This window comes from Oryza glaberrima, chromosome 2 (assembly GCF_000147395.1).
Source record: "Oryza glaberrima chromosome 2, OglaRS2, whole genome shotgun sequence".
Classification (NCBI taxonomy): Eukaryota; Viridiplantae; Streptophyta; class Magnoliopsida; order Poales; family Poaceae; genus Oryza; species Oryza glaberrima.
In genome coordinates, this window is record NC_068327.1 from 22,974,457 (window position 1) to 23,111,908 (window position 137,452).

Consider the following 137,452-nt stretch of genomic DNA (forward strand, 5'->3'; position numbering starts at 1 on the left):
CACATATATTGAGCTGCTTGCTTTAATTTGATAGTGTCATCCGTCCTGTTTCTCGCTAGTTGAATCCGTCTTTGCCTTTCATCAGGCAGCGTTGCGTAATGGTTTAGATATTTGATTCAAAAGATGTTGCTATGGAAGCAAATTAAAAAAGGCACGCGTTACAATAAATTTACATGAGTTTGCATTGCATATAAAAACGTCGTGCCTTTTTTCCCTACATCCGGGCCAGTTGTATAGATGGCCATATGGCTTGAGGCCCACGGCCCGGCCCAAGGCACGTCAAATTGGCTCGTGTCGGATCGTGCTTGGGCCGGCCCGGCATGGCATGATCGAAAAAAATAGTAGAGCGACGTAAAATAGACTTAATTAACCATATAAGGAAAGGCCCAAAGACAAGAAGAATACAGAATAGAATTATTTTTCAACCATATAGACACACCCACAGTTTAGGGACGAAAAATAGACTTATCTGTGGAGAAGAATGATGAACTGTCATGCCATCGGGCCAACCCGACATGGCCCGAGTCTTACTGGGCTGTGTTTGGGCCATGTGTACAGCCCGTGGGCTGGCACGGCACGGCCCGACGTGGCAGTGCGTGCCGGGCAGCCTATTTGGCTATCTGTAGCCACTTGTGAGAGTTTAAAATGGCAAATCAAACGATTTAATGCACCAAACTGAAGTTTGAACCATCGGCAGATTCGACTGAATGCAATCCAAACTTCATTTGCAGACGATGATAAATTTAGAGCTCCTAGTACGGGTAATTTGACTTTTCAACAAGAGAAAAGGCAATTTATCGTGGCGGATAGCTAGAAGTACCTAGAGTTTTTTTTTTCATGATTATTCCTGTTTAATTAACTAGGTCCCGTTTAGAATAGAAGAATTTTACATGACTTCTATAAAAGAATCGTTTAGTTCCTTAAAAAAATCCTTTAGAAATGCCTAGATATGCTTTTTTTTTTTTGACAAGTTTTATATATGTGCATGTTTTTAGTTGCCTAGTTGGGGATAACTGTGTTTGTAGAGATGCCTCCGCAGTCCGTAGAAGGCGTAGCTTGCCGTCGGCCGCCAAACACAACGGCTCAACGGTTTAGCGAGCCATTGATCCGAACGCTGGCTCGGCCGGCGTTCAGAACCGCCGTGTCAGGAACAGCGAGATGCACCCGGTGTTGAGTTGTGATCCAAATTCATTTGCACTTAATAAAGGCCAGCTTCTGCCGTAGCGGAGCGAAGGCTGAAGCTGGCCCATTGGGCTGTGCGCCTGGGGACGCCCGGGGGTGCGGGGGCGGAGCTTCCGCGGTACGGATCATCATCCCTTTTTAGGGTTCCACTATATATATACCTCTTGTAAGCCGCCGTGCGGCGATGTAACCTCACCTCAGATATAGTGAAGATATTTTGCTGGCTGGCGCCCGTGGTTTTTTCTCTCCTATTTTGGGAGGGTTTTCCACGTTAAATCTCGTGTCTTTTGTGATTGATCTATTGTTCTTTATCGTTTGTTCGCCTATCGTTTCCTAACAAGTGGTATCAGAGCTGGTTCCCAGATTAGGGTTTCGCGATGGCGTCGATGAAGTATGATCTACCGCTGCTAGACTACAAGACGAGATTCTCGCTGTGGCAAGTCAAGATGCGGGCTGTTCTGGCGCAAACTTCGGATCTTGATGAGGCGCTGGAAAGCTTCGGGAAGAAGAAAACGACTGAGTGGACCGCTGAGGAGAAGCGGAAAGATCGTAAGGCTCTGTCGCTAATCCAACTTCATCTATCTAATGATATTTTGCAAGAAGTGTTGCAGGAAAAGACTGCCGCAGAACTTTGGCTCAAACTGGAATCGATCTGCATGTCTAAAGATCTAACCAGTAAGATGCATATCAAGATGAAGTTGTTCTCGCACAAGTTGCAGGAGAGTGGTTCTGTGTTGAACCACATATCGGTCTTCAAGGAGATCGTTGCCGACCTAGTGTCGATGGAGGTACAGTTTGATGATGAAGATTTAGGTCTTTTACTGTTATGCTCACTGCCTAGTTCATATGCAAATTTTCGTGACACCATACTTTTAAGCCGTGATGAACTAACCCTAGCGGAAGTTTATGAGGCGCTCCAAAATAGGGAGAAGATGAAAGGTATGGTTCAGTTTGATGCGTCGTCCTCTAAGGGCGAAGCATTGCAGGTCAGAGGTAGATCTGAGCAGAGAACCTACAACGACAGCAATGATCGTGACAAGAGTCAGAGTAGAGGCCGTTCTAAATCCAGAGGTAAAAAGTTCTGTAAGTATTGCAAAAAGAAAAATCACTTCATTGAAGAATGTTGGAAGCTGCAGAATAAGGAGAAAAGGAAATCTGATGGTAAGGCCTCTGTTGTTACCAGTGCTGAAAACTCTGATTCAGGAGATTGTCTTGTTGTTTTTGCTGGTTGTGTTGCTAGTCATGATGAATGGATACTTGATACTGCATGTTCGTTTCATATATGCATTAACAGAGATTGGTTTAGTTCTTACAAGTCTGTGCAGAATGGAGATGTTGTGCGCATGGGAGATGATAACCCACGTGAGATCGTGGGCATTGGCTCCGTTCAGATCAAGACTCATGATGGCATGACACGCACGCTGAAAGATGTGAGACACATACCAGGGATGGCGAGAAATCTCATCTCTCTCAGCACACTTGATGCAGAAGGATACAAATACTCCGGTTCAGGTGGAGTTATAAAGGTACCGAAAGGTTCTCTTGTTTACATGATTGGTGATATGAATTCTGCAAACTTATATGTCCTTAGAGGAAGTACATTACATGGTTCTGTTACCGCTGCTGCTGTTACTAAAGATGAACCTAGTAAGACTAACCTGTGGCACATGCGTCTTGGACATATGAGTGAACTTGGTATGGCAGAATTGATGAAGAGGAACCTGCTGGATGGCTGCACTCAGGGTAACATGAAGTTCTGTGAGCACTGTGTTTTTGGTAAGCACAAGAGGGTAAAATTCAATACCTCAGTTCATCGCACCAAAGGTATACTTGATTATGTACATGCTGATTTGTGGGGGCCTTCTCGTAAGCCCTCTCTTGGTGGTGCTCGTTATATGCTTACCATTATTGATGATTACTCTAGAAAAGTGTGGCCCTATTTCCTGAAACATAAAGATGATACATTTGCTGCTTTTAAGGAGTGGAAAGTTATGATAGAAAGGCAAACTGAAAAGGAGGTAAAAGTACTTCGCACTGACAATGGTGGTGAATTTTGTTCGGATGCTTTTGATGATTACTGCAGGAAGGAAGGCATCGTTAGGCATCACACCATCCCGTACACTCCACAGCAGAATGGTGTAGCTGAGCGCATGAACCGAACCATCATCTCCAAGGCTCGTTGCATGTTGTCCAACGCTCGCATGAACAAGCGTTTTTGGGCAGAGGCTGCTAACACCGCCTGCTACTTGATCAACAGGTCGCCTTCTATCCCACTTAATAAGAAAACTCCCATTGAGGTATGGTCTGGTATGCCTGCTGATTATTCACAGTTGAGAGTTTTTGGATGCACTGCTTATGCTCATGTTGATAATGGAAAATTAGAGCCTAGAGCTATTAAGTGTCTATTTCTAGGTTATGGTTCAGGAGTAAAAGGATATAAGTTATGGAATCCTGAAACTAACAAGACCTTCATGAGCAGGAGTGTTGTTTTCAATGAATCTGTTATGTTTAATGACAGCTTGCCCACAGATGTCATACCAGGTGGTTCAGATGAGGAGCAGCAATATGTTAGCGTGCAGGTGGAGCACGTGGATGATCAGGAAACTGAAATTGTTGGTAATGATGTTAATGATACTGTTCAGCACTCACCTCCTGTTTTGCAGCCTCAAGATGAACCTATTGCCCATCGCAGAACAAAGAGGAGTTGTGGAGCTCCAGTCCGTCTTATTGAGGAATGTGATATGGTTTATTATGCTTTTAGTTGTGCTGAACAGGTGGAGAATACTTTTGAGCCAGCCACATACACTGAAGCTGTTGTTTCTGGAGACCGTGAGAAGTGGATCTCAGCTATGCAGGAGGAGATGCAGTCTTTTGAGAAGAATGGCACATGGGAGCTTGTGCACTTGCCAAAACAGAAGAAGCCTGTTCGTTGTAAATGGATCTTCAAGAGAAAGGAGGGTTTATCTCCTAGCGAGCCTCCGAGGTTTAAGGCAAGGTTAGTAGCAAAAGGTTTCAGTCAAATTGCTGGTGTTGATTATAATGATGTGTTCTCTCCGGTTGTAAAGCATAGTTCAATTCGCACATTCTTCAGTATTGTTGCTATGCATGATCTTGAGCTTGAGCAGTTAGATGTGAAGACAGCATTTTTACATGGAGAGCTTGAGGAGGAGATATACATGGACCAGCCAGAAGGGTTCATAGTACCTGGTAAGGAGGATTATGTTTGCAAGTTAAAAAGATCTTTGTATGGCTTGAAACAGTCTCCTCGTCAATGGTATAAAAGGTTTGATTCATTTATGTTGTCACATGGCTTTAAGAGGTCTGAATTTGATAGCTGTGTGTATATTAAATTTGTTAATGGATCACCTATATACTTGCTGTTATATGTTGATGATATGCTGATTGCTGCCAAGAGCAAGGAACAAATCACTACATTGAAGAAACAGTTGAGTAGTGAGTTTGATATGAAGGATCTTGGTGCTGCTAAGAAAATTCTAGGTATGGAAATCACTAGAGACAGAAATTCTGGTTTGTTATTTCTTAGTCAGCAAAGCTACATTAAGAAGGTTCTTCAGCGTTTTAACATGCATGATGCAAAGCCTGTTAGCACTCCTATTGCACCACATTTTAAATTATCAGCTTTACAATGTGCTAGTACTGATGAGGATGTAGAATACATGTCTAGAGTTCCATATTCTAGTGCTGTTGGTTCTTTGATGTATGCCATGGTTTGCTCCCGGCCAGATTTATCTCATGCTATGAGTTTGGTTAGTAGATTCATGGCTAATCCTGGTAAAGAACACTGGAAAGCTGTTCAGTGGATTTTCAGGTACCTCAAAGGCACAGCTGATGCTTGCTTGAAGTTTGGCAGGACTGATAAGGGGCTTGTTGGATATGTGGATTCTGATTTTGCTGCAGATTTGGATAAGAGAAGGTCACTCACAGGTTATGTGTTTACCATTGGTAGTTGTGCTGTGAGTTGGAAGGCAACGTTGCAGCCTGTTGTTGCCCAGTCTACCACTGAAGCAGAATACATGGCTATTGCTGAAGCATGTAAAGAATCAGTTTGGCTGAAAGGATTGTTTGCTGAGCTTTGTGGAGTTGATTCTTGCATTAACTTGTTTTGTGACAGTCAAAGTGCTATATGCCTCACCAAAGATCAGATGTTTCATGAGAGGACAAAGCACATTGATATCAAGTACCATTATGTTCGTGATGTAGTCGCGCAAGGTAAGCTAAAGGTATGCAAGATAAGTACTCATGATAATCCTGCTGATATGATGACAAAGCCTGTTCCTGTTGCTAAGTTTGAGCTTTGCTCAAGCTTAGTTGGTATAGTGGTTTAGCCCGAGAGGCTATTTGGCGCCGAAAGTGATTTTTTGTCTTTGTTGTGTTCAGGGTGAAGGATTGATTCATGTTACAAGAAGGAATTTGTCTCAAGGTGGAGTTTGTTGAGTTGTGATCCAAATTCATTTGCACTTAATAAAGGCCAGCTTCTGCCGTAGCGGAGCGAAGGCTGAAGCTGGCCCATTGGGCTGTGCGCCTGGGGACGCCCGGGGGTGCGGGGGCGGAGCCTCCGCGGTACGGATCATCATCCCTTTTTAGGGTTCCACTATATATATACCTCTTGTAAGCCGCCGTGCGGCGATGTAACCTCACCTCAGATATAGTGAAGATATTTTGCTGGCTGGCGCCCGTGGTTTTTTCTCTCCTATTTTGGGAGGGTTTTCCACGTTAAATCTCTTGTCTTTTGTGATTGATCTATTGTTCTTTATCGTTTGTTCGCCTATCATTTCCTAACACCCGGCGAGCCACATCAGGAAGGCCCCGAACTGACATGGCCAGGGCGCTCCCTCCGGCTCGCCGACGATCACCATCGTGCCAAGCAGCATCGCCAGGAGCGCAGCCGGTGGACGCGCCGGCGCCGCCGCACCGCGCGCGCGGTCTCGCCGTGCCGCACGTTGCGCTCGAACCACGACCCTGTTGACCGGGTTGCGTTCGCGCGCCGGAGGCGCGAAGTGCGCGGCCGGTGACGCCGTGTCAATCGGGCCACCGAGCTCTTCCGGTACCAATCGACGAGCGCCAGCTCCGTGAGACGACGATGAACCTCCCGAGTGATGAACAGAACCGACCGGCCCGGCGCCGGCGGCGTCTAACAAGGCGAATACCCGGCCTAGTCCGCCGTTGCCGGGAGCCGTGGTGAGGCCGGAGCCGCCCTGCGCGCGGAGATCCTGGCCCTGGGGGCCTGGCTCACGGTGGTTGCTCCCGGCTGGCGCGAAGTGATCTTGTCCGTGGGGATCGCCGTCAGCCCCGACCACAACGGTATCCTTGATGTCTGTCACCTTGGTGCTCGTCCATTTCACCCGAAGTGCAAAAGAGCCCGATGAAGTGCAAAAGAGATCTATCGATTGCAGATGTTTGCAGATCGCCGTTGGCTGGCTTGACCTGGCTTTATAGAAAGTACTAGGACACATCATATTGGCATTGGAAGCACGGGCCGCACACCGGGTGACCGGGGGAGGGACGCGATGCGACCACGCCGGCCCGCGACTGGTCGGGTCTCCGTGAGTGTCGCCGTATCACGGTAGCCGGTCGCGGGCTCGGTACGTAATTGCGTACGGAGGGGAGGAACTTGGGCGCGGCAAAAGGAACAGGTTGGTGGCTTGGCGTGACAGGGGTGGATTATGTGGCTGTGGGATGTCAGTACCGCGTTCCGCAATCGCTCGCTCGCTCGCCCGCCCATCCGCCCGCCCGAACCTGCTATGAAACTTCCTCGGGTTCAAAATCTTCAACTTTGCCAACGGAATCGCCTTTCTTGTTGTTTCACACCTCTCAGAAGTATTATTAGAACAAGTTTATATAGGTTGTGTTTAGATCCAAAGTTTAGATCAAACTTCAGTCATTTTCCATCACATCAACCTGTTATACACACACAACTTGTCAGTCACATCATCTCCAATTTCAACCAAAATCCAAACTTTGCGCTGAACTAAACACAACCATAATAGTAAAGCCAACTATTATGAACTTATTAGAGCATCAAGAGATTACGTATTATATTCTCACGAGACCAGGCCAATACTTAAAGGTGTCAGTCCAATTACCTAGGTTGGGGTTGGTTTGTCTAAGAGCAAGTTTAATAATATCACCCACTGTTAGCTGCAATTTCTTTCCATGTCATCTGTAGCCAACATACAGACTAATATATACAATAGGTCAACTCTGTATTTATCCTTCGTTACTGTAGCAAATGATATTTAATTCTTTATAACTGTGTGTCTGCGCCAAGCATCTCCTCTCCCGCGCAAAACGGACGCACTTTTTTCTTGGAGTACGCGTATCGGCGGGCGACTATTTAGTCGCCGGCCCGTACTCTCTCTCATATGCGTTCCTCGCCAAGTCATCAACAGAACTTATGTGGTTTGCTTATCGCCGGCGTTTCTACCCCTATTGAACCTGCTCTAAATGGGATCCTCTCTGTCTCGGTATTGATGAACGAGGTGGGGTCTATATTGCCGATGGGGCCTTAGAAGAAGTGATGCAGATTCTGCAAACTAGGGATGGCGATTTGGTGAGTAGGTGCTACAGTAAAGAAGACAAAGGGATTGGATTATCAACTGAAACTAGATTGTGAAGAGAAAAGAAGGGTTTTAGCCGATGGTGCATACCTCAGGGAATTCAGCTGTTGGAGCACTTGAGGGGTTGGCGGAGGTCGACATTGCCTTAAATCGAAGGTCGCCGCCGGGTTGAGGAGTCGCCTGTGGAGTCGCCGGAGTTGTCAAGGAAATCGCCGATGGATTTGGGGAAAGTGTTGCTAGAGCGGTGAAAACGGGAGTGACGGCGTGAAATTTTGAAGCGGTGGTTACTATTTAAAAGCGCGTAGATAACGGCCGAGACGGAAGGAAAACCCTAGATTCGTGCGGAGATAAATTTGAGCAAATCCACAACATTACAAATATAGCGGACTTGGGGGCATGTGTAACAACCAAATTTGATAAATCATAGATTGGATTTGGAGTCAAAACCGAAGCGGATTTGGAAAGAGTTCATTGTTCTCGGAAACAGAGTACGCATCGGCTGCTCTCTACATCGGCTGATATCAAGTTGGATAGGGAGAAGCCGATGTAGCCGATTTTGGTAAAGGGATTTTAGAATCATTGTCGGATTCGATTTAAATGTTGCAAAAGTATTCCCAGGCATGGAATGCATCCGAAGAAGGTAATTGTATCTATTAATTATGATATTTTAGTAGTTTCCTTATAGATATTTTCGGTAAGCGTCTGCCTAAGGGACTTGTTTGTCTTTTAGAGTTGTAATAGAAGTGGAGTCGTGTCCGATGTGGACATGTCATATATTTTGGGTATAAATATATGCCCAAGACCTTGTAAATAATTAACATCGGTTCAATACATTTTCGGCGCATAGCCATCTTTTCTACTTTTCATTGTTTCGACAAGTTCTTGCATTTGAGTTGGGCTGCATTGGTTGCGACCTCCGACAAGAGGTAAGGTTTGTTATGGCGGCTTGCGTTCTCGGGATTAGTTCTTACATCTTTATGTCACTCCAATCTTGTTTATGTAAATCGTCGAGTTATAATATATGCTATATAATCTATATTGATATTACTATCTAATCTTGTCGGCTATCTTCTATCGTTGAGATCAACCGATAGAATTAGATAATGTTGTCGGTTTAGATTATACAGTATATCCACCATCTCGAAAAGGCTTTCATTGGCTTGATTGATTATATCTTATGTTTCTCTCTATGCTTGATGCTATATCAGTTAAGTTTGATCTATTAAGTAATATCTAGAACCATAATTTCTAGCTGGCTTCATGATTGTTAATAGAGATAGTATCGGAATTTCAGCCGATCTTACCTGATTTAGCTATTTTGTCCTTCATTTATTTACTTGATACGCTAAATCTGTCTTTTATGTTAAGATCTTACTAGGGTGAAATATATTAAGCTTGATATCAATCTATTTAGGTCATCCTAATAATAGGTTGATATTTTTTTAATATATTTAATCTATAATGATATCTTAGTATAAATAAGTATCGGAGTAATAACCAATACATGCTAGGTTTACCTATCGGCTATCATATGAACTTATGTAATCTTTGCTTTGAGCTTATGTAATCTTTGCTTTGAGGTACTTTTAAACATAAGTGATTTATAATGTCTCGGCGGCTATCTGATATATCCCAATCACTTGTTTAAACATATTTTGAGTTATAGATTATATATTGTTAATATCTACAGTCGATAAAGTGAATTTAGCTCTTTATTACTACATACTTCATTGCCGATCTGAGTCATATTGCATCGGCTTGATCTCAGACGATACGTCATCGGCAATCCAGCCGATCAGCTATCGTTTATATATTTAACTTTGATTTCTTTGTTTCTGGCAGACTCTGAACCCAAAATTAAACCTAGGACCTGCACTCTATTCATTTTTTTCAAATTCTCTTTTGTGCACGTAAGCTTATAGTTGGCTTTTACAGGTACGTTGTGTCATTGGTTTGGTCAGAGGCTCGTAGCAGCAGGGCCAGACCACCAAAAGTTCTTGCTGAATTTCAGAACTGAATATTCAGATTGAGGCACGAAGACTTTTTCAGAATCAATGAGGCTTTTAGCGGGATTACTTAAAAATATGCCGTCACATTTTTCACTTCACATTTTTTTTCCTATACGATTGTCCTCTCTCCGATATTTAAGCTCTTCCATGTAGATAATAAATTGTTTAAATTCTATTTTTCTTATATATTGTGTATTAGGAAAATTTTGATGTAAATATTAAAATATATTGTGTAATTATAATATAAGTTTTATAATTTTCAACATAATTACAATGTAATGTAAGTATAGGTAATTTACATTTTTGAAATGTTCTTACTGTTTTTTAAAAAGAAAAATATGATTTATTGCAGCTACTCGTTCAGATAGAATTAAGCAGATGCAATCTGCAACGAGCACTGAAAAATGTTGGCTTTGCCTATTTGGAGGAATGAGTCTATTTTGCCTCCCTCAACTCTTGCTTCTTATTGAATCACCTCTCTTAACCATAAAACCAAATATAACGTCTCCACCATCTTGGAAAAGCGGTGTAAATTCACCCCTTTGGTGGTATGAAAAGCCCTTTTTTTTTCTGACGTGGCAAGTTGATCATGGTTGACTTGCTGATTCAGCGAGTGAACCCCACCTATCAAGGACTCTATCTTCTTTCAACGAAAGATAAATTATTGTGTGGGTAAATCAGGGAGGTAGGGCTAGCAGGGGTCCACCTGTCGGCCTCTGCATCTGTTCCTTTTCTTCTACTCTCTTATTTCTCTCCTCGCTCCTCTCGAACATGGCTAAGTGGCACGATGGTAATGAGGCAAAAAGGACGACGACGATGGGTAGTGGGCGATGCCGGTCTTGGAGAAGAGGCCTCCAGATTGGCAACGAGCAGTGGCCGGAGGAGTAGTGCTCGGGCGCAGACGAATCGACCCGACGTGGATGCAACGTTTGAGATCATGGAGGCAACAGTAGTGGAGGTGCAACGACAAGGGGGGGGTATGGCTATCGAAGAGCAAGGATTGCTAGTGGTGAGCGGGCTCGGCGAGAGGTGGCTAGGTTGAGGAGATCGAGTGGTGGATGGCATTGGTGTGGGGAAAAGGGCAGGTGGAGATGGAGGGTAGGAATGCTTCCTACCCATTCCTGTCACCCTTTTTGCCTCATTGTCGCAGTGCCACTCAGCCATGTTCGAGAGGAGCGAGGAAGAAGATGAGCGACGAGGAGAGAAAGAAGAGAGTAGAAGAAAATGAGCATATGCAAAGGCCGACAGGCGCATCCCACGCTAGCCCCCACCTTCTTGGTTTACCCACACAAGAAAAAGAAATAGTCCCTGGCAGGTGGGCTCCACTTGCTGACTAAACGTGTCAACCGTGGTCAACCTACTATATCAGCAGAAATCACTTCCTAAAATATCGAAGGAGTTGATTTGTGCTGGTTTTGAAAGACGGGGGAGGCGTTATTGTCGGTTTTGCGGTTGAGGGGGGCGAATCAATCAATAGGAAGAGGCGAGGGAGGAAAAATAGACTTATTCCCTACTTGCAGCACCTCATTGGAGGTCCAGTACGTAAGGCCCACTACCCACCACGTCCACACACTGCAGGCCTTAAGGCCCAGTAAAATATGGACCACTCACGTGAGAGTTCTGTTTGGGCCCAAGTACTTGGGGACGCCGTTCCGGCCCAACTTGGCGTGGGCCTCCCGTTTTGCTGACTGTCGTGGCGTGCAAGACGGCCCGCTCTTCTGCCACTTATCCGCGCGATCTCTCTCCAGTTCTCCAGCCGTCCGAGCTTCTGAAGCGCTCTGCTACTTGTTCCTTGAGACGCTTTCCACCATCCAGCATCTTGCGCGGAAACCCATCCACCACGGACCACGGCCGTGAACAGTGAACTCCTCCGTCTATTTGGCTTCATGCCTCCGACCCTCCGTCTCCGTCCGCCCGCCTTCTGCTCGGACGCCTCCTCTCCGCGACCATCGGTGCTTGATCTGACCATGCATTATCTTGTCGGCGTCAGATTAAGCAAACTGCACTTTCATCTTCTCTGCATTTTAAGCAAACTGAGTATTAATTAATTAATTTCGGAAACAAAATGGTACCAATTGGCACGGCTGTAGCCATCAGCTGCCGGAGATCGAAAAGAGGCGGGAGACCGAAGATACAGCTCCGATACAGGTCACGGGTATCGTCGGGCCTCTCGAGAAAGCGGACGGCCGCCGCCCGCCGGACGCGTGCCTCGCGAGATGATCGAGCTGGCCGTTGTCATCAGACTGACGAGGAGGTAGTAGTGTGCCACGTATGTATAGCTTCGCGGCACCCCATTCCAATCAAATGATCCATGCGACGTGAACCATCCAAAGAGGATCGGTGGAATTTCGACTTGCACGGCCAGCCCATTCCTGCAAAGGCTTTTATCAACTTCTCTCCGTTCGAAAAAGGGTTTATCACGAGTGCACTTCAACGTGTACACGTATACTACATGGTTCGACCCTCGAACAGTTCTTTTTTTTTTTTTTAAAGATGTTCGAACGTCAGTTCGGGCAAACAACGTTATCTGTTTTTTTGGAGTGCACATTTTACAATCCCGAGGTTGCGATATGTGGCCCAATAATGTGCACTCTGCTGCATTCCCCTTTGGAGAAGGTTGGATCTGATGTAGTATAGGGTGTGTTTATTTTACACTAAATTAAAAGTTTGGTTAAAATTGAAATGATGTGATAGAAAAGTTGGAAGTTTATGTGTGTAAGAAAATTTTGATGTGATAAAAAAGTTAAAAGTTTGAAGAAAAAGTTTGGAACTAAACAAGACCATAATGTATTAATCACTTGCGTTGACAACAATTGGCACACTCAAACTCCACAAGCCATCTCATACACTCCTATTATATTATTATTAGTAGTATTTTTTGCTGGGAACATTAGGTACAGTCTACTATTTTAAGGAGGCCAAAACGAAAAGCACATCCTCTTTTCTTTTTCTTTTTAACGCATTGACATGACAGTGTAGCACCAACAACTTCAACACCAGCACGATCAAGCATATTCTACCATAGAAACTTCAACAGTTCAACCAACATCAGCATCAACTCCTGTTCCGTTCAAAAGAACGTCCAAACTCTACCTAATTGACAAATGATTTCACCACGTCCCTTTCCATTTTCCCTTGTTTTTTTTCCTCCTCGAAGAGGTCGCTTTCTGTACCGTCTAGAAGACGTCATGTGTTCTTACTATAGAATGTCCACAGAAAATCCTGCATTCCACGGCGGCCGAAATCCAATCTTGCCGATGGTTTGGTTTCCTCTTCCTCACTTTTTCTTTCTTTCTTCCTCTCCAAGAAGACAAGTCACCCTTCCCCACGCCCCTCTCTCTCCTGACGAGTGGGGCCCAGGTCGTGCGGTCATAGACTTTTTACTACTACAACCAACGTTCGCGACCCACCGAAAGTTCCAGAAACCCACCGCTCTCCGGGCCCCACCTGTCGCCCTGGGCCCGCATGTCATACGCGTGCCCGCCACCGCGCTGCGGGCGCCGCCTCTCCCGGTGGGTTTAGAAACTGTGAGGCCGATCCGCATACCGCGGCGCCCGTGGTGGGCCCACCGTCTAGCGAAAACCACCCCCGCCGCCGCGCGTGCCACGTTTACTCCCGTGGGCCCCGCAACGAGGCACAAACCCTAGGCCGCTTATATAAACCCGACCCGCCCCGCTCCGGTGATCGGATCCCCACAGCTTTGCGTTTGCATTCCTCTCGATCTCCATTCGTTTTTGAGTTCCTCGTTTGCTCCGCCTCTCTTTCACTCATGGGTAAATCCGCCAATCTTTGATTTTATTTTATTTTGAGTTTGATTTTGGGTTTGATTTTGTATGTGTTTTTGGCTGATTGGTTTGTGATTTTTTTTTTGGTTTCTCTGGAATGAGCAGGCAAGATTAAGATCGGAATCAATGGTGAGTGTTCGAGCATACGATTGGATCTGGTTATTTTATGGTATGGGGTTTATTCGGTGCGGATTTGTGATGGATTTTTTTGGTTTGGATGATGCAGGGTTCGGCCGCATCGGCAGGCTGGTGGCCAGGGTTGCGCTGCAGAGCGAGGATGTCGAGCTCGTTGCCGTCAACGATCCCTTCATCACCACCGAGTACATGGTACCGTCTCTTTCCCTCGCCTCCCCCGCGAATTAGTTGATCTGGTGCTTTTGAGAATGTATGATATGATGATTGTGCTCGCTTCGGTTAAATTGAATTGCACGAATTCGGTGCTCATCAATTGGGATTGAGGCATCCTGGTAGATTTGTTAGGACTATTTGTTATAAACCTTGTTTGGATTTGTGATCTGCAGTACTGTAGATGTCACTGTCGTTCTGCTCTGATGGACCACAACGCACTCTGTTTATACCATGGATTCATAAATGCAATTCTTGTCTGCTTTGACTGAATATTTCTGTAGATCCATATAGTAGATGGTTTGTGTTCATCTCTTCGTTTATCTGATGGTGCTATGGATGGGATGATTGGTATGAGTCTATTACACTACAGTATTTATAAAGTCATGCAGACATGCATACTGATGTGGGTCTCTTTTGCATGCTTCAATGCATTTAGAAACTATGTGTAGTTGAGTACTTGAATGGCGTTCCTACCTACAAGACCTGATTTCCTTGACAGTACAGAATGCTAATTTTGGTTTGATCTGTTGTATATGCTAAATTGGACTGTCGTTGCGTGCAGACATACATGTTCAAGTATGACACCGTCCACGGCCAGTGGAAGCATCATGAGGTCAAGGTCAAGGACTCCAAGACCCTCATCTTTGGCACGAAAGAGGTTGCGGTGTTCGGCTGCAGGTTTGTTGCCATCCATTTCAGTATCATTTTTGTTCATCTGCTCACAAGAATTACAGCCTGTCTGATAAGCCAATATTCTGATGTAGGAATCCTGAGGAGATCCCATGGGCTGCGGCTGGTGCTGAATACGTTGTTGAGTCTACTGGTGTTTTCACCGACAAGGACAAGGCAGCAGCTCACTTGAAGGTACATTCCTGTGTCAATTTTTCTGTTCAGGGTCAAGCTGTAGATCTGTTCTCAAGCGTTTTTCATATGCAGGGTGGTGCCAAGAAGGTCGTCATTTCTGCTCCCAGCAAAGACGCCCCCATGTTCGTTGTTGGTGTCAACGAGAAGGAGTACAAGTCTGACGTTAACATTGTCTCCAACGCTAGTTGCACCACCAACTGCCTGGCTCCTCTCGCCAAGGTGTTTATTCTGATATAATTTGGCGCCTGCTCCTGTGCTCATGTAGCTACTACTGGAGTTTTAAGCTAACATTTTGTCTTGTTACAGGTCATCAATGACAGATTTGGCATCGTTGAGGGTTTGATGACCACTGTCCATGCCATCACTGGTAGGCATCACTTTGCTTAATATTAATATTGGACTGAGTAAAACGTTTGGTACCATCTATCTGATCTGATTTCAATTCAAGTCAAGTGATTAACATTTGAATTCCTACAGCTACCCAGAAGACTGTTGATGGGCCCTCGATGAAGGACTGGAGAGGTGGAAGGGCTGCTAGCTTCAACATCATTCCTAGCAGCACTGGAGCTGCCAAGGTATAAACTTGTACTTCTGTATGTATTACATTGTTGATAATGTTTCGTTATCAGACATTTGCACCTAATATTGATATGTTTAAAGATATCGTGGTATCGTTTTGTATTTACTTTATAATACAAGTATAACATTAAAAAATTGACTTTCCACTCCTTGCTAGTTTGCCCCCCTTTTCCTTTGCAAAATTAAGGTTTGTTTCGTTGCCTGCCAAATAACAGTAGCGGTGTTTAATCAGATGGAATGATGGATCTCACAAAATGTGGCAACCACCTTATTTTTGTTGTGTTTTGTTAAAACTACACTGAACCTTCTGTATCGGGCACCATTAAACCTGTTTATCGTGTACTCAATTAGTTTTACTCAATTTCTCATAGGCTGTCGGCAAGGTGCTTCCTGCCCTCAATGGAAAGCTGACTGGAATGGCTTTCCGTGTTCCCACAGTCGATGTTTCCGTTGTTGATCTGACTGTTAGGCTTGAGAAGCCCGCCAGCTATGACCAGATCAAGGCTGCAATCAAGTGAGTGATTCTTAACAACTATGGGCTCTGTAAATTTTTATGAACTTCTGATTTCTGGACCGAGAAGAATCTGCTTGTGTTTTCAGAAAAGAAAATTATTTGCTGCCTTGAATGTTTCACTAATTTTGCTACATCTTCTCAGGGAGGAGGCTGAGGGCAAGCTCAAGGGCATCCTTGGATACGTTGAGGAGGACCTTGTTTCCACTGACTTCCAGGGTGACAGCAGGTAAATTTACCCATTGCAGTTTCTTGTATAATTATGGGTCATATTGGTTACCTCTAGGCTCTTGCTATCCGACCTATTAATTTACCAAAAAAATGCACTTATCCATCACAGGTCCAGCATCTTTGATGCCAAGGCTGGCATTGCTTTGAGCGACACGTTCGTGAAGCTTGTGTCCTGGTACGACAACGAATGGGGATACAGGTTAGTGTGTGCTGCATTATGAAAGTGTAATTCTCTGTTACATGCTCACGACAGTCTGCTTAAACCACATTTTCCTCTGATTGCAGCACCCGTGTGATCGACCTGATCCGTCACATGCACAGCACCAACTAGACGAGCCCTCCTCATGGAGGCCTGCAGATACAGGGGAGTTGTGTTTTGCCCCAGAGAAGAGTAGATGAAGCCTCTTCCGAGAATAAATTTTAAATTCTGTATGGTTTTATGTCAGTCGAAACCTAAAACTATACTTGGTTGTATCATGGTGGTTGGTTGGGCCTGGTCGTGGCTCATATTTTGTGTCTAAATTTCTTGCGCTTAATCTAAATCGAAGTGTTGCTTCGCAGATGCATTTGCTCTGTTTTCTGGTTGCTTCTTAAATACGCGCGCCCTAAACCCTATGTGCGCGCGCCAGAGTTTCTTCCTGATTTACAACGTTTGCTGTTTAGTCATTGGCCAAACCCCTTAGAGCCCACCTTTGATTGATCGAAACCCATCTCCTTCATCGATAAAAATTGGACCTAACTTATCGTTAATGCAAGTGCATTGTCTCGCTGGGGATGAGAAAACCACCAGCAAGTCAGCAAGCCAGGAGCTACTTCTGTCCGCTTTGTCTCTAGAATTTGTAGAATGCTCGTTTTCAACGGAAATGTGGACTGCCATCAGGCCTCAATTGGGAAGTCTCCATTGCACACGAGGATTTTATCTCTAGAATTTGTAGAATGCCCGTTTTCAAAGGAAATGTGGACTGCCATTAGGCCTCAATTGGGAAGTCTCCATTGCACTCGAGGATTGAATCAAAAAAAAATTTATAAGGACGAAATAAGCAGGTGTTCCAGAATGATTGCAGGAACTGATAAACAAGAAAATTGAAGAATTGTGAACTTGGAGGTACAGAGTTTCTGTATCTCTGTTCTGAAAACTGAAGAATTGTAAACTTGAGGTGAGACTATTTCTCTGCCCCTGCTCTGTTTTCTTCTATCTTGGCATTTTAGCTCTGTAACTTGCTCTTGTTTTATCGCACAGCCTGACCTGTTAAAACGAAAAACTGCACGCACAATAATGGATGATCTCTATCACAAATGAGATCGAAAAGCATACGTTCATTTCTGACAAGAAGTCGTACGAAGGAGATATGAACAGCAAATTTATTCAGTCACAACGATCACATATAAAGCATGGAAATGCAGAGCAGACAGCCAGAGAAGCAGAGCGCCCAACGGTGTGTAATGCTGCTTTGCCAACGGCGGGTGGTGGCTCACTGCAAGGGCACACGAACCATGGGACACAACCAAAGTGGATTCTTCCTTCCCACGTTGATGCCCATCTCCTCCGTCATGTCTAGTTCGTTCGGCGCAACTCCTTCAAGAAGCTCCCATTTAAAGTGGTATAGGAGCATAGCAAGCATGAGCTCCACGGTGGCATGCCCGAATGTCACCCCGGGGCAACTCCTCCTACCAGCACCAAACGGAATATACTCAAAGTTTGCACCTTTGAAGTCGATCTTGCCATCATTGAACCGCTCTGGCTTGAACATCTCAGGGTCATCCCAATGCTTGGGGTCTCTGTTAATTGCCCATATGTTCACAAACACGGTGGTGCCTTTAGGCACGTCGTAGCCCATGACCTTGCACGCATGGAGACACTCTCTTGGAAGAAGCAATGGTACCACAGGATGCAACCTTAGGGTCTCCTTGATGATAAGCTTTAGATACTTGATGTTAACTAAGTCATCTTTCTTCACTGGATGTTTTCCTTGAAGGGTGTTTCTTAGCTCAACCTGAGCTTTCTGCATTACTTTTGGGTTTCTCATCAGCTCTGATATAGCCCATTGAATTATATTTGAAAATGTATCACTTCCCGCACCAAAGATGTCCTGTATACCGATGTAGAATTTAGTAAATTGATTTAACAATGTCAAGCAAAAAACCAATGTGCCACTGATGTACATTCATCACAGTACTACTTCCGGTAGAAAATATATGACGTTTTGAAGAAGGTCCAGCCAAAATTTTGAAACTTCTCTCATTAATTTTCATAATACAGTTTGAAAACATAAAAATGATATTTGTAGATTTGTCTTGAAAATCAATACTTTCATAGTCCTACAGAACTTACTATTAGATTTTTTTAACTTATTTGTAATACAAATCTGTGGTCTAAGTTGTTCTTCAAAGATCTTAAAAAAGTTAAACATTGTATATTTCTTTACTGGAGCATTAGCAAATGTGCTTAATTACCTGGATAACTGCTTTGATATTGTCCATGGTGAGAGGCATGTCGAGGGCACCTTCCTTCTGGATCCTGAGGAGAGTGTCCAGCAGGTCCTCTCCTCCATGGCGCCGCCGCCACCCTGCGCAGCCATGGTGTCCCTTACCTGCTCGTGCTGCCGGATGGCGCTCTCGATCAGCTCGTTCCCCTTCCGGTGGCTCGCCTCCGCGCGGCGCGTCATGCCGCCGACGGCGGCGGCGATCCTCGACGACGGGAACAGGTCGTCCAGGCTGAACCCCGTGAAGCTCCTCACCGCCTCCGTCATCGACTCCAGGAACTCCTCCCGCCTCTCCAACCTGTCCCCGATCACCACGCGCGTCGTCGCGTCCGCCACGGCCGCGGCGACCAGCGCGCTGACGTTCACGGCGTCGCTGCGGGCCGGTGGCGACGACGACGAGGCGGCGACGGCCGCGGCGAGGCTGGCGGCCTCCTCCTCACGCACGAGGCGGAACGAGCGCACGCGCCGGGCGCTGAGCATCTCCACGATGCACACCTTGCGGAGCTGCCGCCACATGGCGCCGTAGGGGGCGAACACCACGCCCTCGCGGTGGGGGCGCAGCCGGCGCACGGTGGGCGGCCACGGACGCGACGCGAAGGCGGCGTCGTGCGTGCACGTCACCTCGCGGGCGGCGTCGGGGGAGGACGCGACGACGACGGGGACGCCGCCGAGCTGGAGGCGCATGAGCGGCGCGTCGTCGAGGCCGCGCGCCAGGTCCGCCATGGCGCGGTGGACGAGCGGGCCGCGGAGCATCAGCTGGTGGAGGTTGCCGATGACCGGCAGCCGCCACGGGCCGGGCGGTGGCTGGCGCAGGCGCGCGCCGTCGCCGCCGCGGCCGCGCTTGCCCCCGATCCTGACGAGGAGCAGGAGAGCCAAGAAGGCGCAGATCGACCAGCACGCGACCTGATCCATGGCGGTGGAGGCCATGGCCATGCAATGCAAGCGACCGCGTTCTGGTATGGAGCGGTGAGTGCAACTGTGCAAGATCGCCGTGCAAAGCTCAAGCACTGCAAGCCTATATAGAGAGGACGGAAGTGGATCTTTTGACTTTGTACGGTTTACAGCTCAGTAATTAACATGTAAACCATATTTTACTGCAGTTCACATATCAGTTTACATGTCAGTGGCATAACTATAAACTATTCAAAATCTAAGAAGAGACGAGTTGCATTTACATTCCACGATGCGCTACGTGATGAATGCTGGTGATAGATAGATAGACGGACTGCACTAGCCATTGTGGTGTCGCCCACAAAAAGCCAAGCAGGACTCGAGGTCAAAGGAAGCCATATCTTTTGAGATATAGATATCATAATGACTATTGATGCGCTGCTATCTTGGAGATAGTATTCGGTGACAGCGTACACCATATCAGTTTCGTTTAGGTTTCGTTCGATTAATTCCTCTTCAAAGAAATTGAGAGAATCGATGCATTTTTTTATGATTAATCGAATAAGCTCTTATATGAAACTGTTTCTCATGGGAAAAAATACTCTATACTTGTTAACAGAAAAATGAATCTATTATGCTGAAATTTTTATAGAGTAATGAAAAACCATTTCAATTGGCAGTAGAGTTTCATAAATAATTACTAGTTCTAAATTCAAATCATCATTACAGTTTGTAAAGAGTACCGTGGTAATATAGAAATATTTCATATTTAGAGCTATTCATTTGAGTAGTGTTGAAGGTTCACACACTCACAAACTCACAATACCTTCACTTGGATGTGATCACAAATGTAACATGTGGCCTTGTAGGAATGCGGGTGGTGATAATTTAGGACTTTTTTGAAATTTGGAATTGAGAAAACAAAGAATAGGAAAAGCATAGGCCGATGATTTGATCCCATCTTTTGACATATAGTTCGAGCCTATTTGACTGGAATGGTTTAGGCTGAAATCTCCCTGGTTTGGTTCGTCCGGTTTGGTATTTGGAGGTGGGGAAGTAGGGTGGATTGGTTTGGTGAGACTTCATGAGAAAGTAAACTAGGGCGATTTTCAGTTGGATTTCATCAGCTTATTAATGGACATTAATCTCAAAATTCGTTCTGATGATGTGTTACACCACCCAAACATCAAGTCCGTATCTGTTGCACTTATACTGGGAAACAATTATAAACTCCTGAGGGGACGTCCCATCGTTATTTGCTACCTGCCTTCACTCGTCAAGTAGGCCCGCTAAAGAAATATTTGTATGTGCAATAATGCACAATCCATATCACGGTTCACAAATGAGATTAAAAATTCTACAATTGGAAACAAAGTCATAGAATGAAAATGAGAACCACTTTATTAAGTCGCCACAACCATTTATATATAAAAGCATGATAATGCAAGGTAGAGAACCCCCATGGTATGTAGCACAACTACGACATAGTAGCTTGTTCCAAGGGCACACGGACTAAAGGATGCAGATAAAGAGCATTCTTCCTACCCACCGTGATGCCCATCTCCTCTGTCATATCTAGTTCGTTTGGTGCAACTCCTTTAGGGAGCTCCCAGTCGAAGTGGTACAGAAGCATTGCAAGCATGAGCTCCACGGTAGCATGTCCGAATGTCATGCCAGGGCAAATCCTCCTACCCGCACCAAACGGTATATACTCGAAATTTGCACCTTTAAAGTCGATCTTTCCACTGTGAAACCGTTCCGGCTTGAACACCTCAGGCTCATCCCAGTGCCTAGGGTCTCTATTAATCGCCCATACGTTAACGAACACGGTGGTGCCTTGAGGCACATCGTACCCCATGACCTTGCATTTTTGACGACACTCCCTCGGGAGAAGCAATGGCACCACAGGATGAAGCCTTAGGGTCTCCTTGATGACAAGCTTTAGGTACGTCAGGCTTGCCAAGTCGTCTTCACTTACCATCTGCTTCCCTTGAAGGGTACTCCGAAGCTCGGTTTGTGCTTTGTGTATCGCTTCTGGGTTACTCATTAGCTCTGACAAGACCCACTAGACCATGTGTGAAGATGTATCACTCCCTGCACCAAAGATGTCCTGTGTATATATTACGGCATTATACAAAGCGAAAAAGACACTATTATCACCCACTACTATAGAACCTGGCATCTGTGATAGTCATCTGTGACGGGTTTGACGTTAAAGCAAATTTAATGTATACATACCAGGAGAATGGCTTTGATGTTGCCTGTGGTGAGAGGCACGTCGAGGTTGTCTTCCTTCTGGATCCTGAGGAGCGTGTCCAACAGGTCCTCCTCCATGGCGCAATCATCAAGATGCGGCTGCGCAGCCATGGCGTCCCTCAGCTGCTGGTGCTATCGGAAGGCGCTGTCCATTAGATGGTGGCCCTTCCGGATGCTGGCCTCCGCGCGGCGCGTCATGCCGCCGACGGCGGCGGCGAGCCTCGACGACGGGAACAGGTCGTCCAGGCTGAACCCCGTGAAGCTCCTCACCGCCTCCGTGATCGACTCCAGGAACTCCTCCCGCCTCTCGAACCTGTCCCCGATCACGGCGCGCATCGTCGCGTCCGCCACGGCCGCGGCGATCGGCGCGCTGACGTTCACGGAGGGGGCGGCGCCGCCGTCGTGGCCGGTCGGCGAGGAGGACGACGAAGAGGCGATGGACGCGACGAGGCGGGCGGCCTCCTCCTCGCGCACGCGGCGGAACGACCGCACGCGCCGCGCGCTGAGCATCTCCACGACGCACACCTTGCGGAGCTGCCGCCACATGGCGCCGTAGGGGGCGAACACCACGCCCTCGCGGTGGGGGCGCAGCCGGCGCACGGTGGGCGGCCACGGCCGCGACGCGAAGTCGAGGTCGTGCGTGCGCGTCACCTCGCGACGACGCGACGACGACGGGGACGCCGCCGAGCTGGAGGCGCATGAGCGGCGCGTCGTCGAGGCCGCGCGCTAGGTCCGCCATGGCGCGGTGGACGAGCGGTCCCCGGAGCATCAGCTGGTGGAGGTTGCCGACGACCGGCAGCCGCCACGGGCCCGGCGGGAGGCGCACGACGTCGCGGCGCGCGGCGCCCAGCCTGACGAGGAGCACGAGAGCCAAGAAGGCGCATGCGCAGATGAACCAGTACGCGACTTGCTCCATGGCGACCAAGCTGCGCGTTTAGATGGATCTGTGAGTGCAAGATAGAATTGCAAAAGCCTAGGCCTTTCAAGCGTATATGTAGAGGTGAGAGTGTGAGATGAGTTGCATTTCTACGTGCCGACGTAGTGGCTGACCTTGCTGAGAGATAATAGATTTAAATAAAACCCGGACTCTGTATCCCTGGGATATAATGCTCTATCTTGGAGATACTATTCGGTGAACATTGGTCATCTTGGAGATATCTTGATAATAAATGTTAAGAAATTTCTGTTTTAGTTACAATTAATGTTTTAAAGTTTATGGAGTATATCTCAGTCTTACTTAAAAATTAATGGGCCACATCACACCTGTTGTCCACAGGGAATAATAAGACAATACTACTAAGACAATAAGTTCACTTGCCATCTCTTATCTTTCCGTCGAGTTTAAATCATATCTCTAAATCATAATACTCCATCTGTTTCTAAATATTTGACGCCGTTGAATTTTTAAACATGTTTGACCATTCGTCTTATTAAAAAAAATTAAGTAATTATTATTTTTTTCCTATCATTTGATTTATTGTTAAATATACTTTTATGTATACATATAGTTTTACATATTTCACAAAAGTTTTTGAGTAAGACGAACGGTCAAACATGTGTAAAAAGGTTAACGTCGTCAAATATTTAGAAACGAGGGAGTACTAATTAAATTCGACGCAAAAATTATGGGACACTCTGTGGACTTATTCCAGTCAACAGGCCACATTCTCCCACATGCCTTGATTAGATGGGCCTAAACCCAGCTAATATACGTGGAGGCCCATCCATACTAGGCCATAAGTCCTTGTCTATTCCGGGCTAGGGTTTTCGGTTCAAAACAACAGTCCGTATAGTATATGGGCCATTATTTAGTCGGACTACCAGCCCATCTCCCCCTCCAAGCCCAGCACGGCGCAACGCCTCCACTTGGCCCGCCATCTCGCCGTCCCTTCTCACGAGTCACGACGAGCGCCGCCCCCGCCGCCGCCGCCGCTCCACTCGTTGCCTCCTCCATCCTCTTCTTCCCCCCCGCGACGAGCGTCGGCGACGGCGGCGGCTGGCTGGCTGGCTGCCTCACTCCTCTCATCGAAGATCGATTTCTCTCCGCCTCAACCCGCTACCTCGCCTCGCTCGGATCGAAGAAGGTACCCTTCTCTCATTCTCCTCTCGGCGGCTACCCTTCTCTCATTCTCCTCTCGGCGGCTACCGAACCGGGCAGCCCGCCCTGGGTGGGATTGGTTCCTTTATTTGGCGATGAACTACTACTACCCTTGCTGATCCAGATTTTTTTTTTCTGTCTCCAGTCCATCCAGTTTGCTCCGGATTTGATTGCTGCGTGCGTGGAGTACTGTACTGACAGCGGTTTCTTCCCAAGAATTTTTGGGGATTTTTGGGGATTCAGCTTGAGCCTTCATGCTCCAACTTAGGTGCTGCTCCTGATGCGTCTTATGAGTGTCGGATGCCGCCATGGCGCTGCGAGGGCGCTGCAACCAATTCCACTCTGCAGATTGTCTATCTCATCATGTACGCAATCTAGCCGAGATGTCAGCAATGTTAACCTCACGGTGGAGGAAGAAGAGGCGGCGAGGCTGATCAAGAATTCGCTCTCAAAGGCACGCAAGTGGAGTGTACAGGACTTGATTCAGTGCCTTGGAGCCGATTGTTCGGGAATCCGGCTTACCGGAAACATTGTGGACACCTTGCTGTTCAAGTTTGGGGATGACTGGAAATCGGCATTGGGCTTCTTTCAGTGGGCGCAGTCGAGGGATGATTACAGGCACACGGCTTATGCCTGCAATCGGATGGTTGACCTGCTTGGGAAGATGAGGCAGATTGACCAAATGTGGGAGCTGTTGTCTGACATGCACGGCAGAGGGTTGGTCACGGTTGAGACGGTTGCAAAGAGCATCAGGAGGCTGGCGGGTGCGAGAAGATGGAAGGATGTTGTTTTGCTGTTTGATAAACTGGAGGATATGGGGTTGGAGAGGAACACAGAGACGATGAATGTTCTTCTTGATGTGCTCTGCAAAGAGAGAAAGATTGAAGTGGCACGTGAGGTTTTTGCGGTGCTTAGTCCGCACATTCCGCCTGATGCATACACGTTTAACATTTTTGTCCATGGGTGGTGCAGTATCCGTAGGATCGATGAGGCAATGTGGACAATTGAAGAGATGAAAAGACGCGGATTTCCACCTTCAGTCATCACATACACCACTGTTCTTGAAGCTTATTGTAAGCAGCGCAACTTTAGGAGGGTCTATGAAGTTCTTGATTCAATGGGTTCTCAGGGCTGTCATCCAAATGTTATCACTTACACCATGATCATGACATCGTTAGCAAAGTGCGAAAGGTTTGAAGAAGCCTTGAGTGTGTCTCATAGAATGAAGTCATCTGGTTGTAAGCCTGATACACTATTCTACAACTCCTTGATCAACCTTCTTGGTAAATCAGGCCATTTGTTCGAGGCTTCCCAAGTATTTCGAGTGGAAATGCCAATGAATGGTGTGTCCCATAATCTGGCTACCTATAACACCATGATTTCAATCTTTTGCTACTACGGTCGAGATGATGATGCTCTCAATGTGCTGAAAGAAATGGAAGCACAATCTTGTAAGCCTGACATTCAGTCATATCGGCCGCTTCTTAGACTTTTTTTAAGCAGAAGAGGCCAAGCTGATACCGTCCGGCACTTGTTGAGTGAACTTACCAGCAAACATAATCTAGGTTTAGATCTTGATACATACACCCTTCTGATACATGGTCTTTGTAGAGTCGGTGATACCGAGTGGGCGTATCAACTGTTTGATGAGATGGTTAGTAGTGAAATAGCACCTAGGAGTAAAACATGTGTGATGCTTTTGGATGAAGCACAAAGGACAAACATGGAGACTTATGTTGAAAGAATCGGGAATTACATGAGTTCCTTTGGAATTTCTGTTTAAGTTTTTAATGGATTTATTCTCCCATGTGATTAATTTATTAGTATTCAGCATATTACATATATTTTTGCATGAAAAAATGATGCTTGCTATAGTGATTGGGTGAAGCATGGACAATCTGTATCTTACCATTAATGCATAAACTAAAAGTCAGGAAGCATCTTTTGACCATAACCATAATAGTAGGTTGTTAATCAGTAGAATTATAGGCAAATCAAATGCAAACGTCTTCTTTTACTTTAGTATTTGATGCATAATGCATTTGTAAACATGATACAACGTCGATTGAACTAACTATTTTCCTGGTATGTTGGCATGAGTGCATGACAGTTACTATTGCCTGAGATTCAAAATGCACGATCGAATATATACTTCTGTGTGAACAATCTATTTAGATTTTAAGCACTAAATGTGTAAACAACTAAACTTGTATGGATTAACTGCATATAAACATTGTTGTTGGGTGTGTCTAGCAAAAAACTTCCACAATATGTAGCTTTGTTACTCTTTTGCTAGTATAGTATGATGAAAACTATATGTCGATGTACTTATTGTATTGGAGACCATGGAGAAAAAACCATCCACATGGGGATGGAAAGTATGTGATTATATTTTGGACGAAGTCTCTCGCCTGACACCTTAGAATACTACCATCATTTTGGTAACAGAGTTGCAAGGCATGTTCCATTGGCTTAAGAATCACAGCAATAATAACCGGTAAACATGCCATCTCTCCTACATAAAATGATTGATTCGATTATCTGGAATAGTGGTCTTTATTTACTATTTATTGACATGGAGCAAATGATGCAAATGGATCAAGACTTGGATACGCCTTAGCAAGAGCCTGGAAGATTTCCAATCAGGCGTTCATTATTGATAAGTAAACAAGTTGCTTTACATCAACCTCTCCCTATTTCTATATGATATCAGAGAAGAGCCGCCAAATTAATTTTTAGCTAGTGTATGTGAGTACCACTAATGGCTGGAAATAAAATTGTATTTCTTTCGGGAGAAAGAAACTCACCAAACTGACGCCGTGTTTAGATCCCAATTTTTTCTTCAAACTTTCAACTTTTTCCATCACATTAAACTTTTCTACTCACATACACTTCAAACTTTTCTGTCACATCGTTTCAATTTCAACCAAACTTCCAATTTTGACGTGAACTGTTCTATGAAACTGGTGCTGGTAATGTCCTGGTGTTTGAATTCGTGATGCCTACTGAATCCACTGTTACTTTCTCCAGGCAACGAATTTCTGCACCATCTCTGAATCCATCTTTTGCATCTTTGTCTACTTGGGGGTACTGAGATACATCCATCCAAAAGAAGACATAACCGTGCACTCTTGTACTGGTGTAGTTGGAGATTATTGTCATATAGGAGTAGGAGTATTAGTTTTGTTTGTCCGAGCTTGTCCAATTCAGAGGTCATGTGCATCTGAATTATGGCGCCTTTCACTTGTCCTGACCTCTGGGATTCTGCCGGACCCTCTGTCTGGGTCCCTGTCGTCTTCACGTAAACTGAACCACTTCTACTGAGGACGGCATTACTCTGCCTGGTCGGCATGTCTGCCCATTGTCAAAAAAAAAAAAAAAAAAAAGTTACTACTAGCATGTAGTTTTGATTGAGTATTTGGTTTACTTTTTTAAAATGGTTTATATCTCCAATCCTTGTCATTAGGCAGGTCTTGATACTGAAATAAAAAGCACACGAGGTTACCACTTGCTAGGTATCTTCAATCTGTCGTTAGGCACACATCCGGAGTCCTGACTGATACTGAAATTAAAAAAAAGGTACATGAGGTTATAACATAAACTTTGGTATCCTTTCGAATGATAAGTTGATAACCGGTTGAATCAACGCTACTGCATGTTAGCCCTTCATGGGTTTTCAGTTTGGAAATTGCTATGCATTCTACCCAAATGTACAACCAGCATACCCCTAGTGTATGTTAAGGCACAGCTATTGCTTGTCTGGCTCGCATGGTAAGAAGCCTGAGCACGGTGAATGGTGGATGTGGCATTGTCAGATGTAAGCCGTATGATCCAGTCATATTATAGCACGATTCTTTCAGTTATTTGATGGTTTTCATCAAATATTATTCCAACTAGTAATAAGTCCTTTTTTTCAAACACAGTATAAATGCATGCGCTCAAAACGTGCGTACACTCATCCATATAAATACATACAAACACACCCAATTCCTATGAGTACATCTGGAAAACTAATTGGATCGATATATTTTAAGATTGACGAAGTAACCACGGACATCTCGTTATTGACGGTACGTCACCTATCACTAAATGAATAATTAGCCGTGATGCAGACTAGCCTTGACTGCACGCACGTATGGGTTCGAAGCATCCCGTGCAAAGGGAGGTGCCGTCGGTGCAGCCGTGCAGGGGGAGGGCAAAGGATCGTTGCGAATGTGCAACTGCCGACCAGTGGCATGTGTGTGGGGGCGGAGTCGCCGGCCGAAACGAGCGGGGAACTCACGTCACGCGGCCGCGACCGGAGACGAGTTGGCGAGGCAGATCGATCGCCACTTTTCGGTGGGGCGACCTGGCAAAATGGCAATTTCCTATGGGAAAAAACGGAGCCCCGCAGCGTGTACCACGGTGGGGCTTTATTAGGCACGAGTCTTCCCAACCCAAGCAGGCAAGCACCCAAACTTTTTTCTGGTTCAACGGCAGTTGATTCATTCATCCCTCCTCCAGTCCAGTGTGTTATTTTGGGCTAATAGCTGAATGGCAGAATGATCCGAGGTACGTAGGAATAAATTATTAACCATTATATAGCGAGGTGAGTATAGCTTAACTGATTACATTTATTTGGTGAAATCAGCCCATCTGATTTAATACGAATGCTCGTATTTATGGTTATTTATATATTTTTTTTGATAGGTGGGATATGCGTGTGCACCCACGTTGTGAGCGTCTTAGTTTGCACTTTATATTTTTTTAAAAAAATAAATTTCAAATAGTGTTTGAGAAAGTTTATGTGTAGAAAGTTTACAAAAGTTCACGCAGTTTGAAGCTCGGAAAAGCGCGTATATTTTTATTCCGTTCCGGAGAAAATGAACACTCCCGGTCATATGTGTAGGTTCTCCGCAAAATAAAAAGTAACATGTCTAGGTGATGCCGTGCACATGACTAAGGTAGACGATCAACATGCACACACAACACATGGATTCCGATCAAATGCAGTAGTAGTATGGACTGCAACTTAAACAGTTGTAGCTGCTACGTTGGATCTAAATCCAACGGTAAGGATTAGGTCGGTTACTGTAGCAAAAGTACCAAACCATAAAATATTGTTCAGGGTACTGTAGCACGAGTACTGTAGCAGTTGATCTGGACTGTTGATCACAAAAATGAATGGCTGAAAATGCATGCAGTCCTGAGGTGCAGTCGCAATTACGACTGCACCCGATCTCAATCCCAACAGATGCGGGGGTCCATCGTTGTCTGCACAAGATGCTAATCTGCGGTCAAGGGAAAGCTGATAAACACTGCTCCGTCTCTGACACCAAGGTTAGATTGATGATACTCCTACAGATTGTTCGCCATCATATAATTTCAGATCAAAGGCGTTCTCTGTCCACTTCGCAGCATCCAAATCAACCACAAAATTTCCAACCTGACAAAGAAGGAGGTTCATTACACCACTGATTCCTTGCCATTTCGGCTAATGACAAGTGAACAGTGTGGAATGTGGTTGCCAGCAATGCCATGAGATCGGTGCATGAATCTTCTTGGCTTTCTTCTGATCTTCATAAGATCGATCACCGGCGATCGATTGATCTGGAGCAAATTGTTTTAAAATCCGTCAGGAACACGCTTCAATTTGGGGGCGGTTTCGCTGCCACATCAACGTCAAAAGTAACTGATTAGGAGATGGGCAACGCACTTTGCTTTAATTCTGCAACACATGCCATAGAATCATTCATCCAGTAGCTTCGCAATAACTAGCCAGATCATATCACCGACTGTGCGCGCCGACTGGTTGGCACGTACTAATCCTATATCGTCCCAATATATAAGAACTTATCCAAATACGTTGTACTATTATGTTCTTGATTCTTATATTTTGAAACGGAGGTAATAAGTTTGTGTGAAATTGCAAAATACAAGTAGTTCGAATTATGTTTTATTCGACTGCAAATCTGTATTAAGATGACACATTGCATCAATGTACAAATCTGACGATGACAGATTATTGTCGGGCACAGAGCGTAGTACTAGTAATAAGAACCATAGTTTATCAATACTCAGGCAGAGCTCATATTGAATTCACTAAATTCAAAAACATTTGATGCTGCATTGTACGGAGTACTACACAGTGGCAGCCATTGAATTTGAAATCAAGTCCATTATTACCTCCTGTGGCTATTTTTAATTACACGCATATTACTCCTGTCGGCCAAAATAGCCATGATTAGCACTAACCCAGTACTGAAACTACAAAGAAGAAATCGCCATCACCATGATCATCATCATGCACATCAACTATGTGCAGGCCTACCATCGCTAAAAAGCAAGCCACCAAACTGCACAGGACAGTACAACCCTTTTTGCATCATTTTGCCAACCCAAACCCTAAAACCAATCCAAACCAAACCAACCACCTTCCTGCGTTGATGACCACTGCTGATCCTGGTGCAATGGCTATCACTCTCTCTCTCTCTCTGTCTGCCTGGCGTGCGTGTCCCCCTCATCAATGACACTGTTTCGTTTCACCTTTAATTAAAGATTCCTATCCTCTCCAATGATTCTTTGCTCTTTTTTTTCTCTCATTCTGATCATGCAAAAATTTCCATTGAATTCTCTGTCTCCCTGCTTTCAGTGAAAACTGAATACTGAAGAAGAGAGATAATGCATCCATCCATGTGTGTGTGTGCTGTGTTGTGTTAAGCTTTCCTTTACAAAGAGGAGGACCACGGTGCTTTGTCAGTGTCACTGCCTCACTGTTTGTGGTCTCACCTTTTCCCTATCACGTCCTCAACTTACACTAGTCTACATGCCACCTTTATCACTGTGCTTGAAATCCATGGCTATTTTAGTGGCCTAATGCAAGAGTACTCTTCTTGACCCTGGTGGTGAGTGGTGACTGGTGAGCTGAGCTGAGCTTGCAGTTTTGGTTCTTGGGGTCTTGAGGAGTTGAGCTGTGGTGCTTAACACAGGCATAGCTGCTTGCTTCTTTCTTTCACAAGGTATTCTTTGTCTTCAGATTTGCTTCATTGCTTGGTCATGTTGTATGTCTTATTATGTGTTCCTATGTTCTTGGCTTTTCCTGTCAATGTGTACTAGACTACTAGTGCTGTTCTGCTCTGCAATATCTAGTGTTCTTGCTATTTGTAGAACAGAATGTGAAAAGAACAGCACATTTGTTTAATTTTAGAGTTTCAGAGCAGTATGTTCTTCACCTATGAAAAAAAAAACTACAATCTCCTTTCTTGGCAGAAAAGCAGTGGCAACAAATTGGTTAATTCTATTCTTCTGATCTCCATTCTGCATATGGCCTCTCCCCTTACAGCTTGCAAATGCTTTCATCCTACTAGCAGTGCAATAGTGCAATCCAACCACGAGCAATAAATAATTGTGTTTTTTTCTTATTCTTTTCTATTAATGTAGTCAGCTCACATGGTGCCATCTTCTTCTTCCACTTTGGTGCAGTTGTTGGCATTGGCTCCATGTGATCGATGAGCTGAGAGATCAGCTCAGCTCAGCTCACTCTCGCCACTGCAGCATCGGCGAGCTAGAGCTGTAGATCTTGGGAAGATCCAGCAATGGAGAAGCCGGCGTCGTGCTGCTGCTACTTCCCGCTGCGGTGGGAGAGCACCGGCGACCAGTGGTGGTACGCGTCGCCGATCGACTGGGCGGCGGCGGACGGCCACTACGACATCGTCCGGCAGCTACTGCACCTCGACCCGAACCTCCTCATCAAGCTCACCTCGCTCCGCCGGATCCGCAGGCTCGAGGCGCTCTGGGACGACGACGCGCGCTTCGCCGGCGCGGCGGGGCACCGCGCGGGCGTCGCCCGGAGCCTCCTGCTGGAGTGCGAGTGCAGCAAGAACGGGGGCGCCGACGCCGCCGCCGAGAACACGCTGCTCCGGGCGGGGTACGGCGGGTGGCTGCTCTACTCGGCGGCGTCGGCGGGGGACATGGCGTTCGTGCAGGAGCTCATGGAGAGGGACCCCTTGCTGGTGTTCGGCGAGGGCGAGTACGGCGTCACGGACATGTTCTACTCCGCCGCGAGGGGCGGGAACGCCGAGGTGTTCAGGCTGCTGCTGGACCACGCCATGTCGCCGAGGTGCTCGACGAATTGCCCCAACGGCGGGGAAGGCGCGCGCGGCGGTGGCGGTGGCCGCTCCTCGGTGTTCCGGCTGGAGATGATGAGCAGGGCGGTCCACGCCGCCGCGAGGGGCGGCAGCGTGGAGATGCTGAGGGAGCTCATCGAGCGCCGCTCCGACGTGTCGGAGTATCTCGACTTCCGTGGATCCACCGTGCTGCATGCTGCTGCAGGGAGAGGGCAGCTAGAGGTGAGGCATCTACTTCTTGGCCATTGCTTACTTCACTACTTCTGCAAAATGCACCATGGTGAACTTCTGTTTGTGCCAATATGCATGGATGACAAGGTAGATGCCCATTTCATCAGGATGTTTGGGTGAAAATATTTCTAAACTCGATATCTTTCAACGTTATGAAACCAATTTTGCCTTTTGATGCGCTGCAGCTTCTTACCCGGTAATCGATTTCAACATAAATATTAAGGAACAAATTATTTTCATTCGTCCTATGTGATGATTAGTTTGAGCTTGGAAGGATATTGTTCAGCTAGAATGCTGCGTGTAACCCAAGGAGACATTGAGATATGTAGATAGTTGTCATTAAAGAACATTTTTTTTATCTTATATAATAAGCATACCACGCCCAGATGATAAAGGCTCATTTAGTTAATATCGTCATGCTCAACTCTCCAGTGTATTATGAACCAAAGAATAATTATAAAGACCATACTGATTTGGCCTCTTTGACATGGACTTCAAGTTGTGCAATTCATGACCAGATTTTCTTTAGGAATTTTAGTTAGAAGCAACAAAAGCTCCAATCATTGATCTCTCTCCAATAATTCGAGTTGAAAAGTGGATGTACTCCTTGTCGATCCAGTTTAGATGGGGGTAAAATCACACTTTTTAGATATATACGGTTCCTTTCTGTCTCTTGATGTTGATATTCAGCCAACTTTCTTTCTGTTTCTTGATGCTGATATTCAGCCAATATTTCTTGCCACAAATCATTGTAATGTTAGGTGTGCAAAGCTCCAGTTATATGCAAACTAGAATGGAAGTTTCCTTCTCCCAGTATTATGCCCTTATGTATGTAAAACATACCTCTTGCAGGTTGTCAAGTACCTTATGGCCACTTTCGACATTGTCGATTCGACTGATAATCAAGGGAACACGGCATTACATGTAGCGGCCTACCGAGGGCATCTGCCTGTTGTAGAGGCATTGGTTGCTGCATCTCCATCAACCATTTCAGCTGTCAACAGAGCTGGTGATACTTTCCTTCATTCAGCAATTGCAGGTTTCAGAACCCCAGGCTTCCGACGGCTTGACCGCCAAATGGAGCTAATGAGACACCTGATACGTGGAAGAACATCAGATATCCAAAAGATTATCAACCTGAAGAATGATGCAGGCCTCACAGTCCTTCACATGGCTGTGGTTGGTTGTGTTCATCCAGACCTCGTCGAACTCCTGATGACAACCCCATCGATCGACCTCAATGCTGAAGATGCCAATGGCATGACTCCACTGGCATTGCTGAAACAGCAGCTGCGCTCTTCAACATCTGACAAGCTCATCAGGCAGATAGTTTCCGCAGGAGGGGTGCTGAATTCGACTGTTCTGCGAACTCGGTCAGCGATCGTTTCGCAGATAAAGATGCAGGGAGGGATTGCAAGCAGCCCCGGTACAACTTTCAAGATATCAGATGCAGAGATCTTCCTCTACTCCGGGATCGGAACCGCGGAGTCCCGACGCCCTAGCTCATGCTCTAGCAATGGCAAGTGTGACCATGCCCATCATGGAGATGCAAAATGCGGAAATGCTGAAAACCATGGATCTTCAGAGAAGAGGCTGAGCTCTGCCAGCCGTGCCAAGGACCGTCTCAAGCTGATGCTGAAATGGCCTCGTCAGAAGATGTCCAGAGGACACAAGAAATCCGACGATGGCGACGCCATGGATTCCATCAAGAAGCTGAGCGAGCAGGCCGTCGAGACCCCGGCCCCGCTCAGGCAGACATTCACCAAGACGACGGCGCTGAACAACAAGAGGACCCTCGCGGTGAAGACCTCGACTCCCAGCTCGGCCACCAAGAAGAAGCTCAACAGCAAGCTCATCCACGGCATCATGGAGGCCATGCCGCACCTGGCGTCCTCGTCTCCGGCGTCCGCCTTCCCGAGGTCCTCCACCCCGCCGCCGCCGCAGTCCGGCAAGATGAAGGGCGTCTGCCTGGAACTGGACGACGAGAACTCGATGACGACGCCGGTGTTCGGCAAGCTGAAGGACATCGTGCTGAACAACGACGACGATGATGACGCCATGGGCGAGCCGTCGAGCTCGGGGTCGTCCGTGAACGACGACGCGTCGGCGGAGATGCCGGCGCGGCGGCACGGGTGCGGCAACGGGAGGCTGATCAACATCTGCTTCGGCGCGCAGGGCCTCACCGTGGAGGACTCGGCCAGCGGGCAGCAGACCAGCAAGATGTTCAAGCAGCAGTGCCTCAGGGTGTCCTGACTCCCGAGTGACTCACACGCGCACACGGTATAATTAGCCTGCTTTTCTTTGGTTTTCTGACTCGAATTGAGCTTGGAGTTCAACGGAACATATATGGTTTCTGCATGTTGAACTCGTCGGGCTTGTGTGGATTTTGTTGGCTGCTGCGTGTAACCGTATCCTTGCGTGGCGTGCTTGGTTTCTGGTTGGGCTTGTGTTAACGCCTTACTTCGATGCAATATATTTGGTGAATGTATCAGCTAGTTGTGGTGAGTTAGTCGATTGTTTTGTTTAATTTAAACAAACAAACAGCAGTTATTCACGTTTCCGGAAGAATCTCTGCACAAAACGGAATGAGGAAAGACAAGAAATATCTTGTGTATTGAGAATATTGAACATCCACAACAAACAGTCGACAAACATCTGACAGGAGACAACAAATTGCGCTAATAGACGCATGAATTTTCTTTTTTTTTTCCCTGTAAACAAGAAAAGCAGAAGCTTTTTCCTATTTGCCCATATGCCCAGCAAACAACTATCGCTTCCTCCACTACATCAAAATTCGAATTTACAGCAGGAAGCAATTAGACAAACCCAAAACTAGAGAAGAACAAACGAAAAATCTATAAGCCGCTGGGCAACACCTTTTGCCGCTGGGAGCTTTAGCACCTGGATCACTAATTCACTATGTGCAAAGAACCATTTGGTCCTCTCATTGCTTACCCACCTTGCGGCCTGGCCATGGCACTTCAAAGATGGCTACATACATACACCCGACAACATCTCGGAGTACCGCAAGTCGCGGCCATTATGGCTGTGCCATCCTCCAAGCACATATGGTGATTTGTAGGGCAGGTTACCGCGATACTCCAGGCGCATAATTTACGACATCCAGCAGCATCAAAATTGAGGGCCTTGTTCGAGCTAGTTTGGAAGCAGAAGGAAGGAGCGTCTACCATATGCACAGCTAATTCAGCAACTAGCCCACAAGCACTGGGACTAGTTGATCTCTCCTTCCTCTGCATCTTTAGTGCTGGGGACACTGCTAGGATCTTCTTCCTCTTCCTCCTCATCTGCTTTCATGAAGAGTCCGAGCTGTTCCAATGGATTGCCTGATCCAGGAAGAAAACTGGGCATGCCATCCTGGGAATGCTCAGGACTAGTCTCATCAACAGAACTCACAATATGTTCTGTGGTTGCCGTTCCAAGCATTTCCAAATCCTTTAGATGGAGGTTGTCATTGATCTCCACCGTTCTCTCCATCTGCATTAAGTTAAACCACTCAAATTTTAGCGGGAAAAAGAAAGCTCGACACCACCAGTAAATGCAGTTTTTTTTCACTTGCCTCCTGCAGGGCCTGGCGAGCTTTCTCCCTCTCAAGGTCCCGTTTACGCTTGGCTTCAGCTTCAGCTTCAGCTCTTCGAGCTTCCATAGCTGCATTTCCTTCAGCCAACAGCCTTGCTTTCTCTGAATACATAGATAAGGCACTTCTCAGGGAAAATGTAAGAACCATCATTTAAGAGTAAACTTCAGGTGGATATGCCTGTTACCTTCCTTCTGGAGCTTTTCCAGCTCCTCCTGTTTGTCTCCACCCTGAGCTCACCAAATGTTCGTTCCATGTCAGAAGCAGCAAAATAAAAGTGAACAAACAAAACCACTCGATGAAACTAATCACAAACCTGGCTGAGAATCCCCTGTGCCTTAACAATCACATCAGCATAACGACTCCTAAGGAGGGCTGCTCTTAAGAGCTTGTCTGGGGAGACTTGCCTGTCGGGTTTTGAATTCTCCCCTAAAGTTTCATAGGGAAAGGATCAGATGATCCAATCAGCTTAATGCACTGAGACCCCTTAATGGCCTCATATGTACTGCTTGCAAATTCATGCTTACCCTCTGGGGCAGGCTTTGACTCGTTATCCTGCTCACGGAGCTCCACATCATCAGCAGGACCTGTGATTTTGAAAGTTGTAAGAGCATTAAGCCAAAAGCTCATCCAACTGCCACATGAAACTACAAACTTGTGCTGCTGTGACGATTAAGGTGCATTTTGATTTCTAAAGGTAATTTTTTTTGTAGATTTTAACCCAAAACTTGGTCAAACTACAATTACATTTAGTGCATAAAACATACCAATAGATTTATATTTCAAAGAGTTCTCACACTGATATTATGCAGGTGCTTATTGTTGAATACTTTTTCAAATCAAAATAAGCCTTAAGAAGACGTGGGGAGGTAGTAGAACAGAAAGGGCACAGGAATCTTACGGATGGCATCGACTGGACTTATAACATCACTCTTTTCTTGCTCCACCAGTTGTTCAGATCTCTTACTTCCCTAAATTATATAGATGACAACTATTTCAGTGCAATAACACGGAAGAAAAGGAAAAGTTGTTTCGATGAGAAGAAAAAAGCAACCTTGACAAAATGATTAAGAGGGATAGATATCACATTCAAAATTGAGCCTAAATTTCTCAAAGTACCACAGTAATAGATTATTTAAACGAACATGTCTGTTTCTGACCAAATTAGACAATAAGGGTATATTAAATTAATATGAGAGTCAGCTTATACAGTATGCAGGGGCTGATGTCTGATTATAGATGCATAGCAATCAACCGGCCAGAACAAAATATTCACAATTTTTCATCAAGCACCCAATGACAAATAGCCAAAATACCTTCGGCTTTCCTGGGCTACCACCTTTTTCTTGTTCGCTTTCACTGTCACTGCCCGACTCAGAATCTGCATTATTGGAGTAAATGTGATTGAGGACACCTCAAGACAAACTCATGAAAAAGGAAGGCTTATGACAAGTGGGACTAGCAGAAGTCCAAACAGGAACAATTACGCAAACATTTAGCCACACAAACAAGATATGATGCATGTATTGCTATTCTGAAGATAAGATAAGATTGTTGCAAATTAGCACAAGGGTAAATTGCAGGATGGTATCCTGCTTGTTCGTCAGTTAACAATATGAATAACAGTAACCCCAGTTAAAGTTTCTATAATACTGATAATCTAGTCCCCCAGAAGATCAAAGAAAGAGGGAATATTGTTGAATGCATGAGCATGCATACTGACTAGTGGGCATCTGATGGTACAGATGCACCTACAGTGAAGTATAATTGTGCGTACTTCTTGTTCAGTGCCTCGTTAGCTAAACTCAACTAAACATCTACTCAAAAGTAATTAGCTTCAAGCTTAAACGTCACAGAAGTTAATATAATGACATACACAAGTGTTTGAAGTAACCAGGTCATTCTTGCAAAAACATATTTGTTTACAAGGACGTATATCATACTAAAGAGAGTATGTAAGCACAGAGGAGCACAGACCGCTGGAAGAAGATCCAGAGTCACTGCTGGAACTACTTGGGCTACCACACTTGTTAGGATTGTTGTGTGCATCTTTTTCTATCAATATAGGGGATGCATTCCCGCAAATATCTACATCCTCCTCAACTGGATCACCACCTGCAGAGAAAAAGAAGTTGTAAGAGTACTGTGATGTTGCATAAAACTAAGCATTAGCAAAGGACCAGGGAAAAAAACCTTTGCAGGGATTTGTAGAGGAGTGGCTAAGGCCAGATACATTAGCAGCCTCATTCTCAGAAGGCTCAGATTTTGCCTGTTGGCTCTGCTCTCTCTCTTGCAAATACTTGTCAACATGTTTCTTCAACTCGAATAGTAGGTCATCACTGACAGCATGGATATCAATCTCTATCTCTCCATCACCAAGCTGATCTGTGTTGTTGTCAATGCATTGCTGCAACAAATCAATGATGTGTGAAGGTACCTCCGGATCCTCAGACAAAGATGCCAAACAGTTCCCAAATGATTCTTTCTCCTCGAATGTCATTTTTGGCTTTACAGACTCTGTTGGTCTAACAGACTCTGTTGGCCTCACACACTCTGTTGACACCTCACTGCAGTCCACAGGGGGAGTCTTCCTCCTCTTTGAGTCAGCCCTGTCAACCTCAACGTGCGCCTCTGTGGCAATGGAAGCCAGCTTCTTTTCAATTGTCCTCCATCTTGATTCAAACATCTTGTTTAGTTGAATGGCATAATCATGCACTACATGCCCACGAGGATTGTAAGTCATCGCATTTGAAAAGGTCAGCCGTACATCGGCTGCAAATTCAGATGGACTCGTGTAGGAACCAGAGTCAAGCTTATTCCTGATAGTTCCAAGATCCATCGGTTTCTTGATGATTTGAAAATAATCTGGAATATTCAGCTTAACAGCATCAACCGGGGAGTCGAATATGTTACTACATTTCTGAGTCATCAGCTTTTTCAGAATAGCATCGCATTGCTTAAAAATCGCATCCTCAGTCAACACCGTGGAAGCCTCAGGTCGGGGCTTTGTAGGCAAGAAACGCCCCTTGGCACCACGGACCACATGGTTGCCACGCTGTCCCTTCTTACCTCGAGGGGCAGCCGACGACGAGAGCGCGGGAGCTCTATTGACAGGGACAGGGACAGCAAACTCCGGCTTCTTGAGGAGATTCCGGACCGAATCAAGCTCTGTGCGGAACCTCTTCCGGAGATGCCTCCTCTCGGAGGAGGACATCTTGGCTGGGACGAAAATCTCCCGCTTGACATCGAAGCCGTCGCTGTTTAGGCTGATGCACTTGCGCTTGGGGGCCGAAGAGTCCTCGGAGTCAACACGAACGGGGCTGCCTGCCGCGCCCTCCGACTCGCCAACGGTCTCCGCGTAACCCCGTGGCGCCGCTGACGCCATGCCCCGGAACGCCATTTCATCGTAGCCCCGCTTAATCTGCCTCTGCTGCCCAAACTCCATGAGGACCGTCGGTGTCATGTGCCCGGGCGCCAGATCTGTTCACCATTGACAACCATAAGAGACCCAAGATTCAGTCACGCGGAAGGGAAACTTGAACTTAGCGGAATCAAATGCCAAATTTGAACTTCCCGTACAGCTAGATGTAAGAGAACAACAGAAACACAAAGCGTATTCAAAAAGTTCCCTCCAAAAACCCTAATCCCACACCTAGACCTAATTCGAATTCGAACCCCACCCCCCGCCACGCACGAATCCGACACCGCGACCCCCGAATCCTCCAATTCGCGCCCAGAATCGAAGCCTAACGGCACGCGAAACCGAAGAAACCCCAAGAGAAAAACATCCCCGAAAATTCGAAACGGAGACGGGGGGTCGCGAGAACCTGAAGAAGCCGGATCTGAAGAGGGCGAAACCCTAGGCCGGGGATCCGCGGCGGACGGCGGCCTCCTCCTCCCGTGCGGCCGCCGGCGAGCCGGATCTGCGCCGGAGACGGGCGGATCTGAGGGTCGCGAGGTGGCCGCCGGCTCGAGACGCCTCCCCGCCTTATCCTCTTTTTTTTTTCTCTTCTTTCTTCTCTTTTCTTTTTCCTCCTCTCGAGTCGAGCCGTCTCCTGCTTATCCTTTTCCTTCGCGAAGCGACTCGACTCGAGCCAAGCCGAGCCGAGGTGGAGGGAGCCGAGCCGAGCCGGAGAGCCGAAGTGGAGATCCGCGCGGGGGAAGCGAGAGACCCGAAACTGGGAAGCGAAGCGATGCGAGACTGTGACGCGCGAGGGGCGGACGCCCTCGCGGGCGGTATTTATAGGCGGGGGTGAGGCCGCGGGTCGGATCCGGGCCGTCGGCTTCGCGGGGATCGGACGGACCAGGGGTTAGATCTGGGCGTGGGCCCCGCCCGGGCCGACGTGACGTGGAGCGGGGCGCGCTTTGACTTTCTTCGAGAAGGTCCGCGCGCGGACGCGGATTCCTACCCGAAGTGAGGATGACGTGTGGGGCCTACTATATCTCGGGACCACCTGTCAGTGACCTTGAGGGGTCGTGTGGGGTGGGTGGTGCGGAGATCGGCCGTCTTTTATCGAGCACGCGGGATCTGGGTACGGTTTGGGCGCGCCGGGGAGGGAGGTGACTTGGAGGAGAAGGCTTGGTGCCACGTGGAAGGAGGTGCGTGGCTGGGTTATTGGAGGGAAGGATGTAACGGGTACGGGTTAGGTACCGAAAGAGAAAAAACGGAAGGTTAGTCGTTCGCTCCATTTTCCATGCGATTTTCCTTTTTAATAAAAGGGCCATATTCGGCCCAAGATAATAAGGGCCTAAATTGTAGGCCTTTTGTATAGGAATAAGTCCACCTTGACTCCTTTAAAAGTGACCCGAATCTAATCCGTGATCCTGAACCGCAAAACAAGATATCATGGCCCCCTCAACTGTTAAAACCGGTGCAACTTACCTCCCTCAGCGGTTTTAGAGAATGGCTTTACTGATGTGGTGTCTTTGACCCGATCCAACTAGCTGACTCAGCTTGTGGGACCTACACGTCAGTGTCACAATTTTATCTCTCTCCTTTCTTTCTTTATTCCTCTATTTTTCCCACGCTGTCTAACAGCAACCGAGGCGGATGCAGATTGGCAACGATAGTGCCGTCACGGCCACACCTCACGGCGCCAGGTACGGTGGCCACCTCGCTGACACCGCCGCGGGTGGCGCTTCTTTCTCCCGCTCCGCATGGTCGGCCTCGACCTCCGCGACAGCCACCTCGTGGACACGGCCATTTGCTCGGCGACTGGACGTCTCGCGGCGGCGGTGGCATCGCCCTCGCCTCTATTCTTCCCCGAGCATGCGTGCGTGTACACTACGTCCACGGCGCACGTCTGCGTCAGGAACATCGCGCCAGCCGGGGTACCCACGTAACAGATGGGTTCGCTTCTCCGCCGCGTCGAGAGGGTTCAGCTGAAGAAAAAAACATCCTCCCCCTGCACGTTTTCAGTGACCCAGATAACTCCTCTGCTCATATTGAGTTTCTTCATCTGGGTTATGTCTGCCTGAACACAGTTGCTACCACTGGTTTTGCTGGCTTTGCCAACACTCATCTTAAGTTCATTAATCAATTGCTGAATTTTACGTGTCGTACAACACCACCGTCGCCGGGCTCCCCTGCTCCGCCTCTTCCCAGACCAGCTCGTCCAGCGCCACTGACCCGACCTCCTCCAGCCGCTCAAAGTATGGGCCACGGTGGCCGCCCGAGCTCCACTGGGCCGCCCTCGTCGCAGCCGTTGGAGAACACCGCGACGTGCACCAACGACAAACCAAGGCAGGGCTTGGTCGAGCCAACGGCGAACCGCGTCACGGCGACGGTGCACCGGACGCCGCCATGACCACGAAGACGAGCAGCGGCGGCGGCGGCGCTGGTGGGAGGGGAGGCCAACATAGCGTCGCCTCGAGGCCGCAAGCGCCGACGGCTCCCTCTCGCACGCCGCCGCCACTCCGCCTCCGTCGCCGAAGGGAGAGAGAGAGAGAGGGAGAAGGAAGAAGGGATAGACCCACATGCCGCACGCACCGACGGCTCCCTCGAGCTCTGGCTCCTCTCCCACGGCGCCGCCGGCGCCTACGCCCTCCCGCCCACCGCTGCCACTCCACCTCCGCCGCCACCGCTGGCCCTCGCTCGCCGAAGAGGAGAGGGGTAAGGGACAGAGGGAGAGGGAGGAGGAAGAAAGGACAGACCCTGTGGGCCCCACATTTTTTTCCCGAATGACGAAGAGGTCCCACATGTACGTTTTTAGTTCTAATGCCACATAAGCACCACGTCAACGGCACACTAGGTCAACACTGCCACATAGACGCCACGTCACTAAAACCACTCTCAGAAACCGCTGAGGGAGTCAATTTGCACTGGTTTTAATAGTTGAGGGAGTCAAGATATCTGATTTTGTGGTTCAGGGTTATAGATTAGATTCGGGTCACTATTAAGGGAGTTAAAGTGGACTTATTCCTTTTGTATAGGACGTAAGTATGGTTGCTAAGGCCCTAAAAAGCGACTCTTTTTTGGTCGTAGCAGCCCAGTATAGTTTAATTTGAGACCTATGTGTTCTACTTCTAAGAGCACCAATAAGAGATTTGCTAAATTCTATCCCAAAATTCTGAATTTGGGAATCCTAAACGGAATGATGTAGGAAGAAAGTTCTCTCCAAGAGATTAAGTAAAATTAATTCCCTAAAACCAAAAGTGGGCCCCATGCCAAACTACTAACACGAGACAGTTTATTTACCTTCCTCACGCGTGATTGTGAGTTCCGGATCACGGTTGTGCGCTCACGGTAATAAGATCATGTGTCTCGATGTATGTCGCCGTTGTTCGCTCGTTCCCAACCCTCGCTGCCCACCATCCGTTCCCTCCCTAACCCTAGCATGTCATTGTCTCCTCCCTCCCAATTCTAGTTGTTGCTCATTTCTCACGACTTTAGTGTACGTCGCCATGACACTACGAGCCACAATCGCCTGGTGTGGTCGCCAAGAACTGAGGGGATCATTTTTGTGTGGGCATGGGAACAAGACGACACTGGTGGGAGTTAGAGATTGGGAAGTGTGCGCGCGAAAAATGATGGAGCAAAATCGAGAGAGAAAAAAACACACCCTAAGTGTCAAGGTTACAAATAAGGCATACTTCATATCCTACGACTTATGTAATACACGGATATGGTATACTTTCACGTATACGAATCGTTCCTATATACGCTGTTGGAATCTGTTATAAATTATGGGAAATATCTCCACGAGACAGGTGATTTCCAAAGTCCTACTCGGAAGGGATCGAGTTTCTGTTATACCGTGCAAGATCCGATGTCTCCGAGTCTTACTTGGGATAAAAATGACCCACGATATAAAAGAGACCCCAGGGAAGGGTGCAAGGCATCATATCTCATCGCCAACACACCTACTGTAGTTTACGAAGCCAGAGTACGCGAAGCCAAGTCGCCGGGAGATCTTGTCGAATACATCAACTACGATCTTGCCGTTATCGTCAGTTTTGTCTACTTTCGTTGTAATACGTGGTTTTCCATCATCAATCTCATATAAAAACTGGACTAGGGCTATTAACCTGACAAGGAGCCTGAACCAGTATAATCCTTATCTTTTGTTTGCTTGATGTCGTATTGCGTAGATCCTCGTTCTAATGTACCCCAGTACCCAAATCATCCGGTCTACGAGTATCACTCGTCGATACTAAGGTGTCTTATGATGGGTGAGTATCTTTTACAAAATGGTACTATCATTACAATCACTGACATGTAGGTTCCACTTTTCTATTGTCATCCACGTCAATGGCTTTGTTTGGATCCTCCGGGCTATTAAATAGCCCTCTGAAATCTTGCTATTTATGAGTATTAAACGTAGATTACTGACAAAACCCATTCCATAACCCCTGGGCTATTTTGCGAGACGAATCTAACGAGGTATATTAATCCATGATCAAACTATTTTGTGAGACGAATCTAACGAGATATATTAATCCATGATTTATTTTGCGAGACGAATCTAACGAGGTAATATACCTCATTAGATTCATCTCGCAAATAGGACGCTATACCTCGTTATGACGCTATACCCTCCGTTACAAAATAAGACTTTCTAACAATCAAAATTTATTTATCTGAGAGTATACCTATTTCTTCACTTACTCATTTTAAACAATCGCAATGAATGCTCATTTCATTTCTCCAACTAATCACATTCATCTCTTGTTTGGTTTCACGTATACCAATCCCGTGAAAGGCTTTACGAGTACTTATACTTTGAGAGAGAGAGGATGCTAATTTCCAAGATAAAAATAATAACAAGATGATAATGTCAATGTGTCGGTTAGCTTATGCTTACCGAACGATGCCAGGTATACACACAGTAATGCCCAGATTTTTCTCACCAGCACACATCAGATCTAGTGACATACCAAACGAACAGTAAAAAAGACATCAATAAACTGCTGCATACAGCAGCGGTTTCCACTCAGCGTGTACTTGCGCACTAGCGCGCACATTGGGCCTCACAAGTACTACATGGAAACACGCTGCGTGCGTGCGTCCATGAGTCCATCCACGCGCGACGAGCTGTGTTTGTGCTTGTGCCCAAACATTCGAGCACAGAGTAGCCAATCCCTTCCCTTCGCATGCGTGCCCAAAAAAGTTGCACTTGTCACGTGGGGCGATGGGGTCTCGCGCGCCTCGCCGCCTTGGATTCTAGCCACGCAGCGGGGGAACAAAACCACATGCTGGGCTTAGCTTAGCTCCCATATGCGCACAGCAGCACAGCTCGTGCTAACCGACGACGGCACACAGTAGCCTCACATGAGTCGCTCGCGGCCCAAAAGCACCCCCAACACAACCACACGCACTACCTACCTGCACCCGTTCGTGCACGAGAAACAGGGGCAGGAAGGATGGCCGTTAGATCTCTACTTCCAGCGGCCAAGAATCTCCTGTGACGCCGCAAAGAAAACGAATGAAACAACCGAAAGTAACTTGTTCTTAACGATTTAAAAACTAATATTAAAAAAATAAACCACGCTAAAAAAATTATCGAAATAAACTTTAATATGAAGTTCAAATTTTGAATTTCAATTATGGCTGATAAGCTACTGGAGGCTGGAGCGATCTAGAATGCGAACTGGATGGGAGGGTGAAAATGATGAACGGGGATTGTGATTCTTTTACTTACTTTTTTTTAACTTAAAATCAATAATATGCGGAACCGCTATTCAGAAAGGTCATATGTTAGTGATCATGTTAAAAGAAAAAGTAAATAATACTTCCGCCGTTTCACAATGTAAGTCATTCTAGCATTTCCCACATTCATATTGATGTTAATGAATCTGGATAGATATATATGTCTAGATTCATTAACATCAATATAAATGTGGAAAATGCTAGAATGACTTACATTTTAAAGCGGAAGGAGTAGAATCCTGTTGCGATGAGCGGTGCATCGTCGTGGGGAGAACGTGTGGCTCGTTGATGATCGGCGGTGCCATGTTTTCAGGGACCGAGCGGCAACTTTTGTGCTGATAGCGTGCGTCCTGCCGGGCGGGCGTGCGTCGTTATGTGAGGGCAAGGCCGCTTATATGCTGCCGCAATTAATCGGAAGAAGCTGACCGGTGCCGGCCCTGAGGACGTCCACGGTGCAGACGTGCACACACAGTACAGTCTCCGCTTGTTACAGTGACCGCCAATCATGAGCTCAACACTCTCTATTCCCTTCCTGATTGCTGACAGCTGCAGCTGACTTCCTTCCAGCTATAGCAGCAGCAGTAGCTGCCGTCACTTCGCCACCACAGTGTTCTCATCTCCCTTTCATATCCCCTGCTTCCTCTCCGTCCATGGAGGAGGTGGCAGTAGCAGCTGGCATCCTCCTCCTCTGATCTCCTCCTCGGTCACTTCAGTGCTTACTTGCCGGTGATGAGGAGGTCTTCTCAGGGGAAGAGCTCCAGCGGCGGCGGCGTTGGCGGCGTACGGAGGTATGACGTGCACGGTGGTGGTAACTTGCTGGCCTGCTACGCGAAGGCGGCGAGGCCGAGGCCGTCCAAGTGGGACGACGCGCAGAAGTGGCTCTCCCGGGCGGGCGACGACGACTGCGGCGGCGAAGCTACCCGGCGGAGAAGCTCCTGCGCCAGCGCCGACGACGGGCTGCTGCTGCCGCCTCCGCCGGCGGCGCGGAAGGGGGCCGGCGGCTGGCGATCGTGGAGCAACGTGGAATGGGAGGGCGCGCCCGCGGCGGCGGCGCCGGCGCTGAAGGCCGCGCGCGGCGACGAGGGGGTGGACACCAAGGTGGTGGACGCCGTGCAGGCGTACGTGCCGCAGCGGTGCGTGGTGTCGCTGAGGGACGTCGGCACGGAGATGACGCCCGGCGGGAGCAAGGAGCCGTCGAGGGCGAACACTCCCCGCGTCGTCGCGCCGGCGGCGACCGCCCGTGTCGTCGCGGGGGGCACGGCTTCGCCTGGGCAATGCGACGGCGGGTCGCGTGACAGCGCCGGCGCCGGCGGCGTGGTGGATCTCCGGGCGACTCGCAAGCGCGCCGATAATGGGCACGACGAAGCCGCGGGCACGATCACGGCCGTGTCGCCCGCGACGGCGTGGGGCGACGCGGAGCGCGCCAAGTACATGGCCAGGTTACCGATCGCGTTCCCTGCTGCTCATCAATTTTCTTTCATCTTATCGATATTAATATCAATATAAATATGGAAAATACTAAAATAACTTATATTGTGAAACAGAGGAAGCAGTTCCTTTGCTTGTTATCCGTCTAAAACCAGCAAATTCGACTAAAAATTTAGTTGCTCATCTCCTCTCTAAATCCATGGTTAAAATCGGTTTGAACTACGAAATCCTGCTGCAAAAATGCGCTAAAGCTGTGCTCTGCATGTGCAGTCAACAGTGCGCAGCATTTTCTTTTGTCGGACAGCACCACATCAGTGCTGAACTGTCAGCTAGAAGCACTGAGACAATGACATCCTCTGAAAGCCTGAAACCAAAAGCAAGCAGCTACCACCACTATACTTGTCTACTCACGTTTGCATCGTGTGCCATTGCCATTTTCGCTTTGTCAGGTACAGGCGCGAGGAGATGAGAATCCAGGCGTGGGAGAACCGGGAGCGGCGGAAGGCGGAGCTGCAGATGCGGACGGCGGAGGAGAAGGCCGAGCGGATGAGGCTGCGCGCGCAGGCGAGGACGGCGGGGAAGCTGGCGACGGCGCAGGCGGAGGCCAAGGCGCGGCGCGCGCGCGCCGAGGCCGAGCTGGCGCTGGGCCGCCCGGGAGGCGGTGCCAAGGGTTGGCTGCTCACGCGGAGCGCGAGCTGGAGCAGCGGCAGCGGCCGCTCGCCCTCCTCGCTCTCGCTCCGGTTGCCGCTGCTGTGCCGCTGAGAAAAATCCACTGCCACAGTCAAAAGGCTCGTGATCGATCTGAGAGTTTCAGCTGCTTGTTGAAGGCGGTTTCTGATGTACTACTAGTACCAGGCACAGAAGAATTTTATCTTTGTACCATCGATGAAGGCCCTATTTAGTTTCCCAAAAGTTTTTCCCAAAAACATCACATCAAATCTTTGGACATATATATGAAGCATTTAATATATATTAAAAGAAAAACTAACTACACAGTTATGGAGGAAATGTGCTAATAACGGATTAATTAGGCTTAAAAGATTCATCTCGCGGTTTCCAGACGAGTTACGAAATTAGTTTTTTCATTCATGTCTGAAAATCCCTTCCAATATCCGATTAAATATCCGATGTGACATCCAAAAATTTTCATTTCACGACTAAACAGCCCGAAATATAATCTTGTTACACGAATAAATCAGATTGTTTTATTGTACTATTCGGCATCAATCACGGCATGTTATGGTCCGTGCCATTTTTCAATTCAAGCATGTGGTATGTAGTTGGACTCTTTGACCAACCTGTCAGGTCGGCCACTACCAGTCCATTTCCACTCTCGGCGTCGGGGCCCCACCTGTCATGGACCCGAATCCCCCCGCGCCGCGTACGCGAAGGTCGGTGGGAAACCGGCAGAGCAAACCGCACGATAAGAACGCGGCCGACGTGGTGCGCTGACGCTCTGCGTGCCCGACTTGGCTTTCTCCTCCTCTCTCCTTCCGCAACCCGCGCACGATTCGGTTCCCCCTCTCCTCGCGGCCGCCTCTTCCCCCCTCGAATCCCGATAAGCAGAGGCGGAATTCTCCACCGCGGCAGCAACCTGCAACCCCCAGTTCGATTCGGCTGCGAGGTGAGGTCGTCCGATTCCCAATTCGGTCGGAATCACGCCCAATTTTTTGTCTCTACTAGGGTTTGGTTTCGGTCTGAGGATTTCTAGTTTGGTGGAGAATCGAGGTCCGATCCCCCAATCGGGTCGGAATCACGCCCAATTTTTGTCTCTATAGGGTTCGATTTCGGTCCGAGGATTTCTAGTTTGGTGGAGAATTACCTCTGGGATTTTGCGGATTCGACGTCGGTTGCTAGGGTTTGTGAGGGGAGCGATTCATGGCTGCGGGGAGCCACGGGGGGTACAGGGGCTACGAGGTGGCGAGGGAGCGGGAGCACGACGTGGGGGTCTCTAGGAGGAGCAAGGAGCACTACCACCACCGCCACCCGAGCCGCCACCGCGACTCGGAACGCCGCCGTGACGGCGGGCGCAGCGGTGGCCGGGAGCTGTCGAATGGGTACAGCCACCGCCGGGATTCGCCGCGTCCACCACCGAGGAGGCGTCCATCGGAAGGGAGGACGGAGGACAGGGAGCCCGGCGAGGTCTCAGGTGGGAGTGGCTCAGAGAGGTCCGGTGAGCGCCCAATGAAGACCAGGGAGCCGAGGGAGAATGGTGTCACGCGAGTCAGCAAGGAGGAGGCGAAGATGTCCCCGAGTAAGAAGAGGAAGCAATCTCCAGTAATTTGGGACAGGAATGGTTCAAAGCGGCAGGCTCGAGACCCTGTGAGGGGCATTAGAGAGGTAGATGCTGTAGTTGCTGAGATTATTATGCATCAGTCGCATTCCTTGCCTGTCATGAGCTCACTGTCTAGCATAGGCGATGGACACTCGCCAATGATTTTGGATGTGTCAGTTGATAAGGTACAGGAGTATGAGAAGAACAGGATTGTGGATGAGGAGGAAGAGGGATACCCAACAATGAGAAACATTCTGACCTCAAGATGGGCAGATGCTGGCGACGAGGAGGAAAATGTGTTTGTGCCCAAGAAAAAGAAGAGCGTGTCACCTGTCGACTCGATTGAACGAGGGTCCACAAAAAAGGTTACAAGCCCTGAGCCTGGAGAGGTGCTGGTGTATAACTCAGTGAGAAGCTCCTCAAGGTCATCTGACTCGGGGGTATTACAGGGTAGTGCAAACCGGGACCTTGAAGTGGAGAAGGGTGACAACATAGATGTTGAGGAGGCGGCTGATGATGATTATCCTGCTGGTCATTTGCTGGATTCTGATTTTGAAGGTGAGGACTGTAGGTCTGAAACCCCTGAGTGTACACGGTCCCCACGTAGGTGCATTAACATGCTTCAAGGTTGTAGGAGCGTTGATGAGTTTGAAAGACTCAACACAATCAATGAGGGTACATATGGAGTTGTATTTAGGGTGAGGGATAAGAGAACTGGTGAGATTGTTGCGCTGAAGAAGGTCAAGATGGAGAAGGAAAGGGAAGGTTTCCCACTGACTTCTCTTAGGGAAATGAATATCTTGTTATCCTTCCACCACCCTTCGATTGTGGAAGTCAAGGAAGTAGTTGTTGGTAGTAATGACACAGATATTTTCATGGTGATGGAGTACATGGAACATGATCTTAAGGGTGTTATGGAGACAATGAAACAACCGTATAGTCAAAGTGAGGTCAAATGCTTGATGCTTCAGCTATTAGAAGGTGTGAAGTATCTTCATGACAATTGGGTACTTCATAGGTAATGATTGTTAATCACTAATTTTTCTTCTCCTTTACACATTTTCTGGAATTGGTTTTGATGTTAGATTCTAATAATTATGCTGTTCCATAGGGATCTCAAGACATCTAATCTTCTCTTGAACAACCGCGGTGAGTTGAAAATATGTGATTTTGGACTCTCTCGTCAATATGGCAGCCCGTTAAAGCCTTACACCCAGTTGGTTGTGACTTTGTGGTACAGGTAAGTCATTAGACAGTCTATAGTTTCATACAATCAGTCTAACTCAAAATTTAACTTATCCATGGTCTTATTACATGCTCCTTATGACTGCAGGGCTCCAGAATTACTTTTGGGTGCAAAGGATTATTCTACTGCTATTGATATGTGGTCATTGGGTTGCATTATGGGAGAACTCTTATCAAAAGGGCCACTGTTCAATGGGAAAAGCGAGATAGATCAACTTGATAAGGTATATGGTTTTGACTTTTGTCTATTCCATATCTTTATTTTGATTAAGGAAATCTTATGATGAAGTGATTTCCATTGCAGATATTTAGAACACTTGGCACGCCTGATGAGAATATATGGCCTGGTTATTCTAAGTTGCCTGGTGCCACCGTCAAATTTGGCAAACAAACGTAAGTGCCAACTCATTTCTTGTTTCTGCTGGTTTATTTATTTGGATCATGCAGTTTCTGTATCATATAAAGTCTTACCACTCATTCCTCCCTCAGGCACAATAGACTAAGGGACAAGTTCCGAGCTGTATCATTCACTGGTGGGCCGATGTTGTCAGAAGCTGGATTTGATCTGCTAAATAGATTACTGACATATGACCCTGAGAAGGTAATACACTTAATAGAGTGATCCATCTGATTCTTGTATCTTCATTTTGTAGCTGACTGAACATGGTTTTTTCATACAGCGTATATCAGCAGAAGATGCCTTGAATCATGAATGGTTTCGCGAACTACCTCTGCCTAGATCAAAGGATTTCATGCCAACATTTCCTGCTCTAAATGAGCAAGACAGGTACGAGTGATTTTGCTTTTGACTTCTAATTTATCATCCTAATTCTGAAATTGGCATTTTATGTGGTTTGTAATGTTGTATTTGCAAAACATGCAGGCGCTTCAAGAAACATATGAAGAGTCCTGATCCTCTGGAAGAACAACGGATGAAAGAACAAGGGAACAATGGAGATCGTGGCCTTTTTGGCTAATCTTGAACCATCACTATAGGTCTGCTGTGGATGCTAATTTTCAGCGTGGAATCAATGGAAGTACATGTCTTCCAAGGTGAGATATCCACTGGAATGAAGTATCTGTCTTCTTGGTGCCTGCGACAACTGATGGCGTTCTTTAGCAGGCATATGAAGGGGGATAACATGTCTCCTTATGGTCCATGCTAGCTATTATATCATTGCAGGGTTACTGGGCTAGCTCTTTCTCAGACTTCTGGTCACAATCTAATTCACCTGCATTATAAGGTGTGCAGATCTAACCCACCTGCATGATCTGGCCTATTAACTTCTATCTGGTGCACCAGTTTTGCTTCTGAAATTTCTGACTGTAAAGTACCTTAGTTTGGTACTTTGTAAACAATGATCAACAGGACCTTTTTTTTTCTGTGCAACGAGCACATTTTCTTTTGATCTTCGCATTTTGTTTGCAAGAGATGGATGGAGCAAAAGAGGGAGGGTGCATTATGCTTTTTGACGAGGAAACTGGTACATAGTAATGCGAAATGTAAGGTAATATGCTGAGGCTTATTGTGTCCACTGATGTGGTGTATAAAAATGAAATGTATCTTTAATCTTTTTTACTGTACTTTGCAAGATCACTTCAGTTGCTCCCTGAAGCTGCTTGAAAACTAGCTAATTTATGTAACTGGTCATTATAAAAATGATCCTCCACTTTCTGGAAGGAAACAATACCTGTCAGATTTTTCAATATCACTTGCGTGCTACAATGATGTATTACTGACTCTATCTACTTCTAATCTTGTGTAATAGAAGAACCAATCAATTTAATATCATTTGCTTGCTACAATGATGTATCAGACAATAACTGACTCTTGTCTACTTCTAATCTTGTACAGTACAATAGAAGAAATCAATAATCTAAGGACGTACGATTGTATTAATTTATCTTTGGACCATTTGTCTTGCATCATTTTTTTGTAACAAGTGACAGCCAGGAAGAGTTCTTTGTTTTTATTTATTTATTTATATTTTCTTCTAATGATCTACCTTTCTAATGATAGGCCGCTAGACTTTTATCAACCAAATCATTATTCATGATAATGGTGAAAGATGTGAAATGTTTTTAACTCTGAGGTGCTGGCTTTTCCCTCATGAAAAGGCAATACTCACTGATCTTTGATTCATTTTGCTATCCTGTTGCCGTATGTTCAGTTCAAATCATTTGCTTGTGCTTTACAGATGATTATAGTGAAATCAGTGATTCTTATGATGTCCATTCTTGCACTTATCATAATAAATCTACATGTCATATTGACTTATCACTAAAGTTCTTGCCAGACCAGTTAATGATGTTCCTTTATGCTAGTTTGAACTTGCTGGAGAGTTGATTGGGTTCACTGTAAACAACTAAGTGTTCTGTGACACATCTGCAGCTTAAGCTGTGGCTATACCGAGACAGGAAGCTTGATGGACGTACCTAATTGACTTATTTGTGGAAGGCTTCGAGTCTTCATCTGTGATCTGTTACTGTTGTGAATTCTAGTGGTCAGTCTGCTATCTTATTTCTCAATATATTGGTGATCAGTATGCTTCTTGCTAGTAGCTTCTTTTGTAGCTGTACACCTGTTTTTTTTTTCAATGACAGATATATTCTTGACATGTTATATTTTCAGTCCTGCCCATCCACATATGTGGGACATGATTTTAGTACGAGTTACCAGCCTAGATGTGTGGATGAATCAGGATTTTGGGCAATCCATAATTTCTTGTATCTCCTTGTGTCCATGCCTGCAAGTACAGCTGGGTGTTCTCCTGCAGAACCTTTCGTTCTTTTGTTATTCTTTTTCAAGTAAAATCATGTTGAAGAATTGCTTGCATTTGATAAAATAATATTGAGTCTGGATTCTGCAACTGGAAACTCATTGTAGACTGGTAGAAACAAGGAAAACTGTGCTTTTGTAATTCATTTCCACAAATCATTTACTCTTACTCCTACCTTTTTCCTTTATGTTTTAGTAAGATGCAGACTGACCAAGAACAACGTTGAGGCGCAGGACTTGTCATGGTTGTCCAGTATTTTCGAAGGTTGATTCTATCAATTCCGCCTGCCTTTTATATATATTTACAACTACCCACATTCCTTGCCAGTTGACACCATGATCCTACTTTTTATCTTCTGCTTTACAATCTTTCAGTGCTGCTTTGCTAATTTTCTACTGTGCTACTATCAAATTGCATGCTTTACTGGCACTATTTTCACTAATTATTTCTCTTGCGCACCTGTGAAAAGTTTGATGCCCCTGTGGCTAATAACTTTTTTAGTGTCATGGGTTACTTGTTTTAAACTTATAAGTAAATATTCTATTGAGTGAAAGGCTTGAAAATTTTTTGTCACCAAGATGCGAACGACCATTAAATACTCAGCACAGTTAAGGCTTGGAAAATAAGGTTACATGTTTAGCATGACAGTGCGTGAAGTAGAGAAAAAAGCGCTGTCAGCAATTATGCTTTCCTGAAGCAAATCGATGTTTCTGGTATTCGAACTTTTAGGGCGTACAAAACAGTCTTTATAGCAGGCTCTTGGGGGTACCACCTAAGCTCAGTTAATATCAACTCTCTGTAGACTCTTAGCGCCAGATAATAGGGAATTTCCTCGCATGAGGCTAGATAAAGGAAAGAAGAATAATGATAAAAATATTTTGGTGGATTCATGGTTAGAGTCTCTGTTGTCTCAATTGTTATAAGAGGATAGTCTCTAAGATGATGTGTATTACCAAGGAACCCATACTAGGCTCAACTGTTGTACTTGCCATACTACCTCCGTTGTAAATAAATGCATTTCTGGTTTCCTAAGTCAAACTATCCTAATTTTAACCAAATTCATAGAAAAAACAATACTCCAATAATTACTATTCAAATGAGCATCATTAGTTCCATTGTGAAATATATTCATAGTTTTACTTATTTGACATGGTAGACATTATTACTCTTATCTATAAACTTATGCATTTGATTTAGTAGAAAACTACAAACTCACTTATTTTAGGATGGAGGTAGCAGTAGTTTGTCTAAATGAGAAACGTATCCATGACAGTCACACTCACACACTTTACTCCATTTCCTTAATACAAAGAACAATCTTACCAACCATGCTTGGTTCTACCAGTATCAACACTCTATTCTTCTTGTCGTGTCATGGATCTGCACTGCATCTTTTCTAATGGCTTTGCATTTACTTGTTTTAACTGTCCCTTTGTTTGTGTCCCCTGCAAACCTCGTGCAAAGCGACAATGGGCCATACTCCGAGTTGCAGAGGCAACAAGTTCTCTACGTCTCCTATCGTATGTCTGACCATTTTGTAGGAGCGGAGTTCAGGGACCTTTGTCAAGGCAGGCGGCCGGATTTCTTGTTTCCGGTGCTGCAATATGCTCTGGCGCGTTCCTTTTTTTTTTTTTTTTTTTTTTTTGGAGAACTTAGCCACTAGGTAAAGGTTGTAAAATGCCGTAGCATCTGTTCTCTGTAAATACGACTGGGTGAATACAGTGAATTGGTATGTTTCACTTTCGTCGATTTGTTGGTTTGAACCGTGTCTGAAGTTCACAAATCTGTACACTATCATGCTGCATCAGTCGAATCTCTGGGAAACGGAATGGTCATCAGACGTCTTTTGAGAATTTGAGATCTCCGAGCACTATGTATAAGATGTATTAGAACGTGTCTTTTTTTCTGAACACGTACTTGAATTCCAATCACTATACTTTGTCATTTCACAAACAAATATACTAGATTGAAATTGACGAGAAACGCATCCCCAGTTTCCCTACGGAGAAGTACCATCCAAACAACCATGCGTATCGAGGTCTGAAGATGCAAAACCTGTGGCTTTCAGTTTCTACTTTCAGTTTCCACAGTCCTGTGCTCTCTGCTTAGGTGGCCACTGGAGGAGGAGGTATTGCAGCAGAGCAGGTAGCAACTGGTGGGCCCCACACCCTGAGTGTCCTCCTCCAGAACAGTCATCACTATTCACTCCTCTCCTTTCCCATTCTGTTTCTCTTCTGTTGGCTCATCGTTGGTTTCGCCCATATTCCTCTTCTTCAAGGGGATCGCTGATCAGCAAGGTACTCTCTCTTCGATCCCCTTCCCCTCCCTCTCTCTCTCTCTCTCTCTCTCTCTCTCCGCGCGCGGCCTGTCGCGGCTGTTGGGCTCTGCCTCGCGTGCCGCTCGCCGTGCTCCGTGATTACTTCTGTGCTCGTCATGCTTCCTTCGCCGTCGTCATCCTCGCGCTCGCGCGACAGAATATCTCATGATCGATCCGCGGTGACGTTCCGACACGCGGTCGGTGGGTCGTTCCCCCGTTTCCCCACCGTGGGGTGTGCGTTGGCACGGCTTTTGCGCTTGGGGACTTTTAGCGTTTGTGCCCGGCCACCGTAGCGATGCGGGGGAAGTTGTCGGAGATCTGCTGATGCGGCTCTGATCACTGCATATCTGATCAGTTGCGTGTCCGATCCGTTCCATCCCTGGTTGGCGGTGAAATTGGCGTGCGTATTCGCGTAACTACATATCTACATGTGCTGTTTGATCAATCTCACGTTTCGGTTATGTGCGGTGATGAACTGATGATGTAGCTTATCTGAATTCTCATAGCAATGGGCTTTGTTCGCTATCAAGCAAGCGTTAATTCTCAGTACAGTGCTTTGCTTTAGATGTTCAGTTAGTATAAAGCTATTGCAGGTTCTGAGGTGCTCCTGACCTGCTTCCACAATGCAAGCTAAAGAATCCAAAAAGTCAAGGTTAGATCCGTCTCGAGCTCTCAAATGTCAAATTTATTGTTTGATTTAAAATAACCATTTCTTCATTTAAGTTAGTATACTGTTGTGTGCAGGGACAGGGGCCGGGACCGTGTGAAATGGAATGAAGAAAATTTGAATGACATTGAGTCGACGAAGCCAGTAAGAGAAAAAATCACCGAGCCTAAGACGCCATATCACTCAATGATTGATGAAGATGATGGTATGTGCTTTGGAGCTTGCATATAGAATCATGTTTTAATACAGCTAAAGAAAAAATTCCGGACAACATGCATCTGATGCTTGCATCTGGTCCAAGGGACTGTTTCTCCAAAAAGAACTATTGAAGAATCAGTGGATAAGTCCACTCATGCTGATGCGATTAAGACTGCTTTGATGGAAGCTGTTTCAAGTGGAAAATTATCAGCAAGAGAACATTTGGAATCCTGTAGTAATGAAGAAGAAGAAGAACAAGAAGAACAAGAAGAAGAAGTGGCCATCAAACAAGGCACAGGTTAGTAATCTGCAGTCTTTTCTTATTGACAATGAAAAACGAAATATCCTTGTGAGTGGTATCTTGACTCTTAAAGTCTTAATTGGCATTTTGTATTTTGATGCTTGTGCAAGTCGTTATGATTTCGGTGCTGTACTGCCATATAGCATATCATGTCTGATACATCTCACATAAAGAAGATAAACACAGGAAGGAATAATTTCAGGTATCCTGGTCTCAGGCTATAGGGTTGATTAAGTAACCCGATCCTGTGATCTGTAAATCTGATTTGAAATGTCACATTTTAGACCGATTTGTCTTCCTAGCTCCAGAAAATATCTACTGATAGAAAGTTCAAGACTCCCTTTTGTCTGATTACTCCTTTATCCACTTCACTTGTTTTTTTTTTAATTCAACCCTGCTGTTCTATTGGCATCATGGTATGCCAGACCAAAACTTTTGCTTGATAGCAAGGTAAGAGCTAATGCAGTGTACACCAGTAGGTTAGCTCTAGTCCTGGTTTAGTAGCTAGTTGGACCACCAAAATTTGTATAATTGTAAATAGATATAAATCTCCCGTGTGTGTTTTCCCGAATCAGTTGGATATTTTTTGTGGGATGATGACCATTGGGGAAGACTGGTTGCAAGCTGTGTTGCTATTTTCCTATCTCTAGTTCAGATTCCGGAAGTCCTCAAGGCACTGGTGGATACGCTTCAATTTTTACTATCTATGTGTTTTGCAAGAGTAACCTCAAATTTCACCATCTTGTTTTGTGTTTTTTTTTTCAAAGTAAGAATGACTGCTTTTACATGCTTTCATATAGATTTCGAAGAGCAACGGAAGGCTCACTATGATGAATTCCGCAAGATGAAGGAACTGCGTCGGAGGGGAACGCCGTCACAAGAGGGTGATGAATGATGACTCTGGCACCGTCGCACAACTCGGAAGCATATGATCAGCGAATCCTCGGCATGTTAAATATTGGCAGTGGCAGGAATGTTTTACAGATATCCTACTAAACCTTAAAAAGCTCATGTGACTATCTGTTCTCTTGCTTAATTATTAGTACTGGTCCTAGGACAGTACCAGGTAAAATTTTGGCTCTTATTATGGAGGTAAGAAAATCTGTATCGATCTTGTACTCAAAACTTATGCTCTTGTTCATGCTGTTGATTACAAAGTTCGCAAATGTGACACTCTCTGTGGTAATCTGGTGTGTAATTTGTGCAAATTCTAAGCAAATGCAAATTGCTGGGAATATTATCTATTTATTTTCGGCGCACTTTGCTGGGCATCGTTCAGAAATGCCAACGTCCCACTCTGTGTGCGAGGTAGCAAAATTTGCATTCAGCACCCGCAGTTTCTGCATATTGTCATAACCCCCCTATCTGGACACGGTCACACGAAAATTGGAGTTATTAGAGGGGTTTATCTGCAAAAGGAACAGGATAAACCTGGCCACTCCCGTTACTCTCGTCGTCGACCTCCTCCCGCTGCTCCCGTTGCGGCGGTCGCCGTCGCCGCCGACGATGACGAGCTTGGAGGCGGCCGCACGCCCGAGCAGCCACCGCGTGGCACCGTGCGACCCGCGGGGACGCCCTCGGCTTCCGCCATGGCGGCTCATCCTTTCCCCCTCCCCTTCCTCCCGCAGGTAAAGCCTCTGCTTCCTTCTTCACGCGCTTTTAAGTGGAATTGGCCTTGCTAGATTGATAGCTGAGTGGAAATGGAAGCTGTGTGTGGAGTTTCCTCTTGGCTCTTGTGATTCCAGACTCGATTTGTTCACCTGCGCCATTCACATGGAGCTGCAGTTCAAACCCTTAGGTTTTAGCATCTGTGTAATTTGGAGAGTAGGTGCTCCAGTTCTACTTATAGACGAAAGATTCATAGTCCTGGTCTCAGATGGGGATGCCAATGACTGAGGTCCTGTTAGAATTGTGAATTTCAATGTCAGAACCAATTTTGCCTCCTTTCTTTGGGATCAAAACTGGCAGTCATTCTTTTCAAAAAGAAAAGAAAGAGAAAGAGAAATGGCAGTCATTTAATTTGTTTGTATAAATGCAAAAGGGTCTCAATTTTAGTTCATTTGCTACTTTTGTTTTGGTTGGACTAGAAAACCATCAAGCTAAAACATAAACTTTCAAAAGTAAAGTAACATTGAGTATTTAACATTGTCCAATAATTGTTCACTCTTATTCTTATCATGATATCATCATCCCATACATTCTTAACGCTGCTATCTGTTCTACAGGCTTTGCACTCTAATTTCTAGACAACTTCCCATTTGCAATGCACAATCATGTGAGGTTACTTATTTATCCCTTCTTAAGATCTTCTCCATGTATGTAAGCAACTAAGCATGCAAGTTATCGTTACAGTGCACATCAATTCTCTGTGATGCAGATACGGATGATCTGTGGTTAGCCAGTGGTAATGCTCAAAGCTCCGCTGCTGTTCGGTCAAGGTTGCTTGCTGCAGAAAGAGAGGAAGCAAAAGCTGTGCTATCACTATTTTTAAGACAGAAAGGTTTGAGAAGTATACTGGCTGCACGAATTGCCAATAAGGCAGATGGTTTCATTGAACACCTGGTTTCAAAGCTCCACATTACTTACAGATCACGATATGCTGAAGGTTTGCTTTCTTGATTGTGCTTTTTGCATATCTATTGGTTTGAACTTTTAACAACACGTTTATTTTTCAGGAAGGGAGCTCAGCACACCGGAGATTAGAGATGCTTTGATTCCATATCTGGAAGCCCTTTCTAAAGAACATGGAGATGGTTTGGTTGAGGTGGTGGAGAATTTCCCCGATCCATTTGCTATGGAACGGGAAGCCTTGTCTTCTTCAATGGTTCTTACGCCCACAAGCTCAAATAAACACAAGGCAATCGCTCGGGTAAGCGCACCAACCTCAGGGGGAGCCCTTCCTGAGCTAGTTCTCTATCTACTGGACCTTGGCATGGATCATGAAGAGATCAAGAATGTCGTGCGGAAATTCCCAGCATTTGCATATTACAATGTGGATCGCAAAATAAAACCTCTGGTGGCGCTGCTACTTGAGCTTGGTGTGCCAAGGTCAAACATACCAGGAATCATCAAGAAGAGACCTCAACTATGTGGAATCAGCCTGTCAGATAATCTGAAACCTATGATGACCTATTTGGAAAACATTGGTATCAACAAAGATCAGTGGAGCAAGGTGCTTTCCCGGTTCCCTGCACTTCTCACATATAGCAGGCAGAAGGTGGAGACAACCGTGAGCTTTCTCACTGAACTAGGAGTTCCTAAGGAAAACATTGGCAAGATTCTGACGCGATGTCCTCATATCATGAGCTACAGTGTCAATGACAATCTCAGGCCAACTGCTGAATACTTCCAGTCAATCGGTGCGGATGCTGCGTCTCTTATTCAGAAAAGCCCACAGGCTTTTGGTCTGAACATTGAGGCAAAGCTAAAACCGATCACAGAATTTTTCCTGGAGAGAGACTTCACCATGGAGGAAATTGGCACTATGGCGAATAGATTTGGGATTATTCACACTCTCAGCATGGAAGATAATCTGCTTCCTAAATATGAATATTTCCTGACAATGGGATACCCAAGGAACGAGCTAGTGAAATTTCCACAATACTTCGGGTACAGTTTAGAACAGCGGATAAAGCCTCGGTATGCTCGGATGATTGATTGCGGAGTGAGGTTGATTTTGAACCAGCTGTTGTCAGTTTCAGATAGCAGATTTGAAGATATTCTACGGAAGAGGATGGATGGAATATGAGATGGTCATAATTTCGGATAACCATGGTTTAGGACAATCTCATTTGTAACAAGACTTGATCGCTGCCCTGGTATATAGTTTATCAGAACAAGTAGTGTCCTGGAAATTTGTACTTAGCCATGCTTGGCAGCTGACCAATTGTTATTGACAGTTTGATGTATAACTTGGCGGTTTATGATGCTAGTTTAGCTATTTTTGCATGGAGTACTGGCAAATGCATTTTGTACAGCTGTTGTGGCATGCTAATGCCCCTTTGCCATCCTGAAGATAATGCACTTGTATTTGATATCAGGAAAAGTTGCAGCACCAGCACGTATAACATGGATTCTCTTGCACATCATAGAAGCCGGAAAACAGACGAAGTACATATTCTCCAGTATACAACTAAAATTTTAGAAGCTAATCAGCTATAAAGAGTAATTAGAGAGTACACTAAAAGCATGCAGTGCACTAGAACTCTGGTTTACATTACGAACATGTAAGTGCTTCGCCATCACTCACCACTCATCAAGGTTAGTGATAAAATGGATAAAACATAGGGAAGCCCTGCTTTTTCTTTAACAACAGATGTTTGCCAGGGCTGCGTTCATGAATGCGCTGCAAAACGGGCTCCTCCTTGTTTTCCTGCGCTTCAGCGTCAGCATCAAGAAATGCTGCAAAATGATGTGATGCAAGGACTGTATAACGTAATTTACCAAATGCAACTAAGACATTACACTGATGAGGAAATACACAAAGCAGGGAAGTCAATTTGACAGAATCAGTAAGGTAAAACATCAGAATTTTTGCTTCAAAATTAGCAAAAATACACAGTTGAAAATGCAACTTGGAAGAAATATTCCAATGCCATCAACACTAACTCCAACCTCCACAGCCCAACTCAAGGAGTCAAAAAGAAAGAACGTTGACACTAAATATCAGCTATTTTTAAGCTTTAAGTGTTTTAAGTTTTTGACTATTTATGCCATGAAGGGCAAGTTTTTCCTCAATGCGTGAAAGCTTCTCAATTGAATATGTGAAAAATCCGCAGTAGCATGTTAGCCAATTTAAATCCAAACATGCTTTTCATATCAAACAAAAAAATGACAGCAGACCTTTTATCACTCAATTGGTTGATATATATGAATAAGTTATTATGGTTCACGGCTAACATTTCAGCATATGAAAGATCTGCTTGCATGGAGTTTGATACCAAGTCCCGCCATGTTCAAAAAGATTTATTTTATCATATGCAGCATAAACAAATGAACGATATGCACAACAACCAACTAACCAGTTGCAGTAGAACAAGTTTGAGTGTTTCAATTGTTGAAGACTTGAAGCAGCGATTTCAACCTATATTCAATGTTTGCACACATGAGCACATATATAGTGCAACTATGAGATGAAAAATTATAAGAGGCCAACTATTGACAAAGTGCAGCTCTTAGCAGAATTAAGGCAATAATGAAAATGACAAAATAACGGACTACAAACAAAACCACTATGCTAAAGCCTCTTGGGTACATGACTAAATTACTTCCAGTAAAGAACACTACATCAGTTGAATAACTCATCGGAACCATGAAAAGTAAGAACACACCATCTCTCCTAGCGGCGCACATTGAGCATCTCCTTGGCCTCTTCCTGCTCAACCTGCAGGGCGTCGCTGGTGTACTTGCTCAGCAGCTCCTTCTTCTTCCGCTCCAACACCATCCGCTCAATCTCCTTCTCATCGGGTAGCGGCACATGCGCGATAAACTCCTTCCCAGCCTCCTCGCCCTTCTCTCTCTCCCTCTTCTCCTCCTCCAGCCTCCTCTCCTCCTCAACCTCCTCCTCCACCTCCTCGAACAGCACCTCCCTAGCAGCCTCCCCACCGCGCCCACCTGCCGAGGCCACCTCGCCGCTCACTACCCCCTTCATGGCCTCCCGCCGCACCCGCTCCACACGGTGCCACTCAGTGATGACCTCATTGCGCATGCGCTTCTCGGCAACAGCCTCGAGCCGCTCTAGCATGCCGTCTTCGTCGTCGTAGTAACCGTAGTACCCTGCGTTGATGCGCTTGTGGATCTCATAGCGGGTCCGCCGCTTACGGACCTCAGGTGGCTTGTCGAAGAGCTCACGGACGCCAGGGAGCTTCTTGGCGGCGCCGAAGTAGCGGTACCCGGGGCCGCGGCCGGAGGGGTTGGGTATGGCGACGATGTTGCCGTCGAGGTCGGTCATGAGGGGCGCGTTGGAGCTGCGGGAGTGGTCGCGGCCGCCGAGCTCGACGATGCGGCGCTCCCAGTGGCCGCGCTCGCGGAGGAGCTTGTTGATCTCGTCGTTGAGGTCGCGGAGGCGGTGCTCCCCGAGGCCCTCGTTCTGGATCTCGGCGACCTTGGCGCCGATCTCGCGGAGGATCTCGGAGCGCCACCGCTCGGCGTCGGCGAGGTCGCGGCACTCGGAGGCGAGGTACGGCCGCCGCTCCCGTGGCTTCCGCTTCTCCTCCTGCTTCATCGTGATGAAGCGGTTCAGCATGGACTGCGCCTTCTCCTCGTTTCGCGCCATGGCGGCCGGTCGGGAGGCGGCGGTGGCCGGTGGCCGAAGGCGGCGGCGGCGGCGGCGGCGGCGAGGTTCTTGGGGCTGGGAGAGCGAGGGTTTGGGAGGCGGCGGGTTCGATTTGGGGATTTGCGGGTTGGGTGGGGAAGAGGGAGGCTGCTCCCCCGATTCAATCGTGATGCCTTTTCGGGTCGGTTTGGCGTCTGATGATGATCCAACGGTGCGGATTGAATTTGGGATTCAAGTACTCATGTTTGCTATTGAAATTGAGTTGAACTTGCGAAGATTTACGCCCAGAATTTAAATTCGTTTTTAGTCAATTCAGGCATTTGTTCAATATTGTACGGACCATCGATGGTGGAGATTTGAGAAGGAAACTGATGTGTTTTGAGTGCATATGGAAAATGATCTCTTTGGCTTTTCAGGATCTTTGATATGGTTAGAATCTGTTTGTTGTAAAGCTTAATATTCGTGTTGGATAAACTTATGCTGAAAATTCTATCTAAATCCAGTGTGAGATGTTCATAAATCACAAGTACATATGCTCAAATCTATGCGATGCAATGAATTGAGGAGATCCTAGCTGGTTAGGTAACTTATTGAAATTAAGTTATAAACTTAACACATGTAATTGTGTATACGGCTTTCAAGGTGCTAAAGTAAGGCGTGCATGTGCATTTATATCTTGTTTCACAAAAAAAAAGTACGCAATGATGTGTTTCAAAAAAAAACATATGTATTTGCCGTGTTTACATTCTAACTTTTTTCTTTAAACTTCTAACTTTTCCATCACATCAAATGTTTGGATACATGTATGGAGCATCAAATGTGGACGAGAAAAAAAAACAATTGCACAGTCTGACTGTAAAATTGCGATACGAATCTTTTGAGACTAATTGCTAATGACGGATTAATTAGGCTCAAAAGATTCGTCTCGTTTACAGGCGAAATCTGTAATTTATTTTGTTATTAGTCTACGTTTAATACTTTGAATGTGTGTCCGTATGCTTAAAAAAATTTTTGGCACGAGAACTAAACACAAGTTTTGAATGCGTGTAAACTTTGAAACTTGATAGTGTCTCGAAAATCACTGGGAGGACTTGTCAAAATCCTATGGCCCTTTTGGATTCCACGGCCCAAACCAGCGGACGGCCTGCTTAAAACTAGCCACCGACTTCCGGCGGACGGCGGCGCCGGAAACCTCCAACACATTTCCTGGCGATTCTCTCCAAAGTCCAAACCCCCCATGGCTCGGAAGAGGAATCGGGGGCGGACGCGGCGCGCCACGCAGGCGGAGGCGGAAGTGGAGCAATCCGAGCGAGAAATGGTAGGGGATGAAGCCGTGGAGGAGGAGGACGACGACGTCACGAAGATGAATCCGCCGCCGGCGACGGCCGGTGAGCGCGAGGAGGAGGAGGAGGAAGGAATCGAGGGGCTTCTGGAGCCGTTCACCAGGAACGAGCTCCTCGACCTCCTGGTCGAGGCCTGCCTCCGGAACCCCGCCCTGCGCTCCCGCCTCGCCGCCACCGCGGAGTCCGACGCCGCCCACCGCCGCCTCTTCGTGCACGGCCTCGGCCCCGGCGTCACCGCCGCCGCGATGGCCGCCGCCTTCGCCCCCTTCGGCGCGCTCGACGAGTGCCACGCCGTCGCCGACCGCGCCACCGGCCGCTGCCGCGGCTACGGCTTCGTCACCTTCCGCCGCCGCTCCGCCGCGCGCCGCGCGCTCGCCGCCGACGCCTCCTCTAGGCTCGCCGTGGGCGGCCGCCCCGTCGCGTGCCAGCTCGCGTCGCTCGGCCCCACCTCCCCCGACCGCAAGCTCTTCGTGGACAACGTGCCCGCGCGCGCCGCCCACGACGAGCTGAGGAGGCTCTTCTCCAGGTTCGGGGAGATCGAGGCGGGGCCTCTCGGCGCCGACCGCGCCACCGGCCAGTTCCGCGGCTACGCCATCTTCTTCTACAAGTACCCCGAGGGGCTTACGAAGGCTCTCGAGGAGCGCAAGGTGGTGTTCGACGGGTGCGAGCTCCATTGCCGGCGCGCTCACAGAGTGAACAAGGAGAAGCATCTCATGACCATGCCTGCAGATGCAGGGGCACAGAGCAATGGCTTCGAGAACGCTGCCTCACCCATCATCCATGTCCAGCCGAAGGAGCTTGCATTGGCATCCACCACGCAGACGCCTCTTGGATCAAATCGGCCAGTTGAGATGATGGCGAAGGGGCCTAGATCAGGCACGGTTCCCTTTCGTCAGAACGCTGGAGCTGGTCTCTTGGGTGCATGCCCTGTGGCTACGGTCACGCCCTCTACGCCAGATCAGAGCACACCGGTTAGCCATTCTGGAGCTTCAATTTCCACACCCCGGACTGCTCAGAGATTGGCTAAATCAGGTTTGATACAGAGTTAGTACCTTTAGTTATAGTTATAAATACTATGAGCTATTGCTAGCCCACAAATGCAATGGAACATAATCACACAGTTAAGTGGGTACTAACAACATAGGCATTTTCTTTCTCAAAATAAGGAATAACATGTGTGTTTTACAACAATAAATCTCATGGTTAACAAACTACAGTAGAAATAAAGATCAAAGTGTGGTTTTGTGAGGTGTTTTAAGTTTCTAGAGACAACTTAGAATTGGTGACCGAATGCATGTCTATTGTCTAATATAGCATCCTGGACTCCTGGAGGACAATTTGGGAACTAGAGTTAAGTTATGGTGACTGCTTTTAATGCATCCTCTGGATAATGATGAGAAAGAATAACCTGTAATGGCCACGCATTTTTGTAGGACCTTCTTATCCTCATTTTACTTGGGGTATCCATTTTTTGTAGGAGCACAAGGATGAAGAGAAATATGCCTTTTCTCTCTAAAACAAGGATGAAAAAAGAAATATCGAAGATGACTCCTCCAAATTCTGAAGTTGTTTTCTTTCTATCAAATGAGAGGATTACCTGCAAGATAATCTCCTGCTGATCGAATTGTGCTTCAACTTTGATGTAATCTCTGTTTGTTTATAGGCAGAGCTCATATATTGCAGGTAACACCTGTCCCGCCTTTATAGTGGGGACTGCGAGTAGCTAACATGGAAGAAGATTTTGGTTTACATATTCAGTTCTTGATATTATTTCTATTTTGTCATTTCACCATGCATGTGGTAAAGTAGTTTCATAGAAAATTCGACGAAAAGTGGAAAGTGATGAATTCACATTTCCATATTCCTTCATTCCTTTTGAGTTTTGACTGACCAAGAAAAGAAGTGGTGGCTCTATGCATCGACAATGAGTGGTCCTTGTGACTTTCTTGTGGTCTCACATATGCAACCAAGCACAGGGGGAAGGCATAACTGAGATAGATTTGACATGTTGCAGGAACATGGCACATCAACATGAAAGGTTCAGTTACTTTTCTTTTTGGTTCAGACATGATTCCGTCCTGTTCAGGCATTATAATCAGAGTTGTTTTCAGCCAATGGATCAATTCGAGTTTTGTTTCCCTATGCTGCACATCCCATTGCCCCGACAGGTCTCTAAGCCCTCTTGTTGGCCATGCAGCGCAGCTTGTGAAGCAGGGCATTGTGATCGTGCCATGGACAGCACTTTCACATTGGTATAACACCAGGATGGTGGTTGTCGTGCTGGATGAGGTGGGACAAGGAGGATGTCAGTAGTGTAACCTTGTGATCTGATGTCCTGGTTCTCGGTAATGTGTGGCTTGCTGTGGAGTTTATCACATCATGTCAAAAGCAGATGCGCTTGAGTGCTTCCTTCAGCGAATGGCTCCAGTTTCTTGGGCATAATTCTGTTTTCATATAAGCACCTGATCCCCCGCTGTGCCTAGAGCTGTCAACTGAAGACAGATAGAATGAAAAGAAAACTTGAGTCAAGGAGACTATGGCATTATATTGTGTCACTTTGGCTCTCTGTATGAACTTGGAGGCATAATCTGACCAAGACTGCACTCACATGTTGGGACAGATATGGATTTATAACTCGAATGGCCTTCTGCTTCTGCAAAAATTAGCTTTGCTGCTGGTGGTGGAATCTGAAAGCATGCCTGGTGGATGGTGGGAGGATTCTGAATTCTGATTCATAGTGAGGTCATCAGCAGATCCTATTGAATTGGTTTTCATTACATGTGAGGTGATGGAAAAAGAACTCCTAGGCCTATAGCACCTACAAGCTGTGGATCTTACAGTTTTCACTGTAGTTTCCTTCTTGCACTTCTAATCCACAATTAGATGTTGCTTTGCATGAATCTGGTAGAGTCTTAACAATCCTGGTAGAGTCTTAACAATCACGAGGGATTCTTTTACTTGCATTATACTATTATACATTAACCTTAGGCTTCTGTATCAAGAAGCTGAGATGGACCAATTATGGAGAATTATCACATGTTAAGTGAAGGTCATTTCTTCTGGAACACTGTAGTCAGTGTTTGTACAGATCACAAAGTAATTGAGAATTAAGTTGCATTACAGTCCAGCATTTACTACCCATATATGGTGTGCTTGGCCTTATGCAACATTCAATCGACCCTCCTGTTTGTAGAGGAGGAATGTCATTATCCAACTTATCATCTAATGTATCGTCTGCCACCACAACCGTTCTCTCTTTGGCAGTTGAAGAACACGGCAGCCACCGGTGGTCCTAGGTTGTAAAGTGCCGAGAAATCCCTTGTGTTAAAATTTTGTCGCCATCCAGGTGCATAAATGGTCTGTTGGACAGATTGACGGAAAAGCACAAAGACAAAGCGATGTATTCCCGCTGTTGGCTTTGGACTTTCATAGCTGACTATCTCATTTCCTGAAATAGTTTGTCAGGACTTCTTAGAACAGATTGGTGTAAGTGAAAAACAAATCTTACTGCCATTGTTACATAAGCATTTGTGCTGGATTAGGAGTAGAATCTCTTTTGTTCTTTCTGGCTTAAGAGTCACTTCAAACCTGTTCAGATATTATTTTTTGACGCAACTGATATATTATATGTTGCAGAGCGACAGTCATATTATGCAATTTTTAAGCCACCATCATTCAAATATATTTGTAATGGATCAATGTGGAAGGTCATTGTGGCAGTGTGCCCATCCTGTTGTTTTGTGATGAGTAATAGTTTTACCTTGTGCACTTTTTCAACAGCAATAGTTTTCATCATATTGTTTGTAAAATCATTTTGTAGATCTTATTCTTGATAGAGTTCCTATATTATTTTTAATGCCAAAACAAGCTAGATGTGAATATCAGCATGGTTGCCAAAGATAGTTTCATCTTAAAGAACTCTCTAGTTCTTTTAAATGTGTACTCAGAAAAAGGAGATGTAAAAGAATGGGAAGACCATACCAAAGCTCGCATTTGTTGTTTCTGGAATGTCCGTCACCAACCTGTGTAACATTCGCACAACTTTAATTTTGCTTTTATTTTGAGCATAATAAGCAAGTGATTTCAATTCCATTCATTGCAAATGTCTCAGGTCTTACCAATGAAGGTATTCTCTTTTGGTTGGATTGCTTGGACTTGGTGAGTCAGGATCCACCATCACCTATTGGAAAGTTTGTTCTCACTCTTTGTTAGAAGCATAAACTGGAGTTCTTATTTTATAAATAAATTAATCATGCGAAACTTGTGCTTAAACATTAGTATTTTGCCACTTGTATTGCAAAATCTTAGTATGTAGTAATACCTTCACATAACCACTTATATACATAACATGTATTTAACAAAACCACAGTATATAATTCTAACTGGGGGAGGTTTTCACCCAATGACTTAGCAGCATAGTGATGAACACCATAATATCTACCTCTTTGGTCATGAACCAAAGGAACTCCTGTTTGGTTTCTAGGGGACAGATGGGAAAGCATATATACATGCTCATTTCCTCAGTGAAATAAATGCCCATTTCTGTGGTTTTATGAAACAAGTGACGAGAACATAGTGACATACTTATGTTAACCGTAATTTCCTCAGTTATTATTAAATCAGAGCAATAGTGGTGCTGAATTATTTATGCATGATTAGTTTTTCTTGTCTTCTATTAAGGCAAATATGCTATTCCTTGAAATTGTTGTCCTGTGCAATTTGATTATTAGGATCTGAGCTATTTGATTGTTATGAATAGCGCTTGTATTCATTACAGGGCTCTAGGCCTGACTATATAGATGTACAGGTGTAAGCCCAAATTCAAGGAAACCCCTCACATAACGTGGAAGGGGGGGTGGAGGGGGGGGGGGGGATACAACACATACTACATATCTTGAATAATTGTTCGATATTTTTTACACAAAATGTAGTGCTGCCAGGTCTACTCAAATGTTTGTTATGTAACATGAAACATCTTATTGAGTCTAGCAAAGAATATGGAATATTCACATTTTATGGCTCAGATTGCTGAAAGAAATTGTGATTTTTTTTACTCATATATAGGCAGATGTCCTAAATGTCTAGGCCAATGTGTATAAATTTTAAGTTTAATCTCTTCATGCAAAGGTGATGTTATATGTTCTGACACTAGCAAATGCAAGGTGGTCATCTTTACGTCATATATTCGAAATAAAATATGGAAGTGCACAAGGCCTTTCTGTATCAAGAAAAAACAGCTTCTAAATCTGTGCAAAGTCAAGATTCTTGGTTTTGAGTAATCTATGGATACTGAAAACAACTTTGAAATGGATGTACTCTAAATTGTTGTCCTGCTTGATGTTTTATAGAATGCCAGTGATCTGACTTGGGCCCTACTATTGTAGCTTAAGGCCATTTGCTTAGATCAAAGAAAGAAAACTTTCTTTTAAATTATATTGAATTTTGAAATGAGGTGGACAGGTTGTTATGAACTCACCAAAGTGTAAAGTGTCCTCATGTCACGACCAGCAATCTCAATCCTTGGCTCGTTCGCTACTTGTGAAGGCTTGAGCTCAGATCCATTAGTCAGTTCCCTATTGCTGTAAAGCACTCTGAGTGATGCTGATTTGATAAATGGGTCCAAGATATCCCCAACCACATTGCCTACAACAAGTGGATCCCTTGACATAGTTAGCTACAATTGGTATTTTTTCAGGAAATGAGTAGTATTGTTCTGGGGAGGCTGAGAGGCTAACTTGGCCTTAACTGTGAAGTTGGGTGAAGTGAAGGGTTCAGGTTTGTGCTCTATATGTACTTGCAATCCCAAATGCTGAACCATTTGTGGACAAGGAAACTAGTAGCTCTGGACGACATGGTATCTTACTTTAAACTGTAAACAATAATATGGGTTCCCATATGAAATATTTCGGGCTGTCCACCCTCTTGGCCTGCACCATTGGTAAGCAGTGCTCACTGCAATTCCACGTAGGTGAATAAAATCTGATGGATCATACTCACGTATCCCCTATACATAGGGTCTAATAAATAGTTTTCCGTAGTGAAAAGGGGATTGCCTTTTGACTTGCCACATGGACTGATGCATCATGTTCTTTGTTTTCAGCTATTAAATTCCCCTCCTTTTTCACAGTGAAGGGTTTGTAGCAAACACAAGCTTCATTCACCTAAGGCTCTTTATCTCTGTTTACAACTTGCTGTTTATGCATGATAAAAACTAATTATGTGTTGATGGTATTGCAGGGATGATCATTTTTTCTAAGTAAGATGAATTGCTAAAGGTATTTTAATTGGTATAAGCTTGGTGGGATGGGAATACTATTCTGCAATGATAAAAGGTGGCAATGGGTTTTCGTGACAATTGTATCAATTGTTGGTTGTCTTCTCTTAAGATAATAATTTTCATGTCCCTGGATCGCACTTGTATCAATTGGATGCTTGAGATGCTAGTTTGTGGTACAAGTGTATGGTCTATATCATTGTATGTCATCATCCAGAATTCAGAATAATGTCCAGTTCATCTATCAAAGATTATAGTCAGAACTGTTTGTTTTCACATAATGATGATGATTGGGGCATCGACATATATCAGTCTCCTCTCCAATTAACTATGCTGCAAATTTGCCACTGATACCGGCTTTTCCATATTTCTGTCATCTTAGGGAAAGCCAGAAAGAGAACTGTGCCTATGTTTGTGGTCAGGTATGGGTGGACACCAAAGCCATCCAAGTTTTAGTCCTCTTCGGTGTTGATTTGGATGCATTTCTCCTTAATAAAAAAGGTACCGACTTGTCCTATTCTCTCTCTCTCAGAGTCAGGAGGGGATTATATTAGAGTTTTTCTTATGCCCTAAACACTTGGAACATACTTTTAAGATCTATTCTGATCTACCAACGTAAGTTGTGGATAAAGTTTCGATTATAATTTAGCCTTATTCTGTAATTATGCTCTCTCTCTCTCTCTCTCTCTCAAAGAGGTGTCATTAAATATAAAGACATATACTCCGTCTTCATTTGCTTTTGCCTCCTTGAATTTTCTGACTAGCCTATGTTCTATCAGATATTATAATGTTATCCTAGATAAAACAAAGCATCTTTGTAGTGTTCCATTCCTTTAATAAAACAAAGCATCTTTAATTAGTTTCTTATTGATCAACAACCATATCTTGCTATGATCAGCTAACACAGTCGAAGTTAAAATCACCATATCATACTTAAAAGTTTCACAGTTTCACTTGGAGTACCGGTTCTGTTGTCTAATGTGCATGTGTTGCCAATGCACCCGCCCAATCACAATTTACTCAACTTTACCTTTTCTATTATAAATTGATTTGTTCAAATATGATGTTTGAGGCGGTAACTTCATGAGTTCTTGTGAACACTTGCAGAAATTTATTTGTTCTTTGACATATGTGCCATTCCAATTATGTGATCAAATATCATTTTCAAAAGATTCTTGCCAAGTTGCTGCCTTTTCTTTTAATACAAAAAACTGCCATGGCAATTTATATGTACTTGAGACAAGAGAGGAGGTAAAAGCATGTTAGATAAGGTTTACATTGATTTTGACTACTTGGGGACCATAGAATCTTATTTTTGTATTTATAGTTTTATGTATACTTTATTTTTTGGATACTGCATGCTACCTTAACTAGTGTATTCTGCATGTTTTCTGCTGTGCAAGTTTCGGCACAATAATCCTGAGACTACTTCCACAGTTTGCAGCAAGTTCTGTATTTGATTAGAGAAGTGCCCCACACGCTTCAAATCAAAGGTAACTAACATTATCGAACCTAAATGTTGAAACGGTCATGCCAGCAAGTAAAGTTGCAATGCATGATGATGGATTGATGATGAATACTAAAGCTGATAGAATCTATGGATGTCATTTGGTTAGGTTATGGCTTTACAATCTTTGATTTTTTTGACTGTGGAATAAAGCAGTTCCGTCCTTCACGTGGGCATATCCCATTAATCCAGCCACTCCAACAGTGAATGGAAACGTCCCAAATGATGGACACCATCACATGGGTTTCCAAAGACAACAAATGGACGTTTGACAGAGCTCCCAGAATGGAATTTACACGAAGGAGACACAAAGGCGGAAAGTTTCTTTAGGGGTGGAAAAAAGAAAAATTCCTACAAGGGTGCTGGGCTTATTATTGCACCGGCTACAGTAACCACGAAAAGGAAAGCTGGCAGAATTTTGACATATCACTATCTACCAGTATTAGTTACCACAGAAAGTGACACGGCAAAGCTGTCTACTCCCCTGTTGAAGTGAGAATTCTGGCATACCAGGAGCAAATACTGTTCAGGTAATGCTGGTACATGCTATATCTTTTGGTAGCACCTACCCATCTTTGTCACTGTCTGTAGTGCAATGCTAGCCACTAACTATCTACTATCTGCCTTGATGAATGGAGGACGTAGGCTGCCATGCCATGACCGTTGAACCGATCATATGATTGCATTCCAGGATCTGGAATCCTTCCGGAAACGACTAGCTGTGTGTGTGCACTTGAGGTAAGTCCTATATACCGTCTCTTCTTATGATTGGAAGCATTCTGTCTCTTGCTGCCAGAGTAGCTGCTAGTAGCAAGTAGATAGCGTACGTGCGGCATTGGTACATGTGTTGCAAGTTGCACTCTGCTCTGCTCTCTACCTACCTGCCCATCAATGGAGCCAGTGTTTTTACTCGAGCCGAGTGCCGCGCGCCATGGATGGATATGAACATGATCACTTGCCCGTGCTCACTTCATCCGATCCAGAATTCCAGATTCCACAGCGCTCGCGTTTGCATCACCATCTTATCAGTTTCCTGTAGACCCGGAGAAACGTCAATGACGTAAAGGTAAGGCTGAGAAGGAGAGATCAAATGACAGGCCGGCATTATGACACTTTGTGCTCTTCTACATCAACGCTCAAAAAGGCCATTGCAATATATATATGTCTGTGTTTTTGGTTCATTGTTACAGTTGTGACATGCCACAATTTTTTATTTTTGGAGCCCAATTATAATATACTTATGCTTATGCCTTTTTTTCAGACCTTCTATTAGGTAACGACTTCGTGTTGATCATGGCTTGACAAGGTGTCACAATGTTCAGAAATGAACCTGACTATTTCATAAATTGGTCTTATTGGCTACATGCCGAAAGTGCCTCCTATTTCCCAAAAGATGGGCTCATGATGATCGATAGCGTCAACTGCATGGTAAGCTAATGTCCAATCTGTGTTGCTTTTCTTTTGACTGGTACTATTTCTGGCGTCTTACTTTTTGTTTTTTCTTTTGGTTTGCGTGGTTCGACTTGGATAGTTGGGTTTAGTTTCTACTCTACCTTAACTTGCTTGAGACCTGTTTTTGCTGCTGTCCCCAAATTCCTAACCTAGCAGAGAAGCTCTATAAGACTAGAGAATCAGTCGATCGAAGTTTTAGAGATCATGGATACACATATGTAGGCTGCGGACTTATACTTGACTTGTTTGGCACAGGTTCAACGCTCAATTTTTTCGGAGCTGATATTTCTAGCTCCTAAAATTCTTAAGAGTTATAGTTAGGATGAACGAGCATTATTGAGCGAGATATTCTGTTTGGATGTTGGACTAGAATTAGCGTGTTTTGGACTAGAATTAGCGTGTCGAAAACCACTTTATTTTATTGTAGAAACTATATTTTCTGAACCTATAAGTTAGACCTGTCAAACACCCTACGTCAACAAATATAAGGGATTGCTCCATTTATCCACATATACAAGGGATGAGTTCTACTTTTCCTTCAACTGTCTCATTTAAGCAGTTACACCAAAAGATGTTATTTATCCTAATCAAGTACTCCCTCAGGACGGAGGGAGTAAAGTTTATGGGACATCATTGAGTGAATAGCTAATTTATTCCCTCAAGTTTCACTGAAGGCTCAATTTGGTCTTTTAGGTTTCATTTTATCCACATAGGTCCTCTAAGTATTTGTTTTGGCTTAAAATTATCCTTGGACCCACTTAATATGCCATATGGTTATTTCTAGTCAACAATTCTGTTAGAAAATGTCCCTTCTGCTCTTAATTTGTATACAACTATACACTAGAAAAAACCCAAAATGAATAAACAACATTGTATATGTACTTCCCATTATTTCAACATGTGCACATGAAACTTGAGCATAATGGCTATCGTATACACTTGCAAGTACTTAATTTATTTTGTTTTATATAAATTGCTATGCATTATCTATAAAAAGAATTCATTGCATGCAATTTTTTCTCTTATATATGTGAATGAGGGGTATAAGTGTTATTTATCAAGAGAGTTGTTGGTTATGTTGGTTTAAGGATAAGTTTAAATTAAAATAAAAACTTGAAGGACTAATATGGATAGATTGAAAGATTAAAGACTAAATTGATTCTTATATGAAACTTGAAGGACCGCTTTAGCCTTAAACTCTACTCCCTCCATTTCATAATATAAGGCATAGCATGCATGCATGTAGACAATTAACTATGACCCCTTCTCCATTAAATTATTACTTTTTTAAATCCTTCACTCTCATGTTCTTTAATTCTATTGGATGCATGCATTGTATTTATTAGAATGATCCAAACTATAAGATTATAATAATTATTTTCTTGATTTTTAGGTTAGGGGTAGTTATGCCTTATATTTTGGAATGGAGGGAGTATAAAACAGTCTATCATAAAATATATTAGTGACTTAGGATTGGATGGGACACATTCTTATAACTTATAGCTACTTCTTCCATCCCATGAAATTTGTCGTTCCAAGTTGTTTAGCATGTATTAAGGTTAGAAGAAAAAGACTATAATATTCCTTAATAAATAATGTATAATCGGATGTAGGATGGTGGTTAGGGGTAGAATGGGAAGAAATTTAAATTGAAAGTGGTTGATGTGACAAGTACTATAAAGTGACAATTATTTCAGGATAATTTTTTAGTGCTAGAAAGACAAGTATTGCGGGACGGAAGAAGTATATAGAACTAGATGCGATACATCGTTATAATGTGGTACCATGATATATCCTATTCAGATATATTTTGGGACTGAGGAAGTAGAATGGATGTGAGCCGCCGCTCCAACTCAATATTCCCTTGGACGGAGCAACGAAAGATCGCAGTCCGAACGCGTTGCCGCTTGCATCCAACCATTTTCCATAGCAATCACTTCGTAACGTCGGTTTCACAGCCAAATTCCGCAGTTCTGGCTCCCATGCATGGTTCGGTGTACTAACTGGAAACAACCGATGATCTCCGCCAATCAGCAGAAACTTGGCAAAGGAGAAAAGAAAGCATAAAGCCCCTCGTCGCGGACGCCATGTGCCAGTGACATCACCGCCACCAACTTGTGTGAGCACTTTGATGACACTCTCGCTGCGAGACCGCTGCAGAGCAAAGCAACAGCCCGTGGTATTTAATCCGAGCTTCTGCCCTATTAGCATCCAGATTCATTCCAGCAGCATCGTGTCCTGGACTCCTGGCCCTTGCATTCCTGATACGATCTAATCCTAGATCAACCATCACTTTTCTCTCTGCTACTCCCTCCATTTTATATAGGGGTGAAAACGGAGCGGATTTGGACGGATAGTAGTCATACCATATCCTAAACCATATTTTTTAAGCGGATTCGAAGCGGTTGCGGATAGTGTGCGGATACGGATACGGAGCGGATTGGTTCGGATGTCGGAAATGGAGTGGAGTCGGTGCGGAATCGGTTCGGAAATGGATTAAATTTATCGGATATTACGTGTATATGCAATCAATACAACATCGAGTTAGCAATGCAATGAACAATAATACAATAATCAATAAATGACCTATCGTAATAATTATATTCTTAAGTGCTAAACAAGTAAACAACATGAATACATGATGTCCATAATATAAAATACAGCTACGTAAGTATAATATGAGACGGTGAAAGTCTCAGATTAAGAAATCTAGGTTAATTGATGAATTAGACCATTGGATGGACCAACTTATATTATATGTAATAGATAGAGTGGTTACATGTGTTGATAATTTCGTATTATCCGGCAAACGTTCTATCGGATAATCCGATTGAAAAGTCAGATAATCTGCATCCGTCGGATTTCAGAAATACCATATCCGCATCCGCATCCATATTCGCCGGATTTCTAAAAACCCATACCATATCCTTGTTACGGACGGATTCGGAGCGGATCGGATCGGATATTATCCGATCCGTTTTCACCCCTAATTTTATATTATGGAGAAATTTAACAATATTCCATCTATTATGTTGCTTTGAATCGATCGCTAGTCAAATTTCTTTAGGTTTGATAAAAAAATAGTAATATCTATAATACCAACTTAGTTTTATTAAATATAATATAATATTGAATATATTTTGATAATATGTTTATTTTGTGTTGAAAATGTTACTATGCTTTTTTTTATAAATTTGGTTAAACTCAATAAGGTTTTGATATGAAAAGTTAAAGCGACGATTTATAATATAAAACGAAGGGAATATTACATAATTAACATGCTGCTGTATTCTTAATCTAGATCGAGCATGATTCTGGAAACGTCACTCTCAGTCTGAGATATGGTTCGGCCTGAAAGGAAATTAAGAGATGATTATGCACTGTTAGGCACCTGTAATTTGGCTCTCTCTAGCTCCAAGTTGCAGAAAGCTGGGCGTTCCTATTCGTAATGCAGCATTAGTTTTTTTTTAAGGAATGATGCAGCATTAGTGAGCAGTAGTACTAGATTCTATTCTAGTAAGCCTGCATGCAGTGATGCAGGTCAGGTCAGTTGAACTAAAGAATTCAAAGCAGCCGCCCTAAGCTAGCTTGAAGCCCGACACTCGAATAATGCACATATCATTGACGAGAGTGAGAGGAGTGTGGTGCTATATGCCTTTCTTTCTTTTTCTGTTCCTCGCTTTCAGATCGCCGGGCATGCATTGCATCGATCGGTTTGCAGGTCCTTTCCCAAGGTCGCATATCGCATCGATCTCTCAAAGGTGAGAGATCAAATATAATCCAAGCGTCATACTACTAGTCAAAGAACGCGTGCACATTCTTAAAAAGGAAGAGATCTTAAGTGGTGATGAACAAGTTGGGGGCAGCCAGTGACCATTGGCTTCCTCGAAACGGCTAAGGGCCATTTTGAATCGTAGGGTAGAAAAAAGGAGGAACGGGAAAAACACAGGATTCTGACAGGAATTAAAGTGTAAAACAGATGATTGCAAAACACAGGAAAAACACAGGAATGGTTGTTTGATTGGAGCACAGGAAAAACGCAGAAATCGGATGAGAGAGAGACTCAAAGGAAATTTTTCAAGAGGTTGGAGCTCTTGCTAAATTTCCTCCAAAATCCACATGCAATGTGCCATTCCATAGGAATTTCATAGGATTTGGAAAGTTTCAATCGATTGAATTCCTACATAAATCTTTTGATTCAAAGGGGCCTAAATGGGCATTGGCTATGATATGGCGCATGGAAGGAACATTGGCCAGGATCCGTGTGCGCGTGGACGGCCCAATCGCCAATCGGCCGATCACTCAGGTCGTTCGGCTGCATATATATAATGCCCCCGTTTGCCGTGACGGCGTAATAGTCACCACGTAGAAACATAAACCAGCTTCCGCGGCAGCGGTTTTGGAGTGAAGAGACTCGTGGAGGTGAAGTCGTCCTCTTTCAAGGGGTGAAATTATTGGATGAAATGCTTATGATTCCCTAGCTTCCAAAGTGTGCTAAAAAGGCTTTTTATGTAGAAGAATGTTTTAAATTCATTTTCAACTTTATGGTATTTATTTCATTTGTATCCCTTTCTTTTTAAACGAATAGCAATAGACAACAAAGTTCATATTGATATAGTAAGAGAAAAAAAAAACAAAACTACATCGCCAAGAGGATATAATCAGGAGAAAAAAAAAGAAAAATAGCCAAAAAGACTCGGTCAGTGAGGCCAAACACAACCAGCTAACCACAAGTTGAAGGAGCATAGCATTGTGTTAGTTATCGTTATGTGAGACCGATTGTCGCTAGGCGCACAACGGAACCACACCACCCAACACCAGCAACGCTAGACAATCGAACAGAGACATGTGTGTTTCCGTTTGTCATCCCAGCTTTGAATTATACAGGGAGAGTACAAGAGAGAAGAAAGATCCGCTTGTCCCTTGTATAACCCATTGCTAGTATGACAACGAGGTGCTGCTCACAAATGCCCTCATACAAAGTCAACCTTGGCCATTAGTTGATCATCGAAAAACGTGGACTCCCGGACGCCACCATAAGAGAGGGTTGCAGAGGAAAAGAGCGAGAGGGAAAAAAGATCCACTCATCCCTCCTACAAACCTGTTGCGATGATGATAATCTGAGGGTGCCAATGCTAATGAGAGAAAGTTGTTAGAGGGCGATGCGCAAAGACATAGCCTCCAATGAGGTCATGATACCGATAAATGCCATCACCGTCGCCCACCCAATTAATTTGGACAAGGTTTTTATCTAGAGAGTCCCATAGTGGAGGAGAATTAAGGCACCGTGACAACTAGAGGAGGATAATGAGTTAGCTCGTCTCGTTTGAGCTTGTTGTTTCAATGAGCCAGTTCGGCTTGACTCGTTAACGAGTTAGAAGGTTGACTCGGCTTGACTTACAAGCTGGCTCGTTAAGCTCGTTAATGAGCTATATCTCATTTACCATTTTATCATATATTAACATAATAATAACACTAAATAGTAAACAAAGAACTCATTAAATATGAATAGTTTTGATGTAATTAAAATACTAAGCACTAGTTAAAACACTAATTATATAAAGATACGATGATATCTTATACTAACGAGCTAAAAGACTAGCTCAATTCGACTCACTAAGACTGTAAGTTTGAGCCGATCCGAGACGAGCTCTTTACGAAACCAATCTGAGCCATAAGTTTCGAGTTTTTTATCCGCTCCTATCGACGACACCTCCAATGGAAATCACAACGCCCAAAGCGTCGCCGTTGCCGTTCCGGCGGACTTTCAGGCTCGGCTTTCGCTGGGAGAAGACGCGTGGGGGTGATGATTCGTGATTACACGAGGGGATACGCCCGTGCCGGGCTGCCTTACTGCTACGGCCCACGGCCCAAACGCTCGGGCCACTCCATCTGATTAGAGATTTGATCCTATACCTTCCTAAACATTTGAGGATTTATTCACTTTCCTTGTCTCACTGTTATGCTTGCGCTGCCTCACCTCCCGGGAGAAGTGTGAAAAAAATCTTTAATATAGTTTAAATGGTATATGTTGTGAGATCATATAATGTCACTTGTCAATTTTCAGGGCTAATTTAGATTGCTGTCAAAATAAACCTTTCTAAAATTTGACAATACTAAAATTTTGATAAGTTGGCAACATTGCCAAATTTCGATAGAATCGATTAAATATGTTATTGCCAAAATTCTTTAGGTATTATATATGTTTGGTAATAAACTAAATGTATCCATATGTTTATTAATTTTACTTTAAAAAATAATATGATTTAAAATAACATCAATCTGAACGGGCTTTCAATTTAAATGGAAAGTATAGGATCAAATTTCACCCAGATGGAGAGTAATCTCAATTGTTGTTGTTAAGCTTAACCATTAAGGCAAGGTATCAAATTGTTCTCTATAAGAAAAAAAAAAGCAAGCCACGGAATTGGTGATCTGGCCGTCTCACTGCCAAGTGGGCCATCCCACGGATGCCTTTTTTTATTACTAATTAACGCCTTCTTTTCCTACTAAACGCTCCCATCCCTCCTCCCGTTCCCTCGATCTCTGCCTCCTCCCCCCACCGCCGGAGAAGGTCGCCGCCGGCGAGCGAGCGCGCCCGCCGGAGTTGTAGCCGCCTCTCTCCCCCCCGCGGCAGCCTGACGCCTTCACGCAGCGTGATCTCCTTCCCCCCCTACCGCTGGCGGGGATCCGTGCTCTGTCGGTCGGTAAGCCCTAGCCCCCGCCCCTCCTCGCAGTCGCAGCTCGATCCGTTCCCCTCCACCTCCGGCTAGCTCCCTGAACGAGCGCCGCGCCCGGGATTTCGCGGCCGCCGCGGCGCTGCCGCTTGCCCCGTGCCTACGCGTGGTGGTGGTGGTCGTGTCGGCAAAAACCCTCGCGCAGCTCTGTCTCGGCCCTCGGGGTTCTCCCTCCGGGTGTGAGGTGTTTGAGCATGGGGAACCGTGGGATAACCGTGGCTAAAAGCACTTGAAATCATCTAGCTCAGCGTTCACTTCCCTGTTAATGTAGACTTTATAGGTGATGAGGTGAATCAAGTAAAATGTTTGTAGCATTTCACCCGTTAGAGTGTATTCCTGTTGAAGAGTAGGAGATCCTTGAGATTGTTGATGTCCAATCCTTTGTATTTTGTAACTTGTTCCTGCGATACCTATTGCCGAGCAATATGTTGGTGTTGGGGGTGTGTTGGGTAATTGGAGCAATGCAAGCTGGTCTGCCAGATGTGCAACTGTCTTGTTAGACTAGCATGGAAATTAGTTTGTACTTTTGCACATTAGCCAGTTAACACGAAACAGATTTAAGTTTGGCATGCTAGGAAAATCTGCGTCATAGATAGAGGCTTCTATAACCATGGCTAGATTTTCTGAAAATGTCCGCATGCAGTCGGAAGCTTAAAATGTTGTTGTGGGAATCCAACTTTTCCCTATTTGTTGGACATTATTCTACTAATGCTTTGAATGAACTGGCAAATGTTAGAGTTAATCTAGCATCCACTCATGTGATTTTATCAGGTTGTACTCACTGAACATGCTTCCTGCTGGCTCTTACTGGCCCCAATGCGATTACGCTTGCAAGCTGATAGGTTGCCGCCTGCTCCTATTGCCCTGCCCCCTGCCCCCTGCTTGCGTTCATGGATAACAGAGTGTAGACTGAGATGATACTCTGTTTTGTACCATTCCAACCAGAGCAATGGCAAACTGGCAATGATAGTCTTAGACTCTTAGTCCTAGTCCCCTAGACTTCTGAAACTTTTTTATAAGAAATGGAAGAATGCCCAAGTACAACTAACACTTACACTGGGAATGTTTGAAGAATGATCTAGACATATGACTAAGTTCTTTTTCTCTACATTGTCTGACATCCCTTTGGGATTTGCAGAGTGCAGACTGATCTTCTAATATTTTTCATAGTTCTGCTAAAGTTGAAATGTGACAGACTGACAGTGCCATGGTGCTAATTTTAATACTTGGACACATTTTCAAGAAAAATAATATGCTGGTATACCTTTTTTTAATATATGGGTATCTGAAACTATGCAGGTTCAGTTGGTGGACTGGTGAACTGAAACTTATTGCTTGGTGCTAGTGTGATGGCGTACGAGATTAGCGAGATCAAAAGTGAAGTTCTATTCTCGAATAAGACTTACATACAGCAAGCAATCGAAACACTTCATTGGTCTAATACTTAGGACAAATTTTTTTGCAACATGTATCTCTAAACTTTTAGATCACCCCTTAAACTTTGGGGTAAAGTCCATTTCTTAATCTTACAAAATGGACATTTTGCGCACTAATCCTGAGGATAGAATTAATAGGTCACTCAATATCCCATGCTGGTTTTAAAGTTGGTTTTTGCCACCATTCGACCATGGATACTGGCAACAATTTCTTTCCACCAGTTTTAGAGGTGGTGTTATGTGTGATTATAAAGGAAGATGGACATATGGTTTGCAGGGATTTGGAGTTTATTAATAGTATAGTAGGTACTTTGTCTACAGCAATTATTTTCACATTGTAATTGTTCTTATTGAAATTTTAAAGCTAATTGAAAAGCATGGCATACAAGAAAAGAGAGATAGAGAAAGAACTTGGAGAAGGGCTTTAAGAATAGAGTATTTCAGTATAGTATCTACAATAGTAATTCAATTCCAGTTTCAGAAAGTTGTCACATATTCACTCCTGCCGATCTCACCTATTTTACCTCTTTCACACCTTAGTTGAGTACTAATAATTTTTTAATTTGTCTATGTAGAAATTGGCATAGGCCTGGTGGGCTTTGGCATCCTATTCTCATTCTTTGGCGTTATCCTTTTCTTTGATAGGGGCTTGTTGGCGTTGGGTAATGTATGTTACAACGAACAACCCCTTCGTCTGTTGTGTCAGTTAATATCAAATAAAACTTTATTGTGGTGTTACACTTGCTATCTTTCTTCTTTTAGATTTTCTTCTTGACTGGAATCGGCTTGTTGCTTGGTTGGCAATCTATGTGGCAGCTTTTCACAAAGAAGGCAAACATTAAGGTACTTGAGTCAAAGACTTTGATAGATACACGCTACTATCCATTTCTTTCTTATCTATGAATGGATAAGATGTGACACCATGCTACAATTATTGTTTTCTACTTTTCTTACTAAAATTAGATAATAACTTTGTAGTTGGTCAAGTTTTCAAGTTGATGCTTGTCCTAATATGCATGGCAATGACATAATAGTTCTGCCTACATAATTTTGTAGACAACAAACTTGTTTAGGTGCATGTATTCTGCACGAGTACAGGCATGATCACTAGCCTTTAATCTGTTGCAAGATTGCTATGGAACAAAGTTGAACTATAGATATCTGGTACCGGTCTACTGGACATGCAAAGTATTGTAGATCGCATTCTCCAGGATAGCAATTTTTGTATTGCTGCAATACGGCATAATTGATTGGTCCAACTTATTTATTGTTTCTGTGCATCACATGGATTTCTCTCCACATACATGTCCAGAAGAGGTAATGAGTTTATTTGGGCAGGGATCTGTTCCTTTCTTCCTTGGTCTGTTTCTTCTCTTTGTCCGATGGCCTGTTGCTGGCATAATAATGGAGCTATATGGATCTTTTGTTCTCTTCAGGTCACTGTCTACCAGCCCCAACTTTTTGTACAATATTCATTTCTTAGTAGTCCTTTTTGGCACTTATTTCGCTTCCCTTCCATTTCTTGTGCAGTGGTTATGGACCTCCTATCCAGGCCTTCCTATACCAGATTCCAGTCATTGGATGGATTCTGCAATACCCATTCCAGGTAAAGTTTCTCTTCCTATGAGAGAAGGAGGGCGATCATGATCAAATTGATGTTTCATGGTTAAATTTTTTTTTTTATCTTTATTCTGCCATGAGTCCTACTCTATTGTCTTCAGATTATGGATATGCCATATGGATATAACTGATGTTGCAGTATTCATCTGGTTTCTGCAGCTGTTTGGTCAGTTCAGGCGTAAACGTGCATGACAACTCACGGCAGAAATTACCCTTCGTACGGGAGCATATTTTGTGATGTTAATACGGAAACCTGCTGTGTACCATCTGCCACGATGCAGTTTAATTCTTGTGTGCATATTCATACTTTCGCCTTTCTAATATGGAGTTTATCTGGCTTTTGCTCATTTTGCTAACTGGCAGTAGTTTAGTGTTCATATATAGACGATGTAGAGGCTTCAAATGATTGTTGCTAGAAATTTGGGATCTGGGTTTAGCAAAACATGTGGATCTTTTAGCCTATTTCTAACAAATTGTGAGCCAGTAACTATTGCTTGAAAGGTCTTACACCGATGATTCTTCCAAAGAAACTTACGTTGTACTCCCTTCATCGTAAAATAAATAAACTTAGTATGGGATGTGATAGTCCATATCCGTAGTACTTAAAAAATGTCACATCCAATACTAGGTTTATTTATTTTGAAATGGGTGGAGTATAATTGTACTAGGTGTCTTTATTGGGTTAATTCAATCCATGCCATTACAATCTCTTTGATTTTAAAAAATACAATTACTATTCATGCCATTACATTTTGATAAAAAAAATATATATGCCACTATGTACTCCTTCAATGCATTCATAAGTACTCCTTCAATGCATTCATAAGAAAAATTGGACCAAATTACCCACTCTTCTTCCTCCCTCTCTCTCCTCTCTTACCTGGGATCCAAATGAAGCCATGGTCACGGAGCTTCTCGCGCTAGCTGTGTTGTGGCGTAAGAGCAGTCCCAATCCTCCATCTAGTATGGTGTCTATGGCATTAACTACATTGCCATGTAAGACTTTTAGCTTATGTGGCAATATATTAATTAAGAGATAGAGAGAGTGAAGAGAGGAAGAAACTGGGTCTCATACAAGACACAGCTTCAACACGAGAACATATGCACTAGACACTATCAAGTTTTGCATTGGAAGATAATAGTGTCTTCATAATAGATGAAGAATAAATATGATTGGTAGAGAATAAATATGAATGTATTTATTAATGGCCCACTTTAAGAAATCATGGGTTATATGGTGTATTTCTATTGTAATGTCTTATTAACATGGCACCATAGACACTGCTTATGGACACTATGGGTTGGGACTGCCCTAATGGATGAGTTGCATGGTGTGCTGGCAGTTATGCTTCGGAACCTTGCCACCGGCACACCATTGGAGGTCGTTAGACCAACGGGCTCGATGGGGATTGGACCGGTAGAAGAGATGATTGATTAGAGAGAGGGAGAAAGAGGAGGAATGGTAATATGGTCTAATTTTTTCTATAAACGCATTGAATGGGTAAGTAGTTGCATATTTTCATTTTCTATTAAATTGTAATATAATGTCTTCAAATACACGAATAAGAATGATATTTTGTAAAAATCGAAGAAGTTGTAATGGCACGAATCCCTCGTTTATTTTGCGATGAAGACTTATAGTGCATGTCAGGCATATTTTTCAATTTACTCTTTTTTTGACAGCGACTCATTGAGGGTTAAATGCATGTGATTATGTCCATACTGCAATAGATAATGTGCATATAATTAGTCCCTAGACCTAACCAGCGATGATGCGCTATGAGCTCATCGTGGATCTCATTGATAATGCATTTGCGCCTCTCATCATTGCTGCCTTTGAATCTTGCTTCTTTTTGTTCTTTTGGCAGAATTTGCCGTCTTGGCCAGGGCCGTCCTTTGATCGTCTATATCTATGGAGATTTCGATTTGATCGCGGTCATCTCTATCCACCGAGTCACTGTGACCCCACTAGTTTTAGACGTTTTGTCATTAGAATTTGATGATGGCGATTGGTTGCTGTTAGTAGCGATAAACTAGTAATTTTTTTGTTTCTTTTGAGTTTAGCATTTGTTTCCAATGATCGTTGCGTTGAAACTAAACCCCAGGCCCTAGCAGAATTTCTACCGTTTTGTTTCTTCAGGTGCTTGCCTAACTATTGCCTATATACCAATCACCAAGTTTGCGTAGGTGTATGGCCATGATTTACCTAACCAAACTAGTTAGCCAGATGTGTTTTTCTAAGCTAAGGGAAATACCCTGTTTTTGCTCTCCTATGTCATAAAATATTTTTGATTGTTTTGTTTATTTATTTTTATGGCTTATCTGTCGTAGCTTAAATGATCAGAGCTACTCCCTCCGTCCAAAAAGAATCAACCTAGAATAGGTCATCCGTTAAAAAGATATATCTTAGGTTAGGTTGATTATTTTTGAAATGGAGGTATTACGCTTGAATTCTGTTGGAAATTTCTCTCAAATTTGTGCCTTCCTTCCAAAGTAGCCCTTGATTGCATCAGCGCAAAGTCGATGAAATAGAAAATTCCTCATCATTGCGAGAGTACAAGTATCATTTCGTTTGAACTATACGCCTCCGTTTCTTTTTCTCGATCCGTTCACGGGGAGAGCCAAAACACTTCCAACTTTTTCCTGCCAGAGCCTTGCATTCTCATACGGGACCAAACGGACAGCATTTTGGTAGAGTGACAAATAGTAAATTCTTCCGATGGCAAGTGACCACCACTGGCAACACCTGTTACTGCTCTGCTGTGCTCACTACGGACATAACTGATTGCTCTGAGAATAAAAACTAGATTGTTTTTAATAAACTAGATTGGTAGTCAATTTATAAAAATCTAGAAAAACTGAATCTTTTTTAAGAATTTGAAAAGTGGGTTTACTGGTTTCTTGACTTCTAGTTGGTTTTCTGCATTAGAACCTAGGAAAGCGGGTTTCTGGATTCTCACCTAATAGTTTGTTTTGTACATTATACAATTATATTAGAATCTGAATAAAAAGCTAGACTCTTATGAATTAGGAGATGCGTTGGAGAAACTCCCTAAACCGGCTCTAGATTTTATTTACTCGGCCTTTGCCCATTGCTCGGCTCCACTGGTCCTCTCTTGTGCCACAAGACGTCAAAGCCAACAATCATCGGCAGTGCTGAAGGGTCCCGCCCAATTACTCCGCTTTCCATATGATTTCTCCGAGTGGGATAGCCACTGCTAGGGCTAGATGCAAAACAGGAGGAAATTTCTTGAATAGTAAAAAGAATTACTCATGTGTATCATAAAATTCTCGCACAGCTATAGTTTCACTTATTCGCGGAATAAGCGAAACAACATATTTGCAAACGAAAAATAATTTGTAAATAAAACTATATACATGTTCTTAGCGATATAAAAGCAACTGAAAAATAAACTTCGATGAAAAAAAACCTCGAAATCAGTTCCAAATTTAAGGTTGAAAAATTCAAATTTTGGTTCATAAGTATAAGCATAAGCGAAAAAATAAGGCCCTATAATGGGAAGTGCCACTTTTGAGAACTTTTGAGAACGGGAGATGCAATTGCCATCACAATTTCCATGTTTTTCCCTAAAAAAACAATTTCCATGTTAAGGGATCAAATGACCATTAGTTGATACACTGAATTCAGACCATTGCTGCTATTTGATCGTATGGATAAGACTTGTAGTTGGATCCTTACTAACAAATGTCTTCTAAACGTTTACTTTCTGTAGTATATATTAATTCTCTTTCATATATGTCAGTTAAGTCATACTCCCTCCCTTCTATTTTAAATGCAGTTGTGGGTTTCTTTGTTCGACGTTTGATCGTCCGTCTTAAAATATTGCCTACTGGTGTTCGAATGAGTAGGATGGGATGTGCTTATCCCCACATGCAAAACGAAATGTCTCATTAGCATATGTTTAATTAAATATTATATATAATTGTTTTAAAGGAAAATAAACTAATATGAGTTTCTAAAACAGTTTATCTGTAAAGAAAATGAAGAAAAAACATTGTTTAATTGTTCACTAAGCGTGTACGTGAAAATCGAGTGAGTAGAAGTCGTCGAACAAAGCCTTGAAAAGTTGTTGTACCCAAATTTTCCAAATTGTTTATTTTAAGATAAAGTATAACAAACTGATACTCCCTGTGTCTTATAATATAGCAACGAATCTGGACAGGTATCTAGATAGGATATTTGATATAACAACGAATCTAGACATATGTCCAGATTCGTTCTACTATGAAATATTTCATCTGGTCTCAGGTTGTCACTTTTCTATCCAGATTTATTGTAGTTATTTACTACTACGTTGTCACTATAGAAGTTGGTAAACGCATGTAATTTACACTTTTTACTGCCACAAAAAATCCCACCTGTTCCAAATCCTACTCGTGTTGTCCCCATGGGAACAAGGCAACAAGCCTCCCTTGGCAGCGCCAGAAAGATTCCTAGTCCTCCTCTCCTCCCCTCCCCAGCTCCCCTCCCCTCCCGTCACATCTCCGCCCAATGTGGCATATAAAATCCCCCAGATCCAGCCCTCCCCACCTCCACTCCCTTCCTCATTGCACACACGAGAAACACAGATTCACACCCACGAGTGTTCGTTCGTGCCCGATCTTGCAGGTGGCTCTGTGTTCCGTTCTTGTTTTGTTCCGGTTTCTTGCGCTAATCCATCATGTTCGCAGGTGGGGGTGGGGGGTTGGTGGTGATGCCTGGGCGCAGTGGTTTATCGATCCCTTCCCTGCCTTGTGGCGCTGATCCAGGAGCGGCGAATTTCTTTGAGAGGGTGTTCTTTTTTTTTCTTCTTTTTGGTCCTTGTTGCAGCCAACGACAACGCGGGAATCGATCGATAAACCTCTGCATCCAGTTCTCGCCTTTTTGTGTTCAAGGGCTTGAGGCAGTAGTACTGGCTATTGCTTCTTGCTTCTTGGCTGCTCATGGGGTGTAAACATGTTTACTACTTGTTTAGGCTTGATATATATGTTTATGTAGGATATGTCTCTTTTTAATGACATGACTATGGTGATGGAACTGTAAAAATCTTTTATTCTGATGGTTGCATGATTTGATATGTGCTTCTGATAGGTTCTTTTATTCTGATGGTTGCATGATTTCCATGTTTACATGGTAGCTGTAGGTTTTGCACTACAAATTTCCCCTGGATATATTGTCTGAGACTTAGCATCAGCCATACTTTGACCATGCTATTGCTAATGTGTAAGGATAATGAGATGATGCATTGATGCTTGATGTAATTTGTGGGCTTTGGCCTATTTTATGCTTCCAAAGTATTTTGCAGGTTATTGTGTGGTTTTGTTTTGTCTTCTAATAGTGGGAATAAGTTCCTTGCTCTAGAGAGATTAGTTCTCAATTGCAATTTGTATCCATTAATGGAACTACGCGAGGTGGATTCTTGTTGGATCTTGCTTGCTGCCGTCATGAGTCATGACTGGAACAGGTTCCAGTTCATGTGGAGTGAATCAAATGCAGAATACGTTCTAATGCCAATGGGTCTTCCCTTGTATTCCCAATATTCTTTTGCCTATTGCTATGGTAAAAAAAAAGTTGTTTGCAATAATAATCTTTAAAAACCTTTTAATTTGTACTTCTATTGAATATTATTGTAGGTAGTGAATCCATCTCTTGTCTCTACAATATAACCCCCCCCCCCCCCCCTCGTCTTCTGTAATTATATGAAGATTAGCCAGCAAAGTTAGATGTAAAATAAGGTACTTTCTAGCTAATGACTGCTAGAATGGAGTAAATCGGTAAATGCTCATAATGCATTAGGATTTTTAACTTTGAATTTTCTTCATGAATACCTTTCAAATCTAGGAAAGCTCAGGTGATTGTTGACATTATTCGATGCTTCCTACAGGAATCAAAAAATGAAGGTAGCCGTCCTTGATTCTGTCAATTAGATCCCTTTATTCTAACAGCGTTGCCTCTAACCTAAAGAATGAACTGAGTGCACAATGTCTCTATTGCTGAGGACTCGTTCTGTTCACCAAATGAAACCTTTTTTTTGTGGTTTTGTAGATTTTCAGAGACTCAGACCGATGCTTGTTCATCGCCAGGTGCCCAGGTTTTCCGTTCTTCTTGGTGAAGTTAAGTGGATCTGCCGTTTGGTGGCTGGTAATGTTGATCTGAATCTGATACATATCAATTATATGCTCGGTGCTTGTTGATTGCCATCAATAATACCTTGTGTTCATCTGGAAAATATCATGTATAGTGTATTTAAGAACTCTGTATCAGAGCAGTTCGAAGATTGAAGATTTCGGCAGGCTACTGTGGCTTGCCCAACCTTGCTGTATCACTGTTTTACAACTTCCTAATAGGAGATGTGTTTATGTAACTCTGATTAGATACCGTTTTATTTGGAGGGATTATATAACTTACTACTCTCTCCATTTTAAAATGGACGACGTTATTGACTTAAGACATGTCTTTTGATCATGTGTTTTATTTAAAAATTTAGTGTAACTTTGCAAAAAAATGTAAGTCATGCTTAAAGCTTTAAATTACTTCTAATGATAAAACAAGTCAACAAAATAAATGACACGTGCATTTGTTTTGTTTTAATAAGACGAATCGTGTTATGTCATGTATAAAAGTTAGCAGCACCATACATTTTAAAAACTAAAACGAAGTTTTTTTTTTTGTTTGGAAAGTAACATTGTCCGTTTATATTTTAATTATCCGTTCTCAGAGGACGTTTTGTTCGTTCGTATGACAATCGTATTACATTGTCAGATGTTGGCACGTTGAAACATTGCTAGCTGAGGTGACTGCCAGTTCCATTTTTCTTACAAACAGAACAAAATTGCCTACTTCCTCGAAAAAAAAATTCTACTTACTGGACGCTATTTCTTTCTGTGCCCATGGTACATTAACGTGCGAGGGCCCAGAAGCGACGGTTTGGCCCAATCTGGCCCCAAGCCATGTCTTGTGTATCCACGTGCACTCGAGTTATTATATTCATGAAAATGAACAAGAAATATCAACAAATCGAGTTATCTGCATGGAAATGAACAATAATACTCCTATGTCAACAGGTCAGCCTGCTCCTCAGTAATCAGCACATGCTTATCCTCATTTTGGCACGATCGTCATGTTCGGTGATGTATTTAGGATTTTTATATGGCTGATTCAACTTATATAATTTTTTTAAATACCCTAAATATAACAAAGTTAGAAGTATAAATTGATCATATGCGTTTTAAAAAAGTTTCTTTACACATATGTATATATATGCATTGGATTAGAAATGTTTTGGGTGATTCCGGGACCAAATCCCCTAGATCCACCTATGACCATGTCCGTGTGACAATTCACCGTCGATAAAAGAAATATCATATTGAGTTGAATGCACGAGGTTACCAACGAGCGCAAGAATCACAAGTTAGAGCAAACTGTCACCTTAGATGTATATAGGTTGCGTAGGACCCAGAAGCACAAAATCTCGTGAGCAGATCGATCAGCAGCAGAGCAGAATGGCTCTCCTCTCCTTTTGGTCACGAGAACGGATGCGATCTTGGCCATCTCTTTTCCCAAAAGGAAAAATTGGCAAGATTTTGCTTTGCGCCTTTGCCTTTATTTTTCGCCGCTCACGTCTACATCGGCGACGAGCTTTCCGGGAGCATATTGATACTACTAGCACAGATAAGCAACCTGACAGCTCAAGCACTAGCTGCTGCTGCTGAAATTATGGTAATTAAAGAGAGCGTAAAGCAGCAGCAGAAGTTGTTAATCACTCTTGGCACTTGCAAAAAAGGGTAATCAAGGGAGAGTAAGAGAGCGAAGGGTGTCATCTGCATCCCGTGACAATAGATCAGAAATCAGTCAGGTGAAAAATTGATAGGAAAGCAGTGGCCATCAAATATTAATGTAGTTGTGGCTGGATTACAAGACGATCAGCTCGAACACAACCAACCAAACTGAACTGAATGATGCTCCGGTTACACCAACCAGTATGATAAGACAAGAGAAAATTCTCTCAATTCCTACGAAAATTGAACCAAACAAATCTTACTCTCAGTACATTTCTCCTGCATTTATTTACAGTACCATCAAGTTGTACTGTTTTTTGTATAAAACTTATATTTAATTTACAAAAGGGAGTGAAAGAAAAGGGTATCCATATGCTATGCTTGCATTTCGGTTTCGAAGAAAATATTCATACGTTAGAAGTCAAAAAAATACGGAGAAATCTTCATCTCTCCCTCTGTCACTGCCGGCCTCCGGCGCGGCCATCTCTACGGCCGCCGTCTCGCCGGCGGCGGCGGCGGTCGACGCGGCGAACGCCTCGTGCAGCACCTTCTCCACGTCGAGCGCCTCGGCGGCGGCGCCCGCGTCGTCGTCGTCGGGCGTCGGGATGAACGGCGGCCGCGCCACGTGGAGGACGCGGTCCCAGTCCACGCCGCGGAAGAAGGCGTGCCGCTTCACGCCGTGCGCGCCGAGCCGCCTGCCCGGGTCCTTCTCCAGGAGGAGGCCGATGAGGTCGCGCAGCGGCGTCGGCTCGCCGGGCATGTCCGGCCGCGCGGCGAGGACGCGGTGGAACGTCTCCCGCCGGCTCCGCCCCCGGAACGGCGTGCGCCCGTACAGCATCTCGTAGAGCACCACGCCGAGGCCCCACCAGTCGACGGCGTGGTCGTGCCCGCTCCCGGCCACGATCTCCGGCGCCACGTAGTCCTCCGTCCCCACGAAAGAGTTCGACTTCGCCGCCGCCGACGAGCAGCGCGTGGACGACGAGGAGGACGAGGCCGTCCTGGACGTGGACGGCGGGGACCGGGACGACGACGACGACGACGGCGACGGCCGTGACGCCGCGGCGCGGGGCGAGGAGAAGCACCCGAAGACGGCCGCGGCGGCCTTCGTGCTGTCGCGCCGCCCGCCGCGGGAGCGCGCGGTTTGTGGCGGCGGAGACGTGTCGGGCGGCGGAGGAGGTGGCGGCGGCGGGAGCGTGGTGGAGAGGTCGAAGTCGACGAGCATGATGTGGCCGGAGTCCTGGATGAGGACGTTCTCCGGCTTGAGGTCGCGGTACACGACGCCGAGGCCGTGGAGGTGCTCGAGCGCGAGCACCAGCTCCGCGGCGTAGAACCGTATCGCGGCGACGGAGAACACCCTCCCGGCCTGGCGGCGCCGCAGCGCGTTCAGGTCGCCGCCGGCGCACCGGTCGATGGCGAACCCGACGACGCTGTCCGTGGCCACGACGCCGCGGAGGGAGGGGAGCAGCGGGTGGCGGAGCGCGAGCAGCACGTCCCGCTCGAACCAGATCCTCCGGTGCCCGTCGCCGCCCGGACCGCCGGCGACCTCCGCGCACTTGTGCCTCGCCGCGGCGCGGGAGATGGCCTTGAGCGCCATGGGATCCTCGTCCGCCGTCGCCGACACCGCCGCGGCGGCGCCGCCGGCGGGCACGACGTGGAAGACGACGCCCCTGGCGCCGCGGCCGAGCACGGAGAGGGCCTTGAGGTCGGCGAGGCTCAGCTGCGGCGGCAGCGGCAGCGGCGGCAGCGAAGGCGGCATGCTCACCATGGGCGCGCGATCGCGAGAAGCGCGCGGGGAGAAGAAGCGACGCGAACTATATTAATTATATTTGGAGGGTTTGGGGTTTAGGAGGTGTGAGCTAATTCGTCTGGGTTGGCTTCGTTTATAGCCTCAAGCTAATCACCGTAATTAACTTCAAATGGAAGCTTATGAAGAGGCAAAGCTACAATAATCCGTGTATTAATGCCTGAGCAATAGAAGAAAAAAAATCAAGTTAGCAACAGCAACATGCAACATAACTGTAGCTTCCGTCTAGAAAATTCCTGAACTAATTCACGTGTGGTGTGAAAAGCAGGTTAATCAGATTTGATCATGTACAGTGAGCTGTCATCAACACCGAACAGGAAAGCCAACACAAAATAGACTGGAGTAGTAGTAAACCGACGAAATAACTTCAGAAAAGTTCACCTAATTCTCGTGAAAAAGGGGGGAAAAATACAGAGCTCTAGGCTCGCCATTGTAGTGGCATATCAATCTGAATCCCCTGAAACGCAACTCACGTGCAAAGTCCTAGTACTTTCTTTCTCTGTAGCTCATCACATTCACATCGCTAGATTGGATTGGAACCCTATATACTGTTCATGACAGATTGCGTGTACTACCAAAAAAAAAAGATCCAGTAAAAACATAGATATTTCAGTGGTAAGTTTGAGTGTCCATGGAGCACAATCACAAGTTGATACTCTGATGTAATGCTGCACCGTATCTAAGCGCATTTCACAGCCTTTGCATTGCATCGGTTGCATCCAGTGCAATTTGCTGAATTGAGGTCAATACACAGGAAATATTCTGCTGTTTACTTTAGTAAGTGAGGTGTGACTGGTAGCAAGAATCTGCAGGGCTACTGATACTTTAGCAAGTTGTGATAAAACCGGTGGATGAACAGAACAAGAACCTGATTCCAGCATGAAAGGGAGATTCCACACGGTACTTGCTACTCTTCTGATTTCTGAATGGTTAATTGGCGACCGATGCTGATTCTCAACCTTTTCCAGTTGAAGCCCCAGCAGTAGGCATGATAAGAATCAGCACACTGCAAATAGATTTAGTTCAGACAAAAAGAACACAGGAAAAAATTGCTTCATTGTCACCCCGGTTGCTCTGGAAGTGTGGATTACCTTGACAGCTGGGAGTGACAGGAAATAGCTGTTCCCCCTGCTGAATGATTTCACATGATAGAAATGGTGAATTTATCGTCTCTACCTGTCAAAAAATACTCAAAAGACTACACAGTTGATATCAGTCACCATAGTATTTAGCACACTGGCAACCACATATGCTCTGCTGAAAACTGAAATGAGCAGCACACTAAATACACAATAATAGCAGAAACCAGAGCAGAGTGTACAAGTAGACATTTCCGCAGATGAACGATCTGCAGTCAAATTGCCATAACACTGAACGTTGTTGAACAAGATTACAAGCATGAGAACTTATGAACTGGACAGAAAATCAGAATTTATAACTCGAACTTCACTCAAACAAGGTAAAATTAAAAGCGGATAACTGGATATATACATCTCAAGTTGTTCACAACTACATGCTCCCTTTTGTGGCTATTAGACCACCTAACTGTGTGCATCACTGCATCCTTGATGACAATACTCCAATTATCTGAGGCAGAAGCAGTCCAATCCTCAGAAACATGACAGTATTACAGCAACCAGATGTGTGCATTCTGTGAACGATGCAAACACATCAGAACCGGGTCTACACATCCCTAGAAAAACAACAGTAGAACACTTGGACATGGCTCATTAGCTATTAGATCAAGATCACACAGTTCCCGTGGCCAGTGATATTAAAAATGGAGGCCAACTGATTTTACTCGAGATTAGCTGCACACTTGAGTCACTGAAACTTATCTTATTTACAGCACAACATGATCTCCTAATTCTTCCTTTGATGTTAATATTCCATCCTTCCAGGCCGAAACACAAAGTTCCTTGCCTTGCGGGAGCACAGCAAAGTTGCCAATGATACATAGAAGCTAGTCATTGTGCTGATACAGAATGCACCTAGGGATACCCATCCGTTCTCTCCATGCCAGCCACCAAGCCAACCATGGCGATTGCTTCCTGCCATTTTCCCTTCTGGCATCCTAGAATGCGCACTGCATCCTTCCCCGCTGCATATCCCAGGGTTTCCAGCCAATGCTCCTGGAAACTTCTGCAACCCATCAGTTGTCGGCAAAGGCCCAGATAGGCTATTGTAGGAGAGATTAAGCACCTCAAGCTCTGTCATGGCAGCTATCTCAGGAGGTACCACCCCTGACAACTCATTATGTGAGAAGTCAAGGGTCCGTAGCTTCCCCATCCCCCCAATACCTGAAGGAATCTGCCCATCCAAATAATTACAAGAGAGATTCAAATACTCCAGTCCCTTCATTGCAACCAACCCGTCTGGTATCTCCCCACGGAGCTCATTCCTAGACAGATCTATCCCGGTAGCTGCTTGAAGATCATAGCCCAGCTCCAATTGCCGGCCTGCCATGTCCGTGGACACTGACACAAACAGCTGAGGTGGAAGCACAGCCTCTGATGGACTCCCCTGACCACTGCCTCCACCATTAAGGACGGCACTGACATTGAACCCACCATCCGGGATGAAACCCACAAACCTATTGCCGGACAAATCAATCCACTGAAGTGTTGGGAACGAGAACATCCAATCCGGTAGCTGACCAGAGAGCTGGTTACCAGCCAGTGATAAGAACCTCAAGCTCTGCCATTTGGCCACAGCTCCACTGAGCTCCCCTGTGATCTTGTTTCCTGACAAGTTCACCACCTCCAGGGATCGGCACCCGGCCAACGGCAGCGGAATTTCACCAGATATTCGGTTGTTCGACAAATCTAACACCTTCAAACTGTCAAGGGCATCAAGCTCCGGCCGCAGTGCTCCTGAAAGATGATTCCCCCCAAGCCGCAGGTACAGAAGCTGGAAGCAGCCGGCAAGGCCAGCAGGCACTACACCAGAGAGCCAATTACGCGACAAATCAAGCGCCTGCAAGTAGGTTAAATTCCCAATCCCAGTCGGAATCTCCCCGGAGAGCTGGTTATCCGCAAGAAACAATCCCTGAAGGCTCCGGATGGCGGTGATCCCGACGGGGATCTCGCCGGAGAAGCGATTGTGGGAGAGGTCGAGGAGGAGGAGGCCCGAAGCGTCGGGGTCGGCGACGACCCGCGGCGGGACGGCGCCCGTGAGCGCGTTCCGCGAGAGGTCGAGCGCGGCGAGGCTCGCCGGGAAGGAGAGGCGCGGGGAGAGCGGGAAGCGGAGCGCGTTGGCGGAGAGGTTGAGGGCGCGGAGAGCCGGGAGCGAGGCCGGGAAGCAGGTCGGGACGGCCCCGGAGAGCGCGTTGCGGGAGAGGTCGAGGTCGAGGAGCGAGCGCGGCAGGGAGCACGGCAGCTCGCCCGAGAGCGCGTTGGCCGAGAGGTCGAGCGCGCGGACGCGGCGGAGCAGCGCGAGCGGCGCCGCCGGGAGCTGCCCCGACAGGTTGAGCCCCCGCAGCGCGAGCCCGGAGACGGAGGGCGGCGGGGCCGGGGCGGGGGCGCCGGCGGCGGCCGGCGGGTGGAGCGAGACGCCGCGCCAGGACTCCGAGAGCGGGCCGCGCCACGACGCTAGCACCGCGCGGGAGGGCGGCGGGAGGGACGCGCGGAAGGCCAGCAGCGCCGCGCGGTCCGTGGCCGCGGGCGCGGCGGGGCGCGGCGCGAGGGCGAGGGCGAGGAGGAGGAGGGAGGCGAGGTGGTGGAGGGGAGAGGCGTTCGGCATGGGGGGGAGTTGGCTGGGCTGGGCTAGGGTTTGGGCGGCGCGGCGCCGGCGTAGAGCGGAAGCAGCGCAGGTGGTGCAGGAGAGGAGCAGCAGCGGGGGCGTGTGGGCGGTGGTGGCTTCCGTGGGGTTTATTTTTGGGGGAAAGGTGGCGACGGCGGAGGAATTTGGGGGTGGGGTTTTACGAGCCGGGGGAAGCGCGCACACGTGACAGCGGCACGGCTGGTCGGCACTCGGGCGTGGGATGCACTGTAGTCTGTACGTGTAGGGGGGCGCCTTCCGGCGAATGTCAGATGGCACGAAAATTTTTTTTAATGGTACGGACTACGGAGGGCATTTCACTGGTACAATCGTGAATCCGTCCGGGCATCTATAATATGAGCCACTCCTCGTAGAGAAACTCAGCTTACAATAGAGGATAACTGTAGATGGGCTACTCAAAATCTGAAGCAACTCAATAGAGACACTCTAAACCATAGTGGGTATCGCAGCCACAAAACCCCATATTTATTTTTACTACCCTACCCTAATCTCTCTCTCTCCAGACCCTTCTTTTCTTTTTTTTCACCGCCGCACGGGTCTCTCCCTCTCGCCGCCACCGCCGCTCGCCTCTCTCGTCACCGGCGGCCGCGAGGACGACGAGGAGAGCCGCCTCTCCCATCGCCGGCATCCACCGCCATCCCTCTCTCCCTCTTTCCCGTCGCCGGTTAGGGGCGCCAGATCCGGCGCCGTAGTGGGCGGATCTGGCCCCCCGCGGCTAGATCGGGGAGGATACGATGGCGGGCATGGCGCCGGCGGTGACGGGCAAGGCGCCGGCAGAGGAGGCCGAGCAAGGCGCGCGGTGGCCGGATCTCGTCGCTGTCGTCCCCGAGCGCGACGACCACAACCACAACGTCGTCCTCGTGCTGCTTGGCCGTGAGCACGGGCGCCTCAAGCCCGTCGACGGCGCTGAGCTCAACCTCCGCCTCCTCCCTCGCTCCTTAGCCCGTCGACGGCACCGAGCGCGACCTCCGCCGCCTACTCCCGTTCCTCGCCGCCGCTCCTACCGCAGCCTCCTCCCGCTCCTCGCCGCTACTCCTGCCGGGTGGTTGCTGTGGCGGCGAAGGGCCCGAGAGAGGGGAACGGGCGAGAGAGAGAAAAAGAGAGAGAGGAGAGGGGTGGAAGGGGAATCTGTCGCTGGAGACACGGTGGCCACAGGAGCCCGTCGCTGCAATGCGTCGCTCGCCTTTGTCCCTTGGCCGAAAAGCAGCGAGAGGCGCGTCCCCTAGCCAGGGCGCGCGTGGACTCACGAGGGAACGACGCGGACGGAAAGATTGACGGATGGTGCTAGGGGCACGACCTAGGGGCACCCGTTGTAGATGGCCTCATACTACTAGATACTTCCTCCGTTATAGGGGTGGGTAGAAAAAGACCGAGATCGATAAATGCGGTCATCAATTTGGTCCTAGGCAGTGTGAAATACCGAATTTTGTTCAGTCAATTGTTAGTCTCCTCGGTTAAATGAATAGACCGAATTAACAAAAGAAAAAGTCTAAATACAACCTACAATCCACTATGTTCAATAGGATTAAACTCTAATTTTCACGTTCCTACTTCTTCTAGGCATGCAATCTAACAAGAGTCTTTACTCATAAGCGCTTATGATTTTTTTATTTTTGTGTTGAAAATTTCCATTATTTCTTTGCATATATGAAAATGATATTGAATTTCGGTCAGGACCGAGACCAAGACAAAAAGACTGAGACCGAATTTGTTGGTCCTGATATTTTTGCGTTGAAATTTGGTCTTCACTTTTCAAAGACCGAAAGACCAAGACCGAAATTTTCGGTCAGACCGAATACCCACCCTTACTCCGTGGTGTTGGAATTGGATCATGCCATTGCAAATTATTAATTTGAACAAATATTACTACAATTCGCGATATCATCTAAATACCATTGAATTTTTTTGCAAAATTGAAACTGTATCATCGTTGTCAGGGTTATAGATACCACATACCTAATAGTAGTCGACTAAATCTCGGCAGGACCCACCACATACCATATCTTATACGGAAACAACCTTAGGATATAGGAGGAGTTCCGCATAAGGAAGGATGAATAGAGTTCTACATGAAAATGACAAGGACTACTCGGATTGTATCCATATTGGTCTCCCTAATTCTACTTGGACAAGGGGACATCTATGGGTATAAATACAACACCCCCTAGAAGGAGGGGGGACACGGAGCAATAGATCAAGGCACAAGATCAACATACAAGCCAATATACGCCAAGACACGCCACCGGATATCGACTTCAGAAATAAGCATGGCTAGTCCCCTACGGTGTCTATGGATACTGTCAGGAGAGACATAGCGTTGTCTTTGATCTCGCCGGATGCGGATTCGAGGAGGAAGGCTACCCTGTTATCGACTACGAGTCAGCACTTCAGACCGCCAAGTCGACAACAGTTAGATAGGCTACTCCAAATATTGTACTGGTGTGATTATGGTGAATAAGAGCAACGACCAGCTTCGGCCAACAGGAGTAGGGTTATTACCTGACAATTTAGGGGCCCGAACCTGTATAAAAATCCTCGTCTCCATCTTTTTTACTACAATCTCGTATATATCCTAGTATCAACGATCCCCATACTGTGCAAATACTGGAATCACGATATCAAACGTCGACAGTCGTCGTCAGATTTTTCATGTTCTTCCCATCAGGGGGTCATCCACGAGAAAGGCAACCAGCTAGCTCCGGTGAAAAACCCTCCCTCCCTCCCCCTTCGCATCGACAAAAAGGAGGCAGCTAGCGAGCATCCTCCCCTATCCGAGATCATTGCCGGAGCCAGAAAGGCCATATCCCTGGTGCTTCCTCCCTCCCCCATCACCATACCCTTGGCATGGAGCTCGGCTCGCTGGATCCACCGGCCTATGATTCATGTTATCCTGGACCTTGCCGGTCCCACCGCCTCCGAATAATGTAGGAACCCGTTCCCGGACTGCATTGCCTCGGCCCGCTTGAGGATCAGACGATGACCATGCTCGATGTGTGGTGCCGCAGTCCACCATGATCCGAACATCGACACCGCTAATGTGTCCCAGAGCTCGCTAATGAGGAGAATAAGGGGAAAAAAAGAAGGAATAAGATAGAAAATTTGATGACGATTGCACGGTTTTAATTTTGCAAAAATTTAAATGGCATCTAACCGATATCGTGAACAGTAGTGTCATTTTTTCAAATTGACAAATTTGGAATGGCATGATCCAATTAATAATTTTTTAATATACGACACCATTGATTTTTGTATATACATTTGATTATCCATCTTTTTTTATTTGATTTGTTATTAATATTTTTTTAATCATAACATATACTTTTTATGTTTGCGGAAAAATTTTGAATAAGACAAATGGTACAAACATTTATCAAAATGTCCACGACATCATATATTGAAAACTAGAGGTATTATATTATAATATTAGCGTATAAATTGTGAAATAAACGACATGTGTATTCAGTTTTAAACGCTTCAGTCCTCCAGTTGTGTCTCCCTTATTTCTATTGAAACTATAAATTATTCCCTTAAAAGAGAGGCCTTATATTTCGTAAATACTCTCTATAGTGCATTTTTTAGACTTTCAAGTACTTTGTTTGTGATTGGTAAAAGCAAACATACTTTGTCTATACCAACATGATAAAATAGTGTATGATAAATAACTAGTCAACAATGCTTCATTGATTAGGGGTCTGTTCTGTGTTCCATGTCCTTTAAGTGAGGGGAAAATGAACATTTGAAGAGCACAAGATGACAAGAACTGTTGCGTTCGAAAAGTATGTTTTTTCTCTACTGATCGGTTGGATTATCGATACGATGATTTACTTCTAGGACGAGGGAGCCTCGTCCAAAATAGGCTAGGAGGGCAGATAGATCATAAAAGGGCATTAGGGTTGAAATACACTTGATAAAGTGCAGTGACTAAGGACGTGTGATTTCAACCCTAAGGCCCTTTACTTAAATTCCTAGCATGCTCATAATTTATCGAAGATACCACCCGGTATATTGTGTTGGAATTAATGAATGGGCCTTAGCCCACTCGAAGATTAATTCTTTAGAAAATCACAAAAGCCCACCTCATGGGATGGCATGCATGTGCAGTTTAGTACCACCTTGCTTATTCTAGGAGAGGGGGACCTCCTTAAAAGGGAGGATGCCCTCCTATTCATTTGAAGCATGTGTAGTGGAGAGAAGAGGGGAAACACGCGCGCGCTCGCTCGCCTTATCCGGTTCGGTTACGCGCAGTAGAGATCGTGCGGGCGCCCTGATCAAGCGACCCTTTTCTATATAAATCGACCCGCCGTCTTCACGCAACACACTCGAAATCAATCTAGGGTTTGCCTCCTACTCTGTATTGCGCCGTCGTTCGTAGACTACTCCATCTCGCTCGCCGGCGTGCACCGGCGATCGGGAGAGCAGGTCTCCGGAACCTCTGCCTTCGACGTCCTGCACTGGGAGAAGGCGGCAATAAGGTTTTTGGGAAGCGCTTCGCGCGACTGCTCCCTGTTCGTTCGCGACGGCTCGTCTTCCTCTTCGCTCGCGTGTTTCGTGCCTTCGTAGACGCCTGCGAAACGTTTCGACCAAGCAGCCGGTCTTTCCGTCAACTCGGTACGTGTTCAATATGTTGCGCATATTTGATCTGTTCATGTTATACTGTGTAGTTTACATGTGTAGATCTAATGATGCGTTCATGCTAGTTTTCATCTGTAATGTCATGATTTATTTATGGAATAGATTAAATCATTATATGCCTATAATCTCAACAATCCAAAAACCTTATTATAGTCACTGTGATTTTACTATGGCTGGTTTTGCCGATGCACTGAGGCCGGATAAATTCACCGGTGTGCATTTTAAGAGATGGCAGATCAGGGTCACTCTGTGGCTGACAGCTATGAAATGCTTCTGGGTGAGTACTGGCAAACCTGAAGGAATTCTTACTGCTGAACAGCAGAAGCAATTCGAGGAAGCCACTACTCTCTTTGTGGGATGCATTCTTAGCGTTCTTGGCGATCGTCTGGTCGAGGTGTATATGCATATGACCGACGCTAAGGAGTTGTGGGATGCACTGAATACTAAATTCGGTGCTACTGATGCTAGCAATGATCTATATATCATGGAGCAGTTTCATGACTACAAGTTGGCTGACAACCGTTCTGTAGTCGAACAGGCTCATGAGATACAAACCATGGCTAAGGAACTCGAACTCCTTAAATGTGTCTTACCCGACAAATTTGTGGCCGGGTGCATTATTGCGAAATTACCTCCATCTTGGAGAAGTTTCGGTACTGCACTCAAACACAAGAGACAGGAATACTCCGTTGAGGGGTTGATAGCATCTCTTGATGTTGAGGAGAAAGCTCGGGAAAAGGATGCCGCGTCTAAGGGCGATGGTGGGCAGTCTAGTGCCAATGTTGTGCACAAGGCCCAGAACAAGAGCAAGGGGAAATACAAAGCTCAGCAGACCACCAACTTCAAGAAGCAGAAGAAGAACAACAACAATCCTAATCAGGATGAGAGGACTTGCTTTGTGTGTGGTCAAGTTGGTCATCTGGCTAGGAAGTGTCCACAGCGCAAGGGGATGAAGGCACCTGCAGGGCAGACTTCTAAGTCTGCTAATGTGACTATTGGCAACACTGGAGATGGAAGCGGGTATGGTAATTTACCTACTGTTTTTTCAGTTAATCAGTCTACTAATTGGTGGGTTGACACTGGGGCTAATGTACATGTTTGTGCTGACATCTCATTGTTTTCTTCTTATCAGGTCACACGGGGTTCCACCGTCCTAATGGGAAATGGGTCACATGCTTCTGTTCATGGTGTTGGCACGGTAGATCTGAAGTTTACTTCGGGAAAGATCGTGCAGCTGAAGAACGTGCAGCATGTCCCTTCTATCGACAAGAATCTTGTTAGTGGCTCCCGTCTGACTAGAGACGGATTTAAGTTGGTTTTTGAGTCTAATAAAGTAGTCGTGTCTAAACATGGATATTTTATTGGTAAAGGTTATGAGTGCGGAGGCCTGTTCCGCTTTTCCCTTTCTGATTTCTGCAATAAGTCTGTGAACCATATTTGTGGCAGTGTGGATGATGAGGCTAATGTTTGGCACTCACGTGTATGTCATATTAATTTTGGCTTGATGTCTTGGCTTTCCAGCATGTGTTTAATTCCTAAGTTTAATTGTCAAAGGTTCTAAGTGCCATAGTTGTGTGCAATCAAAGCAACCTCGCAAGTCTCACAAGGCTGCCGAGGAGAGAAACTTGGCACCACTAGAACTCCTACATTCAGATCTTTGTGAAATGAATGGGGTGTTGACGAAGGGTGGAAAACGATATTTCATGACGTTGATTGATGATGCTACTAGATTTTGCTATGTGTACTTGTTGAAAACGAAAGACGAGGCTCTAGACTATTTTAAAATTTATAAGGCAGAAGTTGAAAATCAACTTGACAGAAAGATAAAAAGGCTTAGGTCTGATCGTGGTGGAGAGTTTTTCTCGAACGAGTTTGACTTATTCTGTGAGGAACATGGCATCATACATGAGAGGACGCCTCCCTATTATCCCGAGTCTAATGGGATTGCTAAAAGGAAGAATCGCACACTGACTGACTTGGTGAATGCCATGTTGGACACCGCGGGACTACCTAAGGCATGGTGGGGGAGGCATTGTTGACCTCAAATCATGTGTTAAACAGAGTTCCTAACAGAAATAAGGACAAAACACCATATGAGATATGGATTGGGAGAAAACCATCACTTTCTTATTTGCGCACATGGGGGTGCTTGGCGAAAGTCAATGTACCAATAACGAAGAAGTGCAAACTTGGACCTAAGACTGTGGACTGTGTCTTTCTAGGATATGCTCATCATAGCATTGCCTATAGATTTTTAATAGTTAAATCCGAGGTACCGGACATGCATGTTGGTACAATTATGGAGTCTCGTGATGCTACCTTCTTTGAGAGCTTTTTCCCAATGAAGGATACACATAGTGGTTCGAATCAACCCTCTGAAATAATTCCCAGTTCAATCACACCACCAGAACAAACTGGACATACACATGAACATGTCTCTGAGGAGGATGTCAGTGAAGCTCCTCGAAGGAGTAAGAGACAAAGGACGGCTAAGTCTTTTGGTGATGATTTCACTGTGTACCTCGTGGATGACACTCCTAAGTCAATTTCAGAAGCATATGCATCTCCTGATGCAGACTACTGGAAGGAGGCTGTCTGTAGTGAAATGGATTCCATTATCGCTAACGGGACTTGGGAGGTGACAGAGCGACCCTATGGGTGTAAACCTGTGGGGTGCAAGTGGGTGTTCAAGAAGAAGCTTAGGCCTGACGGTACTATTGAAAAGTACAAGGCTCGGCTTGTTGCTAAGGGCTATACTCAGAAAGAAGGCGAAGATTTCTTTGACACTTACTCACCTGTTGCTAGATTGACCACAATTCGTGTGCTACTTTCCCTAGCAGCCTCACATGGTCTTCTCGTTCATCAAATGGACGTTAAGACAGCTTTTCTTAATGGAGAGCTGGATGAGGAGATCTATATGGATCAACCTGATGGGTTTGTAGTTGAAGGTCAAGAAGGCAAAGTGTGCAAATTGTTGAAGTCTTTGTATGGTCTGAAACAAGCTCCTAAACAATGGCACGAGGAATTTGACAAAACATTGACATCTGTAGGCTTTGCAGTCAATGAGGCAGATAAATATGTGTACTATCGCCATGGTGGGGGTGAGGGAGTTATTTTGTGTTTGTATGTTGACGACATACTGATATTTGGGACAAACCTTGATGTGATAAATGAGGTTAAATCATTCTTGTCTCAAAATTTTGATATGAAGGATTTGGGAGTAGCTGATGTTATCTTAAACATTAAGCTAACTAGAGGTGAGAATGGGATTACACTCTTGCAGTCCCATTATGTGGAGAAGATTTTGAATCGCTTTGGCTACATTGATAGTAAGCCTTCTCCAACACCTTATGATCCTAGCTTGTTGCTTCGCAAGAACAAGAGAATTGCTAGGAATCAACTGGAATACTCCCAAATTATTGGCTCGTTGATGTACCTGGCTAGTGCAACTAGGCCTGATATCTCCTTTGCTGTGAGCAAGTTGAGCCGATTTACCTCTAATCCGGGAGATGATCACTGGCTTGCGCTTGAGCGAGTAATGCGCTATCTGAAAGGTACTGTGGAATTGAGGCTTCACTATACTGGGTATCCTGCGGTACTGGAGGGTTATAGTGATTCTAACTGGATCTCTGATGTGGATGAGATCAAAGCCACTAGTGGATATATCTTCACACTGGGTGGTGGTGCTGTTTCATGGAGGTCTTGCAAATAGACCATTTTGACGAGGTCAGCCATGGAAGCAGAGCTGACGGCACTGGATACTGCTACTGTTGAGGCAGAATGGCTGCGTGATCTATTAATGGATCTGCCCATTGTTGAAAAACCGGTGCCGGCTATCCTTATGAACTGTGACAATCAAACGGTAATTGTCAAAGTGAATAGTTCTAAGGATAATATGAAATTGTCTAGACATGTGAAAAGACGATTGAAATCTGTCAGGAAATTAAGAAACTCCGGAGTTATAACGTTGGATTACATCCAAACAGCGAGAAACCTGGCAGATCCCTTCACGAAGGGACTATCACGAAATGTGATAGACAATGCATCGAAGGAGATGGGTTTGAGACCTATGTGAGTTATACTATGGTGGTAACCCAGTCTATGTGATCGGAGATCCCGTGAATTAGATCCTGGGAAGAACAAATCATTAGTAAACTAGAGGAGAGTACCAATATATACCCTCTCCAAGTGAAGATGCATGTACTCTCGTGAGCTGCAAGGCAGGTTGGCTATGCCTTAATGAGTTCTGTTGGCTTTAATTAGCGAAGATGTTGTCCTGCAGAACATTCTTGAAAGAACTCATCTTTGTAAGCTTGATTGTTGGTCGCAGTCTATGAAGATTTTGGGTGAATCTTCTAGGAAGCTTACTAAAGACCTAGGAGTATGACTTATACGCTCCACCCGAGGGGTAGTCTACAGACGGTCTAGTACCAGATAAGACTTTGAGTGAAACTTGCTTGCACAAGACTTGCAATTCAAGGCGTAGTCCATTGTTCAAGTTGTGAGTAAGTGTAGCTTGGAAGTCTAGGTGGATGTTCAACCTTAATCGGTCTCCATCGAACCGCTGGTATATAAACAGTACATTGGAAAAGGCAAATCTCAGTGGGATTTTGAGATTTGGTGGGGGATTGTTGGAATTAATGAATGGGCCTTAGCCCACTCAAAGATTAATTCTTTGGAAAATCACAAAAGCCCACCTCATGGATTGCATGCATGTGGAGTTTAGTACCACCTTGCTTATTCTAGGAGAGGGGGACCTCCTTAAAAGGGAGGATGCCCTCCTAGCCATTTGAAGCATGTGTGGTGGAGAGAAGAGGGGAAACACGCGCGCGCTGGCAGGCGGCGCGCGTGCACGACGTACGTGTCGAATGGTCCGAAAAATTGGCTCCTCACCCTTACGCAGATGCAGCCTCCTTTTGCAGTTTTGTTTTGCTGCAAATTCGGATTCGTTTTTGTTTTGGAAACGTTCCGAAAAATCCGATGCGTGCAAACGGCATGGAGTCCGGATAAGTTACGCACGACTTATCCGGTTCGGTTACGCGCAGTAGAGATCGTGCGGGCGCCCTGATCAAGCGACCCTTCTCTATATAAATCGACCCGCCGTCTTCACGCAACACACGCGAAATCAATCTAGGGTTTGCCTCTTACTCTGTACTGCGCCGTCGTTCGTAGACTACTCCATCTCGCTCGCCGGCGTGCACCGGCGATCGGGAGAGCAGGTCTCCGGAACCTCTGCCTTCGACGTCCTGCACTGGGAGAAGGCGGCAATAAGGTTTTTGGGAAGCGCTTCGCGCGACTGCTCCCTGTTCGTTCGCGACGGCTCGTCTTCCTCTTCGCTCGCGTGTTTCGTGCCTTCGTAGACGCCTGTGAAAAGTTTCGACCAAGCAGCCGGTCTTTCCGTCAACTCGGTACGTGTTCAATATGTTGCGCATATTTGATCTGTTCATGTTATACTGTGTAGTTTACATGTGTAGATCTAATGATGCGTTCATGCTAGTTTTCATCTGTAATGTCATGATTTATTTATGGAATAGATTAAATTATTATATGCCTATAATCTCAACATATTGTTCCAATGAAATAGCTGATGTCATGATTATGTTAGCATAATATCTAGATACACCAGATCCGATACCTATAAGTATAAGATCATGCTAACGTCGGTATAGTACCTGGTACCAAATCGCATATAGAGTATCGTGCTAACGACAGCTATTCCGTTGTAATGGTATGCTGTTATATAGTCTACCTCTTTTTATTTTGTCACTTGATTAGAATTTTAGACAGGGCCTCCAAATTTCAGAGGACGGCCCAGTACGAGGCAATACTGGACTCCTAGCCTCCTGGCTAGTGATGTGGGCTTAAAAGAGCTGATCCCAGATGGGCCCTTTTATTTTAAGCCCCCGACAGCCTTTGATCTCGTGTGTTCTTTTCCCCACGTTAGTGAATCAATCAACCTTGCCAAGTGCCAACTAACCTACTCCTATAGTTGATTCCGTGAAATCCCTGCCAGTGGTATAGTCGTACATGGTCCTGTTATAATTAATGCCACTTTTCACGATCCTCAGTTCCTTATTATAGTGCTTATCTATATGCATGTGCAGAATAGAATCATAGATTAGCCAATTTGCAGTACCTTTTTTTCCCTTTGAGAGTACCAACTTGTAGTTATACACCAATATACTTAACCACACAGCGAACAGTAACACCTCCAAATCTCAATTAACAAAACAGAGGAAAAGATCGAAGTGTAGTAATCTCCAGACATGAGTGAAGTAGTACAAGCAACGTACTACCAGTCTACCACCACCAGCGACAGCAAGCCTCGCAGCCAATCGATGACCGGTAAACCGCATCAGGTTCGCGTGGTAGTACAAGTGCAGAACCGTGTGTGGTGGTACTACGCGCCCCCCGCGCGCGCGACGGCGCGAGCGACGCGGATTTCTTTAAGTTTTTCCGCGCGGTGTTACACGGGTTTGCGTCTCCGCTAATCGAGCGCCTCGCGCGCACACGCGCGACGGTTGGTTGGTTGGTTCGGTTTGTTTAAGATTTTGGTTGATTTCATCGAGCGATCCCGCGAGCGTAGACGTGACTGCGCAGCCGCCGCGCGGGGTTTTTTTATGCAGTTGAGTGAATGCGCGCGTGGTCCTCTTTCTCTCTCTCGGCTCCGAGTCTCGTGACCCCCGCTGCTGGAGTCGTCGGCCGTCGTCGTCGACGCTGATTCGGTGATTCTCGTCCCACCAACCGGGTTTTTCTATAGGGTGGGTTTACACTTTACAGATTAGGTCGCTTTCCACGTCGGCCGTGGCCGGTCGCCGGCGTGACAGCCTTAGCTTACGGCGGCGACGGCAAGCGGCAGCGGTGTTGTGTAGCGCCTGCCTTCGTACAAGGATGTTAGGGTATCAACAATGCAGTCAAAGTTTTTTCTTGTAAACTAAACCGGTAAAAAAAATTGTTAATTATATTTTTGATAAGTAGGAGAAAAACGTATATGGTTATATGGTAGTTTTAGAAGTGACATGGTAATAACACATAGCCGTTATATGTAGACCGAGGTCACACATTTTCTCCATAGCGCTAGTGGCTTCAATTGTTATCTTTGTTTTTCTATGTCAGTTTATGATATTTTCTATTACAATCATGTTTTACTTAATTTACAAATAAGTTCAAAGTATTGCAGTAAACACCACCAAATCTAGAAATTACAAAAAAATATCGCCTTGCACTCTCTCTCCCTCAATGTCTCTCCCTCTACGCCAATAAGCTCGATCCCCACGGGTGTGGATAAAGAGCTCTCCAGCTGACACTGCCTCTCCTCCATTTTTCAGCATATATCAAAGGCATTTCTCTCTTTGACCGACGAGATCTTTAGCTAAGTCATCGTTTTCTTTCTCCAAAGCAAAACAAAGGCGGATCCACTTTGCCAAAGGATCCACTGGGTGATCTCAAGACTAGGGCCAATGAGGTCATTGACAGCTAGATTCATAGATCAGGCGATGGGTAGCAGGTTGGGAGTGGCCCATAAACAAGGAGAGATGGTAGAGCAAGCTGATGAGCTCTACAATGATGGGATTGTTGTGGCTGAGGGATGAGCATGGGACTAAATCTACATCGACAAAGCATCATACAAATAGGCCTCTCGATCTTCTTCTCCTCCACTGAGCTTGTTTTCACTTCCTAACCCCATCATCAGCCTCTCTTTTTTTTTGGTCGAGCTAGCGAACACTAGCCGAAATTTATTAAGAAAGTGCAAGGAATTTACATGCTACAACCAACGGCAAGTCGGTCTCCTTCTTTCATTGGCCATCACCCGTTGGAGCTCCGCGCTCGGAGAGGAGGTGGACTGCACCGCATTGCTAGAGCATGGCCTCGCCGACCATGGCTTGTGAACCATGCCTCCACGCTCGAGTACCCTTGCCCTGACGAGGCGTGTGTCTTTTGTAGGGCACGACTAAGGCTAAGGTTTAAGGCCCCCATCCTTTGGCCAAATACATATAATACGCCATTCGGCGTATTAGCAAAATAATAATAATTTACAGATAAGACTTTCATATATGTGTTTTTAGCGACTTAAATACCAATGCTGGAAAATAAACTTTGATGAAAAACTTTAAAATCAACTTTAAAATTTCAAATTTTGGTAGCGGCTAATGCTGATTGAAGGAAACGATGGGGACCTAAGGAATTAAGAATTTTCTTTGGTTTTATTAAAATTAAGCTGGCTACTATAGTTGGTGTTAAAACTTTTTATTGGACAGCGACGTACGTCGTGAGGGGATTAAAGAATCGGGCAAGTTGGCCGAAAGCCAACGTGGTTCGTGTGGGCGCTACCGCGGTAGCGAGCGAGAGGTGCATGCACCTGCCAGAAAACGGATGCACCACCCAGGGAACGGACATCTTGTTTTTTCTTTTTTCTTTCCGGAATCCGGCGGAGAGGAACGCCTGTGCAATCCATGAAAACCGCGGCTGGCTTTGGGGGGGCTTTAGCTACGGAACAAAATTTTCGAGATGTTGCGCCTACGCCTCCCGTACAGGCTACAGCCCTGCTGCAGTGCTGCGTCGTGACCTGACGTGTCTGTCTAGCTGTCTCGTGGTACTAGTACGAAATTTACTGACACAACGCACTAGTGCATTACCCAGCTGTTGAATTTCACCTACGATTGGAGTGACCCTGTTTAAATGGTACTAAAAGTCTTTTAAGTTCCTATTATATAAGATGTTTAAAAAATAATTATAAATATTAAACATAGACTATTAATAAAACCCATCCATAATCTTAGACTAATTCGCGAGACAAATCTATTGAGCCTAATTAATCTATAATTAGCCTATATGATGCTACAATAAACATTCTCTAATTATAGATTAATTAGGCTTAAAAAATTTGTCTCGTAAATTAGCTTTCATTTATGTAATTAGTTTTGTAAGTAGTCTATATTTAATATTCTAAATTAGTATCTAAATATAAAAACTAAAGTTAAGTCTCTGGATCCAAACACCACCTAATTCGTACTCCAATGTTCTCAAATGTACTGCTACTACTACTACAATACTGCATGGATCCAAATACTCTTATAAACAGTTAACAGATCGATATTGTAAACTACGAGTAAAAAGTATTTCCTCCGTACTCGTTTTGGACAGCGACACGGTCTCCAAAACATAATTTTGACTTCTTGTTTCTATAAAAATATTTATTAAAAGTGATATATGTATACTTTTATGAAAATATTTTTCAAGAAAAATCTATTCATATAATTTTTACATTTTCAAACTCAACAACTTGAGAGTTATTCATGATTTATATTCCCAATGTTTGACTTAAATATTGTCCTAAACGACTTCCATTATGAGTACGGAGGGAGTATGTATTACCCCCCAACTATTACGGTACGGTAGTACGATTTACCCTCTAAACTATAATAACATATATTGTATTCAATACCCCAAAACTCTTAAAACCAGACGAATACCGGGGCACTATTTTAGATGGTTTTAGGCTAGGTTAGCTGACTTGGCATTTCTAACGCGGCAAAAAATAACAGGCCCACTTGTCAGTGATCCATATATTCTCACCTCATCTCTTCTACCTCCTTCCACCTCGATCTCTCTCTCATCCTTGAACCGAGCAGTGAGGAGGAGAAGGCCGCGGTGGCAGCAAAGACTACTCCCCGGGTTGCTTGAGGTGGAGCGTGGTCGGCTAGAGAAGCCCAGGGCGGCGACGGTGCGCGACGATGGCCATGATGCTAAACCGCTCGTTCTCACGGGGGGAGCGCTGCGCCGCCTGGAGCACCTCCCGCGCGCCGCGGTACCGCCCTGTGGCCACCGACCGCGCTCGTACTCTAGCGCCAGCACTGAGCCGTTGCCACCGCTAGAGCTGCCGATCGGATCCTATTCCAGGGCAACGACCTCGACGTTGGGCCCTTGTCACCATCACATTTGTCATCGCAAGCCTCACCGTCAGTGCCACCATCTTTCTCGTGCCGCGCAGCACGGTGACAACGACGATGTGTCCCTGTTGCCGTCGCCGTCGCAGAGCGCCGACTTGCAGAGCTCCAACTTGACATAGTATCCACCCAGGTCACTGCACAGGCACACACGCTGTCCATGCCGCTATCCCTCCTTCTCCCGCCTGCATGCCAGCCCCAAGAACACGGTGACGAAAATGAGGCCAACGTGCGTGGCCGACTACTGCTAGGCTGAGGCCGACCTGCGGTCAGAGAGGCGAGGCCGAGAACGAGCGGCCAATGCTGTCGTCGCCGTTGAAGGCAAAGGGCGCGGCCGACGCGCTCGCACGTAGCCTCCACCTCCTGGGGTCCATACTTGTCGACGCCCGCCTCTTGCGTAACTCCATCTCTCCGGCAACACCGCCGTCGTGCCCGACGCGGACGCACCACCAACACCAACACCGCACCACTCCGCCGTTGGCCGCACGAGCGTGCGCACGAGGAAGAGAGAGTAGGGTGACCGGGGAGGCGTTAGATTGAGGGAGAAGTATGACAAGTGCGCCCACGGAGTTTTTTTAAAACTTTTTTGCTGACTGGACTGACACGTTGGCATCTCGTAGGCAAGCTTAAGTCAAAACCGCTAAGAACAATATTTAGGTGGTTATTAGTCTAGTATAAATAATTGAGGGTGCAAAATGTCTACGTGAGCCTTCGCGTATACACACAATGTATACAAACTAACAAATATCATTTTTTTTAGAAAAATGTACATGTACTTTAAATAGTATTTATATATACGTGTGAAGTCCCATCTTTAAATTTATCATATATATATAGAGAGAAAAAAAATCTAAGACTTATATTCATAAAGCTATTAGATTTTTTTTAAGTCTAAAATATAATGAATTTGAGGATAAAACTTTACGCATACGTATAATACTATTGAAAGTATATGTATAATATTTTTAAAACGTTTTGGCGATGTTTAGTATAGTTGGTATGTACAGTACGGAGTATGGACATGAAGTTTGGTCCTGTTCGAGAACCCAACAAAGGGCAGATTAAGTTCTAGATTTTCGTGGCACGTTTTTCAAACTGCTAAACGGTGCGTTTCGTGTGAAAATTTTCTATATGAAAGTTGTTATAAAATATCAGATTAATCTTTTTTTAAGTTTGTAATAATTAAAATCTAATTAATCAAAAGTTATTACTACCTCGTTTTACGTAAAACATTTGATCTTCATCTTTATCTTCAGAAGATTCAAACAGAACCTTTGTGTGCCCAAGATATGAACCTCTTAATTAACAAATAGATATAGTTGTATAGCTATAGCTGTTGGGCGCACAGCTTTTTCATCCATGAATGGATTACATTGTAGAAGTAAAACTTATTTCGAAAACTATACTGTATAAGTATTCGACACTGGCTTTAATTAGCTGAAAGGAAACTTTCATATGCCCTTTTATGGACCAACATGTCGCACGGACCACATTTGGTATAAATCCACTGAACACGTTTGATCTTTTCCCGCCTACTTAGCTGGAGCCTTATCCATTAATTTCAAACAGTTAGTAAGTCCTCAAATGGACTTTGAGAGTCACGTGACAACAACTAGGGTTTTTTTTTTTTGGGGGGGGGTGTCCACTCGATCTTTCATGCATATTCACACCTTTCGCCTTTTCTTTTGAAAGATCACGGTTAATTTAGTGCTATATTAAAGAAAAGATGAATAGTTTAAAAAGAGGGCAAATTAATTTAAAAAAGATACGAATATTAGTGAAGTACCTAATATCAAATAATTAGAAGGGATAAGGACCAAGGTCATCTAACCCAGCCGGAAGACCTCTGGGTGTTTCTCTAAAAAAGAGCAAATTAATATTCAGTTGATTTAGAACAACCGGGCTAAAACCGCCATACAACAATAAACACACTAACTAGCTTTTTTTTTAATAATGGAATAGATAACATCCCGGCCTTTGCTCAACAGAGCTACAACCAATTATTACAATCTAGCACTTAAACAAAGAGTGTAGTTCAAATAGAATTAAACACACCCAAACATAAAAAAAGTGACCAGACCAATATAAGGAGCACACAATTATTTAAGTCTATTTGTGAATCTCCATCCATAGTTGGCAAAAAGTTGCATAACCGTCGTCTCAAGCTTACGACATATAACTTTCAAAAGCTCTCCATCTTCATCACACTTTTACGGTTGTGCCCAAAACCGGAGCCAATATGTTGCTTTGAAGAATGCCTGCATATATGAAATAGATAGTGATTTGTCAAAAATCATATCATTCCTACTCAATCACAGAGCCTAACATATAGTAGAAGCTTCTAAAAGAATTAGTTTGCTCCTTTTCTTGTTCACCCCCAAAGCCAACCATCAAACATACAATGTATGAAAGTAGGAAGGTATAAACCAAAAGAGTACTGAAACGCTCCCCAAACAAATTTTGCAAAATGACAATCCATAAAAAGATATTGAATAGTCTCATTTTTCATACATAAACAATATCTTAAGCTGCCATTCCAATTCCGTTTTGCCAAATTGTCTTTGTTAACACAACCCCTTTAAGTAAGTACCACATAAAAATCTTAATTTTAAGCGGCATCTTAAGTTTCTAAATAATCTTATTTCTCTCAATGTAACCATTATTAATTAAGGCTTAAGGCTAGATACATTGACCTTACAGAAAATAAACCATTTTGATGATAATTCCATCTAAAATAGTCAGTAGATTGATTCAACTGAATATGTACAATAGAAGCACGCAATTCATGCCAATATACAAGATTCTGACCAACTAAAGCTCTTCTAAAAGAAACATTAAGCGGAACAGATCCCATGGCATTAGCAATAGATAAATTTTTCCTTCGAACTATATAATATAAAGATGGATATTTATCTTTAAAAGCCATGTTTTCTAGCCATGTATCCTCCCAAAACTTCATTTGTTCCCCATTATTCACAATAAAAAAACTCATATTTTAAAAAATATTTTTAACTTTCATAAGACCTAACAAAAAATAGGAATCACCCTAACTAGCTAGCAAAGCATAACCACGACAACAAAACTAACAGCCTTGAAACAAAACGCAGTTCACTGTACATTGGTAAAAACTCGCCGTCATTCGTCATCACACCACCGCACACGTGATCAGGCGACTCCAATTTTGATAAGAATTAAGAACCAAGGAACACAACTTCACCTGACCAAAACCGAAGTCCGTTTGACTAATGCTTTCGATGCCACATATCATGGCTCCGACTTCACAACCACCGTGCGACCGAATCATTTCATCATTATCATATCTTTCTCACACGAAGTTGATCGAACCAATAATCTATCGAATGAATTACTGCGGCACAAGCTAAGACTATCTCTATCCTATTTTTTGTTGTCTTCCTCTTATGATATTACTCCACTGCTTTTGGACCACACTAGTGGAGCTAGGTTTAGATGTACTAGGTTTTCAAGTTTGCTTTACTTAGAAGATAGCTGAAACATGATTTCAAATAGACAAAATAGACCAAAGTGGAATTGGATAGAGAAAAGATTATAATTGATGTATGAGTTAACTAAGCGTCACCACAAAAACATGGTTTCCAGTGTTATTGATGGTTCGGTTTTTCCTTGTCATATCTAGTGAGCAAAACATATGGTTTAGTGCATTGACCCATTCACACCCAATTGATTATTCATTTCATTCCTAAATTTTGACCTAATTCCATTTACACATACCATGAGTTTATTTTTTATTTTTTGCGGGGAACACCGTGAGTTTATAATACAACTCGTAAAGAGACAAATCATTGTGATAAAATTATACTACTGTTAGACATACACATGACTCCCTTGCAATAGAGTTTACAGATGTGCCGAGGTTAAAAAACCGCTCCCTAACGGCAAGGTCGCTAACAGCAATAACGGTTGAAAACAAGTGAAATTCAAACATTTTTTCCGCAAAATAAAATTTAGATTGGATTTGTTTGAACTTAAACCAGTTATATCGAACAATTTCATATGACCATGTCGATCTATCCAATGACTGTGATAATCAGTCTGTTAGCGTCATAGAAAAAGTCTAGATGAGAAAAGTATCGAGAGGATGGGCGAACATAGGTCAGCTCGACCACCAAATTGACCCAACCAACTTGCATGATCGATCTTTGCCGTTAACTAAGTACCTCCCCTCCTACGAGTGCACAACACCACAAACCAGCTTGTTTCCTCCATATCACAAGAGGTAAATATAAGACTGAGGAAGTATAAACATTTGCCGCCACCACCATTGATTATCGAGTTCATCCTCTAGTCCCCGCAGTCCGCAGCAGAGGAAAGAAAGCATCCAAAAATCTAAGCCACCCCAAAAAAATCCTTTTTTTTTCTTCTTCCTTCCCTTTCCTCGATCAGCATCATATATCCAACACAAAAATCTAGCACCAAAGATGCAGCGAAAAGCCGAGAGAGATGCCTGCCGGTTCCGGGGCGGGGCGCGCGACGCCACCTACGGCTTGCTACTGCTGCTGCTGCGCAATGCAGAAGCCCACTCCACTCCGCGCGAGACATCCACTTGCCCGGGCCCGGCCGGTCCGCTGGTCCCCACGGCGCCACACGCCCCGAGAACCAATCACGGGGCCTCGCTTCCCTTTAAAATCCCACCACCCTCTCCTCCCACTTGCGCCTAGCCCCACCACCTCCACCACCTCACCTCCCCCTTCCCTTCCCTTCCCCTCTTCTCTCCTCTACTAGCTATAGTATAGGCCGCCCCCGTCGTTTTGTTAATTTTCACGCCGAAATTTCCACCCACACCACGCGCCGCCTGCCTACCTGCGCCTGCGCGAGCTGCAGATCGATCGACGAGAGGCCGCGTCTCGGTCGCGGGGGGTGGAGTTGATCGATCGATCCAAGGAGGGGTATGATGAGGAGGTTTCTGCCGGTGGGGGGAGGAGGAGGAGGAGGGGTGGAGCCGTCGTCGTCGTCGACGACGCCGCAGCGAGGGGAGGCGGAGGCGGCGGGGCTGCGGTTCGGTGGGGGGGACATCTCGCTGGGCCCGCACGGCGGCGGCGGAGGGGGCGGAGGGCATGGGCATCAGCTGCAGGACGGGAGCGTGGACTTGCTGGCGCGGCACAGCAGCTCGCCGGCCGGATTCTTCTCCAACCTCATGGCCAGCAACGGTAAGATCGATCGATCGATTGCGCTAGCCAACCCATTGTTCGATTTTATTTTATTTTATTTGTTCATCCGTGTTCAATTTGGCGTCGCGTGCGTGCATAGCTAGCCCATCGTGTATAGGCGTATAGCTAATTGGTTAGGACTACTCAGAGTCACGGATCTTCAATTTCTAGCTTAATTCTGTCAGGAGAGAACGGCTAGCTGTGCAAATGTCAACCTCGTCTTTGCCTTCACATGCCCCATCTCTTTCTCGTCACACACGCACACGATCGAAGTATCGATCGATCACATGAATTGCTGTTCTAGGCTTCTAGCAACAACCACCAAAAAAAACGAATTCCATCGATATTATTGTTAATGGTGTTCTTTCTCTCTCAGTGTTTCCTCCACACTGTTTCAGATTCTTCCCATACTTATCCGAAACCAAACGGGTTTGATCAATCGATCGATCTCTGTCTACCTGGTTCTTAACTTCTATGCAACTCCCATCACTACTAACTGCCAAAGCCACTAGCTCGCTCGGCGACGACGAAATGCTGATGAGCTCGCGCTATCTAGCTAAGCTCGATCCCTTTTGCAAGTTGCTTCTGCGGCGCGCGCGTGAATCGATCATCGCGTGCGACTTTTCACCGGTCCTAACTGGATTTTTTTTTTGGGTTAAAAAGTGGTTTTCGCTAAGGCCGTCATGGGAGGAGCTAGTGTGTATATCAGACTACTATCAGTATGCGTGTGGATATCCATGGATGTGTTAGTCTGCGGCTTTTTGCTACGTGAGTTGCCATAAATAGTATCATGGAGATCCTCTGTGCCCATTTTTCTACTCAGAGCCATTAGCCATAGGCTCCCATATGTGGTTAGTAACTTTTGTGTGATAATAATGCATGTTTGCCACAGTTAGGGTCAAACATATATATATATATATATATATATATATATATATATATATATATATATATATATATATATATATATAAAAGCTGTTAATTAAGGATCCACCATGAGATTATGCGGCTTAATTGTTTTCGTGATAATGTAATATGAGTTCAAGTTTTTAAGGCATATGTTATTACGAGGAGTGCACAAATTTGGCTCGGCGTGTAAGAAGGACGATGGAAAACTATGGGCTACACAGGAGGCGGGTTTTCTCAAGTAGGGTATCATCGATAGTGAAATGTGGGGTCTAGGGTTTTGAATACACCGCTTTTATTCTTTTTACGTACGCTTTTTATAATCGAGTGTCTCTAGATTGTCTTATTTTCTATTGCAACTTGCTATAAATGGCTTAGTTTTTTTGCCACTTGCACCTGGTGTCCCTCTCTCTCATTTGATCCATTATTTTCAGTTGCAAAGTCATTGCGCATGACAATCCATTCTTCACTACAATAGTAGACATGGGGAAAAAAACAATTTGAAGCTATAGTGGAGAGAGCAAAGAGATAGATGTTTTTTTTTCTAATTTAATTTGTTCATAATAAGACTAGAAAACCATGCATTCATCTTCCAGGATTTGCACAAATATGTACATTTGATTAATTAGTATCACCATTCGCCAACCTAGCTAGCTAAAACAAGCTCTTTTTAAAAATGTTTTTGGCAAGTATTCTCATTTCATATAAAGGCTACCTATATGCACCTCATTTGATGAAAATCATTGCAAAATTATGCACCATCATTATTTATTCCATGAGTATTAAATTAATTCTGCGTCACAAATATTCAACGTTTTAGAGCATACAGAGATAATAACCCTTTAATGAAAACTTCAAAATATCATTTATTCAAAAATTAGGAATAAGTGTGTCAATATCTTTTTGAAATGCAGATCAATATGAACATAGAGTTATGTTATAATTAATTTTCACACTACATATATACCAACATCTAAAATGGCCTTTTGACCGAGCAACCTGTATACAACAATTGGTAAGGATAAAAATAGTACCAGTAGAAATGTCGAAATCCACATATAAGTACTACTCCAGTACTAAATTTAGTAATTATACTTTGATCGAGGTAGGAATAGCCTCGAGTAAAGTTTAAAAGAGTCAAATGTCTTTCAGTGGAGCCCATGTAGCAGCATTTCTTTCAATGCGGCAGCCAGTTGCACTCTAGATTCTGCTCTAGATAGACCAACTTGCGCATATATGATCAATTAATTAGTATCAAGACAGCAAGCACAATTAAATTACCAGTGGATCTTAGTGCCTCGAACCCTAGCCAAGGCAAAAAGAAAAAGATGAGGGCATTTGATTAATTTGTGGATTAATTAATTTTTGATCAATGGATTAATTAGGGCGCCACTTGCCTTAATGTAAGGCGGGGACCACGTGCGTGTCGCCGCAACTTGGCCTGCGGGGTGGGCCCCCCGGTTTGTCCAGGTTCAGCTCCTCTGCTGATGGCCTGACGGTGACGTCACGGTCTTGCCTCGCTAAAGATAGTAACCTACGGTGCGTTGAGATGGCATGCGTGATTGCTCGGCTTCTTGATTTGGCGTTTGCTTTCTCTCTTGGCTGCGTCTATGTCAGCGTGCGAGGCTTGCTCATATGCACGGGCCGGCACGCGGCATGCACGTGCTAGCGTGTCCGGTAGGCTTCAATATACCATCTGTTCGCATCGTAGTACAAAAAAACCGAAGAAACCATCCGATTCAATGAAGAAAATTATCCATATTCTTAGGTTGTTGTATTTTGAAATGGAGAGAGTACTTGTTCTTATTAATTTGAGGAGAATAAGATCGATCCCCTGGAAGTAGTCGTAGGTACGTTCAAAATAAATATAGTGTAATGTGTGCATGTCAGTTCACTGGTCAGAAAATAATTTTCGCGTCATTCGCAGCAATTTGACTAGAAATTTACATTGTGGAATAAAAAAATCGTGGGGCCAAAATTTCAATGTTTTTTTTGAAAATTTTAGGCCAGATCTTGGGATTTTCTTTTTTTAACACAGTACAGACACAAACATGCATATATACACATGCATACTCAACGCTCTGAACATACACGCACACCCTACCGCTATATAAGCACCTTTAAAGACTGGACCGTCATGAAGTCGTCACAGACACTGTCAACATATTTTAAAAGTTGATAACCAACCATTTTGCTAAGGGCCTGTTTAGTTTGCGAGAAGAAACATTTTGGGTGTCACATCGGATGTTTGACCGGATGTCGGAAGGGTTTTTCAGACACGAATGAAAAAAATAATTTCATAACTTGCATGGAAACCGCGAGACGAATCTTTTAAGCCTAATTAATCCATCATTAGCACATGTGGTTTACTGTAGCACTTATGGTTAATCATGGATTAATTAGGCTCAAAAGATTCGTCTCGCAATTTCCTCCCTAACTGTGCAATTAGATTTTTCATTTATCTATAGAGAGAATCCCTTATATACCACTGAAAATTGGTCTGATCCCTTATATGCCATTGAAAATTAGTTCTTCCCTTATATGCCATTGATCCAAATTTGCACACTCTCTCACGCCACTCCCGTCAGTTGACCATGTGTTGACCGTTAATTTTTAAGGAAAAAAGACGTATTTACCCTTCTGAGTATAGGGCATGCCTAACAACTCAGAGAGGGCAAATATGTCTTTTTTACTTGAGAGTTAACGGTCAACACACGGTAGTGGCATGAGAGGGTACGCAAATTTGGACCAATGGCATATAAGGGAAGAGCCAATTTTCAGTGGCATATAAGGGATCAGATCAATTTTTAGTGGCATATGAGGGATTATCTCTTATCTATATTTAATGCTTCATGCATGTATTCACAGATTCGATGTGATGTTTTTGGAAAAAAATTTTAGGGAACTAAACGGGGCCTAAGTTAAAAAATTCAAATACTTTTTGGGCTTCTATTGGGACCCAATAGTAATCCAAAATTTGAAACCTTTGATTTGAATAGCGATGTAACTATTGGGCATACAAGGTTTGAAAAAATGGTTACGGCCGGATTGCTAACTTTGATATTATTTTCATCCAAAACGACCAATACTGAATTGGAGGGAGTAGAAATTAAGTTGCAACACGTAAGTACATGTTTGACGATGTGCTTATAAGTAACTAGTAATAGTTAGTAAAGATGAACGCAAATGCAAACACTAATTTTAATTGTTTTTGTCTCTTTCATATATATATATATTATATATATTCGTCTCACTAACGATCTACTACTCTTTCTAATTAAGGTGGTCGTTTGAACTCATCTTTCTGTAAGTTTCATATTCTTAATACTTGTGACCACTCAAAATAGACCTTACATTTTAAAATGGATGGAGTACAACTTTCTGGAACATATGATTCTAGTCACGAGAATATTCCTCTCATATACTCCCTCCGTTTCTAAATATTCGACGCCGTTGACTTTTTTAAACATGTTTTACCGTTCGTCTTATTCAAAAATTTTAAGTAAGTATTAATTTTTTTCCTATCATTTGATTCATTGTTAAATATATTTTTATGTATACATATAGTTTTACATATTTCACAAAAGTTTTTGAATAAGATGAATGGTCAAACATGTGCTAAAAGGTTAACGGTGTAAAATATTTAGAAACGGAGGAAGTATATCCTGTATCTATCGTGCTATTTTGTGCTGGGGCTACTCGGCCGGGCCACTTTTAATTTCGTAGTGCTAGCTTGTAGTTTTTTTTAATTAGTTAGTAGTGCATAGTGTTGATGAATGGTAATTGTTGTGGTTTAAGTTATGTTTAACTATAATAACCGGTGATTAGTCAAGTTTAATTTGTACATGGATTTAAAATAGAAATTTGGTAGTGTTTAATTATGAAAATATTTATAGAACCACTATGCATATATAACATTACACCTGCAGTTAAACACACATTTGAACATGAGAATCAAACCTAACCTTAATTACGTGCACCTACTACAGAAAAATATTGTAGAATCAAATACACACTACTCCATTCAACCTTGGAGAAGCAAGTTTGAACATCCCATCACATCTAGGTTAAACTTATTGCTCAACACGTGTACCTATAGAGCTAGCTCTAACGGTATGCTAATACCGTAAACTATTGTTTACTTGTCACACTTGGCAGTTTTCAACTAGCGTTTGGGTAACAGTAGCTCTTTCTCTCACACACAGTTAATTTAACTAATTAGCGATCATTAGTTAATTTCCGTGCTTGCTACTTGGCAATAAACTAAGCAGGCTTTCCAGGCTCAAAAGGCGGGGGAGGCAGCGGAGCCGAAGCCCACCACCACCACCACCACCCTTCCATGGCCGGCAGCGGCAGCGGCAGCAGCAGCGGCGGGAGGAAGATGAAGTCCCAGCTGAGCTTCACGGCCGGGCCGCCGCACCTCTCGCACATCGCGGAGGACGGCGCCTTCCCCGACCGCGCCGGCGCCGAGGCCTCCGTGCCCCGCACCTTCTCCGCCGGCGGCAGCAGCGGCGGCGGCGGGTTCTCCATCGTCGGGCCGTGGGAGGAGTCCAGGGACATCATCTCCACCCTCGGCGGGTACGAGTCCCAGGTAAAGATTGCTCGGCAAATTTGATTGCTAGGGCTACCTTCATTGAATCATTGTACACTACAAGGCTTCTTGATCTCTTCATCCCTTGTTTATATTTACTAACATTCATAAGAATTTGGACACATGTATGAAACACATACATTTATACATGTATGAATCTATTCAAAACTCAAAACAACTTATAATTAATGTAAAACAGAGGAAGAAGTAGTAGCTAGCTTTGCTGTGTTTGTGATATATATATATATATACATATATCGCGATGTGTTCTTGATTTCTTGGGCGTGTGGGAAATGGTGGCAGTTCGGCGGCATGGCGAGCACGTCGGCGCTGGAGATGGCCGGCATGGACAGGTACCTGCAGCTGCAGCATGACCAGGTGCCGTTCAAAGTGCGGGCCAAGCGCGGCTGCGCGACGCACCCCAGGAGCATCGCGGAGAGGGTACGTACGCAATATCATGATCAAAACGCCTCTATATTTGCTTTTGCTTTCTCTTCAGATCTTGACACATGAGCATGTACGTCGGTGTGATCGATGCGCGTCCGTAGGAACGGAGGACGAGAATTAGCGAGAAGCTCAGGAAGCTGCAGGAGCTGGTGCCCAACATGGACAAGGTGGCCATTACGATTTGAACTTTGCATAATGTTCATACCTATATTTACATGATATTTGAGGAAGAAAGGAACATCCCTAGCTAAGTATTTTCTTTTAAAAAAAAACTTTCCACATTTCTTGTGCCATTAGCACACAGATTCATGTTTCTCTCCCTAATAATAGACATGGCAAATGCACACGCACTCACCCATGAGTGTGCACTGTGAAGTGTCCCTTAACACATGCTCAACAAATTCATGGACACCAAGCGCAAAATCATAACCTAATAGAATTTCTAGAAAAAGTGTATCCATGTTTGTGTAGTTAAATTCTATAGGCACTGAGATTAGAGCTTTGGTGCATGACAGCCACAACTCCAACACCATACCAAACATGCTTTCTCAACAAATTCATGATTATTGTATATAGATGAAAGGGGTCGTACGTACTCTGATCTAGTTCTAGCTAATGTTAATTAGCGGTAACATTTTTTGCGCATGAATAATGCAACCAATTGAGTAATTAATTATGTTCGTGTTGCAACAGCAAACAAGCACAGCGGACATGTTGGACCTTGCAGTTGAGCACATCAAGGGTCTGCAGAGCCAGCTGCAGGTACGCATATTTGAGGATTTCTTCACAAGGACTAATCCCGCAAGTAGGGGATAAGATTGAAAATTCACATTTACATTTTTTTTCGTGAATGCGCAAAAGGCGCGCCCATCAATATATTAAAAGGAAAAGAGGTTTTGTTACATAACGCAACCAGCTAGACGAGCCTATGCGAAGGAAAGGAAGAAACGAAAAAAAACGGACATTGTCGATCATTCCCTTTTGTTCTAATCAATTTGTCTTATTTAAATCTTTTCCCTCTCAAGTGATGTATGGGCTGGTAATTAATACACCTCTCAAGGCTGAGAGATAACATATTTTCTATTTAGATTTGTTAGCGAAATAGCCGTGCTTTGCTACAAATAACTACAAATTATATGCATGCTAGTATTGTTTGGAACAAATTAACTACGAGGTGTGTTAGAAGATATATTCATCCCTGGGGATCTCTTTACACTATAAACTTTGTATTTTAGAGATGAAATAAGATAGAAGAAATATATATATAAGAACTAGTTTGTAATGCTGAAGCATATTGATCGGATAAGTAGTTGATAAAAGTATATAGCTAGCATATTCACTGGTACTATCATTAATTGTCTTCGTCTACAAAAGTATAGATCACATTTGCCATTATAATGGTTATATACTTGGTTAGAACTCGTACGTGTTGCCTTTTTTGGTTGTACATATTTTCATTTTTTAGCCGAGGCTCCAAAACAGAAGCGATATAAACATTTGAATTTTGTGTCGTCTTTCTGCGTGCAGGCTCTGAAGCATGAGCAGGAGAAGTGCACTTGCTGCAGCAGGCCTTGATTGATGAAGCAGTGAGACGGCGAAACTGAAAGGTATCTATCCTTAGTTTGGAACCCTGATTAAGGATGATACTTTCATATTTCCTTGAGAGTAACGCATGCGTGGATGCATGAACCAATTAATGTCAGTGACACAATCCAAATCGACCGTGAGCATTTTGTCGAAATGTGTAAATTGTTAGATAGGACATGGCAAGGGACATGTATATGCATGCCTGCATGCATGAGTGAGTGCATGGAGCTAGCTACTCCGGAATAGCGGGGTGCAGCCATTGTGATCCCTTAATTAATTCTCGATCCACTGATGATTAATTAGCTTGTAATTCTGTCTTTAAACCTTTTTTTTAATGACGAGGGGAGAGAAAAAGAAAATGAAATTTTGGTCAGCATGCAGAAAGAACTACATTATTAATTCGTGCCATTTGGGGTGCTGTTTATAGCTAACCTTCTCGATCGATCACCTTTGTGTGTCTCAAGTTGCAACCATACTGGTTTAATTTGTGCTTTCAATGTAGGAGGACTAATGCAGTGTACGTGTTACGTTGATGCAATAAAAATCACCCTTTTTAAGTTATTGCAGCAATTGCGTATGCATCACTACTAAGAAACGACTTTTGGGGCGTTATTTTCGCAGGCCTTTAAGTACATAGAGTATTTGACCGCCTACAAAAATGTGTTTTGACGGTTTTTTTTAAGTAGTGCATGATCATCTCGTCGATTCACCTGTATCACTGTATGTATGGTTAATTTGGGTTTCGGAGTTGGACTATGTCTCAGCTTAAATCGTTTCCGATCGAATTCCACACCGCGCGCGCGCCATGCCACAACAACTGTTGCGTCGCACCCACTTGCACTTGCACCGAGCGCCATGGCGAGTAGGCCGGTTCATCCACTCCTCGTCGCGTTCTTGGCGCTGCTCCTCGTCGGCACTTGCCAGGCAAGGCCGGCTCCGGGGAAGGCCGCGTCGTCGTCGTCATCGGAGGCGAAGGGGGCGGTGGTGGACGGCATCACGGACATCTACAACTTCGGGGACTCCATCTCGGACACCGGCAACTTCCTCGCCTTGATGGAGCACACCGTGGCGCCTCCCTACGTACGGCGCGGCCATCGGCAGCGCCACGGGGCAGTGCTCCGACGACGGGTACCTCATGATCGACTACCTCGCCAACGACCTAGGGCTGCCGCTGCTCAATCCGTACATCGACAAGGGCGCCGACTTCTCCTACGGTGTCAACTTCGCCGTCACCGGCGCCACCGCCCTCGACGCGGCGGCCCTCGCGAGGATCGGTGTTACCGCGCCGCGCACCAACAACTCCCCCACTGGAGCTGGACGCTCAGAGAGAGCTGTTGGTGTGCGAACGGAATTACTGGCGCTGACGGTGGAAGGATGGGAGTGTCACGGAACGAAGAAAATATCGCGTCCAAATGGTATATTATGAAAGTAGTGCGAATTGAGTGGTCAATCCTGAAAACGGTGCATATTCGATGGCATATTCTGAAAATTCTTGAGCGAGAGAAGCTGGCGCGAGCTTGCTGGTGATGGTGGGAGAGATCGCCGCGAACAGGCCGCGAACAGGAGGTCGTAGCGCCGCGCGGACGTCGGGCGCATGATGACCGGCGTGGTGGAGTCGGTGGTGCTCGTACCGGAGGTGGTCGTACCCGGAGGCCACGATCGCGTACGCCGACTACTCCGGCGCGTACGTGCGGATGCTGGAGGGCGCGCGCGACACGGGGTTCGACGGCGTGGCGCTGACCAAGGCGTGCTGCGGCGGGAAGTACAACTTCGAGATGGAGCGGATGTGCGGCGCGGGCGGGACGGCGGTGTGCGCGAGGCCCGAGGAGCGGATCAGCTGGGATGGCGTGGCGTCCACCTGACTCAGCGCGCGTACAGCGTCATGGCCGAGCTTCTCTACCACAAGGGCTTCGCGTCTCTTGCACCCGTCAAGTTCCCGAACCAGTAGATCGTCTGGTATTTGCAAGTAGTGAAAATAATGTAAGCTGTGACATTTTTTGACGAAGATGTAACCCATGATTTAGTCATATCATGTGTTCCTTTTTTTTTTCAATTGGTACAAAAAATAGCAGTATCAATTCTTTTTCACTGATTTCAGGACGCTTCTAATTTGGATTTGCCGATGCTTCACGAGGGTGTTACAAAGTTGCAGCCACCCCTATTCCTACTTTATTTCTAAACTGATGTACAGAACGTGTATTTATGTACTCCGTGGATATAATACAATGTGCCTCAGCTACAACATTGTTTATGGAGGAGTACATATATGAACTACATGCTACGGCCTACTCCTCAACAGGAGGATCCACCCAACGGCCATGGTCCTTGATTAACTGAATCAAGGCGTCAGTGGCCCCCTCCATTGCAATGCCCCGTTGCACGACGGTCTGCACCCAAAACAAGTAGAACTTGTGTTAATGGAAGGAAAATGGCAGCTCTAAGTTTTTGTTTCAGCTCAAAGAGCATATATATGCCATGCAGTTAACATCCCTACTGTTGATTGTGTTTGCATGATCATGTACAAATATTGACTTGCAGCTATGTTCAACGATATACCGTGATTTCCATTATTCCATTTGATATGATTCAACTTCCACAAGTATAGGAAAAGGTTACCTTGCCAACATAAAGGTCGATCTTCCCAGGAGCACCTCCAACGTATCCGAAATCAGCATCGGCCATCTCCCCTGGCCCATTGACAATGCAACCCATGATAGCAATCTGCCAGGCAAATGTAGACATGATTAGCCATCAGGCTAGCTAATATGCGATTGAAAACAAGGGAGGCAGAAGGTCTGTAAGAGAGTTTACAGAGACGCCTGGCAGATGAGAGGTCTTCTCTCTAATCTGAGCACTGACTTCTTGGAGGTCAAAGAGTGTCCGCCCACAAGAAGGACAAGAGACATATTCCTGCAGCATTAATTAACGGTCAGAAATCGCCAAAAGAATGTTCTGCTTCACAAGAGAGAATTGCCTAAAGTTATTTATCCTCTTCGGTAGGCTATAAGGTTCATTTACTGTTAAAAGTGCAATTTTGCACTTCTTCATGATATCTCACAAGTTAAAGGTTGACGTTGTTCATGGGATCTACACTCTAACAGAGAAGAATTCATCAGCTTACCGTTTTTGTGTTGCGCATCCTGCAGCCCTGTAACAAGTTGAAGGATGTGTCCCTCAAAAACTCAAATTCCTGGTCAGCAGCTTCAAGAAGTACACCATCACCAAGACCATCAACTAGAAGAGCACCAACATTTGCCCCAGCACCAATAACAAGGTCATCTCTGCATATAATTTAACTCAAATAAGCACAAGAGAATAAAGGTACAGTAATTTCAAGGGGTAAGGATGGGCGGTCAATGCATCTCTTAATAAGCACTTCATAGTACCTGTTCACGCTTTTGGGGAATTCTATGTGATGGATTACAGGGAAGTTCAAACCGTTGGTTTCTAAGTACTCAAATAACCTGCAAAACATTATTGAAAAAAATAAAATTTTAGGTAAAGAGAAGTACAGAACAATGGAAAACCAGGTGGAAACATTGGTCTGTATGTCAGTTTTCTGCAGAGTCAAATCCATTTTCATTTTTCATGCTTAATGTGTAACTTAGAATTGACTATTGGTTCATCCCAACAAATGGTAATAATGGAGGGAGTGTATTAACTGGCCTACTGTGTTCACTTACCTCCTAGCAGCGTGTACTCTGCCAGTCTTCTCTTCACCATAAGGAACACTGTGCAGTAACATTGTTATATCATCAACACCCTTAAGAAGATCTAGCTGTTCATATGATTCATCTCCACGAAGGGTGACAGCCAATCTAGTGCCTACATAAAAAAAAAGATTCATCAATAAAACAGACTAAGCAAAATGTTAAAATACAGAAAATGACATAAACACAATTCACAAAACAACAAAGATCATTATCAAATTCAAATGTCTACCTTCTGGCAAAAGTTTGTGTGCACCGCTTGACAGTTCATCCACATTGACAAGAGCAATTGCATGTGGGAGTGGCTTTGTCAGTTGCTCTGATAAGGGAGTCAACACACCCATGCTGATGTCAACTAATCTTTTGAGTGCAAGCCTCTGTACCATTTTACAGATTTCAACACAAAAATTTTAAAGGAATAGAATGTTAGTATAAGCTTGTGATTTGTGAAAAGAACAAATAATGTTGAAGGAACTCACAGCTTGAGCATCTTCTACAGGTGGGAGCTCCCTCAAAAGAATAGAATCTACAGTTGCCAGATCCTGATATTCATAGAAAAATTAACATCAGTTTAGACTGAAGTACCAATAAAGTTTAGTTGTTTGCTAGAATGTACAGCTATAAGGATCAGACCTTGAAAGGCATGCCAACCACAAGCTTTGCAGCAAGAGACCTATAAAGGAGCTCAGGAGCCTGAAAAATAAGAGAGCCTTCCATCATTACAAAATGCATCAATTGATTTGATTCAGATAGAAAAAAATCAATGCCTTCTTTTTGCTATTGCTATTCTCACTATGTACTATGAACTATGCATAGAATGCATGGAACATGGCTACTGAAAATATCACGTTGTAGAATTGTATATTACAAAATAGACTATTGTCTTGAAATATATTTTGGTAAAGTTACACAAGATCAACACATTGCACAAAAGGGTAACAAATATGTGAGTTACCTTCAACTGATCCAAGGAAACTGACATCAAAACAGAGCCATCACGGTGCAAGACCCCTCTGTAGTCTACTTCCTCACCCTGTCATAAGTGCAACTAATAAGAAATCTAGCACTATTGTTTTTATGATAACTATGGACTATAGGAGTTATTTTGAACTAACCTCCTTTTGTAAAGGCAACTGACCACTTCTACGCTGGAAATCAAAATAGCGCCTGTGCTTTTCTTCAAAAGGAGCCTGAGAACATATAATGTATATAAATAGAAATTCTTAAAAGAACAAATAGAACAAAACACTACTAAAAATAGTCAAAATTAATGTGTGGCATTGGCAGCTAAACAAGAGAAAAGTGTAAAACTAGAGAAAGGTAATAAATAGTTACCACTCCTATTTGAAGGTCTGCGGCATGTGTGCCAAGATTTGCCAATCTCCGGCAAGGATCAATCTCTTCTTCAGGTGGTTCCGTGAGGGAGACACGGATTGTATCGCCCAAGCCATCCTGTAAGACAACAAAAGGAAGACATAAGGCATGCTTACCCTTTGCAGATGGAAAGATATGATATATGCAATATAATACACAAAGTAAAAATGCAATTACCATCAGAAGTGTTCCAATGCCAATGGCAGACTTCATCCTCCCATCTTCACCCTCTCCAGCTTCTGTAACTCCCAAGTGCAAAGGATAATCCCACCCTAGGTTATACATTTCTGCTACAAGCAAGCGATATGCTTGGACCATGATAACAGGGTTACTTGCTTTCATTGAAAACACAAAGTTATGGAAGTCCAGCTTCCGACAGATCCTGGCAAATTCCAAAGCAGACTCAACCTGAAATTATTTGTAGAACATGTCATTCATCTATCAAAACGATCATTAATTGAAGACATCCATGAAACGAAAAGTTATTTGAATGAAATCCCCAGAAAGGAAATAATACCATTCCGCGTGGAGAATCACCATAGTAACTCATTATGCGGTCAGACAGACTTCCATGATTTGTTCCTATACGCATTGCTCTTCCATACTGCTTGCATTTCTCAACCAACGGGGAGAAGACCTGAAATGATATGGAAGTGGCTATGCAAGTAAGGAAACATACTGCACATTCTTACTGACTAAATTAACACTAAAGAGTGAGATATTTGGAACCTTCTCGATATGCTCAAGCTCTTTTTGATAATCATCTTCAGTATATTCAAGCTGCTCAAATTGGGCACGGCGATCAGCTGCAAGTAGAGTTCTCAGCATATGCACAGATTTGATAAGATATTGACACTAAAATGATACACATCATTATTTCACTCACCAAAATTCCCTGGGTTGACACGAATTTTGTCAAAGCATTCAGCCACTCTTAAAGCAACTGTCGGGGCAAAATGAATATCAGCCACTAGGGGGATGTTGTAACTGTTGAAATGCAAAAGCAAGATGAGAATTCATTCATGAAAACTCACTGAATCTGGAAAAATGATGACTCTTACTTCTTCTGAACAAGAGTGTTCTTAATCTCAAAGCAGGCATCAGCTTCCTTTCTACCCTGGACTGTTATTCTAACAAAATCAGCCCCTTTATCTGCTATCCTCATAACCTGGACCAGTGCTATACTTCGTTATTTCACTAGTCATGAAACATAGAACATCTAAAAGAACACATGATTAATGCATGCCCAGCATTCAACTATTCAAGCATAGAACTAAAAACTAAAACATAGAACTTCAAATAGGAGTGTACCTCCTCTACGGTTTTAGCAACATCCTTGGTATCCGAGGTGGTCATAGTCTGAATCCTAATGGGATGATCACTGCCAAGTGGCACATTCCCAACCATCACAGTGCGGGTTTTTCTCCTCCTTGTCTCATATATAGATTCACAATACTTTTGCCTGGGAACTAAAGAATAACAAAAGGGCAAAAGACATGCTGTCAGATTCTTTACAGAAAAAATGTTCATTCAGTTAAAAGCACTAAGAACAACTAACACGAATATACATGCAAGGTGAACAACAGCCGGCGAGTTATACCTAAAAGTGGGCTTCCTTCTGAAGATGGCTCGAGCTCCATGGTATCAGAACCGGTACTTGAGCTCTTGGCCACAAGCACCCTGCCTCTTGATGAGCCCACCCTTAGAGTAGCAGGAACCGACAAGATCTTAGCAAAGTCGACGCTCCTCGTGAAGCCGATGCCACCATCACGGACCCTGACATGTGGGAGCGGCGCTGGTGCCACTCCGGTGGCCATGGCTATCTCGAAGCACCAACTTCTGGGTTAGGCAATCCTACAAACAGGTGCATGGCAATGGTAGAGATGAGCACAGGGTCATCTTTGTGGGTTTTAATGGACAGAAATGGAATATTCCCTTATTGCTTCCAGTCCAACAACAGGACAACCATGGTGTGTAGTTATTGAAAATTAACTATTTCACAATTCGTACAAAATACTGACATATCAACAATTAGCAAATTTAATAACTTTACTTTGCTAATAATAAGAGAGGTTGGTAGGACAGCATGAAGCAACTGATGCTTCTACTACAATTCCAAAGAAAATCAAAGTATAGCACCAATCAATAAGCCTGGTCTTTTAAATAGCATTTCCACTTAGAAATTGAACATGCTTGCAGAAAATTGAGATAAATATTTTTTTTAAAAAAAACTGATTCGTGTATCCTTCCGGCTAAGAACAAAGGGAGAAATAAGATGGCATGAACTCTTGATAGCTCAAAAAAAACTAAGAAAAATTAAGAAAAATCCCTCCTAATCCATAGATAATGCTCTCTAAGTTGATCAAATCCTGAATTTTCGCAGCCAATCTCAAGAGCTCTACAGCCCTCTGAATCATAAAAACCCAAACCTTCTAATTCCCAAGCAGAAGCACGAATTCCAGCAGCTCCCCCGCAGCAATTAGCACCGACAACGCCAGCTCCCCCGCTAGAATTACAGCAAATAAACCAAGCACGAATTGCGCCCAACCAACCACCACAGGAGGATCCACCCGATCGGCGTCCCCCCAACACACAAACACACACACATACACAAAGCTACTAGAAATCTCAGGAAGTAGAGATAAGGCTCCCCAACCTCGCAGCTCCCCTCCGGCGACCGCGACGAGATCAGCAGCGGCGAGGCGATGCGATGCGGGGATGGAGACAGAGTGCGAGAGCTCGCGAGCTCGGCGAAGAGGACGACGAACTGGCGAGCGAGTGGTGGGCTTTCTACCGGATTAGCCCATTTATCCCCAAAGGCCGGCGCCCCCGCACCGCGCGGCGCGTCGTGTGGACTCGGTGCACGAGCACCGCGTTGCCGTGGGCAGTGGCTGCGTGTGGGGTCCAAGAGATGAGGTGTTGGTGGACCGGGTGCATGGAAGGGGAAGGCTGACGGCGTGGGGTTGGAGGTGTGGAAGTGGGGTTCCGGGCACTCCCCGCCATGATTTAATCGTGCCCGTCGTTTTCCCATGCGCTTCGTAATTCCATTATTATTTTGTTTTGTTTTTATTTTATTTTTTGTTAGTTCACGATGGAGAGAGGCTGTTTTGTTCGTTTATTATTTCTGCCATTTGTTTTTCGTGGCCGGCATGGGATTGTATTGTACCATGAAAAAAAATAGTTTAATCTGGTGCGAGAGATGGTGCTTGAGCCAGATAAAATTGTCTGATTGTTCCGTATTGTTACTGGCTAGAGGAGAAACTTCACGAATATTCATGGGTCATCGAAGGATGATTTTTCCTTGATTTGTTGGATAATTCGAATATTTTACTGAGAAAACAAAAGGATAAATTTGGTCTTATTTAAGACCCAAAGTTCTTTCACGGCAGTTAAGGGGGTGGAATGGGACTATCTAAGAATCTGGTGACGGTTTTTTTAGGAAAAATATTTTGTAACTATAGTGTAAGTTGTGTGTAAGTTGTATGTAGTTATATTATAATTGCTATGTGAAGTATATTGTAATTAAGGTGTAATTTTAGTTTTAATTTAAAATCAGCTGATAATGCCATTTTTAAAGTATTTGTAATGATAAAATAAATGATAATTATATTTTGTAATAAGATAAATCATAAAACGTATGCCCGAAAGTCAAGATGCTAAACAACAAAAACCATAGGGAGTGCAGTACTATTTATTGAAGAAATAAAAAGGATATTAACATTCTTTAGAAATAAAAGAAACTTGATGTTGTTTAATAAGGGGAGAAAAGGACATCATTTAGTTCATTACATTTCAACATTTCTTCCATGCATGTACTTTCGATGTTTGATCGTGACTTTGACAAGGAGATCGATCTTAATTAGCTAGTGCAGCTTGAAACAAAGCTACCTGCCCAAACATACACACACATCGTCGTCAAACCTCATGTTCAATGCCAGAGGGGAGTGTGGTTTGAGCGGCTGACTTGTTGTGGAGCAAGGCATCCGCGCGCGACGGCCGCCGAAGACCATAATCACCTTCTGGTCCGGTGGCATGGTATGACGGGTAGATGACAATATTGAGACGATGGCCAGTTCAGTCACACCACATGTGTTGACCTGGAGCAAAGCAGATGGCACGTTTCCCTGAGACAACCGTCTCCATGTGGGCGGAAGTTCTCCCACACATGTTTTGGGTCGTGGGAACTTTGGGAGCGTTGAAAGGTAGGCATAAAAACCGTGGTGGAAATTTTCGACCCATCAATCTAGTGTTTTCGTAACAGTTATACTGTTTTCGTTTCTAGTTATATATAAAATCGACTCGTGTTGTTTTAATTTTCTGGTATATTGATGTCGTCATTGAATAGTTAAACTGATAAATAGGGAAAATTCTTGACGAACCGGTAACCGTTTCCAATCTTTTTACCTTAGATAAATGTGCAACCTCATGTGAATTTAAATGTGTGCTAGCCGTTATGAAACTGGTTCGGATAGTTTCCGTCCGTCTGAACCATTTTTCGGATTCGGATGGTTTCGGTCGGAATTATCCAGAAATTCTCGGATTCGGAAACGAATTTGGATATTTTTTTCTCGGAAACGAAAATAAATACAGTAAGGGTACTATCCATTGGAATCGGAAAACGGTCAAAAACTATCTGAAATTTTTTTCGGATATCCGCAGATATTGAGCAAATTTTATAAAAAACATGTATATATACATAATTTTTTCATACGGAATCAGATGAAGGCAAACTTTATATCAACATTGTAGAGCTCGATGAGATCTACAGCTTTATTATTGACTATTTTATTATTTAAGGTCATTTAAGGGTCTAAATATTTATTATAATATACCATATTAATTTTTACAAAATCTCAGATCTACAATTCAAACGACATCTGATGGAGATGTGTTCCATATCAAAGTTGTAGAGCTCAACAGGATCTACCACTTTGTAGTTTATAACATTTGTATTTGAAAGCATTTAAAGTATAATACAGACATTACAAGTTTCGAAGATGTGAAGTAAAATAAATAACATCTCCAATTTATGCAATGGTAAGTAAGTTATACATCTAGTAAAAGGTCTTGAAATAGAAAATGATAATCATATTTGCATATGGATCTCTTAGAGGAACAGCCATGAAAATCGATTTTCACATACGGTTGTGGAACCGTCTATAAAATTAACGATATAAATGTTGGAGATATTTAACTAAAATAATAAGCGATATCTCTTTCTTAATCAAGAAACTCAATTTGAGGGGTTTTTATATACTGGTAAATATTCGCTACCGTATTCGTTCCGTCTCATATTCGCTCCATATCTGTATTCGATAATATTCGATTTTATTTCCGTATCCGAGTTTTCGATTCCGATTCCGATTCCGAAAAAAAATGAAAACGAATATGGTAAAGCTAGTTTTCATCCGTTTTCGATCCGTTTTCATCCCTTGTGCTAGAGCATACTTATGTGGGTGTAGGTATGACATATGTCTTCCCCTTCATTCTCGCTAAGCTAGGAATCATTCTTGTTCCCGATTTCCGTCTCTTGAGACTTGAGCGCGAGACTCCCACACTAGAGAAGAGCGAGCGGGAGGGCGGTGTCAGATGGCGTGATCTTAAATCGAGCGATCTGATGAGGTGCGGGTAGAGGAATCTAATTTCTGTTGTTAGGGGGGCATTTTTTTATTCTAGGGAATTAAATTTATGCTGTCTATTGAAAATAAGTATATTTTTAATCCTTAAATTCTCATTAGAGAATAAAAGGCAGATTTAGGAAGAGACTTTCAGGCAACTCTTGGCCATGCTCTTAGAGTGTCAAATACAGGAATGTATAATAATACTTAACCAAACAATATTATTAGAGTCATTTTATAGCAAAAATGAAAAAGTCAATTACCCAACTTTCTCCGATCCAGTCTATGAAGTCCAACAAACCCAATACGACAGCCCAATGTATTACAGATTGAGTTGGGCCGCAAGCCCGCAAACCAAAACCATACTGTGAGGTTGTCAGTGCACGACGCGAAGGAAGCAGAGAAAGGTCAGGGCACATATGGTTGGGACCGCCTATGCATCACTCGGGTGAGATTTTTTCTTCCGATGAGAAATCACGCGACAAACGTTTAGCAAAATCGCATATGGTTTTATTTATAAATCAAAACGGCTCAAACTTGAGTAGTTTTGATCAGAAAAAACGCGCAAGCCATGCAACACCGCCTCACGCGCGCGCGCTGTTCGTGAAATTTATCGGAGGCGGGTGCACGAGGCCACGGCGGAACAGCAGCTCGGCCATGACGCCGTACGCGCGCTGCGTCAGGTGGACGCCGTCCCAGCTCACGTACCTCCCCGGGTCCGCGCACGCCGCCGTCCCCGGCGCGCCGCACATCGCGCGCACGTCGAACCCGTACGCGCCCCCGCCGCCCTTGCCGCCGGCGCCGGCGCCGCAGCACGCCCTGAACACGCGCCGCTCGTCGAAGCCGAGCGCCGCGGCCCCGTCCAGCGTCGCGGCGTACGCGGCGGAGTAGTCCGCGTACGCGACCACTGCGGCGCCCCGGTACGCGCGCCGCAGCTCCCCGACGGCGCGGCGCAGCCACGCGTTGTGCAGCGCCGCGAAGAGGTTGAGCGCGACGAGGCATCCGCGGGCGTCGTACGCCGCCCGGTCCGTCGCGTTCAGCGCGCTCATGTAGCTCGGCACGCAACCCAGCGGGAGGTTGCCCGGGATCACCAGTTCACCACCCGCGTCGCGCCCATGTCGAGCACCTCCTGTGTCACAAAACCCACAAAAAATAATTTAGTTCTTGATTAATTACTTTGTAGCCAGGATTATTATTTTAAAAAAAAGGTCCCAAAAATTAATGGAAAAGAATGGTGTGTACCTTGGCTGCGCTGGCTATGGACTGCACGACTTCCGGTACAAGATCGACGGCCGTGGCAACGCTTTCGATCATGCGTGTGACGTTGCCGAGGCTGTATCCACCGTCCATCGGCCAGGTCTGGAGGAAGGCGTAGTTGTAGTCGTTTCCTCCGATCTCTCCCAGCATAACCAGTGACTTCGACAGCTTTTCACGGATCTCTGCAAAGCAATGCTCACACAAAAGAACTTTTTTCTTTCAGAAAAAAGTACATATATAACACAAGATTTCTCTATATGAAAGTCATTCTAGCACTGAAAAGCTGTACATTAGCTTAATTATTTGTGAGATACATCATTGCTGACTGGCACTGATCAGGCACCGGTCGAAATTAAGCTGAAATGCGTTTCAGTTTGTTCGTTCACCTTGAGGAGAACTAGTTGTGGAGTTCATGAATTCCTTGAACCATCTGAGCTGCACGTATATATCCGGTTGAAGTAGTACCCCAAAGTCCTGAGTTCAAATCTTTTATGGAGCGAATTTCAGATTGAATTGTTTGCGGGGCTAAGTTATCTACTTCAATAACCGTATATATCCAGTTGGATGTAGAGGCCGGGTAAAAAATACCCTTCTCTAAAAAAAAATCTGAGCTGCACGTCGAGGGGGCTGTTGGTGTGGGGGACGGTGATCCCCCTGGCGGCGAGCGCCGTCGTGTTGAGCGCGGTGGCGCCGGCGACGGCGAAGTTGACGCCGTGGGCGAAGTCCGCGCCCTCGTCGAGGTACGGGTTGAGCAGAGGGAGGCCAAGATCTCTAGCTGCACATCGATCGATCATATCCACAATTTAATCCGAAACAAAAACGCATATATATATAACGTAATATTGTTTCTTCCATTTTTCAGACGGAAGAGAGAGAGAAATTAAACTGATGACGTCACCGAGGAAGTCGATGATGAGGTAGCCGTCGGAGCACCGGCCGGTGGCGCGGCCGACGGTGACGCCGTAGGGAAGCCTCGTGGTGTACCGGAGCAGCCCGCCGGTGGCGCCTTGCCTGGCGAGGTTGCCGGTGTCCGACAGCGAGTCGCCGAGGTTGTAGATGGCCGTAATGCCGTCAACTACTACCGTACGTGTCGCCGTGGACGCCGCCGACGCCGCCGGCGATGTCGTCGGCGGCGCTGATCCGAGGCATGAGCCGGCGAACAGGAGCACTGTCACGAGCGGAACAAGAGCCATGGCCGCGCGCGCTAGGTTGCCACAGGGTACAGGTCGCTACTTTGAATTATTTTCCCACGCTAATTAAAGTAGGCTCGATGCGAAACGTGGCCGGTTTTTTTCGTTACGAAACTCAGCTCTTCCGTAGGGAAACCTACGCGACAGCATTAATGCATTAATCGAGTTGCTTGCACGAATCTCCAAGTGAGGGAGGGGTTACGCGTTAGGCGCTGCCACGTGTATCGATCGGCACGAATCTCCAGGCAGTCGGCGAGGGTTAAGGTTTGGGGGCGGAAGGGTTCGCTCGTCTCCTCGTTTTTGCGGCGGCGCCCCCGAGCGAAGCAGCCGAGCACCCACCCGCCGCCGCCGCCGCCGTCGCCGAGCCATGGCCAAGTTCAACGTGGTGCAGAAGAACAGGCGCGAGTGGAAGCAGGACCGCAAGCGCCAGGCCCATGGCGACCCCAAGACCGGCAAGCTCAAGCAGCGCACGGCGCCCGTCTCCGTCTCCGGCAAGCGCCAGCGCAAGCTCCTGCGCCGCCTCAGCCGGGTACGCTTGGTTACCCCCCCCCCCCCCACATCTTTCCCCCTACTCGTGTCCTTCTCGCGGCGCAGCGGCATGCTTTGTGGTAGTCGTGGGGATTTCTTATTTTCTTTGTTCTTATTTGGTGGGATCTGGTGTTGCAGGAGCAGAAGGAGGCTGTGATGGCCAAGGCGCTGGAGAACAACATGGGCGACGTCGAGATGGTATCTGCGGAAGGTGCGTTTGCGATGGTCATTGCTGATTTAATTCGTTTGAAACTTGCAAGTGATTGTGAATTGCTCCACGTTCTGTACTTCTATTACACTGAATTGTGATGCTTGTTGTACAATTGGGAATTAGCTCTATTGTTGTGCAGTGATTCCATGCAATTTTA

At 44.8% G+C, this 137,452-nt stretch overlaps 17 protein-coding genes and 5 pseudogenes across 29 annotated transcripts in view; 12 read left to right on the top strand and 10 right to left on the bottom strand.

Moving 5' to 3' along the window:
• Positions 1–13,381: 13,381 nt before the first annotated feature.
• Positions 13,382–16,653, top strand: LOC127763050 (glyceraldehyde-3-phosphate dehydrogenase 3, cytosolic). Its single transcript, XM_052287624.1, has 12 exons — positions 13,382–13,542; positions 13,660–13,683; positions 13,781–13,881; positions 14,465–14,580; positions 14,667–14,766; positions 14,839–14,985; positions 15,073–15,133; positions 15,244–15,341; positions 15,717–15,859; positions 16,002–16,085; positions 16,197–16,286; positions 16,373–16,653. Exons 1-12 carry the CDS (start codon positions 13,539–13,541, stop codon positions 16,416–16,418), a joined length of 1,014 nt encoding a protein of 337 aa, XP_052143584.1. The 5' UTR covers positions 13,382–13,538; the 3' UTR covers positions 16,419–16,653.
• Positions 16,654–16,985: 332 nt separating this feature from the next.
• LOC127763049 (cytochrome P450 71D8-like) lies at positions 16,986–19,503 on the bottom strand (annotated as a pseudogene).
• A 1,435-nt stretch (positions 19,504–20,938) lies between these two features.
• On the bottom strand, positions 20,939–22,792 carry LOC127764234 (desmethyl-deoxy-podophyllotoxin synthase-like; annotated as a pseudogene).
• An 815-nt stretch (positions 22,793–23,607) lies between these two features.
• Positions 23,608–26,529, top strand: LOC127761436 (pentatricopeptide repeat-containing protein At3g04130, mitochondrial). The gene is made up of 2 exons (XM_052285728.1): positions 23,608–23,801; positions 23,961–26,529. The coding sequence occupies exon 2, from the start codon at positions 24,096–24,098 to the stop codon at positions 25,596–25,598; it is 1,503 nt and encodes a 500-aa protein (XP_052141688.1). The 5' UTR covers positions 23,608–23,801; positions 23,961–24,095; the 3' UTR covers positions 25,599–26,529.
• A 4,043-nt stretch (positions 26,530–30,572) lies between these two features.
• Positions 30,573–34,646, top strand: LOC127763952 (uncharacterized). The gene is made up of 3 exons (XM_052288759.1): positions 30,573–30,813; positions 31,277–32,142; positions 33,004–34,646. Exons 2-3 carry the CDS (start codon positions 31,390–31,392, stop codon positions 34,402–34,404), a joined length of 2,154 nt encoding a protein of 717 aa, XP_052144719.1. The 5' UTR covers positions 30,573–30,813; positions 31,277–31,389; the 3' UTR covers positions 34,405–34,646.
• A 99-nt stretch (positions 34,647–34,745) lies between these two features.
• LOC127763953 (transcription factor GTE9-like) lies at positions 34,746–39,950 on the bottom strand. The gene is made up of 10 exons (XM_052288760.1): positions 39,574–39,950; positions 37,940–39,226; positions 37,724–37,861; positions 37,063–37,127; positions 36,648–36,717; positions 36,274–36,333; positions 36,063–36,175; positions 35,934–35,976; positions 35,729–35,850; positions 34,746–35,646 (listed from the first exon to the last, which is right to left on the bottom strand). Exons 2-10 carry the CDS (start codon positions 39,207–39,209, stop codon positions 35,383–35,385), a joined length of 2,145 nt encoding a protein of 714 aa, XP_052144720.1. The 5' UTR covers positions 39,210–39,226; positions 39,574–39,950; the 3' UTR covers positions 34,746–35,382.
• A 5,384-nt stretch (positions 39,951–45,334) lies between these two features.
• Positions 45,335–47,661, top strand: LOC127762249 (uncharacterized). The gene is made up of 2 exons (XM_052286685.1): positions 45,335–46,333; positions 46,772–47,661. The coding sequence occupies exons 1-2, from the start codon at positions 45,624–45,626 to the stop codon at positions 47,082–47,084; spliced, it is 1,023 nt and encodes a 340-aa protein (XP_052142645.1). The 5' UTR covers positions 45,335–45,623; the 3' UTR covers positions 47,085–47,661.
• A 127-nt stretch (positions 47,662–47,788) lies between these two features.
• Positions 47,789–54,371, top strand: LOC127762246 (cyclin-dependent kinase G-1). Of its 7 annotated transcripts, XR_008015461.1 has the most exons (9): positions 47,789–49,615; positions 49,709–49,837; positions 49,931–50,066; positions 50,147–50,235; positions 50,332–50,443; positions 50,523–50,629; positions 50,726–51,350; positions 52,235–52,346; positions 52,818–54,371. XR_008015461.1 is itself a non-coding variant. In XM_052286682.1 (7 exons), exons 1-7 carry the CDS (start codon positions 48,201–48,203, stop codon positions 50,817–50,819), a joined length of 2,082 nt encoding a protein of 693 aa, XP_052142642.1. In that variant the 5' UTR covers positions 47,789–48,200; the 3' UTR covers positions 50,820–54,371. The 7 variants fall into 7 exon arrangements, 1 of the variants encoding a protein (XP_052142642.1); XR_008015457.1 differs by having other exon boundaries at positions 50,726–52,346; XR_008015458.1 differs by having other exon boundaries at positions 51,863–54,371.
• Positions 54,372–54,756: 385 nt separating this feature from the next.
• LOC127762251 (protein phosphatase inhibitor 2-like) lies at positions 54,757–57,270 on the top strand. 2 transcript variants are annotated; one of them, XM_052286689.1, is made up of 5 exons: positions 54,757–54,919; positions 55,533–55,591; positions 55,684–55,811; positions 55,908–56,102; positions 56,906–57,270. In XM_052286689.1, exons 2-5 carry the CDS (start codon positions 55,563–55,565, stop codon positions 56,998–57,000), a joined length of 447 nt encoding a protein of 148 aa, XP_052142649.1. In that variant the 5' UTR covers positions 54,757–54,919; positions 55,533–55,562; the 3' UTR covers positions 57,001–57,270. The 2 variants fall into 2 exon arrangements, with proteins under 2 accessions (XP_052142649.1, XP_052142650.1); XM_052286690.1 differs by lacking the exon at positions 54,757–54,919 and having other exon boundaries at positions 54,929–55,591.
• A 227-nt stretch (positions 57,271–57,497) lies between these two features.
• On the top strand, positions 57,498–60,060 carry LOC127762248 (transcription termination factor MTERF5, chloroplastic-like). Its single transcript, XM_052286684.1, has 4 exons — positions 57,498–57,733; positions 58,331–58,380; positions 58,483–58,710; positions 58,781–60,060. Exons 1-4 carry the CDS (start codon positions 57,612–57,614, stop codon positions 59,851–59,853), a joined length of 1,473 nt encoding a protein of 490 aa, XP_052142644.1. The 5' UTR covers positions 57,498–57,611; the 3' UTR covers positions 59,854–60,060.
• Positions 60,061–60,154: 94 nt separating this feature from the next.
• On the bottom strand, positions 60,155–62,523 carry LOC127762250 (uncharacterized). 4 transcript variants are annotated; one of them, XR_008015464.1, is made up of 3 exons: positions 61,436–62,522; positions 61,127–61,188; positions 60,157–60,477 (listed from the first exon to the last, which is right to left on the bottom strand). XR_008015464.1 is itself a non-coding variant. In XM_052286688.1 (2 exons), the coding sequence occupies exon 1, from the start codon at positions 62,377–62,379 to the stop codon at positions 61,444–61,446; it is 936 nt and encodes a 311-aa protein (XP_052142648.1). In that variant the 5' UTR covers positions 62,380–62,523; the 3' UTR covers positions 60,155–60,506; positions 61,436–61,443. The 4 variants fall into 4 exon arrangements, 2 of the variants coding, with proteins under 2 accessions (XP_052142648.1, XP_052142646.1); XR_008015463.1 differs by having other exon boundaries at positions 60,157–60,506; XM_052286688.1 differs by lacking the exon at positions 61,127–61,188 and having other exon boundaries at positions 60,155–60,506; positions 61,436–62,523.
• Positions 62,524–63,534: 1,011 nt separating this feature from the next.
• LOC127764011 (UBP1-associated protein 2B-like) lies at positions 63,535–68,457 on the top strand. The gene is made up of 2 exons (XM_052288817.1): positions 63,535–64,754; positions 65,200–68,457. Exons 1-2 carry the CDS (start codon positions 63,617–63,619, stop codon positions 65,211–65,213), a joined length of 1,152 nt encoding a protein of 383 aa, XP_052144777.1. The 5' UTR covers positions 63,535–63,616; the 3' UTR covers positions 65,214–68,457.
• On the bottom strand, positions 66,941–69,634 carry LOC127764013 (protein FLOWERING LOCUS T-like). Its single transcript, XM_052288818.1, has 4 exons — positions 69,199–69,634; positions 67,841–67,902; positions 67,704–67,744; positions 66,941–67,170 (listed from the first exon to the last, which is right to left on the bottom strand). Exons 1-4 carry the CDS (start codon positions 69,388–69,390, stop codon positions 66,941–66,943), a joined length of 525 nt encoding a protein of 174 aa, XP_052144778.1. The 5' UTR covers positions 69,391–69,634.
• A 9,824-nt stretch (positions 69,635–79,458) lies between these two features.
• Positions 79,459–83,261, top strand: LOC127764794 (vesicle transport protein GOT1). 2 transcript variants are annotated; one of them, XM_052289711.1, is made up of 7 exons: positions 79,459–79,662; positions 80,992–81,069; positions 81,704–81,795; positions 81,891–81,971; positions 82,467–82,564; positions 82,659–82,734; positions 82,908–83,261. In XM_052289711.1, the coding sequence occupies exons 2-7, from the start codon at positions 81,042–81,044 to the stop codon at positions 82,938–82,940; spliced, it is 408 nt and encodes a 135-aa protein (XP_052145671.1). In that variant the 5' UTR covers positions 79,459–79,662; positions 80,992–81,041; the 3' UTR covers positions 82,941–83,261. The 2 variants fall into 2 exon arrangements, with proteins under 2 accessions (XP_052145671.1, XP_052145672.1); XM_052289712.1 differs by lacking the exon at positions 79,459–79,662 and adding an exon at positions 79,764–80,902.
• A 7,349-nt stretch (positions 83,262–90,610) lies between these two features.
• On the bottom strand, positions 90,611–93,470 carry LOC127763935 (serine/threonine-protein kinase OXI1-like). The gene has a single exon (XM_052288744.1). It carries the CDS (start codon positions 92,290–92,292, stop codon positions 90,949–90,951), a length of 1,344 nt encoding a protein of 447 aa, XP_052144704.1. The 5' UTR covers positions 92,293–93,470; the 3' UTR covers positions 90,611–90,948.
• Positions 93,471–93,581: 111 nt separating this feature from the next.
• Positions 93,582–96,204, bottom strand: LOC127763934 (leucine-rich repeat receptor-like protein FASCIATED EAR2). The gene has a single exon (XM_052288743.1). The coding sequence runs from the start codon at positions 96,070–96,072 to the stop codon at positions 94,213–94,215; it is 1,860 nt and encodes a 619-aa protein (XP_052144703.1). The 5' UTR covers positions 96,073–96,204; the 3' UTR covers positions 93,582–94,212.
• Positions 96,205–110,247: 14,043 nt separating this feature from the next.
• LOC127762598 (uncharacterized) lies at positions 110,248–111,097 on the bottom strand (annotated as a pseudogene).
• A 4,288-nt stretch (positions 111,098–115,385) lies between these two features.
• Positions 115,386–123,792, top strand: LOC127762234 (transcription factor bHLH128-like). 2 transcript variants are annotated; one of them, XM_052286665.1, is made up of 6 exons: positions 115,386–115,876; positions 121,054–121,373; positions 121,677–121,814; positions 121,922–121,987; positions 122,514–122,582; positions 123,348–123,792. In XM_052286665.1, the coding sequence occupies exons 1-6, from the start codon at positions 115,618–115,620 to the stop codon at positions 123,393–123,395; spliced, it is 900 nt and encodes a 299-aa protein (XP_052142625.1). In that variant the 5' UTR covers positions 115,386–115,617; the 3' UTR covers positions 123,396–123,792. The 2 variants fall into 2 exon arrangements, with proteins under 2 accessions (XP_052142625.1, XP_052142626.1); XM_052286666.1 differs by having other exon boundaries at positions 121,063–121,373.
• A 309-nt stretch (positions 123,793–124,101) lies between these two features.
• On the top strand, positions 124,102–125,391 carry LOC127762599 (acetylajmalan esterase-like; annotated as a pseudogene).
• Positions 125,392–125,426: 35 nt separating this feature from the next.
• On the bottom strand, positions 125,427–131,268 carry LOC127762233 (4-hydroxy-3-methylbut-2-en-1-yl diphosphate synthase (ferredoxin), chloroplastic). Its single transcript, XM_052286664.1, has 20 exons — positions 131,148–131,268; positions 130,092–130,345; positions 129,803–129,960; positions 129,553–129,659; positions 129,378–129,478; positions 129,221–129,297; positions 129,009–129,128; positions 128,669–128,899; positions 128,453–128,569; positions 128,233–128,307; positions 128,073–128,150; positions 127,751–127,810; positions 127,597–127,659; positions 127,350–127,494; positions 127,091–127,232; positions 126,794–126,871; positions 126,529–126,688; positions 126,219–126,317; positions 126,024–126,128; positions 125,427–125,794 (listed from the first exon to the last, which is right to left on the bottom strand). The coding sequence occupies exons 2-20, from the start codon at positions 130,306–130,308 to the stop codon at positions 125,693–125,695; spliced, it is 2,235 nt and encodes a 744-aa protein (XP_052142624.1). The 5' UTR covers positions 130,309–130,345; positions 131,148–131,268; the 3' UTR covers positions 125,427–125,692.
• Positions 131,269–134,693: 3,425 nt separating this feature from the next.
• LOC127762600 (acetylajmalan esterase-like) lies at positions 134,694–136,559 on the bottom strand (annotated as a pseudogene).
• A 285-nt stretch (positions 136,560–136,844) lies between these two features.
• Positions 136,845–137,452, top strand: part of LOC127761518 (uncharacterized) — a 2,379-nt gene continuing 1,771 nt past the window's right edge. The window contains exons 1-2 of the mRNA XM_052285826.1: positions 136,845–137,085; positions 137,223–137,295. Of these exons, the coding sequence (XP_052141786.1) occupies positions 136,924–137,085; positions 137,223–137,295 (235 nt within the window). The 5' untranslated portion in view covers positions 136,845–136,923. The remainder of the gene's footprint in view (positions 137,086–137,222; positions 137,296–137,452) is intronic.

What these genes read in the sequence shown, in the direction of transcription:
- LOC127763050 (XM_052287624.1), top strand. An exon ending in GCCTGGCTCCTCTCGCCAAG is followed by an intron (nt 14,986 to 15,072) that starts GTGTTTATTCTG and finishes GTCTTGTTACAG; the next exon opens with GTCATCAATGACAGATTTGG. An exon ending in CACTGTCCATGCCATCACTG is followed by an intron (nt 15,134 to 15,243) that starts GTAGGCATCACT and finishes GAATTCCTACAG; the next exon opens with CTACCCAGAAGACTGTTGAT.
- LOC127761436 (XM_052285728.1), top strand. Translation starts at nt 24,096, where the DNA reads ATGCGTCTTATGAGTGTCGGATGCCGCCATGGCGCTGCGAGGGCGCTG.
- LOC127763952 (XM_052288759.1), top strand. Translation starts at nt 31,390, where the DNA reads ATGGAGAAGCCGGCGTCGTGCTGCTGCTACTTCCCGCTGCGGTGGGAG. An exon ending in CAGGGAGAGGGCAGCTAGAG is followed by an intron (nt 32,143 to 33,003) that starts GTGAGGCATCTA and finishes TACCTCTTGCAG; the next exon opens with GTTGTCAAGTACCTTATGGC.
- LOC127763953 (XM_052288760.1), bottom strand. Translation starts at nt 39,209, where the DNA reads ATGACACCGACGGTCCTCATGGAGTTTGGGCAGCAGAGGCAGATTAAG. An exon ending in CTCTGGATCTTCTTCCAGCG is followed by an intron (nt 37,128 to 37,723) that starts GTCTGTGCTCCT and finishes CCAATAATGCAG; the next exon opens with ATTCTGAGTCGGGCAGTGAC. An exon ending in CACAGGGGATTCTCAGCCAG is followed by an intron (nt 35,977 to 36,062) that starts GTTTGTGATTAG and finishes TGGTGAGCTCAG; the next exon opens with GGTGGAGACAAACAGGAGGA.
- LOC127762249 (XM_052286685.1), top strand. Translation starts at nt 45,624, where the DNA reads ATGAGGAGGTCTTCTCAGGGGAAGAGCTCCAGCGGCGGCGGCGTTGGC. An exon ending in CGCGCCAAGTACATGGCCAG is followed by an intron (nt 46,334 to 46,771) that starts GTTACCGATCGC and finishes TCGCTTTGTCAG; the next exon opens with GTACAGGCGCGAGGAGATGA.
- LOC127762246 (XM_052286682.1), top strand. Translation starts at nt 48,201, where the DNA reads ATGGCTGCGGGGAGCCACGGGGGGTACAGGGGCTACGAGGTGGCGAGG. An exon ending in GACAATTGGGTACTTCATAG is followed by an intron (nt 49,616 to 49,708) that starts GTAATGATTGTT and finishes GCTGTTCCATAG; the next exon opens with GGATCTCAAGACATCTAATC. An exon ending in GCTCTAAATGAGCAAGACAG is followed by an intron (nt 50,630 to 50,725) that starts GTACGAGTGATT and finishes CAAAACATGCAG; the next exon opens with GCGCTTCAAGAAACATATGA.
- LOC127762251 (XM_052286689.1), top strand. Translation starts at nt 55,563, where the DNA reads ATGCAAGCTAAAGAATCCAAAAAGTCAAG. An exon ending in AAAGAATCCAAAAAGTCAAG is followed by an intron (nt 55,592 to 55,683) that starts GTTAGATCCGTC and finishes TGTTGTGTGCAG; the next exon opens with GGACAGGGGCCGGGACCGTG. An exon ending in AATGATTGATGAAGATGATG is followed by an intron (nt 55,812 to 55,907) that starts GTATGTGCTTTG and finishes ATCTGGTCCAAG; the next exon opens with GGACTGTTTCTCCAAAAAGA.
- LOC127762248 (XM_052286684.1), top strand. Translation starts at nt 57,612, where the DNA reads ATGACGAGCTTGGAGGCGGCCGCACGCCCGAGCAGCCACCGCGTGGCA. An exon ending in CATTTGCAATGCACAATCAT is followed by an intron (nt 58,381 to 58,482) that starts GTGAGGTTACTT and finishes TCTGTGATGCAG; the next exon opens with ATACGGATGATCTGTGGTTA. An exon ending in CAGATCACGATATGCTGAAG is followed by an intron (nt 58,711 to 58,780) that starts GTTTGCTTTCTT and finishes TTTATTTTTCAG; the next exon opens with GAAGGGAGCTCAGCACACCG.
- LOC127762250 (XM_052286688.1), bottom strand. Translation starts at nt 62,379, where the DNA reads ATGGCGCGAAACGAGGAGAAGGCGCAGTCCATGCTGAACCGCTTCATC.
- LOC127764011 (XM_052288817.1), top strand. Translation starts at nt 63,617, where the DNA reads ATGGCTCGGAAGAGGAATCGGGGGCGGACGCGGCGCGCCACGCAGGCG.
- LOC127764013 (XM_052288818.1), bottom strand. Translation starts at nt 69,390, where the DNA reads ATGTCAAGGGATCCACTTGTTGTAGGCAATGTGGTTGGGGATATCTTG. An exon ending in TGAGGACACTTTACACTTTG is followed by an intron (nt 67,903 to 69,198) that starts GTGAGTTCATAA and finishes ACTTTCCAATAG; the next exon opens with GTGATGGTGGATCCTGACTC. An exon ending in AACAACAAATGCGAGCTTTG is followed by an intron (nt 67,171 to 67,703) that starts GTATGGTCTTCC and finishes AAACTATTTCAG; the next exon opens with GAAATGAGATAGTCAGCTAT.
- LOC127764794 (XM_052289711.1), top strand. Translation starts at nt 81,042, where the DNA reads ATGGCGTACGAGATTAGCGAGATCAAAA. An exon ending in CGAGATTAGCGAGATCAAAA is followed by an intron (nt 81,070 to 81,703) that starts GTGAAGTTCTAT and finishes TTGTCTATGTAG; the next exon opens with AAATTGGCATAGGCCTGGTG. An exon ending in CAAAGAAGGCAAACATTAAG is followed by an intron (nt 81,972 to 82,466) that starts GTACTTGAGTCA and finishes TTATTTGGGCAG; the next exon opens with GGATCTGTTCCTTTCTTCCT.
- LOC127763935 (XM_052288744.1), bottom strand. Translation starts at nt 92,292, where the DNA reads ATGGTGAGCATGCCGCCTTCGCTGCCGCCGCTGCCGCTGCCGCCGCAG.
- LOC127763934 (XM_052288743.1), bottom strand. Translation starts at nt 96,072, where the DNA reads ATGCCGAACGCCTCTCCCCTCCACCACCTCGCCTCCCTCCTCCTCCTC.
- LOC127762234 (XM_052286665.1), top strand. Translation starts at nt 115,618, where the DNA reads ATGATGAGGAGGTTTCTGCCGGTGGGGGGAGGAGGAGGAGGAGGGGTG. An exon ending in TCGGCGGGTACGAGTCCCAG is followed by an intron (nt 121,374 to 121,676) that starts GTAAAGATTGCT and finishes AAATGGTGGCAG; the next exon opens with TTCGGCGGCATGGCGAGCAC. An exon ending in CCAGGAGCATCGCGGAGAGG is followed by an intron (nt 121,815 to 121,921) that starts GTACGTACGCAA and finishes GCGCGTCCGTAG; the next exon opens with GAACGGAGGACGAGAATTAG.
- LOC127762233 (XM_052286664.1), bottom strand. Translation starts at nt 130,308, where the DNA reads ATGGCCACCGGAGTGGCACCAGCGCCGCTCCCACATGTCAGGGTCCGT. An exon ending in AACACTCTTGTTCAGAAGAA is followed by an intron (nt 129,479 to 129,552) that starts GTAAGAGTCATC and finishes GCATTTCAACAG; the next exon opens with TTACAACATCCCCCTAGTGG. An exon ending in GCATTGGAACACTTCTGATG is followed by an intron (nt 128,570 to 128,668) that starts GTAATTGCATTT and finishes GTTGTCTTACAG; the next exon opens with GATGGCTTGGGCGATACAAT.